Source organism: Schistocerca nitens, unplaced genomic scaffold (genome assembly GCF_023898315.1).
Source record: "Schistocerca nitens isolate TAMUIC-IGC-003100 unplaced genomic scaffold, iqSchNite1.1 HiC_scaffold_376, whole genome shotgun sequence".
Taxonomy (NCBI): domain Eukaryota; kingdom Metazoa; phylum Arthropoda; class Insecta; order Orthoptera; family Acrididae; genus Schistocerca; species Schistocerca nitens.
Genome location: NW_026045910.1, coordinates 3,323,100 through 3,463,097, shown reverse-complemented (window position 1 = coordinate 3,463,097; position 139,998 = coordinate 3,323,100). Strand labels below are relative to the sequence as shown.

The 139,998-nt window shown below is 42.1% G+C and overlaps 1 protein-coding gene across 2 annotated transcripts; it reads right to left on the bottom strand.

Annotated features, from left to right (window-relative positions):
• Positions 1-20,979: 20,979 nt before the first annotated feature.
• On the bottom strand, positions 20,980-114,098 carry LOC126229611 (COP9 signalosome complex subunit 1-like). Of its 2 annotated transcripts, none has more exons than XM_049942353.1 (11): positions 114,022-114,098; positions 113,379-113,468; positions 88,901-89,082; positions 84,381-84,513; positions 84,099-84,296; positions 77,041-77,118; positions 66,424-66,659; positions 47,998-48,103; positions 43,572-43,790; positions 36,482-36,616; positions 20,980-21,484 (listed from the first exon to the last, which is right to left on the bottom strand). In XM_049942353.1, the coding sequence occupies exons 1-11, from the start codon at positions 114,052-114,054 to the stop codon at positions 21,404-21,406; spliced, it is 1,491 nt and encodes a 496-aa protein (XP_049798310.1). In that variant the 5' UTR covers positions 114,055-114,098; the 3' UTR covers positions 20,980-21,403. The 2 variants fall into 2 exon arrangements, with proteins under 2 accessions (XP_049798310.1, XP_049798309.1); XM_049942352.1 differs by having other exon boundaries at positions 113,908-114,044.
• Positions 114,099-139,998: the final 25,900 nt, after the last annotated feature.

Below are 139,998 nucleotides of genomic sequence, written 5' to 3'. Positions count from 1 at the left end.
ACAAAAAAACTGAGGCTTCATTGTCATGGAGTAAGATCCACTGCCATCCTTAACCTGGAGTTCCTCGCATGGTGTGGCCAGGGAGGGGAACGACTTAGGGTCATATTTCTTAACATTAAAGTTAAACTTTGCCCGCTTGGAGACTGCTGGTGGTGGACCACTACGTACTACGCTTCAGGGCCTGTCATCCGCCCTGATACCACCCACTCTGACCAGGGGCCCTCTCCACGGGCACCACCCAGCCACAGCAAAGGCCACCTGGCAGGATGGCCATTGCTGGTAGTCCTGATGCCCCAGGGTGACAGGCATCTACTCCTTGGCATACGTGAGGAGTAAACAGTGCAGGCATCAGAAGAGAAATCCCTGTGTTGTCAGGTGGCTACAACCAACAGGGTATGTGGCGGCCCCACCGCAATGGACTGGCTACCGTGCTGGATATGAGCTACAAAGAAGTCCATTCATCGTCAGCACAGAAAGTGACACTGCAAAGTGCATGGTGGAAAATGCACCCATGAAGGTGTCCTTGCCCAAGAGATGGAGATTGGACGGGACTGCAATGTGATGACAAGAAAGTGGGCTAAAGATCTCAATACACAATGGACAAGATGCACCATGTAAGAACACCCTTTGCCAATTGGCTCACCCTTCGGGAAAATTTTGAAAAATGGAGGTCAAACCCTACAGGCGACCATCACGTAAAGGCGAAAACGTGTGAGACTCCTTTTAGTTGCCTCTTACGACAGGCAGGAATACCTCTGGCCTATTCTTGCCCCTGGACCTGCAGGGGGGCTATCCTTATCGCTGAGGCACTCAAACCTTCTCACCAACGAGAAGGTCCATGGGGTGGGATTTTGGTTTTTTTTTTTTTTTTTGTGGGGTTTAAGGGCGCTCAACTACTGAGGTCATTAGCGCCCAGTCACAATTGTTAGAGCACATAGAATCTAGTAAAACTCAAGGGGAGGGGGCGGGGGGGACACCAGAAAGTCCTTACAAAGATGCAGATAAAATAAGTAAAAGTGTTAGATGTCTTTGGACAAGCCAGTCAAAATTATAAAACGAAGAACACGAGCAGCTGCTCGAGCGTCATCAGCTAAAATATCCTGTAAAGTAGATGGCAGAGACAGCACAACACGAGATTGACTAAAACGGGTACACGACAATAAAACATGGCGCACTGTTAATGCATGACCACAAGGGCACTGCGGGGCTGGGTCACCGGAGAGCAGGTAGCGGTGGCTAAACCGGCAATGCCCAATCCGCAACCTGGTCAGAAGGACCTCTTCTCGCCGAGATGGTCGGGAGGAGGTTGTCCAAGCAGTTGGGAGCGGTTTTACTGCCCGGAGCTTGTTTCCTTGGAGGGATGACCAAGTATCCCACCACAACTACACAAGCCTCTTACAAACAACCCCATGAACGTCAGATGACGGGACACAATGGGAGGCTGGCCGAGGCAGAAGGACTGCAGCCTTGGCTGCAGCATCAGCAGCCTCATTCCCAGGCACTCCTACATGTCCGGGAACCCACAGAAAGCTGACAGGAGAACCATTATCAGCGAAAGAATGGAGGAACTGCTGGATCCGTTGCACCAAGGGATGGACCGGATAGGGAGCTCCAAGGCTCTGAAGAGCACTGAGGGAATCAGAGCAGAGTACATACGATGAATGGCGGTGGCGGCGGGCATACTGAACGGCCTGATGGAGAGCAAAAAGCTCGGCCGTAAAGCTGGAACATTGGTCGAGGAGCCGGTATTTAAAGGTGGCGGCCCCGACGACAAAGGAAAAGCTAACACCATCGTCAGTTTTGGAGCCATCGGTGTAAATAAAGGTGTGACCGGCAAGTCGAGCACGAAGTTCGACAAACCGTGAGCAATACACTGCAGCCGGAGTACCCTCCTTTGGGAGTGAGCTGAGGTCGAGATAAATATGAACCAGAGCCTGGAGCCAAGGTGGTGTCGGGCTCTCACCCTCTCTGAAGGTGGTAGGGAGGGCAAAATCCAATTGTCGAAGCAGGCGACGGAAGCGGACTCCAGGGGGCAGCAGGGCAGACACATACAACCCGTACTGACGGTCGAGAGAATCGGCGAAGAACGACTGATAAGAGGGGTGGTCGGGCATTGACAACAGCCGGCAGGCATACCGACACAGCAGTACGTCGCGCCGGTAGGTCAATGGTAATTCGGCAGCTTCAGCATAAAGACTCTCGACGGGACTAGTGTAGAAGGCTCCGGTCGCAAGACGTAACCCCCGATGGTGGATGGAGTTGAGACGGCGTAAGAGGGATGGCCGAGCAGACGAGTAGACGAAGCTCCCATAATCCAGCTTCGATCGGACTATGGACCGATACAAGCGAAGCAGGACAGTGCGATCCACTCCCCAAGATGAACCACTAAGAACTCTGAGGACATTAAGTGAACGTGTACAACGGGCCGCCAAATAAGAGACGTGCGGATACCAACAAAGTTTCCTGTCCAATGTGAGCCCTAGAAACTTTGTTGTTTCCACGAATGGGAGAACAACAGGACCGAGATGTAAGGATGGCGGAAGGAACGCTTTATATCGCCAAAAGTTGATACAAACCGTCTTCTCTTCAGAGAACCGGAAGCCATTTGCCACGCTCCATGAGTATAGGCTGTCTAGACAACGCTGAAGGCAGCGCTCCAGGAGGCATGTTCTCTGGGCACTGCAGTAGATCGCGAAGTCATCAACAAAGAGAGAGCCTGAGACATTATGGGGAATGCAATCCATAATTGGATTGATCGTGATGGCAAAAAGGGCTACGCTCAAGACGGAGCCCTGGGGCACTCTGTTCTCCTGGAGGAAGACGTCTGACAATACGGAACCCACACGTACCCTAAACTTTCGATTTGTTAAAAAGGAATCAATAAAAAGGGGCAGGCGACCGTGTAGGCCCCACCTGTGCATAGTGCGGAGGATACCTCCTCTCCAACAGGTGTCATAAGCCTTCTCCAAATCAAAGAACACGGCTACCGTTTGGCGCCTTCCTAAAAAGTTGTTCATGATGAATGTCGACAAGGTCACAAGGTGGTCAACAGTGGTGCGGCGGCGACGAAAGCCGCATTGGATATTGGTAAGTAGCCGTCGAGATTCAAGAGTCCAGACTAACCGAGCGTTAACCATGCGCTCCATCACCTTACAGACACAGCTTGTAAGAGAAATGGGGCGGTAACTAGAAGGAAGGTGTCTATCCTTCCCGGGTTTGGGTATAAGAACCACGACGGCATCACGCCAACGCATGGAGACCTGACCTTCGGTCCAGACGCGATTGTAGGTACGAAGAAGGAAGCTTGTGCCCGCCGGAGAAAGGTGGGCCAGCATCTGAATGTGAATGGCATCTGGCCCCGGAGCAGAGGACCGGGACAGTGCAAGCGCACGTTCGAGCTCCCGCATAGTAAAGGGGGCATTATAAGTTTCCAGATTCAGCGAGTGGAAGGAAGGTCGCTGAGCCTCTTCTGCCTCTTTCCTGGGACGGAATGCAGGGTGGTAATGGGCGGAGCTTGAAACCTCCGTGAAAAACCGGCCGAAGGCGTTGGAGACAGTCACAGGATCAACAAGGACCTCATTACCTGAGGTCAGGCCAGGTACCGAGGAGTGGGCCTTAATGCCCGACAGCCGACGCAGGCCACCCCAAACGACAGAAGAGGGAGTAAAACTGTTAAAGGAGCTGGTGAAAGAGGCCCAACAAGCTTTTTTGCTGTCTTTGATGACTCTACGGCATTGCGCTCGGAGTCGTTTGTATCCAATACAATTCGCCAACGCAGGATGGCGCCGAAAGGTGCGTAAAGCACGTCGTCGAGCACGGATAGCGTCTCTACAAGCCTCATTCCACCAGGGGACGGAAACGCGATGGGAAGAGGTAGTATGAGGAATGGAACGTTCGGCAGCATTGACGATAACAGCCGTGGGGTATTCGACCTGACTGTCACAACTGAGAAAATCGTGGTCCGGAAAGGTCGCCAGGGAGGAGTAAAGTCCCCAGTATGGAGTGTGGTGCAGGAGACGAACGACACAGGGGAAGTGGTCGCTCGAATAGGTGTCAGAAAGAACATACCACTCGAACCGACGGGCAAGAGTGGTAGAACAGATCGAAAGGTCCAAGTGGGAGTAGGTATGAGTAGAGTCCGAGAGGGAAGTCGGGGCGCCAGTATTGAGGCAGACAAGATTGAGATGGTTGAAGACATCCACCAAGAGGGAGCCTCGTTGACAGGATGCAGGAGAGCCCCAAAGGGGATGATGGGCATTGAAGTCGCCAAACAATAAAAACGGCGGAGGAAGCTGAACAGTCAGGTGCATCATGTCAGCCCGACTAACTGCGGATGACGATGGAGTGTAGACGGTACAAACGGTAAAAGTAAAGGCAGAAAGAGTAATACGGACAGCTATTGCTTGAAGTGGGGTGGTCAATGGGATGGGATGGTAATAGACATCGTCCCGAACGAGCAACATGACCCCACCATGAGCTGGGATACCGTCCACAGGGGTGAGGTCATACCGCTCCGAGGTATAGTGGGTAAAGGCAATACCGTCAGTTGGGCGCAACTTGGTTTCCTGGAGACGAAGGACGAGCGGACAGTGCAGGCGGAGGAGCAGTTGTAATTCCTCCCGATTAGATCGAATACCTCTTATGTTCCAATGTAACAAGGCCATCGCTAGTCAAAAAAGAGGGGGAACGAGACGGGGGAAGAGCTGGTCACCTCGACGGCCGCGGAGGGCCAGGTTTCGAGGGAACAACGCTACAACTGGCGGGAGGCGGATCCTGTTCCATCGAGTCGTCACTAGCTGCGGCTGCTGTCCCGGGTTGTGTAGGAGGGGCAGCATCATTTGCTGACGAGAGGCCAGCTGAGCGCCTGGCAGCAGAGCGTCCGGCGAAACTGAGGACGGCCGGGAGCAGCGACTCATGGATGGAGCGTCAGACGAAACGCGCCGGGGTGGAGAGGGGGATAGACTTCTTCTTGGAGGCCTTCTTGGAAGTCCGAGGAGGCACAGGGATGGTGGGCTGGACCCGAAGAAGGTCCTCACGCGCGGGGTCCATTTTGGAACGCCGGACCTCGGAAGCTGGGGTCCTTAACTTTTCCCCGATGGACGCCTGAGAAGAGGATCGCTTCTCAGGCGGCGGGGGGGGGGGGGGGGAGGAGGAAGGGTGGCCCCTGGGGCAGAGGGGGCGGGGGCCACGGGGGAGGAAGATTTGGAAGGGGGGGATTTGGGAGGCGGAGGCATAGACCCCGGATGGGGGGAGGAGGTGGAGGGGGGACAGGATAGGGGTGAGGATACTGTGGAAGGAGTGGACACGACTGAGGCAAACGAAATGGTCAATGTCACGGGATGGAGGCGGTCATACTTCTTCCTGGCCTCAGAGTAAGAGAGACGATCCAAAGTTTTGAGTTCTTGAATCTTCTTCTCCTTCTGATACGCGGGGCAGTCTAAAGATCTAGGCGAGTGGATGCCAGGACAATTAAAGCACTGAGGTGGTGGGGTGCATGTATGTTCCTCACGAAGAGGACGTCCACAATCGCTACAAAGGGGCTCAGCCTCACACCGTGACGACATGTGCCCAAAGCGCAAACACCGAAAACAGCGCATAGGTCGCACGTCGCACCGGTAGCACATCACCTATACCTTCTCTGGGAGAACGTCCCCCTCGAAGGCGAGGATAAAGGCCCCGGTGTCGATGCGACGGTCTTTGGGGCCGCGCTGGACTCTCCGGACGAAATGCACGCCTCGGCGCTCCACGTTGGCCGTGAGCTCCTCATCAGATTGCAGCAGGAGGTCCCGATGAAAAATAACCCCCTGCGTCCTATTCAGTGCCAGATGCGGGACAATGGACACTGGGATGTCCCCTAGTCGGTCGCACGCCTGGAGCGCCGCCGACTGTGTGGCGGAGGTGGTCTTTATAAGAACGGACCCCGAACGCATTTTACTAAGAGCCTCGATTTCCCCGAAGATGTCCTCTATGTGCTGAACAAAGAACATGGGCTTGGAGGTGGCGAACGTCCCCCCATCGGTTCGAGAACACACCAAATAGCGGGGGAAGTACTTCGCCGCAAGCCGGCGGGCCTGTCCTTCCTCCCAGGGAGTGGCCAAGGGGGAAAGGGCAGGAGAACCAGAACCAGAGACAGTACCTTTCTTTTTATAAGACTCGGCCGCAGAGCGACCTGTGGTGGGGTGGGGGGGGTTCAACTCTTACTTACTGAAATTGGGGTTCCCCTGGTCAGGCCATTGCTTTCCAGTCATCTAGGCTCCAGCCGATACAGTCATGAGCCCAGGAGATACGCTGCAAGCAGTGTCGTACTATGAGCAAAGGCACTTGCATTGGTTGTCTGCTGCTATAGCCCATTAACATCAAATTTAGCTGCACTGTCCTAATGGGTTCGTTTGTCCCACATCACACATAGATTTCTGCAGTTATTTCAGTGTTGCTAGTCTGTTAGTGCTGATAACTCTACGCAAATGCTCCTGCTTTCATTTGTTAAGTGAAGGCTATCAGCCACTATGTTACGCATAGTGAAAGGTAATGTCCAAAACTTTGTATTCTTGGCACAGCCTTGACACTGTGGAGCTCAGAATATTGAATTTTCTAACAGTTACTGAAATGGAATATGATGTATGCAGCTCCAGCTTCTGTTCTGTGTTCAAAGTATTTTAATTGCCATTGTGCAGCCACAATCACAATGGAAACTTTTTCACATGAATCATCTGAGTACAAATGACAGCTGCACCAGTGCTGCCCTTTTATACTCTACCTATGAGATGCTACAGCTACCTGTATATGGGCATATTGCTATTCCGTGACTTTTGTCACTTCAGTGTAAACCATTATTGCAGGGCTTCACAACATACGTGCTTGCGGAGCAAGCTGTGAGCAGCAAGGCGCGAGCACGGAGCAGCGCGAGCACGCTACCCCCACTACCGGACCTGCGGACTAGAGCGGAGAGTGGGGAGAGTCACGTGGGGCACACAACAGCTGCCGCCAGTCAATGTAAATCTGCGGCCACCTGCAGGGATATCACTCACGAATTATTACTGCGACAAATGAAACAAATAAAGGAGAATGTACATGTGCCACATAATTTTATTAGCTTAGTGTATGCCTCTACCATCTGTCGACACTGAAACTAAGGAATTCCACGACAATCCTATATTTTCAACACTTTCTTCAACACTACTTAAAATATCACCTCTGGTTGTAGTGTTCTTCATGGCTACTACATCGAGGAGCTCCTCCCTCACCTGAAGATCTCTATTAACACCTCTAATAAATATGGCAAGCTGCGCTGTTCCAGTGATATCAACACTTTCGTCCAGAGCTAGAGAATACGCCATAAAATCTTTACAGATATTAGCAAGCTGGCTCTGGACGTCGTCTGCCATGTCCTGTATGCGACGCATAATGGTCATGTTAGATAATGGCACAATCCGAAACTGTTCAACTTGAGATGGACACAAATGTTCCGCTGCAACTACCAAACATTCTTTTATTAAAGTTCCTGGCAGATTAAAACTGTGTGCCAGACCGAGACTCAAACTCGGGACCTTTGCCTTTCGCGGGCAAGTGCTCTACCAACTGAGCTACCGAAGTACGACTCACGCCCGGTCCTCACAGCTTTACTTCTGCCAGTATCTCGTCTCCTACATTCCAAACTTTATTAAATCGCCATCAGTTAAGGGGCGCAGCGATTTTGCTAAAAGCAAAGCAATTTTGTAACCCACTCTGAGAGCTACCTCAGTTGATTTTTCTTCATCGTCCAGATCTTCTTCGGATATCTTCCTTTTAAGTTTAATAACTTCCTGTGCACGATCTGGTCAATCACACTTTCCGCATCCGTAGTCTTTTGCATGGTACGACATATAATGTCGCTGCAAATTAAATTTCGTAAAAGAATTCAGCGTTTTGTGACATAGTAAACATTTTGCAACACCATCTTTTTCAGTAAACAGATACAATTCCTCCCAGTGGGGGTTGAACTGCGAAAGCATGGTTGGGGTTACACAACGGCGACTTCACATGATTCTTAACCAGCGAAGTGACTGTTAAGAGCTGATCGTAGTACTTTAAACGTTACACAGTCGGCGCAAATTCAATAGGCACGCTGCGGCCCTATTCAAACGTGCGCGCGCATTTCCCCTCCCTCCCTACTCCGCGAACTTGCAGCTGCTCGCGAGCACGTGCCTGAGCACACGCGAGTACTCGCGCTCAAAACCGGCCAGTTGTTAAGCCCTGCATTATTGTCTACTTAGTGCCTGCAAATGACCAGCTTGTAGCCATACTCTAAAACAAATTGTGTACATCGAGGAGCAAAAACATCATTACCACCACCTTAACAGTGTGTTGGTCCGCCTCAAGTAACGCAATAGAGAATTGATTTCTGCGTGGGATGGATGCAAGCCCTTTGCAGGTTCCAGAGACATGTGGCACCAGGTAGCTGAGCACAGGTCACACAGTTCTGGATCAGTAGTGTGTGGGATTGGAGATGGCACTTGACAGCTTCTCAGATGCATTCCACTGGGCTCGTATCAGGTGAATTTTGTGAGCCTACCACCACCATATATATATACACCATAGTTTAACTGACGCAACCCACTAACTGACGCAACCCACTAACTGACGCAACCCACTAACTGACGCAACCCACTAACTGACGCAACCCACTAACTGACGCAACCCACTAACTGACGCAACCCACTAACTGACGCAACCCACTAACTGACGCAACCCACTAACTGACGCAACCCACTAACTGACGCAACCCACTAACTGACGCAACCCACTAACTGACGCAACCCACTAACTGACGCAACCCACTAACTGACGCAACCCACTAACTGACGCAACCCACTAACTGACGCAACCCACTAACTGACGCAACCCACTAACTGACGCAACCCACTAACTGACGCAACCCACTAACTGACGCAACCCACTAACTGACGCAACCCACTAACTGACGCAACCCACTAACTGACGCAACCCACTAACTGACGCAACCCACTAACTGACGCAACCCACTAACTGACGCAACCCACTAACTGACGCAACCCACTAACTGACGCAACCCACTAACTGACGCAACCCACTAACTGACGCAACCCACTAACTGACGCAACCCACTAACTGACGCAACCCACTAACTGACGCAACCCACTAACTGACGCAACCCACTAACTGACGCAACCCACTAACTGACGCAACCCACTAACTGACGCAACCCACTAACTGACGCAACCCACTAACTGACGCAACCCACTAACTGACGCAACCCACTAACTGACGCAACCCACTAACTGACGCAACCCACTAACTGACGCAACCCACTAACTGACGCAACCCACTAACTGACGCAACCCACTAACTGACGCAACCCACTAACTGACGCAACCCACTAACTGACGCAACCCACTAACTGACGCAACCCACTAACTGACGCAACCCACTAACTGACGCAACCCACTAACTGACGCAACCCACTAACTGACGCAACCCACTAACTGACGCAACCCACTAACTGACGCAACCCACTAACTGACGCAACCCACTAACTGACGCAACCCACTAACTGACGCAACCCACTAACTGACGCAACCCACTAACTGACGCAACCCACTAACTGACGCAACCCACTAACTGACGCAACCCACTAACTGACGCAACCCACTAACTGACGCAACCCACTAACTGACGCAACCCACTAACTGACGCAACCCACTAACTGACGCAACCCACTAACTGACGCAACCCACTAACTGACGCAACCCACTAACTGACGCAACCCACTAACTGACGCAACCCACTAACTGACGCAACCCACTAACTGACGCAACCCACTAACTGACGCAACCCACTAACTGACGCAACCCACTAACTGACGCAACCCACTAACTGACGCAACCCACTAACTGACGCAACCCACTAACTGACGCAACCCACTAACTGACGCAACCCACTAACTGACGCAACCCACTAACTGACGCAACCCACTAACTGACGCAACCCACTAACTGACGCAACCCACTAACTGACGCAACCCACTAACTGACGCAACCCACTAACTGACGCAACCCACTAACTGACGCAACCCACTAACTGACGCAACCCACTAACTGACGCAACCCACTAACTGACGCAACCCACTAACTGACGCAACCCACTAACTGACGCAACCCACTAACTGACGCAACCCACTAACTGACGCAACCCACTAACTGACGCAACCCACTAACTGACGCAACCCACTAACTGACGCAACCCACTAACTGACGCAACCCACTAACTGACGCAACCCACTAACTGACGCAACCCACTAACTGACGCAACCCACTAACTGACGCAACCCACTAACTGACGCAACCCACTAACTGACGCAACCCACTAACTGACGCAACCCACTAACTGACGCAACCCACTAACTGACGCAACCCACTAACTGACGCAACCCACTAACTGACGCAACCCACTAACTGATGTACACAAGTGGGGGGAGGGGGACACCACTGCTATGGGCACCACTACAGGTAATAGTTCAAACTACTTCTGAAGAAACAAGACTCAGATTTTTATTTATCAAACCCTTTTGACACAGGAAATGTGTTAGGGTGTTAGGTAGGTATGTCACAGATTCTGTGTGTTGTTTTACCAGCTGGGCAATTCGCTGAACCACATGTGGCGAAAGTCTTCTTGTTTAAGCAAAAGGTACCAGTCCTTTATTGACCTTCGTGTTTGTCCAACACCTCGCCTATCTAACACAGGTTTACCATGTAAGGCTCAAATGGCTCTGAGCACTATGGGACTCAACTGCTGAGGTCATTAGTCCCCTAGAACTTAGAACTAGTTAAACCTAACTAACCTAAGGACATCACAAACATCCATGCCCGAGGCAGGATTCGAACCTGTGACCGTAGCGGTCTTGCGGTTCCAGACTGCAGCGCCTTTAACCGCACGGCCACTTCGGCCGGCTTACCATGTAAGGGTTCAAACCCTTGTCTTAATCATAAATGAATACACTACATGACAAAAGGGGCTTTTTAGGTACAATACTGTTCATGTGTTTTAATGTGAATTTAAGATGCTTTTGTAACACAGCAGGGTTGACCTCACGCCTTCTTTTGAAACAAATAATCCAGGAGATGTTTAACGTCCTTAGCCCTATCACAGTGCCCCCCTCCTCACCAACCCCCTTGAAGAAAGTGGCATGAAAGTGACCATTACAAGAAAAAACTAGAGCATTTAACATTTATTACATAAAAAAGCCAGTTAACTACAGATCATTTCTGTCAGTGGCCAAAGTGATTAACCCCTTTGCAGTGGTGAATTCTAAATATGTCACATGTTTTTATACTGTCATGTAGTGTTCTATTTAAATTGACATATTTCACGCTGCATTCAATTTAAAAACACTAAGAGAGTTCCACTTACCCACAAAAGTGTGTAATTTTTTACGGTGTGCCCAAACTGGCAAATTTCTCCACTTTAAAACATACACATGTGATGAAATAAGTATTACTTTTTCTAGAAAAATAAAAATATGATTTTGTTTCCATGCAGTTAGCACTCCACTCGATTCAAAGAAAACTCACCAATATTCACAAAGTCTATACAATTTTCTGTGTGCAATGACAAAAAAATGAAATTTTTATTACTATTTGCATAGATAATAATTATAACAATTCTGCAGTACATCACAGTCTGTCCAATGTACATAGTTCTGTACCACCTAACACTCATGTTTTGGAGCAGAATACATTTTGCCAAACCATGGAAATGCCTTAAGACAGTTTTGTGCTCCAGTATGAAAACAATGTAGGCCTTTTGTCGAGTCCCATATTCAGTGAGCAAGCTATAGAACCTCTCACCTAACTCTCGAGACTTTCTTCCACTTCTTTATGGGCTGGACAAAGTAGCAGCACGTTTAGATACAAATTGCTTAGCTGAATGACATGTTTCGGTGTTTGAAATACTGCTGCAGTGAAAAATAAATATAAAGAGTCAACTGTATTAGATCCCACAGATGGAATATGCTAGGCACCTTGTGAAACTGATGTGGTACCTGCTGTAGTGTTTCAAGTGCAATTGTTTCAATGTACTGTGCATTTTAGACTCTGTCTTCACTTTCAATCACTATAATAGCAAGAACATCACTATCACTTTCTGAACCACTGCTAGTTTCACTAAAATACTTTCTATCACTAGCATTTTCCAATAACTCTTGGATTTCATAGTTGCATACATTTTTATAAAAAATCTGAAAGTAAACGAAATAAACAAACCACAAACATTAACTTAAAGAAAAATACTACAGAAACAATATTAAACAACAATACTCCACAAAAACAACAGTGCCAGATGAAGTAACAAAATGTAAGTATTAAAAAGTTTGATGTCAACAAACAATGCAGTAGCAGAGTTATTGATCGCTGATATTTCATTGGAAGCTCAAAAAAGTTGGTACTATTGATATACAAGTAAATCAAAATGCTGAATATCAATACCAAGCACACTAGCTGCATCTAGAGGCAATTTCATGATCTGAGTGAAAGTAAACCATGTACTGACAAATCGGCCCTGACAGTACTGGCATCTGTAGGGTTAGTGATAGATCACTACATTGACATTCAAAGGGTTATATAACAACCTCACACTGAAAAACTGTGAAACCTGTGCGCAGTGAATTTTTTTGAAAACCGATGGCAGAGCTTGTTTGTTATTGATGATGATGACGACGACCCATACTCCGAGGAGTGTAGGGAACAGTGTGGGAGACCCGCACCGCCGACTAGGCAAGGTCGTAGCGGAGGTGGTTTCCATTGCCTTCCCCTGACCGTAATGGGGATAGATGATGATGATGATGATGATGATGATGATGATGATGATGATACAACAACACTCAGTCATCTCGAGGCATGGAAAATCCCTGACCCCGCTGGGGATCGAACCCGGGACACCGTGCGTGGGAAATGAGAATGCTACCGTAAGACCACGAGCTGCGGACTGTTTGTTATAAACAGGTGATAATCCGAACCTTCGTGTCATTAGAGCATTCATTGTTAATGTGAAAAGTATACATTATTAACAGAAAATTGACTACTGAGTAAAGCGAGTTTGCTTTACAGACGTGGTGGAAGTCTGATCGAAATTATGAAGATGATCTTTTGTCGAAAAATTCCCACATACACAGCCACCATGCAGGAGAGCTATCTACAAATTAAATCAAATGTCTCTAAATGACTTTTCATGCAGTGGCCACCCAAAACTAGTAATTACCGAAGAAAATCTACACCTTGTTGCACAGACATTCGTTCAGTCTCACGTGAAACTTATATGAAGAGGAGAAGTTTAAGGAGAATGTTACATCTAAAGCTTCCTAAGTCTACATTACTCCACTGCCTAAAGAAGGATGATTCTGATCAAAGATGTGAATTCTGTAAGTGGTATGCAATTTGTAGCAAAAGTGATACCAACTTTAACAAAACAATGTCGTGGTCTTATGAAGCACAGTTTAAGGTAATGGAAGAGTTAACAAATACACTTGCATATAAGTGTGTCATGAAAATCCTCAATTTGTTCTTGAGTAATAGTTAAATTTTCTTGGAGTTACTCTTTGGACTAGTATATTCTGAAAAGGAACAATAGGCCCTCATTATTTTTTTTTTTAGTGGTACTGCGACTGTGGAAAGGTATTTTGAAATGTTAGGAGAAATTATTACAGAATTATACAACACCTCTGTACTTCAAGCTGTATGAAACAACCTCGTGTTCCTCCACCACACTACAGATTACACATCCGTGCATATTTGGACGACAGTTTTCAAGAGTGTGTTGGAAGATGTGATAAAAATCTATTGGCCTCCAAGATTACTGGACCAAACACCATGTGATTTCTCAATGTGCGCAATATAGAAAGACAATGTTTTCCCCACAAAACCATTAAACCTACAGATTTTAAGGGATTTGATGGAAAAAGACTTTTAAAGTCTTTTGGTAACAACGGAGAGTTACATGGCAATATATGTACATTACTGTTTAAACAGTGCGTTAAATGTTTAGGTAACAATGGAGAACACTGAACAATTTTAGTAGGACATGTTACTTTGTGTAAGCTATTAAACTTACAAAACAATGTGCTGCATTTTTTGTTAACTGACTTTCTGTACCCTGTATAATGTTTTGTTTTATTTGTCACTGAATTTCGTGGACACCTGTTAGATATTGTCATGCCCTGTTTTCTCAAGGGGGGGGGGGGAAGGGGAGGGGGGGAAGGGGAGGGGGGGGAAGGTGAGGGGGGGAGGACAACAGTTAAATAATTTGATTCGGTATTCTGATCAGCCTGGAAGTAAAAGAATGAACAAGTACTTAATATTTTTCCTCAGAGACGAGGAAGAGAGGAAATGATACTTTGCAACCACAGATATAGTTGGCAGCAAATTGATTATGCTACTCCGGAAGCAATTATTATTGTTGATTTGTGCATCCACATACAAACTTTATATAGAGAAAAATATCTTAGTAACATATACAAGTCCTTTTTCATTATATATTACATCATCTAGAGGTTCTCATTGCTTCCAGTAAGAGCTTAACGTCACAATGAATCCCCAAAGTGAGAGATCGTGTACTGCTCTGTAATCAGAATTATTTACATATTGTCATGTACCTAACCTGAGACAATGTTCACTGGAGTCTCATGCACCATGTGCAGTAATTTTCTCTGACAGTGTAGTATGCTGCATAGGTGTGTTGGTAGTCCCCTGCTGCCAATATGAAGGTGGGTTGACAATGTATTCATGTTTAAAGATATATCTTGTTGCTAATGAAAGAGTGCTGAAAATGGACAAGCAGGCATGACTTTTAAATTCAAAGCAATCTAGCAAAATCTGAAGGACTTGCTCTATCAAGTTGTCACCACTGATGAGACCTGGTTTCATTAATATGCCCTGAAAAATCAGAAGAAATGGTTGCTTCCACTCAACCTGTTTGAAAAAGGCATCTCAGTCTCCCAGAAAAGTTATGACTTTGAATGCAATGACTTTTATACTCTTAATTTCTGAGGAAAGGGAAAGATGATCACAAAAATACTACAGTGAGATTGGACCTCTTTGGAACAAAATTGAAGGAAACATGGACCCACCTACAAAAAAAGAAAATGATGCTGTATCATGTCTAAATGGCAAGACACTCACCTTGAGTAGCTGATGCAAAACTGCACAATTTGAGTCATGAATTGCTCCCAAAGTCCCCATATTCGCCCAACATGGCTCCCGGCAGTATCTTCATACTCCCATACATGCAGGAATGGTCACAAGTAAAAATATTGCTTAAATTACGAGGTTGTCATAAGACAGATGTATTTTAGAGAGCTTGTTAATTCATATTTTTGGGTTGTTGAAGTGTATTTTTCTAAAAGGGGACTACATTTAGGGAGGTGTTACGTATGACTTCATACACGACAGTAAGGAGAGATGGCATAATGAGTATTGCGACAACTGTCATTGTAGGACAGCTCGATAGGATTAGCGAACAAGTTAGCACAGCAAACAGAAGATTTACTTCACTTTTATTTCCCCAAGTGTATGAAGACTCATTACAAATAAACAGCAAAAAACACAGAGTCCAGCTGTCTCACTGTCACCAAGGATTAAGCACGAACGAAGGTGTCACAGAGTGGTGGCTCCAAGTGCAAATGGGAGTGGGATGAGCAGCTGCCGCTGGCCGTCCTATATTGTGGCAGCAGAGGGCGCAGTTAGTAAAGAGTTGCTGAAGGTGCGACTCGGTGGACGAGCACCAATGGATCTGCCGTGCTGTTGTTATCATATGGAAACTTGCCATTTTGTTGCCGACTTGATACACTGATAGAATGACACTGATATCACAGGAGGGTCTCTTACAAAGCACAGTAACCTCTACCAAGGCACGTTTGTCTCTCTATCATTACAAGTAATATTTGGGCAAATATCATCCCCTTCTCCCCTCAACAATCTATAACACAGAGAGAAATATGTTAGTCATAGGTGAACCTCAGCATGGTGACCGTCCACAGGTGCCTGAAACTAATGTACTGTCTACAATTAATGCAATTTATAAAACATAAGTATCATATATTTTGGTTACTGCACCATCAGGAAGTGGCTCGGGATACAGTTTTTGGCATTCATCGACATGAATATAGCATCGTACCTTCTAAATCATTTGAAAAGGATTTTATATATCATTATAGACTTTGTACTTTTGTAACAACACACTTTTTACTGAGTATAAACAACAAATTATGACAATGTGAGAAGCAGTATTAAAAAATGTTAAGCAAATTACTGGGGAGGGAAAGGGGTGGAGATGGGGGGGGGGGGAGGGGGGGGAAGAAGAATTAGAGGGAATATGTAAAAGAAATAGGATCACTTTCATTGAATATCACTTTTCCTCACTTTTTAAAACTTTTTTATGTATCAACTGAATCACCTTTTACCACCCCCTCTCCCAACATCACATTCTGTCACTTTTAAATCTGCAACATATAATTTCTAGTTCAGTGGCTGCCTGCTTGTATCCAAGCACAAATTAAACGTTCTCATCATTCATCAGGTCCATTTTATTTCCGGGGGGTGGGGGTGGGGAGGAGGGTGATAGCAAGCAAACTGCCTTCTTTCATGTGGAAGGATATGCAGTAAGTAAGTAAGTAAATAAATAAATAAAAACATAATCCAATATCCAAATAAACCTTCAATAATATTAGAATTTGCACTGCCTCTAAGGGCCGCACTCTTTGCCACTTGAGGGTAGTTAATGCAGTAATGAAGAATCACAACAGTTGATACTATCGGAAAGTTAAGTAGCTAACACCGATAGGTGGTGACTTATGAAAGAACTGGTTGCTTGAAAATGCGCACTGTAAATAATATTTCAATGAATTTTAACTGAAGAACTTAACTGTATTAATTGTAAGTACTGGATATGAAATACCTCAAAAATGTTACAAAAAAGATAAAACAATAAAACTATTTGAGAGGGAACAGGAGAGCATACTTACTAACTGAACAAACAGTGTTGTGAGCAGAGCTTAGACTAGGAGCTAGAAGGTTGTGATGTTGAATCTAAGTATCTTGAAAATAGTTCCCAGTTGAATTAAACCTTTTTTTTTTAAAAAAAAAGGAGTATTTTTTAAATACTGCAGTCAGCAATGCTTTCTGACTACCTGCATTGACTGGCTACCCAGACACACCACTACAGAAGCCGAGAGCTTTATTTACATCGAATGTGCGAACTGAAAATCCCACCGAGTGTCCTGTATGTTTAGAGACTCTCTTCTGCCTACAAAAGAAGTCAAAGCGGTCAAAATTTCCCAGCAGTTCAGTGAAGTTTGTGGAGAAAACACCATTAGCACTGGAATGGAAGTAATAGGGTTGGAGCAATTAAAAATGGCTGTAAAAATGTTCATGATTAAATGAGCAGTCTTATGGCAGAATGAACTAAGCGATATTAAAAAAAAAAAAAAAAATTGAGTTCTTCACCATTTTAAAATGATAGGGTTTTATTTTGTCTTATGACAAAACGAACTATCTGACAACTCGCCTTGTTTCATTGCTGTAGCAAAGGATTTCTTTGGCAGAAGGTTGGTACTATTCATTCTCTTATTCCAAAATGAACCATGCAACATCACAAGATGGTTACCGCGGTATATAGCTCATGCGCATGTTCAAACGCAATGGCAGAAAATGATAATTGTGAAGATGAGTCATTTAGTTCTAGTTCTTCTGACATATATGAACCTAGTGATGGTGCCTCTCAATCATCAAATGGTAAGTGGCTTTTAATAACTAGTGATACTTTAGTTTATAGAATAAACTCATTAATTGGAGGTTATGTTGTTTACCTCACATGCCAGAATGAACCATGACCACAAGTAGTAAATCTAAGGTCACTGCACAATCGATAGTGAGTGTATGTCGATATTTCGGCCAGTGCTGCCATAAACAATGAGGGGAGAGAAAAATTGACCCTGTGGAAAGAAATGCCTCTATTTAGGGTGGGAAATGCGATTTAATGTTGAGATGGTTCACTCTGGCAGAAGAGTTCCTGAAAGAATAGTATTTTGCATATTCGTCAGCTACCAAAGTAATGAAATGGATTATCTTAACTTGGTATCATGATTGACATTATTAATAAATCGGTTTTGAAAATGAATTTATAGATCTAAGTAATTTGTTTTTCAGATGAACATGAAATTTCTGGCAATAAAAGAAAAAAGGAAACAGGGAACAATGGAAGAAAACCATAAGGAAGAAGAAGCGAAATAGTGGGGAAACTAACATTAACAGTAAAGGGGAGACTGTCCCAGGAAAGACATTCGTTGATTTTAATTGTTCATGTAGACAAAAATGCTGGCAAAAAATAAATTGCGAGGAGAAAAGAACTTTTTTTTTGACACATTTTATGGAAGTGGGTCTTGGGATGTGCAGACATCAATAATATATGGTTCAGTTAAAAATGTGCCCATCAAAAGGAAGTGTTCTAAAACTGACAAGAGGAAGTGTTCCTAGTGCGAATGGAAATATTGTGAAGGCGTGCAAAGAAACTTATCTAAAGACACTACAGATTTCTGGCAGCAGGGTGCATCGAGCCATAGCCAAAGCAAAGACCAGCTCTTTATGTGACCAGTGTGGAAAACACGTACCTCATAATAAAAGTGCTGACTCAGTTATTATTCACATCCATACTCATATTAATAGTTTTCCCAGTACATCGAGTCACTACTGCAGAAGAGATTCGTCAAAAAAGTACTTTGACAGTAGACTTAATCTTAGTTTCATGTACAGATAATTAATTGATAAGCTGAAAGAAGAAGATCACAATGTTAAACCTCCCAGCCAATCGCTGTACGAAAAAGTATTTAGACGAGACTTCAATCTCAGTTTCAAGCCTCCTCAAAAGGATACACGTCAAACATGCGACAGGCTAAACACGCTAATTACAGCAGAGGAGACACTTAGAGCTGCTGAGGCAGACACTGAGAAGCTACGAAGATTAAGAAAGGAGCAGGAATTGCACCACAGGAAGGCTGAAGCTACAAGAGATTGTCTGAAAATGGATATGGAGAACTCCAAGACAGAAGATAATCTTACAGTTTATTCATTTGATTTGCAGAAAGCATTACTGCTGCCAAAATTGACAACAGGTGTTGCATACTATAATCGTCAACTCTCCTGCTTTAATCTTGGAATTCAAGACTTTCAAAGTGGAAAGGCAGTAATGCATTGCTGGAATGAAAGTATTGCTTGAAGGGGAGTTCAAGAGGTAGGCTCTTGTTTATTTAAGTATGTCGAATCTGATGATATTGGTCCAAGGATGGTAGTATGGTTGGATTCGTGTGGGGGCAAAATGGGAATTTTAAAATTATGACACTTTGGATGTATTATGGTTCAGAGCGACAAAACTAACATTGAGGAAATTACGCACAAATTTGCTGAACCTGGTCACTCGTATCTTCCGAATGACAGTGATTTTGGGGATATAGAGAGGAAACTACAGCATTATCCAGAAATATTTACCCCAGAACAGTTTTATTCTTTATTGTATTATTGAGAGTGCCAGAGTGAAGAAAGGTGAATTTGAAGTTGTAAAAATGGATTGTAGTGACTTCAAAAGTACTATGCTACTCGAAAAAGCTATGACTAACAGAAAAGTAAATCTCTCTGGAGAAAAGGTTGAATAGCTTAGGAAATGATATTTTCAAAAGAGAAGCCGGGGATAATTGATTACAAATACAGCCACAATGACATGGAAGAATACTCTTCAGTGAATTTAAATAAACGCTTATAAGCTCGCCACTGTTCTCTCAGTCAAATTACACTACCTACACTGTATCCATTAGGACGCACTCTACGTCCTGAGAAACTGAAAGATATTCAGAGCCTTCTAATGTACGTACCCCCGATATACGATATACCATGAATTCTATAAGGGTCTCAAAATGGCTGAAGTATCCAATTTTCTCTCCTAACTCCAAAAATTGCTTAATAATGCTGTATTACATGAATTCTGAAATTCTATCTGTGTGTTTCAGTTGCCAAATAGATCTATATATGAATATAATACAAAAACAAGAAAACTTTACTTTATATTTCTTACTGAAGTGCATTAATGTGGCATGACAATAAAATAACCTGACGTACATGGATATTTTACATTGTTTCTCTGTAGTTTTAAGTTTCAAACTGTAATTAAATTATGTGCTGCAAGGCTCAAAATGCTTGTAAAAGTTTTTCATACCTATTATGCAGCATACCACATGTACATTCATAAATATTTTAGAATAAATAAGTTGCTGTAAACTCATAACTTCAGTCCTTTATTTTTCAAAACTAACTGTCACTTGGTTCATTTTCGCAAAAGACCACTCAAATATGAAGAGGGTGATCATCTTAAATGACTTGGGGTAGAAATCTGACTTGAAAGTTCAATAGACATTTTATGATTTTGTCTTATTCTCAGGTTTCAACAAGAGTTCTTAACGAAAGTCTTACAAAACATCTAAATTACCAGAAACTGTATTCATTAGTGGCTGGAAAATCATGTGGCAGATTATTATGAGAATCAGATTCTTAAGTTGGTGGTTGGCATGATGCCATAATATGGCCAAATATTGTGTTGAAAAATAGACTGAGGTACAAGCTTTTAGGTAAAATTCTTTTAAAAAATGCACTGTTTGTTTAATGTAAAAACAGTAATTATTTTAAAAAACACGCCATGTACATAGTATTATAGCAGCAATACACACTTTTAAAATCAACAGTCCCAAAGCAGCATTAACTAAGTACGGGATGAAACTTCCCCACACCTGTACACTGCTCTGCAGTGACAGATGCTTAGACGAGTGCTGTAGATTTTGCAATATTACCTACCTTCTGTTCTATATATTTATTTTAACCCGTTTACTCACACTGTAAAATGGATACAGGAGCACTTAAGAAATCATAAACATACTTGAACATAGTAAAATGTCTCAACATAATGTTTAATTTGTATTTAGCCCATAAGCACAAGTCTTGTTTCAAAACAAAGTTGAAGAATGCAACTGGCAGTGCACCAGTTAATCGCACTAATTTGCTTTAGTAAATGTTACAGGCTGCGGTGCTGATTTCACATGACAACAAGTTTCGAAAGTCATCATAACAATCACATCAACTGCCTTGTAAAACCCAGGCAAAGATCTCGCTGTAGCCAACGGCTTGTAAAAAATGGAATTGCATATTATGTCTTTTAGTGCTGCACCAACCCAGCGGCCCCCACAGTCACACTTAAATACACCCTCATCGGTAGCAGCACAGCACGACTCCTATGAACACTGTCCACAGCAGCTCCATAGGCTATCTCGAGTCAGTATGGAACAGTCTTGACACTGTCTCGTTCAGTTCCTCGGTGGCAGAGTGGTGCTATTTCCTGGGGCGACAGCCATCTCCCCACCTTGAGTGGTCTCCCTCTGTGGGCTCTGGAAAATAAAATCCATTTTAGTTCAGACTGAACCACACATACAGTTAATAATTTCTTACGATAACATCAGTCATAAAGGGATAGTCCCACATGGCTCTCGCAGAGTAAGTTAATGTTGCTAGACACTTTCAGGTATGCCTTATGCAATCAAATCAGGTGTGTGTTCCCGTCTAAGTGAATTAAATCACCTGAAGTACTTACGCAGGTCGTATCTTTACACACGCACGCACGCGCACGCGCACGCGCACGCGCACGCGCACGCGCACGCGCACGCGCACGCGCACGCGCACGCGCACGCGCACGCGCACGCGCACACGCACACGCACACGCACACGCACACGCGCGCGCACACGCGCGCGCGCGCGCGCGGTAGTAGTGTGCTCCCTCTGAAGGAAGCAGGGAGGGTTGTATGTGGCACACAATCATGAGCAGGAGTGGACTGTAAGATGAGATAGAACATGGAAGAGAGAGACTATGAGGAGAGACCACTGTGGGTTTAGATTACTTGAGTCAGAATAATAATGACACAGGTGGAGACAGGCATGGATCAAAGTGTATGTTGAAGAACAATTCCCAGCCGTATAATTCTGGGGAGCTGATAGTGAGAGTGGGGCATCCAGATGGTACAGACTGTGCATCAGCCATTCGAGTCCAGCAAATTTTGCTCAGCTGTGACTTCTGCCACTGCTCAGTCACAGTTGGCCAGTGGCCATCCATTTGTGAGGACGGCCGGTTGATGGTCACACTCACACACACAAAAGGTTGTGCAAGAATTATATCGGGGCTAGTCTACGATAGTACAACTTTCACAGGTGACTGCCTCAGACAGGGTTGGATAAGCCCAGAATGGCACTGGGACAGGATGTGCTGGTGTGTGCGTGTAGGTAAATGGATCACCATCAAGAAACTTGGTGAAATGTACCATAGTTAGCTTTGCACATGACTAGTGACATTCATGGCTGTCAACTGGCTGTGGACGAAGAGGTTCGCATCCAGGTAGTCATGGTTCCATAGGCAACTGGAAACATTTTTCAATGAAAACACTGTCTGTCTTGTCTCATTGTGGGATAAATCTATTAACAGTTAAGATTATTACTTTTCCTTACTTTTTTCTGTAAGTCTCATTTTCGTTTGCCAACTGTATATGTGCATGCTGATGTTCAGAGGAGCACTGGTGTACTCTGCCAGTCCAGTTGGATTATCAGCACATGCCGAGCCACCGAGCCAAATCTCTGCTGTTTTCAGTGAGCCTAGCCGATCTGAGATGTACACTTGGCACTTTTTGCTTCACACGGGCTAACTTGGCCTGCTGGGTTGCTTGTATATGGCACGGGTAGAATACACAGACTTAAGTCAACAGTCATAGTAACCTAACAACAAAAACATATGGCTCGTATTTTACTTTTCTTGTTTTCTGAGCAATTGAGCATCTCTTGATGATCAGGGGAGCACAGTTAGTAACCATTCCTCTGTGTAAAGGACACCTTTCTAATGACCATAAGCAAAAGCAGATCAAAAAGTAAAAATAAAAATTAATCAAAAAATTAAAACTTGTCTCCATTCCCGAGCCATCAGTAAGCAATAAATTACTTAAAATCTTAACTTCTCCTGAAGGGTAGTTACCCTACAGAGGTTGCTTGGTTTTGGGGTTTGATGGGGCTAAACATCGATGTCATCAGTCCCCTGTTCCAAACAGACATACTTCTAAAAGGCCTATACAGTAAAAGCGTAACCTCTGCACCCAGAGGGAGGGAACACCAACGGGTACAGAGCTAAAATGAACACCAAAGTAACACAAAATAGAGAACACTTAAAAGGAGCAGAGCAAATAGTTGACTAGAGTAAAACAGACTACAGTGGTTGATGGATCAGGTAAAAGGTCAACCACTCAACTACAAACGAAGAACCTCCAGCTAGAAAGCATTGATAGAGGTACCAACACAACTTGTTACCATAAAAGACACTATTTTGGTATCCATGTCACAATTAAAAGTCGCTGGAGTGGGTATAGCCTGAGAAATCATGCGAGAGCGCCCACACTAGAGTGAGTGATAAAATCCAGCTGCACGGATAAAATGTAAAACTGAGTCAGCTATAAAGGCATCGCCACCGAGAATTAAAGGAAGTGCACCTGTCGCCAGTCTGACGCCACAATGGAGAATCGGGTCGAGGATTTGCAACGTTGAAGGTGCTGCCAAGTCGTACACCACGCTCCTGTGGTCGAGACAGGACTGGACTAAGGCCTTATAAAGCTGTAGAAGGGTTGTTCGTGCAGCCCCCCAAACAGTGTGGCTGAGGCAGTGAAGGATGTTGAGGTGCCGCCAGCACCGTTGTTTAAGCTCGCGAAGATGAGGTGTCCAAATGAGGTGAGCATCAAACAGCATGCCAAGGAAGCGATGCGTCTCCTCAATACGAAGGAGTTCATTGGCAAGGTAGAGCTCTGGATGGAGGTGGATCGTTCAACGACGACAGAAATGCGTCACTCGGGTCTTAAGAGGCTGAGAAGTGAAAACCATGGTTGGATGCCCAAAAATGTGTCTTATGGATAGCTCCTTGCAGCTGCCATTCAGTGACACTGATGCTTAGGGAACTGTAATAAAGACAAAAGTCATCGGCATATAGAGAGGAACAGACCGATGAGCCCACTGCACCCGCAAGACCATTAATCACCACCAAAAAAGAGGGGAACACTGAGAACCGAGCCCTGCAGGACACCATTCTCCTGAATATGGGCACAGCTAAAATATGTGCCAACTCTAACCTGAAAGGAGCGATTGGAGAGAAAACTCCAAAGAAAAATCTGAAGTGGACCCCGTAAGCCCCATTCGTGGAGTGTAGCAAGGATATGATGGCGCCAGGTGGTATTGTACGCCTTCTGAAGATCAAAGAAAACAGCAACTAGATGTTCTAGCCAAGTAAAAGCTGTACGAATAGCTGACTCTAGCGAGACTAAATTGTCGATCGCTGAGCAGCCCTGATGGAAGCCGCCCTGTTGCTGGGCTAGGAGGCCCCGAGCTTTGAGGATCCACATGAGCCACCGACTCACCATCCGTTCCAGGAGTTTGCACATAATGTTGGTAAGGCTGATAGGGCGATAGCTATCAACCACCAGCGGATCTGCACCAGGTTTCAGCACTGGGATGGTAAAATGCTATCCTGCCAACGAGTTGGGAAAATGCCCTCCGTCCAAATGCGGTTAAACAGGGCGAGTAATTCACCCCGACAGTGCGCCGAGAGATAGCGAAAAAATTGACTGTGAATTCGGTCTCGACCTGGGAGGTATCGGGGCAAGCTGTAAGGCCACTTTGGAACTCCCATTCACTAAACGGGGTGTTGTATCATTCCCAACGGTGTGTGCGAAACGACAACTGTGTATGCTCAGCCTGCTCTTTAATGGTGCGGAATTCTGCGCGGTAGCCTGCTGTTGCGGAAATACGAGCGAAGTAATCTGCCAGACGTTCGGCGATGGCGATTGGGTCAGTACAAAGTGTACCCCCGAAGAGAAAGGGGAGGGACAGACGCATGAGGGCGAAAGCCAAAAATGCGCTGAACCCGCGACCACACCCGAGATGGGGAGGTGCGAGAACCTATGGTGGCAACATATCGTTCTCAGCAGTCCTGTTTGCTCCACTGGATTAACTGCCGAGCCCGGGCCCGCAGCCGTTTACAGGCAACCAGATTCTCTAGTGAAGGATGACGCCAGTGTCGTTGTAGGGCTCGCCGGCGGTCCCGGATAGCTTCTGCAATCTCTGGTGTCCACCAACGGACTGACTTACGCCTTAGGGTACTGGAAGAGCAGGGGACAGTTGCCTCGGCAGCAGAAACAATGGCCATAGTGACCTCGTCCACCGCCAAATCAATGTCACCAGGAAGCGGAGCTATGGCCATAGTAGCTGAGGTGTAGGCTGCCCAATCAGCTCCACAAAGAGACCATCATGGCAGCTCGTCAGGGGGTTGGGAGTGAAGAAGAGAAACCAGGATAGGAAAGTGGTCGCTACCACAGAGGTCATTGTGGACCCTCCAACTGAGGTATGGAAGAAGACCTGGGCTACTAAGAGAGGTCAATGGCCGAATATGTGCCATGAGTCAAGCTAAAATATGTGGGAGCACCAGTGTTAAGGAGGCAAATGTCCTGCTGTGCCAAGGGAGCCTCAACGTTCCTACCCTGGCCAGAGATCTGGGCCCTCTCCATAAAGGGTGGTGGGCATTAAAGTCCCCCAAAAGGAGGAATGGCGGGGGGGAGCTGGGCAAACAAGGCAGCTAGGTCGGCAAGAGGAGCAACCTCATCTGGGGTAAGGTAGAGGGAACAGACGGTAAGCTCCATTCCTGCCCGGATTCTAACAGCCACAGCCTCGAGAGCCGTGTGAAGTGGCACCGGGCACTAGGAATAGTGGCAAGAACATGAAAACAGACACTGCCAGACACCCTGTCATATTCTACGTGGTTCTTATAGTAACCCCGGTAGCCACAGAGCGAGGGGGTCCGCCGAAGAGGAAACCAGGTTTCCTGTAGGGCCAGACAAGTGGCAGGGAAGTGGCACAAAAGCTGTTTCAACTCAGCAAGGTGGTGGAAAAAACCACGGCAATTCCATTAAAGGATAATAGTATCCGACTGTGAAGACATGAAAGAACCTGGGGGGGGGGGATAGGTTATGCCTTAGAAGCGCTCGCTGTCACAGATTGCGAAGTAGCCTGATCAACTGCCATAGGAGCTGCGGGTCGAGCAACATCTAGCTCCTGAGGGGACGCTAGATGCTCCACATCATCTTCAGGTGCAGTGGTGAACTCCTTTTCTGTCTCTATGTCCTTCTCCTTTTGCTTTTGCTTTTTTTTGGTAGGGTCCTGTTTGTCTTTCGGTTTATCAGGCTGGGCGGGCTTTTCCGACCCAGTTTCATGGACTGAGGAAGACCTGGAAGCCCTATGGCCCTCTGCTGGTGGCTTTTCCAGCCACTGACTGACATCTGGAGGGGCAGTAACTGTGGAAGGGAGGGCACCAAGCGGCGGGCACTTCTCTGGCTCAGAGGTGGGGACTGAAGTCCCCAAAGGAGGAGAGGTTGTTACTCCCGATGTTGATAACAGGAGCAACGAAAGAGGGTGTTCCCCAACTACCTGGGGGGCAGGAATAGACGGCTGGGCTGGAGGGCCCACAAAATGCGGCTGAGCTTGGGGGCTCGTCGCCAGGGATGGCAACATCGAAGCTGCTGCAGCAAACGTCGATGAAAGGCGCACAGGGTGAAGTCGGTCATACTAGCGTTTAGCCTCTGTGTAAGCGAGCCTGTCCAATGTCTTATACTTCGTAATCTTCTGTTCTTTTTGATAAACCGTGCAGTATAACGAGCAAGGTGAATGTTTCTGTCCGCAGTTGACGTTGGGGTGGGAGGCATGTCCAAATCCCGACAGGTAGGGTTGGCGTCACATCTCTATGACATATGCCCAAACCTCCAGCACTTAAAGCAGCACATGGGAGGAGGGACGTAAGGCTTAACATCACATCGATATATCATCACCTTGACCTTCTCGGGCAGGGTGTCTTCCTGAAGCCAAGATGAAGGCACCGGTGGCGACCCTACTATCTTTAGGTCCCCTGAAGATACGTCATACAAAGTGGACACCGCGGCATTCCAGATTTGCACGGAGCTCGTTGTCAGTCTGCAACAACAGGTCATGATGAAAAGTAAGTCCCTGAACCATATTGAGGCTCTTATGAGGCGTAATGGAGACTGCAACATCACCGAGCTTGTCACAGGCAAGCAATGCCAGTGACTGTGCTGGGGATGCTGTCTGTATGAGGACTGCTCCAGACCTCATTTTAGACATGCCCTCAACTTCTCCAAACTTGTCCTCCAAATTTTCCACAAAAAACTGAGGCTTTGTGGTCAGAAACGAGTCCCCATCTGTTCGGCTGCAAACCAGAAATCGAGAAGAATACGCCTCCCCAGGTAATTTAGACCACCGTTCCTCCGCTGGTGTGGGCAGGGAAGGGAACGATTGGGGGTCATATTGTACAGCATTGAACTTTCCTTTTTTAGAGACTGATGCTTGCGCACTATTTGTACTTTGTTTCATGGTGGTCCCACGAGCAGCTAGGGGAAGGAATGTGCATCCAGATAGAGCCCCGCTTGCCTGGGTAAGCCTAATACAACCGGGGGCAGCAGGTTCCCCAGAGGTCGCCCGCTAGCAACTGTTCTACCTCAACAGCCATGCGTCTCCTCGGCACGCACCACACCTAGAGATTGAGGGGTTTTTATAGAGGTTTATACCATCCTCACGACCCAGGCAGTTAAGCCAAGATCCCCAGGCTCTGCACCGTACAACGTTCCACCTTCACGCCTTACAGTGGTTGTTGTAGCATGCTCAGAGCTTACGGTATTGAGGAATGGTGGCACTTCCCAGTCCACAGCTCAGGGACCCCAGGGTCGCCAACCCTGTACCCAGCAACTAAATGCTGAGCCACCTGAGGGGACCCTACAGAGGCAGGCAGACATCATGCTCAGAAACAAGATACTTTGTAATGTGTAACGTTCTCACATCAGTACTGTATAGAAGCAAAATCCACTATTTACTTGGGGGAGGGGGGGGGGGGGGCAGCTGGTTTCTCAGGTTCCACCAAAACCACATCCTCAGAAATCACAATGTATTCAGAAGAAACAATCAAATATTTGTGACAGCAAAGATATAGGTTTCACAGCTGCCCTGTTAGTATGGCAACAATGATTTAAAGTAGTGATACCACAGACAATGGCAAAGTTTAGAATAAGTGTAACAAACTTTTTAGGTAGCTATCTTAAGTCAACAAAAGTTCGTAAGTTTCCTTAGTCGGAATACATTAAAAAGAAATCTTTCCCATGGAGCCTCCAGTAAAGGGGGGGGGGTTGTTATGGCAGTGTTTTACATATCTGTCAGTTCACGTACCAATAAAGCTGAACAGTAGTAGTGAAAAACAAGAAAAGTTACAGTTTCTTGAAAGTTATTTGTGAATTTTATTATTTTGTAATATTATCTAATGTTAATATGTTAGTGCAAAAATTATTTGATGTGTTCCTATGTTGATGTGGCCTTGTAAACTATCCAAAACAGCCATAAAACATTTATCTTAAAAGTTTGTTTTTTCTTCTAAGAGCAAATGCACCACCTCTCCTCTGAACATCAGCATGCACATATACAGTTGGCAAACGAAAATGAGACTTACGGAAAAAAAGTAAGGAAAAGTAATAATCTTAACTGTTAATAGATTTATCCTACTATGAGACACAACAGTGTTTTCATTGAAAAATGTTTCCAGTTGCCTATGGAACCATGACTACCTGGATGCGAACCTCTTCATCCACAGCTAATTGAGCCATGAATGTCTTTCCTAATGGCTCCAAAAATATAGAAACTGCATCCAGAGGATCTGGATTATATAGAAGTTGTGTAAGGGCTTTTCAGCCAAACATCTACAGTGTAAGCAAAACAACATTTGCAAAATGTGGGTCAGTGCTGTCATGGCTAGAGATCTTATGCACACAAGAACTGATGAATATCACTGGAAGTTCTGCTAGGCTCGAACTCTTACAGGTATTAGTGAAATGCTGCAAGTAATGAGGGTAATGGGCAAGGGGTACTACATTAGTAGTGTGTGGATAAGCTCAGAATTTAGGTCTGATCCTTAAGGAGACCCAGGCTGAAATCCCGGTCCGGCACGAATCTTCAACTTCCCCGTTGTCTTCAATCAATGCCCATTTGCAGCCAGTGTCTGTAATTCCTTTGTGTCTTTGTGAGACTTTTGACAGGTAACAACACTGTATGTAAGAACGCCACAATGGCACGAAATGTAATGAAATGCAGGAAGGCCTACAGAGGATCTACTCTTAGTTCTGAGACTGCCAGCTATCTACAGGATAAAAGTAACATGCAATGCAGTATAGAAATCGAGGGAAAGTCCTGTTATAGTTCTGCTCCACAATTAATAAAAAATGTAAACCTAAGAACCACGAACTGTCTGTATGTCAAAGAGAACCATATGAAAATTTTTATGGGGAAAAGCCGATGCCAGACTGAATCATTGGAATAACATTAAGGAAATGTTTTTTCTCCATGAATCAGATGCCTTACAAAACCCTCACTCAACCAATGCAAAGTCCACGTTGAAATGTTAACAATATTATGGAAAGGATAGAATGCTACTCAGTTGCTGCCAGGCACAATGAAAAGACTGTTATAGAAATAAGCTTTCAGCCAAAGCATTCTTCAGGAACCCTAAAGTGAATTGCGGGGTATAATAGTAGATTTAGAAACCGAGTGTTAATTAAGACCACAGACCATTACACTAAAATTACATGCTGCTACTGTATAACCAAATATACAACTGGCCTGTACTTATGTTGAGTAGGTGAAATTCTAATTGCTGCCGGCAAACATCTATGGACGTAAAAAAAAAAAAAAAAAAAAAAAAGATTTCTTGTTTTCAGAACTGTTTATCTCTTAGTCATGGAGGAGGTTGAAGAAGGTTAGAATGGAGGGGCAGCTCACTCAGAGCCCAGGGCGAGAGCGACCCACCTGTCGTCAACATCCTCCTCCTACTTTAAAAATGTTGTCTCTCAGCTGTACTTCGAATTCTGAATCCTGAAGGTAAGTTCAAATCAGCCATTCTGTTTCCTTGTAATTAAAAACATTAGGAGTGTAACGAGGAGACAAGTCATACAATGAAGACAGAGATGACTAAAGAATTTATAGCATGGGACATTCTGTGGGTTGCTACTACAGTGGTATCAATACTGCGAAGAACCAGCTGATGCTGCCATATGAATCACATTCAGCATTAAGAAAATAGCTACACAACATGCATCTAAAAAGCTACGATGTTAAAACTATAATCTGCTGGCTACAGAACTAGTAAACCAATTATTTCTGTCTCAAGCAAACCAAGTGTACACTCTGGGGAAATCTCCATTCTCCACTACTACTCTCTGTTGGTCTACTTCCACGCAAACAACAGCTGTATGTTTACATAATTTATTACTGCAGAGCAGTCATTTTATTCTCAATGTTTTCCTTCTTGTGTCATCTGTTCAACAAGACCAGTATTCAAATAACTTACGGGAATGCAGCCTGGTGACATTGTTGACAACTGCCCATATTTCAACAGGAGCACACCCTGCCACTTTCAAGACAAAATTGCAGCAAATAAGTGCTGGGCAAAGGAATTTTAAACCTGTTTTCAGAAAAATTCCAGAAAGATCCCTCTCTCACTCTCACTCTCGAGCAAGGAAAAGAGGAGGATGCAATGCAGAATTTAAACAAAACTACAATCTATTTACAAGGTTAATTGCTAATTTAATTTCAACAGCTTCTTTAATAACACTATCCCAACAGCAGGAAGTGCATGCTGGTGACCCCTTATTGTTATATTCCATAAGATAACCAGAGACAAGACAATGTTCTGCAACATCAGATTTGCTTGACTGTCTTAAGCAAGTGTGCCATTTATACTCAGCTCATGCACTGCAGTTTTGCTTCAAAAATGGCAAGGTGAGCTCCTGTCTAAATATTGGTGGTTGTTTATGACTTCTCCTGGCAGCATTTCTGTTAAGTTATTTGAATGTCGTATACACCAGGAGAAACTCAGGTCCGACTAGATCTAAATTTTATCATCTGATCTTCATTTTCTAAGTGTCCCAGATGGAATCTAAGTGCCAGATTCATTCCCGCTGCTTTGTTATAGTATTTACCAAATGGTTAGCATGTAAGTTTTTAGGACTAGATTAGCTCTGGGCAGTTCCTTAGTTCCTTTCCACTTATCAAAAGTGATAACAATTAAAACAGACATACAGAGAACATTTCATGCTATCTGTACATGGGTGGCTTATAAACAGGATATAGTACATCAAAGAACATAATATATGACAAAAATCTGGTAATTCAACAATCTTTGTCAACAAATTTCTTGGGAATAGGAGACTGCACATTGCCATGCATAGTTTTACAAAAATACTGAGCATGCCTTTAGAAGTCAAAGTAATATCAAAAATTTTCTGAAGTGATGCTTTTAAAGGAAGAACAATTTTGGATAACTGACTGCAAATCATGAAAGGCTCAGAAACTCCAACAGTCCGTCAGTTACACAACTTAAGTTTTTCAGAGTGGGGAGCATGCTTGAGACAAATCGACTGTCAGTGTACGAAGGATTAATTTTCATCTAGTTTTGAGTTCAAAAGAAATTCTGAGGTGTGCATTTTTAAGAGGGTGCCAATTACTGTGTGAACAGATTATGGGTAAAGCCATTGCATGTTTTAATTAAGATGCTGAAGAATATTACAGCATTAAGTTGAACTGAGTCTCGTCAATAGGCCAAAATAGTAGTAATTTTAGCACTACATTTAAGGAGCACGTTAGCCTGAACTATAAGATCGGTTACCGCCCTCCTTCACGAAGTACAAAACATGTAGCAGGTAATATTGAAAATTCTACATGTAGCACCTAGGGGAATGAAATTGAGCATACTAGAGAAATGGGAGCTATTTAAAGGTAAGACAGAGGAGCCAGACAAATTAAAGGATGAGGAGACAAAATTCAAACACAATATCTTTTTGGGATTTATGATATGACCCAGTACAGCAGCCAGCTATGGTGGCTGTAGCATGGCACAGCTCCCAGAAAGCTGTGAACAACTATGACAGTGAAACTTCCTGGCAGATGAAAACAGTGTGCCCGACCGAGACTCGAACTCGGGACCTTTGCCTTTCGCGGGCAAGCGCTCTACCATCTGAGCTACCGACGCACGACTCACGCCCAGTCTCACAGCTTTACTTCTGCCAGTATCTCGTCTCCTACCTTCCAAACTTTACAGAAGCTCTCCTGCGAACCTTGCAGGACTAGCACTCCTGAAAGAAAGGATATTGCGGAGACATGGCTTAGCCACAGCCTGGGGGATGTTTCCAGAATGAGATTTTTACTCTGCAGCGGAGTGTGCGCTGATATGAAACTTCCTGGCAGATTAAAACTGTGTGCCCGACCGAGACTATTATGTTGTCAACCAAATTTTATGCAAGGTAGTATGTAGAATCTGTATATGGTGCATAACGAAGATAGTAATCAGATGAGGGAGTAAGCGGCCCCAAGTGTTCTGACTGGACGGTGGGGTAGGCAGTTTGCGAGGTCACCTAATCATCTGTCAGAAATGACGTAATAATGAGAAGTTTCTGTCGATTCGATTCTGAACACAGTGCAGTTTTTATATTACTTGGCAACATTGAATAAACAGAGGCAAGTGTTTGCTTTAGGAGGTATGGAGCTTTTCCTGGTATTATACTCACACACTTCATCTACATAGACATCTGTACTCTGCAAACCACCAGTTTTTACGGTTTCTTCCAATTCCATCCATGCATGGAACGAGGGAAGAATGATTGGCTGAATGCCTCTGTGCGTTCAGTAATTATTCTAATCTTATCCTCACGATCCCTATGTGAGCGATACAGAGGGGGTTACAGTATATTCCTAGAACCATCATTTAAAGCCAGTTCTTGAAACTTTGTTACCAAACTTTCTAGGCATAGTTTATGTCTGTTTGTCTTCAGGACTCTGTCAGTTCAGTTTTGTGGTGTCTAGGAAGTCTGCCTAAAACACTCAAACAAATCGTACTAATGAATTTTGTTACAAAAAAATTATACTTAACTGAGTTCTACTCAGCGTAAGGATGACACACAGTTGCAGACAGGCACATCAAAAAGACTGTTACACATTAAGCTTTTGCGCAAAGTATGTGCACACGAGACCGCTATCTCTGCACAGACTGCAACTGTGTTGTGCCAAACGAAAGCAGCAATCCAGAGTGGGACAGAGATAGATAGGTACATGTGAGGGAGAGAGAAGTGAGCACTGCCTGGCAGAGTGTGCACGGACTGGATGGTGGCAGACGAAGGCTGCTACGGGCAATGTCTGGAGGCTGTGGGGGAGGGAGGGGGGGGGTTTGGAATGGGGAGCAGAAAAGGAGAGGAGCAGAGAAGTGGAAAAGAGTGGTGGGTGCGTTCACACAGAGCAGTGCACAATGAGTGTGATGGTACATGAATTAGGAGGAAGTGGTAGGACATAGGGGGGTTGGAAACTGTTGAGTGGAGGGTGTGGAGACAGTAGCTCACCAAAAGTTGTGTCCAGAATGATTTCATAAGCGGAAAAATGTACTGTAAGGATAACCGCCATCTGCGGGGTTCAGAAAAGGTGGTGGTGAAGGGAGGGGCCAGATGGTCCGGATTGTTAAGCAGCCACTGAAATCAAGCATGTTATGTTCAGCTGCATGTTGTGCCATAGGATGCTCCACTTTGCTCTTAGCCACAGTTTGGCAATGGGCACTCATCCTGGTGGACAGCCAGTCGATCATCATAACAATATGAAAAGCTGTTCAATGACTGCAGCAGAGCTGGTATAAGACATGGCTGCTTTTACAGGTGGCCTGGCATCTGATGGGGAAAAATAAGCCTGTGACAAGCGGAATAGGAAGTGCTGGGCTGTTGAACTGGGCAGTTCTTGCACCTTGGTCTTCCACAGGGATTTGATTTAGAGTAGCATAGGGGTGGAATAGGATGTTATGGAGGTTGGATGGGTGAAAGACTACCACTATAGGAGGGGTGGGAAGGATCTTGGGAACAATGTCCCTCATTTCAGGGCATGATAATAGATAAGGCCCTGATGGAGGATGTGGTTCGGTTGTTCCAGTCCAGGGTGGTACTTGGTGTCTAAGATTGTGCTCCCTTGTAGCTCATTCTTAGGGGCAGGGGGCATGTGGGAATATAGAACGAAAAATCTGTTTGTGGTCTAGGTCTGGGGGTAGTGCCTGTCAAGGCCTTTGTGAGACCTTCAGCCTACTGGGTAAGGGAGTTCTTGCCACTGCAGATATGCCATCCCCAGGTGGCCAAGTTGTATGCAAGGGATAATTTTGTGTTGAAGGGATGGAGACTGTCGAAATGCAGGTACAGTCAATGGTTGGTGGTTTAATGTGGACAGAGTTATGGGTGGAGCTGTCATAGATGGTCAACATCTAAGAAGGTGCACACACGATTAAGGTCCTAGCCTCTATATGGCCCGTCAACACACTGGGATAGGAGAGTGTGTATGGCTGTGTCACAGATTTGTTTGTATACCCATACTTCAAAGTAGTAGTAGTAGTAGTAGTAGTAGTAGTAGTATGTTAGGATAAAGTTACTAAGGTGTATGAGGAATGAGGTAGTACACTTTAAGTATGAAGGATGTTAAGAGAGAAGTAGTGTTCAATACCAGAAAGACCATGGGCATGAGGGATGTTTGTGTATAGAGAATTGGCATCCACAGTGACAAATAGGGATCCAGAGGCAAAGTGATGGGAACAGAATCTGCATCACTTTTAGAAGATCTCAAAATCATTTCTGTCAATTTTAGATGTGTTTTAAAACCACTTTTGTGAATTTAAAAGGATTTTAAAGGTTGTAAAAGAACTTTATGCTTACTGTGCAAACACACAGTCATACTATTTGAACCTCGTGTAAAAGCCATATAAACTGTCAAATTCTTACTGCCAAATACCGAATATTACACTAAAGGGTACTGTTGAAAATTAGCAGAAGTATATTAATACTGTGCTATGATGAGGCCTCACAAACACAGATGGGGCCTCTCAAATGCTCCAACCACATTCAACTAATGGGTGACAATCTATAGTAGGCACTGTGTTAAGGACGAAATGTTCAAAGTTGAACAGTTGTTAATACGTCAAAATGCACAAACATTAATTCATTGATCATTTCAGAACCACTCAGGTATTTTGTAACCACTGCAGTGAACTACTGTGATTTGTAATACAGAATGTCAAGACACTGTATCTAGCTTAATATTTATATTTTACATTTTTACTAATGATAAATAGTAACACTGAATACAGCTGCCGATCCTTTTACCAGCACAATGTTGGAATTCCATAAACACAAACTTTCCCCATGCAGTGCTCTTCAGTGTCATACAAACACCTATGTAATGTTCTGCATTATTTACACTGCAGAGGGCTTCATTACATTCCTCTCAAAGTTTGCACATGTTAAATGTCCTTGCTTATGATTTTTATGTGACTACTATAAATTGCACATATATTTATGCAATAAAGGGCACGAGTAAAATGTGAGGGCCTTACCTACTTAAGCTTGAAGAAGTCAGTAAAATTTAGATAGTTTACTTATGTGAAACTGAAATAACACTAAACTAATTTTACACCTCAGACTGGATTTTATGCGCAAAAAATTTTTGCATGTGCTTCAGTACTACAACATGGCGTTCACAGATGATAAAGTAGTCACTTTATTGCCTAGTTCACCGTGCTACATCACTTTATGAACTACATTTTCGCCTCTCACCAGGTTTTAAGTGTACATGTAGCGTAACTTTGAATCTTTGTATCTCTAAAACAGATACAGATATGAGAAAAATTTTCAAAGTTGTACAAGTCTGGGATCTTAGGAACACATCATAAAAACTACAGCCATTTCCTGTGCATAGCCATCTCCGAACCTGCATCTGAGTTTTGGTCTGCTGGTGATGGTGAAAATACAGAAAATAATCACTTTTTTCAGTTTTTTTAGGAACTGCCCATGAACTAATGGAGCCTCCTGATGTCCGCATCAAACAGTTAAGATTCTGTACAGCATAATTTATGGAGAAAACATGAATTACTGCATTAGTAACAAACACAACAAATACTCAACTTTTCTCTCAGCAAGTGAGGAAGAGTGAGCAGAGAAATTGGATTCATTACTTATTTCTACCTTGTGTTCTCTTGTGAAAAAAAGTTTTAAAATGCGCACTTTCTGTGAAAATAAACTTAATTACAGTTGACATACCCATTTCAGCAGAACAAACAATACTTCCCCTCAAAATCAAAATAGAGAACATTATGTGCTTGCTGTATGAAAACAGAAGTAAGCCTTATTGTTATTATGAAGTACTTATCTGAAGCGTAACAGACTGTAGAAAACAACGTAAGTAATGATACTGACTTTAACATGGATCTGATGCTTCAGCATGGCTGCTCTTAAAATCAACATACGGGTCCTCCTCTGATACTCGCGTCCTACAGCCAGTGACTTCTCAAATGTTGTACTCCTCTGATCAATTTCTTTTGCATAAAGTATCTGTAAAACAATTAAACAGATTATAATAATCTTAAGGTGAGAATAAAAAAGGAGGACACAATCATTGAAGTGTGTGTGTGTGTGTGTGTGTGTGTGTGTGTGTGTGAGAGAGAGAGAGAGAGAGAGAGAGAGAGAGAGAGAGAGAGATAGAGATAGAGAGAGAAATGAATCTAGGAATATATTACAACCCCCCTACATATCACTCTCGTTCGGATCATGAAGACAAGATTAGACCAAGTACAGCACGTACAGAGGTATTTATAGTGGCCTGAAGAGTGTACATGTATGTAGATATTAAAACATCTGAACACGCTCAACAAACAGACCAGGCACAGCGTTCACTACATCGCTTGTGCATGCAGACTAATTCATTATTGGAATATACATAATTGTAAACGTGTACACACATAGGACAGGTTATTAAGGTATCTGGCTAACCAAACAATACAAGTGTGGCAATTGTGTAAGGCCCGAGCAGAACAGCTGAGACAGCTGCAATTCTTTATGAGGTTAAATGTAAATACACTAATTACACTCAAATACACAATTTCACAAATAATCACACCTTTCAGAGAAAGTGGTAGTGTGAATGAATACGAATGTTCTGGCCGACATGTGGTATTACATGAGACCTCATCAGAAAATATACATCAATCTTTGCTAAGGTCACCAAAAAAGCCTATACCAAAACTGTGTCAGCAAACTGGAATATCTTATGGAAATGTTCACAGAACTACAAAGAAGCCAAAACTCTGTCCATATCGCACTCACATTGTGCACAAGTTTCAAGAACATGATAGAGGATAAAGACTACATTACTGTCAGTGGATTGTGTGTTTTATTTGCAAAAGTGATATGTGTTGATAACGATTTCTACTCTGATGAAACACGATTTCATCTAAGTGCATCCAGAACAACTCATACTGCAATTCAGAAAAATCATTTTCCACAAGAACCCATTACATTCACTGAAGGTTGAAGTTCGGTGTGCGATTTTGTGCGAAATAATTATAGGCCCAATTTTTTTCTTGGAAAATATAACTGCTGACTTATCAGGACACAATCATGCAATTGTTAGCATTGTCAGAGGCTTACGAACGACACTGCTGGCTGTAGCACGATGGGGAATAGCACCATGATGATACTGGGTGAATTGCTTGGGGGAAGTGGAGGGTGAGAGGAAGGGGATGGGGGACATTATTTCACATCATCTATAGCTGCCTCAATTCCCAGATTTTTTTTTCTTTGTGAACATCTGAAGGATTATGTATATAACGTTGTTGTTGTTGTTGTTGTGGTCTTTAGCCCAAAGACTGGTCTGATGTAGCTCTCCATGCTAATTTGTCCTTTCAAGCCTCTTCATCTCCGAGTAACTAACTGCAACCTACATCCTTCTGAGTCTGCTTAGTATATTCATCTCTTGGTTTCCTCCTATGATTTTTACCCTCCATGCTTCCCTGCAGTACTAAATTTATGATTCCTTGATGCCTCAGAACATGTCCTACCAACTGAACCCTTCTTCCAGTCAAGTTGTGTCACACATGCCTCTTCTCCCCAATTCTATTCAGTACCACCTCATTAGTTGTGTGATCTACCCATCTAATATAGAAATAATCTTCTGTAGCTCCACATTTCAAAAGCTTCTATTCTCTTCTTGTCTAAACTGTTTATTGTTCACGTTTCACTTCCATACATGGTTACATTCCAGACAAATACTATCAGAAAAGACTTACTGACATTTAAATCTATACGCAATGTTAACAAATTACTGTTCTTCAGAAATGCTTTCCTTGTCATTGCCAGTCTGCAATTTATATCCTTTCTTCTTCAACCATCATCAGTTATTTTGCTTCTCAAATAATAAAACCTGTCTACTATACGTGTTTCATGTAATAATCTAATTCCCTTGGCATCACCAGATTTAATTCGACTACATTCCATTATCCTCATTTTGCTTTTCTTGATGTTCATCTTATATCTTCCTTTCAACACACTGTCCATTCTGTTCAACTGCTCTTCCAAGTCTTTTGTTGTCTCTGACAGAATTACAATGTCATCAACAAACCTCGAAGTTTTTATTTCCTCTCTTTGGATTTTAATTCCTAATCCATATATTTTCTTTTGTTTCCTTTACTACTTGCTCGATATACAGATTGAATAACATTGGGGATAGGCTACAGCCCTGCCTCATTCCCTTCTCAACCACTGCTTCCCTTCCGTGCCCCTCAACTCTTAAATTGCCACCTGGTTTCTGTACAAATTGTAAATAGCCTTTCGCTCCCTGTATTTTACCCCTGCCACCTTCAGAATTTGAGAGTTTTCCAGTCAACATTGTCAAATGCTTTCTTTAAGTCTACAAATGCTATAAATGTAGGTTTGCCTTTCCTTAACATAGCTTCTGAGGTAAGACAGAGTCAGTACTGCATCAGGTGTTCAACATTTCTATGGAATCTAAACTGATCTTCCCCGAAGTCGGTTTCTACCAATTTTTACATTTGTCTATACCGAATTTGTGTTAGTATTTTGCAACCGTGATTCAGTAAAATGATAGTTCAGTAATTCTCACACCTGTTAGCACCTGCTTTCTTTGGAATTGTAATTATCATTCTTCTTGAAGTCTGAAGGTATTTAGACTGGCTTTTACATCTTGGCAACCAGATGGCTGGCTCTCCCAAGGCTATCAGTAGTTCTAACGGAATGTTGACTACTCCTAGGACCTCCTTTCTACTTAGGTCTTTCAGTGCTCTGTCAAATTCTTCACGCTGTATAATATCTCCCATCACATCTTCATTGATGTCCTCTTCCCTTTCCATAACATTACCCTCAAGTACGTCACCCTTGTATAGACATGACTAACAAATGAAACAAATCACATTACACCAACTACAATTGTTACTGCCAAGAATAAATTATAGCGAAAAGCCATGTTGTGGAGATAGCACCAACAGCTGTAACTAAATCACAGGAGTGATTATATTAGTTGCTTTTGTTGCATACGACTTGCATCCTAGAAGATATTGCCACCATCATTTCACTATCACTTAAGCACAGCAATACATATTTCATGCATCAATTTTGTTGACACTTACCATGAGTTATGGCGGGAACGATAATAGCTATGTCAGCTGCGGGTTTTACAGAGTCAATGAGAGGGCGGTGGGCAGAAAATATGTTTCGAAGCAAGGGAAATTTATCATTCTAATGTCAGTATAGAAGCAAAATCCACTATCTGTTCAGAGGGGGAAGAAAGGCTGTGTTCTCAGGTCCCACCATAACCACAACCTCAGAAACCACAATATATTTAGAAGAAATAGCCAAATATTTGTGACAACGGAGATGTAAGTTTCACAGCTCACTTGTTAGAATGAAGACAATGATGGCCAAAAACAGTGATACCACAGATGACAGTGAACAAAAAATTAACATGTACCATTTCTTTTTGTTTATTTTGGTTTTTCTTGTATTATCGCAATGTAAACAATGAGCAAATGGCACTAGTTTAGAAAACTTTTTAGGCAGATACCTTACGTCCATGAAAGCTTGTAATTTTGATTAGTCATGTTGTTGTTGTTGTTGTTGTTGTGATCTTCAGTCCTGAGACTGGTTTGATGCAGCTCTCCATGCTACTCTATCCTGTGCAAGCTTCTTCATCTCCCAGTACCTACTGCAACCTACATCCTTCTGAATCTGCTTAGTGTATTCGTCTCTTGGTCTCCCTCTACGATTTTTACCCTCCACGCTGGCCTCCAATGCTAAATTTGTGATCCCTTGATGCCTCAAAACATGTCCTACCAACTGATCCCTTCTTCTAGTCAAGTTGTGCCACAAACTTCTCTCCTCACCAATCCTATTCAATACCTCCTCATTAGTTACGTGATCTACCCACCTTATCTTCAGCATTCTTCTGTAGCACCACATTTCGAAAGCTTCTATTCTCTTCTTGTCCAAACTAGTTATTGTCCACGTTTCACTTCCATACATGGCTACACTCCATACAAATACTTTCAGAAACGACTTCCTGACACATATCTATACTCGATGTTAACAAATTTCTCTTCTTCAGAAACGATTTCCTTGCCATTGCCAGTCTACATTTTATATCCTCTCTACTTCGACCATCATCAGTTATTTTACTCCCTAAATAGCAAAACTCCTTTACTACTTTAAGTGTCTCATTTCCTAATCTAATTCCCTCAGCATCACCCGATTTAATTTGACTACATTCCATTATCCTTGTTTTGCTTTTGTTGATGTTCATCTTATATCTTCCTTTCAAGACACTGTTCATTCCGTTCAACTGCTCTTCCAAGTCCTTTGCTGTGTCTGACAGAATTACAATGTCATCGGCGAACCTCAAAGTTTTTACTTCTTCTCCATGAATTTTAATACCTACTCCGAATTTTTCTTTTGTTTCCTTTACTGCTTGCTCAATATACAGATTGAATAACATCGGGGAGAGGCTACAACCCTGTCTCACTCCTTTCCCAACTACTGCTTCCCTTTCATGCCCCTAGAATCTTATAACTGTCATCTGGTTTCTGTACAAATTGTAAATAGCCTTTCGCTCCCTGTATTTTACCCCTGCCACCTTCAGAATTTGAAAGAGAGTATTCCAATCAACATTGTCAAAAGCTTTCTCTAAGTCTACAAATGCCAGAAACGTAGGTTTGCCTTTTCTTACTCTTTCTTCTAAGATAAGTCGTAAGGTTAGTATTGCCTCACGTGTCCCAACATTTCTACGGAATCCAAACTGATCTTCCCCGAGGTCCGCTTCTACCAGTTTTTCCATTCGTCTGTAAAGAATTCGCGTTAGTATTTTGCAGCTGTGACTTATTAAACTGATAGTTCGGTAATTTTCACATCTGTCTACACCTGTTTTCTTTGGGATTGGAATTATTATATTCTTCTTGAAGTCTGTGGGTATTTCCCCTGTCTCATACATCTTGCTCACCAGATGGTAGAGTTTTGTCATGACTGGCTCTCCCAAGGCCATCAGTAGTTCTAATGGAATGTTGTCTACTCCCGGGGCCTTGTTTCGACTCAGGTCTTTCAGTGCTCTGTCAAACTCTTCACGCAGTATCTTATCTCCCATTTCGTCTTCATCTACATCCTCTTCCATTTCCATAATATTGTCCTCAAGAACATCGCCCCTGTATAGACCCTCTATATACTCCTTCCACCTTTCTGCCTTCCCTTCTTTGCTTAGAACTGGGTTGCCATCTGAGCTCTTGATATTCGTACAAGTGGTTCTCTTCTCTCCAAAGGTCTCTTTAATTTTCCTGTAGGCAGTATCTATCTTACCCCTAGTGAGACAAGCCTCTACATCCTTACATTTGACCTCTATCCAGCCCTGCTTAGCCATTTTGCACTTCCTGTCGATCTCAGTTTTGAGACGTTTGGATTCCTTTTTGCCTGCTTCATTTACTACATTTTTATATTTTCTCCTTTCATCAATTAAATTCAATATTTCTTCTGTCACCCAAGGATTTCTATTAGCCCTCGTCTTTTTACCTACTTGATCGTCTGCTGCCTTCACTACTTCATCCCTCAGAGCTACCCATTCTTCTTCTACTGTATTTCTTTCTCCCATTCCTGTCAATTGTTCCCTTATGCTCTCCCTCAAACTCTCTACAACCTCTGGTTCTTTCAGTTTATCCAGGTCCCATTTCCTTAAATTCCCACCTTTTTGCAGTTTCTTCAGTTTCAATCTGCAGTTCATAACCAACAGATTGTGGTCAGAATCCACATCTGCCCCTGGAAATGTCTTACAATTTAAAACCTGGTTCCTAAATCTCTGTCTTACTATTATATAATCTATCTGATACCTTTTAGTATCTCCAGGATTCTTCCAGGTATACAACCTTCTTTTATGATTCTTGAACCAAGTGTTAGCTATGATTAAGTTATGCTCGGTGCAAAATTCTACAAGGCGGCTTCCTCTTTCATTTCTTCCCCCCAATCCATATTCACCTACTATGTTTCCTTCTCTCCCTTTTCCTACTGACGAATTCCAGTCACCCATGACTACTAAATTTTCGTCTCCCTTCACTACCTGAATAATTTCTTTTATCTCGTCATACATTTCATCAATTTCTTCATCATCTGCAGAGCTAGTTGGCATATCAACTTTTACTACTGTAGTAGGCATGGGCTTTGTGTCTATCTTGGCCACAATAATGCGTTCACTATGCTGTTTGTAGTAGCTTACCCGCACTCCTATTTTTTTATTCATTATTAAACCTACTCCTGCATTACCCCTATTTGATTTTGTATTTATAACCCTGTAATCACCTGACCAAAAGTCTTGTTCCTCATGCCACCGAACTTCACTCATTCCCACTATATCTAACTTTAACCAATCCATTCCCCTTTTTAAATTTTCTAATCTACCTGCCCGATTAAGGGATCTGACATTCCACGCTCCGATCCGTAGAACGCCAGTTTTCTTTCTCCTGATAACGACGTCCTCTTGAGTAGTCCCCGCCCGGAGATCTGAATGGGGGACTATTTTACCTCCGGAATATTTTACCCAAGAGGACGCCATCATCATTTACTCATACAGCTGATTAGTCATAACATATTAAAAATAAATTTTTCTCAAGGAGCCTCCTGAGAAAGGGGGGTCATTTTAATTCAGGATTGTCTTATACTTTGATAAATATAGTAAGCCTAGATGCAAATGACCTGTTCTAGGGGCCAAAGGCTTTTGTTGAACAGCATGTTCAAGTGATTGGACACACACACACACACACATTCCTGCAGCACCTACACAGTTTCAGATTGCTTAAATAAATGTTAACATGCCGACTATTAATTTAACACCACATGGCACAGTCTTAGAAATCTTATTTTGATTCTGGCAACAGAGAAAAGCAGTATCTCAGATGGCTCCAGTGATGTCAGTACAAACAAAAAAACTATGTAAAGCAGAAACTTGGGGATAAAAAATTCTTACCTTGTTGTGTGAATCAATGCGAGCTTGAATTTGTCCGTCAAGAATCAACTGCATGAGTTCATCTTCTAGGGCTAAAACAGTAGTATTGAAAGCAGCTGCCATTTTATGCATGTCTGCAGACAAGTAAGGACTGAAATATTGTATCAGTGCACGGTTGCGTATCTGTGTATATAATGCATTCACATGTGGTGCAATATACATATCCAAAAGGAGATTATCCTGAAAAGAAAAAAAGAATTAATATAGAAGATCTGAGTGAAATGCTGCATAATAAGTTTTGTAATACAAAAGATATCTTGCACTACACTGGACTAAAGCAACAATTTGATGAAAAACATTAACTATGTAGATGGAGAAACTTTTTTGTACTACAGCACAAAATTACTTACACCACCAGAAGTTAATATACAATGGCATAATGTCTTGCATCTCTCTCTCTCTCTCTCTCTCTCTCTCTCTCTCTCTCTCTCTCTCTCTCTCTCTCGTTAGCTTTATATTATCTTTAGACATGTTTTGTGTCCCTACTGGTGTAACCTATTTTCAAATTCCTCTCAAATGATTTATGGAAACCGTTTAAAACCTAAATTTGGACAGCCTGACAATTTTGCACCCCACTCCTCCTGGATGAAGGTCCACTGGTTCTATTACTGACTCACTGCACTCGGTAGGTAATAAATACAGGTTTAGAAGAGGAAATGAATGGACAGTGTGTTGAAGGGAAGGAAACATCACTTAAAATCGTCGATTAGGAGAGGCACAGTAAATATGATTAGTGAGGCAAGCAGCAGCGACTGGTGATCATGTGCTAAAGCATTTCTCTCTCTGAATGGCAGCTGGAAATCTTACTAAAATTACGCCACTGGACAAAAACATGTTTTGTAGTTATCTCTCTGTGATAGCTAGAAACCAGTGTCGAGTGCTGAAATGACACCCAGCCACAATTCAAACAACTCAGAGAAGGGATTCTGCTGTCTGTTTTCAACTGCACGTGCTTTGATGTGATGTCATCCCTGCCACCCTGACACTACCATGTTGCTCGCAGTGCCAGGTCAGTATTTTCCATTCAGCACTACGCGAAAGAACTTGCCCCCCTTCTAAGAGCCGTGTACCGCAAGTCTCTAGAGGAACGGAAGGTTCCAAATGATTGGAAAAGAGCACATGTAGTTCCAGTTTTCAAGAAGGGTCGTTGAGCAGATGCACAAAACTATAGGCCTATATCTCTGACATCGATCTGTTGTAGAATTTTAGAACATGTGTTTTGCTCACGTATCATGTCATTTCTGGAAATCCAGAATCTAGTCTGTAGGAATCAACACGGATTCAGGTAACAGCGATCATGTAAGACCCAACTCGCTTTATTTGTTCATGAGACCCAGAAAATATTAGATAAGGCTCCCAGGTAGATGCTATTTTCCTTGACTTCCGGAAGGCATTCGATACAGTTCCGCCCTGTCGCCTGATAAAGTAATAGCCTACAGAATATCAGACAAGCTGTGTGGCTGGATTGAAGAGTTTTTAGCAAACAGAATACAGCATGTTGTTCTCAATGGAGAGACATCTACAGATGTTAAAGTAACTTCAGGCGTGCCACAGGTGAGTGTTATGGGACCATTGCTTTTCACAATATATATAAATGACCTAGCAGATAGTGTCAGAAGTTCCATGCTGCATTTCATTTCATGGATGATGCTGTAGTATACAGAGAAGTTACCGCATTAGAAAATTGCAGAGAAATACAGGAAAATCTGCAGCGGATAGGCACTTGGTGCAGGGAATGGCAACTGACCCTTAACATAGACAGATGTAATGTATTGTGAATACACAGAAAGAAGCGGAACGAACACTGGTAGCAGTTACTTCTGTAAAATATCTGGGAGTGTGCGTGCGAAACGATTTGAAGTGGAATGATCATATAAAATTAATTGTTGGTAACGCGGGTGCCAGGTTGAGATTCAGTGGGAGAGTCCTCAGAAAATGTAGCCCATCAACAAAGGAGGTGGCTTACGAAACACTCGTTTGACCTATACTTGAGTATTGCTCATCAGTGTGGGATCCGTACCAGGTCGGGTTGACAGAGAAGATAGAGAAGATCCAAAGAAGAGCAGCGCGTTTCGTCACAGGGTTATTTGGTAAGCGTGATAGCGTTACGAAGATGTTGAGCAAACTCAAGTGGCAGACTCTACAAGAGGGGCGCTCTGCATCGCTGTGTAGCTTGCTGTCCAGGTTTCGAGAGGGTGCATTTCTGGACAAGGTATCTAATATATTTCTTCCCCCTACTTATACCTCCCGAGCAGATCACGAATGTAAAATTAGAGAGATTCGAGCGTGCACGGAGGCTTTCCGGCAGTCGTTCTTCCCACGAACCACACGCGGCTGGAGCAGGAAAGGGAGGTAATGCAGTGGCACATACAGTGCCCTCCGCCACACACCATTGGGTGGCTTGTGGAGTATAAATGTAGATGTAGATGTGTGTAAAAGATTGTACAAGAGTAGGGTATGAGGGATTTTGGAGCAGCCATTGTCCTCCCAGCACCATGGCCGAGTGGTTTAGAATGTAGACTGGTAATTTGTCAGCTCGGGTTTGAATCCCGCTGCTAGCAAAACTTTTTTCCACTTCATTCTATTCCTCACAATGTTAACCAAGATTTAACACTGACTCCTACAGACGTGCTCTCTACATTCTGTGCTGCGAGTGGCTTTGTTGTCCCTGTACTGCTAGTTTAATGCTGCTGCCTGTGCTGAGAGAGTGCGTTTTGGCCACTACGAAATACTTATTGTCCACTTTTAAAAAAAAAAAAAATTTTGCACGCCTTACAGCCTGTACCTTCACTCAATAAATGTCTGAATTATTTTCTTTATTCAGCACAGTTACTGTGCTGCATCAAACTAAACAAAGCATTGCACAAAATTTGAAAAAGTTTGCGAAGATAGAAATACACTGTGTAAACTTTGCATATGGTCGATTTTTGCCCAAAGGCTGCTGCATGTAAAATGTAGATAATATATATAAATTTTATTTAAAACTGACGGCAGAATGATACCTCATTTTGTTCTTGAGATAATCTTTTTTTTTCTTCTACTGGACAGTCACGTGTAATGTGCCCATTTGTGTCCCTGTGCATTGGAAACTGTGTGGTCATAACAATCTCCACATTTCATAAAATGATTCAGGATGTCAAAAGGAGGTATTTCACAAGTGATGGCACACAAAAAGACACATATTTTATGATAAACATACAAAACTTTTTTTCATTGACAGAGATATAGAAATAACTTGTTGACTGCATTGAGAGGGCTGGCAGAACAGGATGCCCAAGCACACCAACAGCACTTAAGTTCCCTAAGTGTATAGTGTGAGGGATTTGTGAGCAGCTGTACACATATCAGTTCTGTAGCCTACAGGTTAAATGCAAGGACTGGCAATTTGTTGAATCTGGTTTGATTTGTACTACTGCCATCTTTTTCCTTTATTTTATTTTATTCCTCAGAATGTTGAACAATTACTGTAAAATTTAAATATATTTAATAGTTAAATTTATATAGATAAAATTAACATATTCAATTTAGTTATAATTACTACCCTTTTAACCCAAAATGCTATAGGCCATCAAATTGTGGCACACTGGTATAATTTTGCAACTGGGCATACCAGCTAACTAATAGTCCAGTTTTAATTACCATAGCACTCTAAATAATGAATTGTCAGAGGCTTACTAGTCAAATATTGCAGCTATGCCATTAGGAAATAAACAGAACTCTGTGATGAACAGAAACAACTATGTGCAAAAACAAACAGAAGGCACCTAAATGCAGTTCTGTGTTTGAATGAAAAAGGGGTGGGGAGGTGGAGGTGGGAGTTGTTCACATAAAAAATAAAGATGGAGGAAAGTAGGGAAATGTATAAATATGGAGGGGGGGGGGGGGGAGGGAGAGAGAGAGAGAGAGAGAGAGAGAGAGAGAGAGAGAGAGAGAGAGAGAGAGGGGGGGGGGGGGGGAGGGGAGGGGTAGGTGCAACTCCGAAACCAGCCCATGACTGCTGGAAACAATGCTACAGATTACCCACAAAAATTGTACATATTCAGTTAATATATAGAAATGACAGAGGCATAATATCTGAAACGTGTAGCGCAAAAACATCAACAAAAAGTGACTGGTTACAGCTATTTGTGTAACTCAACTGATATTTCTTGTAGTTTCCTAATGGAGTCTCTATTTAGACTGGCTTATTTTGTTTTTAAGGTCGATGTTTATACCCATTTCTACCTTCACTTCTAAATTTATTAAGCCTATGACCCTTACTACATCTATTCTTGTTTTAGCAATTTGTAAGCAGATGGTTCTATTTTGTAAAAGCAACTATTCGTATTTTTTAAAATTTATTTGCACATTAAATAGTACTTCATCTCAGGAATTAAAACTGACTTACCTTTATTTCATCCAAGAGCTTCAGGCACGATGCGTATTTAGACTCGTAAAACTTGAAAATTATATCCCTAAGCTGAGGTTCTAATTCAAGGAATAATTTAAATGAGCTGTAAATATAAAAAAACCAAGTTAGACAATGAAATTTCGTCCACAGAAATAGATACAGTACACTAATCTCAACAGGGAGAGGGGACAGAGGAACTGTCATTCATTGACAACTAACATTGTTTGGACATAACTGTGTTTAAAACTTCAGAAAACTTCGGGTGACATTCTATTATTTATTAAATAGTATAACTTTTTATTGTTTATCCCACAAATTTATGTGACCTGAGGCTGAAAATAAATCAAAAACAACTGTTTACCAGATGGTCACTGTGTTCCCATAATACAATATATCTAGCCTGTGTAAAACTAGAGTTCTGCAAGGTAAATGTACTGCAATTCGGAAACAAAATTTTTGTCTACAGATTTTTTCCACATCTATGTCTTATCATCCTGTACCTTCATACAGTCAGTGTTTTCACATTTTCCTTGCAAATTATCCAAATGTCTCATTTCTTATCTCAAAAGTGCACTTAATTTTCAGAACTAATCTAACACAAGATCTTAAACGCCTCAAGTATCTTATTTTCTGGTTTTCCCCACAGTCCAAGATTCAATTCCATAGCAAGCTGTGCTCCAGGCACCAATCCCCAGAAATTTCTTCATTAAATTAAAGCCAGTGTCCAATACTAGTACAACTACATTAGCAACGAATGCCCTTTTTCCTGTGCGTGTCCACTTCTTTTATCATCTATGCTTCACCCATCATGCGTTACTTTGCTTCCAAGAATTCCTTCATTTCATCTACTATGTGGCTCTCATTTGTACTGCTCTTAATTACTTTCATCTTTCTTTAGTTTATTCTCAATCCACATTCTGTGCTCATTTGATGTAATGTTGACAGTATTGTCCATCTGCAAATGATTGAATATAAAAAAATAGTTGAAAATAGTAATATCAATGGTTTCTGCAGGGTCATCAATCATAGTTAATGTCACACCAGGTCTACCACTGCAAAGATGCTACATGTCCGTGCGGCATCACCAGCAGTGCCAATCTGGACGAGACTCAAGATACACCTCCCGGGAAATGTGAGGCGCTGGTGTCACGAGTGGTTATGAAATATAGCCACAAGGGGCATGTCTGTCTGATGTTCAGATCGAGTCTTCTTCCTCTTACAGTGGACACTTGTTGTAGCTAATTGCATTTAGAGCATTCAGAGTTTTAAATCTACAGACTTGCCACATCACACTACTACTCTGTGTACTTTGCAACCAACAGTTACATCTTTATAAATAATTTTATACGTGTTCACTTCAGTCACAGCAATGGAGAGCTATAAAAGGTAAGTTTCTTTCCATACTAAGTACAGAATTGTGTTACTTCACTGTGTTGAATTCAACTACACCTATGAAAAAACATAACAGAGGCAACTAGTTGGGCGCTTGCTGTAGTAATTTATTAGCTGCTTTTTATTCCATCATTGTTTTTGTTAGTTATTTAACTAAGAGTGCATATCATATCATATCTGCCCTCACTCCAGTGCCAGACTTGTCACTGACTCAAACTGTTTAGTTAACAGGACAACACACTGAATACTAATTACAACACTTCAAGGCATTTTACAAGCTTAAGCAGCAGAAGCAGCAGCAGCAGCAGAAGCAGCAGCAGCAGCAGCACAACTGCCACCCACACTTGTTCGAGTTCAATCAATGCAACAAGTGGCTCAAGCATCTAAGCTACAAGCATTTTTGAGTCAAGGCAAAGAATGAGCAGCATATGTGGCCCAGCTTACAATGCATTTCTGCACCTACAATGCCATCAGTCACCAATGAATTTATCGTTTCTTGTCCACGATAGGTGCAGAAGTGTATTGTTTGGTGGTTAAGTTATTCCTGGACATTCTTCCTGCCGAAGTCCCGTATGATGAACTAGTGCCCAAGTACGTGTCGCAGCTACTAGACATGAACTCCTTTGGCTTAAACAGCAGCCTGGGCAATCTTATAAACAATCGGTCGGAGTTGTGTGGATTAACAAGACACTGTCGGCTCAAAAGTTCTACTGATGTGATGCTTCACTATGCTATCAGTGTCAATGCTTGGCCTGCACGCATTTGGTCCTCTATTATAAAGCTTCCGAACCAAAACTTGATAACTGTTGTCCATAACTGAGTCTCAGGGCGTAGCAGGCATTACTGAGTTTGACATGCAAGGTCCGGCCATTTCTGTAGTAAAGAGTGAGCAAGTTTGGGGGTCAGGCTGATTGCATTTGCATCAAGGACACTGAATAAGGCACAACCAAGTTGTTGCCAATTGGGAAAGGAGGGTTTGGCCATCGTTTATGGGATTACCCAGTTAAATCAGTATTTATATGGACACTGTTTTTACTTAATTATGGACCATAGGCCACTAACAGCATTGTTTGGTTCCTCTCAGCCTACCTCAGCTTGGCAAGTGCAGTAGTTACAGGACTGGGCCTTATTATTGTCTAATTACCAATATTAATTGACATATTGGCCTACCACTAAGCACTCCAATGCAGACCTATCGTCGCAATTACTAGTGTGTTCTGATGCGAAGTTTGATTCATCAGAAGGCTTCTGTTTCCACATCGACTAAGGAGACATATGCACTGGAAGTATTTCTGCAGACTTTTTGTTAAGCAGTATTCTCGACTTTGTTTGCCTTGGGTGGCCTCTTAGCACAAACGGAATCCACGACCCTGTGATATTTCACTGCTTTGTGCACCATAGAGCCATCTTAGTGCAACCAGGCATTCTCCTCCTCCATGTGGCAATGCTCTTGTAATAGTTCCTCAGTCCCTCCAGTGGAAAGTACTCAAACCATTACACAAGGATCACTATGGTTTCTTCCAGATGAAACAGTTAGCCAGATGCCATTTTCCATGGTCAGGTATGGACACACAGCTCGAGGCAATGACTTCATAGTGGGCCACATGTACGAAGCATCGGGCTGCTCCCACTCAGAATTACTTTGATTGGCCACATTCTGCTGCACCAAGGCAGCAGCTGCACACACACACACACACACACACACACACACACACACACACACACACACACACACACACACACTCTTTGCCAGTCCATATTGGAATACCCACTGATATGGGTGGTGGGCGCATATGGCAAGTTGCCCTTCGTCGTGCACATGACCTCCATTACGTCAGTGACTACTGTGCTGTCCCATACTTCAATATTTTGTACTGAAGGGTAACCGGAAGTAATTTTGGTTGATAATGGGTCACAGTTTACATCACATGATGTTTGAACGATTTTGCAGTGACAATGGAATACATCATATCCTCAAGATGTCCTACCATTCCCAATACAGTGCATGGTGAAACATTTTGCCAGAGCCTTCAAGGCACAGATGCACAACTATGAGCTGCTACCCACTCACGGGACCAGGCCCTCAAGCTGTTTTTGTTATCTTACCGCTCCTTGCTCAGGGATGGCAAGTCACCAGTGGTACTTCGAAACTGTCACTTTCATAGGACATTGCTCCTCTATCTGTGTTCATCTCAGAGCCTCTGCATTCCACAATCTACATGTAAGTTTCTGCCTCAGCAAACTGTTTCGTATAGGACCTTAAGCAGCAGGGATTGCAGATGGGAATGTGATCTAGTTTCAGTTGTGCTTTCGTTGTCCACTTACACCCACACCATCAGAAGTTCAATGAGGCTGCACTGGCATCAAAACGAGCTTAGGCCTGTTACTTTGGATTCTGCTGCTCCCCTTTTGCTCACAGACCCAGTTCAACGCCAAGGCCTTTAGCACCTACCACAGTCACCTCCTCCTGCAGCACACTCACCTCCTCAGGAACACCAAAGGAAGTCAATGTGGAGTTGTCTACAGCATTACAGCTGAGCTGACAGTCTGGACGCAACTCCAGTGGTTGTGGTGCAGTTATTCAGCAGGGCACCCCCAAGGTTCCCGTCACTGTCCTCAGCACCCCATCTGCATCAACACCTGAGTCTGCACATGGATGCTGGTGCTCACCCGGTGGCTGGTTTCTAGTCGTGCTCAGGATGAACGCCGAGGGTGCAGATAGGTGTTCCATGACAACTACAGTCTCAGCTCCCGCAATTGCATCCATGTTCAATCCTCATCCCTGCTGTTGTGCTCCATTTGGGGGGCGGGGGTTAAAGAAATATGGTGTTGTCTGTCATCAATAATGTCACTCCATCAGCCAACCATTGCAAAGATGCTGCATGTCCAAGCCAGCAGCACCAATCTAGACAAGTCTTGACCCACGCCTCCTGGGAGTTGGGAGGTGCCACTACCATGCACTGATTATGAAATACGGTCACAATGGAGAATTGTGGGATTTCCATCTGAAGCTCAAATCGAGTACACTTCTTAGTGTGCACAGAGTCACTGCATCATCACTCTGTAGAGCTTATATCATACTCTTGTGTAGCGAGTGTCAAGCTGTAGTAACTGCATATGGAACATTCAGAGAGCAGCACTCGGGCCAGCTGGAGTTAGCGGTAATGTGTGCATAACGTGTGCTTGCTTGTGTGTATGAATGGTGTGCGTTTCTCTTTTGCTCATGAAGGCTGTGCCAAAAGCTTTATGTAAGTGTCTTAATTACACTTTCTGCAACTTAACATGTCTGCTTTACAGTAAGTAGCAATCTGTCTTTCCCTACATTGCTGATATTCCTACCTGGAATTCCTACCTACACTTCATGTTTGTTTTGTAAGCATAAGTCTCAATCTAAAATCAAAACCAGACAAATACTAACAAACTGGTATCTATGAAAACCAACTGCAGAGAGTTTGACAATATTTACATTGGGACACTGGCAAAACTTTATGTTTACAACAAACATATTTGGCCATGAAAATATAGTACAAACTTCTCAACAGTTGCACATCACCGTAAACAAGCATATCACAGGCCAAGCGTAATAGGAATGTATGTGAGCAATACCACCCACTGAAAATGTACCTTTACATTTCAAAAAACTTCTACATACATAGAGAACTAACACACAGCAAACAGCTGCTTACTGACCAAATAAACATTGGAGACCAAACACTGCACAAAGTCAGTGAACACATCACCTGAAAAATCATTTTAAAAGAGGTTCTAGCTCCACTACTACTCTCCATTCATCCTCCAAATCACCTCCCCCCACCCCCCTACCTCCACTTCGCCACCTTAAACTCGTCTTTAGAGGACCCTGCTCCCTTTTCCCCAAACTGTCTTATGTAAAAGACAAACTACAACATACTGCATAAGAGAAGTATAGAGCAAGGAAGTAAGTATTTTCAGATAAATGAACACTGAATCTAGCAAATAAGTTGGCAGCACTGACCACACATAATGAAACAATTGTTGGCCAGTAGGTACCAACAGGAAGCAGACGTTTTAGTACTGCAGAGAGGTAAGTATAGAAGTACTGTGCTACATACTATCTTAACTTTTGTAACTATAGGTTCCTTCCTTGTTAAGGAAAGAGGGATACATTGTGGAGGTTAAGAATGAAAGCCAAATTACAAACACTACGATGAGATAAATTCACCTGTAGTGAGGATAAGGGGAGACCATTAACAAACATCTATGTTCTCTATTTAAATAATTTTGAAGTGAAGGAGAAAACTCATAAAATAGTGGAGCTGCTGAATTGTCGACAGGCATGCACAAAAACGAATTACAACTTTGCAGTACTCTACATTGTGTCCCCTGAACACACAATGCCGTGACTGCAGCTCAGCAAGTAGATTGGGGTGACAGGTTGTGATCGGTGGGGTGGGTAGAGAGAGAAAAGAGGCAGGAAAGTGGGAGGGGGTTGGGTAAGGTTGGCTAACAGCTCAGAGGAAGGCAGCATGTGTACAGGACAGGAATGCAGGAGGACAGGGTAGCAGTTACGCAGGGGCAGGTGCGAAACACAGGCAATGGAGGTTGTGAGTTCATGTGGCACAAGATGACGACAGAGGAATGGACTGGGAGGGTGTTAGGACTGAAGAAGGGGAGATTGTAGGGCAAAATGTATAGATGCAGAGGGTTAGTGGAGATTGAGAACTTTAAAAATGAATATGTTGCAGGGATAACTCCCAACTGTGTAGTTCAGAAGAACTGGTGCTGGGGAGGAAAAGGATTTAGATGGCACTAATTGTGAAGCAACAACTGAACTCCACCATGCTGCACTTAGCAAAGTGTTCTGCCACTCAGCGGTCAACACTGCTCTTGGCCACAGTTTGGTGGTGACCACCTACCCTGACAGCCAGCTGGTTGGTGGTCATGCCCACATAAAATGTGCAGAAATTATGTTTGAAATGGCTGGCTTCACAGGCGGTCCTGCCTCTGTTGGGATAGGGTTGGGAGGGTGGGGATGGGGGTGGGGGTATGGCAAGGCATTGCTGCTAGGCCGTAGACATCTGGTGTCGGCTACTGCACCCAAGCGCACAACGTGGGGACAGCAATTATTAACTGCGGGAGGGTGGGTAGCTGGCAAGACTCCAGACGACCTGTGCTCGTCGCACTCGTTCCTTGCCACTGGTGGCACGCACTGCATCACCGGCTGGTGGGTGCTTGGCATGGTGGTAGCTGCCACCTGGGATCCAGGACAATGGAAGTCACTAGCGGATTGGGGCATCAGCACATTCTGTGATCGGCTGCGTATGCAAGCACACAGCACGGCCGTGAGGATGGATGGAGTGCGGTATAAGGCTGTCAATACAATTACTGTTTCATGGTACATCCTGGTGCAAGTCTGCCCTCTCCCTTGCAGCTTCTTTCACCCATCCTGACGTGTAGCAGACCGAAATAGGCCAGGTCATTACAACTGGCTTAGATAGTAACCAAAAAAGGAAGTGAAGATAAAAATTAATCTATAGCATTTGTTTTTGTTTATCTCATTTCCCTTGTATCAATTTAAATATTGACAAATAATAAACAGAATAAGTTTAGAATCTTTCTTAGGTACTTCATGATAAAACAGTTTGTAATTAGTCAGAATATGTTAAAAATAAAATTCTTCAGAAGCATCTTAAAAAATGGGAGTACTCCTCTTACATTCTGGGTTAACTTATACTCGGGTAAATAGGAAATGTACAGGGTGACGCACGAAATGTATTATCATTTTGTTTTTGAATATAAACTTTATTGTCAATACAATCTGAAAGGATCATATACTACAATGAAGATCCGTCCATGGATATTTGTTCTAACTCAGCACATGCTCAATATGTCCACCATTTCGTTTACTAACTTCCTTCAAACGAACACTGAAGTAAGTGATTACCCTACGGCACATGTCTTCCATAATTTCACTGCAAGCTTCTGAGCTCCATTAAATCACGTAGACGTTTTGGAAAAATTTTTTCCTTTAGGTACCCCCAAAGAAAAAAGTCACATGGATTGAGGTCTGGACTATTTGGGGGCCAATTTTGTCCATCACTGAAGCGACGTGGAAACCTGAGTGAAATGATCCGCATGTCGAAATGCTCGTGTGAAATCTCCATCACAGTGTTTGCAGTATGTGGCCTTGCTCCATCTTGCACGAACCACTGCGTGTTGAAGGGCAAGGCAGTAGCAAAAAGCTGTGGAATGAAGCTATTGCAAAGCATGCTCAAATAACGCTCGCTGTTCAGTTTCTTCAAAGAAAAAGGGTCCAATAAGTCCGTGACTGGAAATTGCTGCCCACGCTGTAATCCTCGGAGCATAATGTTGTTGTTCATTAAGCACTTGTGGGTTTTCAGTGCCCCAAAAGCGTACATTTTGTTTATTAACCACACCGTCTAAATGAAAATGCGCCTCGTCTGAAAACCAAACATTGTTGAGAGTTTCTTCCCTATCCTCTGCCCACTGAGCAAACAATAGTCTCTGCTGCTTGTGTTCTTCAGTGAGCTGTGCATAGGTCATCTTGTATGGGTACATACGGAGGTCACTTAAGAATGTGTTGAACAGAGCGTCTGGCTATTCCCAGTTGCACTGCTGCCTTTGTACACGATTTCCCAGGACTTCTCTGTACAGCAACTTTTACCGCTTCAATAGTCTCCAGCAACAAAAAGGCTTAGGCCGAGGTCGCTTCGCTTCGAATACTGTTCCTTCCTATTAAAGTTTATCCTGTGGATGGTCTTCTTGCAAGGGACCCATCGTGTGTTAAACTGTTGTCGAAAACACCTCTGAGTCACAACAAGGTTTTTCGTTTCATGAAAAGTAACACAATTGCCGATCGTTGCTGTGTCGTCAGTCTTCCATTGTCAGCCATTGCTGCTTACTAGTCTCCTAGTGGCAGTATCGTGAATTACATGTCATTTCGTAACTCATTTGTTTTTCCAAGCTCTGCTGGTACTACTGAGTACCGTAGAGATCCCAGTGGGATATCTAATGTGCGTCGTAAATTGTTAAAGAAATAATTGGTAGCACAGCTGGCAAAGAGTTCTCTGGCTTCCAGCCGGGTGGCGGTGTCTTCAAACTGCGACGTTTCAACGAGTGACATACTCGTTGTCTTCTGGTGAAGTGCCGAGACTTTGCGGATGCCGGTATCCGCAAAGTCTTGGCACTTCGCCAGAAGATGACAAGTATGTCACTCGTCGAAACGTCGCAGTTTGAAGACACCGCCACCCGGCTGGAAGCCCGAGAACTCTTCGCCAGCTGTATACGCCAGGAAAGCATACATTCACAATTGGTAACACATTCCGTGCGCCACCCTGTAGTTATGTGCGAGGATGTAATTAGTTATAAATATAATAGAGGGAAACATTCCACGTGGGAAAAAATATATCTAAAAACAAAGATGATGTGACTTACCAAACGAAAGCGCTGGCACGTCGATAGACACACAAACAAACACAAACACACACACAAAATCCAAGCTTTCGCAACAAACTGTTGCCTCATCAGGAAAGAGGGGAAGGAGAGGGAAAGACGGAAGGATGTGGGTTTTAAGGGAGAGGGTAAGGAGTCATTCCAATCCCGGGAGCGGAAAGACTTACCTTAGGGGGAAAAAAGGACAGGTACACACACACACACACACACACACACACACACACACACACACACATATATCCATCCACACATATACAGACACAAGCAGACGTATCTGCTTGTGACTGTATATGTGTGGATGGATATATATATGTATGTGTGTGTGTGTGTGTGTGTGTGTGTGTGTGTGTGTGTGTGTGTGTGTGTGTGTGCGCGCGCGCGCGAGAGAGAGAGAGTGTATACCTGTCCTTTTTTCCCCCTAAGGTAAGTCTTTCCGCTCCCGGGATTGGAATGACTCCTTACCCTCTCCCTTAAAACCCACATCCTTTCGTCTTTCCCTCTCCTTCCCCTCTTTCCTGATGAGGCAACAGTTTGTTGCGAAAGCTTGAATTGTGTGTATGTTTGTGTGTCTATTGACGTGCCAGCACTTTCGTTTGGTAAGTCACATCATCTTTGTTTTTAGATGTAATTAGTTAGACGTATGAGGAATGAGTTAGTGGGATTGGCGTCCAAAGGACGTTGCGAGAGGTAGTGTTCGGTAGCAGCAAGGTCATGGCCATCATCATGGGGGATGTTTCTGAACAGGGTGGTTGCATCAACAGTGATGAATAGGGATCCGGGTGGTATGGGGTGGGTACGCTGAACATTCTGAGAAAGAAGTGGTTTGTATCTTTAATAAGAGGCACTAGGCTACATTTACGTGTGTCAATGGTGCAATGTTCAGTTTTGTTTTACATTAAGAAATGGGTAGTACTGCAAGTCAAAGTGAAAATAGGCAAAAAGGACGAATACCAGATGCAGGACTACTTGACAAATGTGCACACAGACGACCCTTCCAGATGTCAGCAGAAAACTGATGGAAGGCAGTAAGTAGAGTCTACAACCAAAACAATTTTTAAATTTGTTTGATTCCTGACAACTGACAAGGTTTTAAACCAATAAAACTTGTGTATGTATGTGTGTGTGTGTGTGTGTGTGTGTGTGTGTGTAAACATTTTTAGTAGCTGCATATGTGGATTAAACTGGCACTTAATTGTCTATTTCTACTCAAGTCATTTTCCTCAATTCTGAACATCTCATTGGCAAAAAATGCCATACTTGACATGTTCGGCCATCAGCATTTAACATAACAGTTGATACCTATTCCATGTTGTTGAGAGTTTAATATCATTTTTCTTTATTCATGTTTTGTCATATGTTATGCATGGTCATACTTTTATCTGTTCCTCGTCTTTTCAGTTACTGTTGTAATAATTACTCTTCAATGTTTCTAGAATGAAACTTTCACTCTACAGCGGAGTGTGCACTGGCACTGGCAGATTAAAACTGTGTGCCGGACCGAGACTCGAACTCGGGACCTTTGCCTTTCGCGGGCAAGTGCTCTACCAACTGAGCTACCCAAGCACGACTCACGCCCCGTCCTCACTGCTTTACTTCTGCCAGTACCTCTTCTCCTACCTTCCAAACTTTATAGAAGCTCTCCTGCGAACCTTGCAGAACTAGCACTCCTGAAAAAAGGATATTGTGGAGACATGGCTTAGCCACAGCCTGGGGGATGTTTCTAGAATGAGAGGAGAGCTTCTGTAAAGTTTGGAAGGTAGGAGACGAGGTATTGGCAGAAGTAAAGCTGTGAGGATGGGGCGTGAGTCGTGCTTGGGTAGCTCAATTGGTAGATCACTTGCCCGTGAAAGGGAAAGGTCCAGAGTTCGAGTCTCGGCCCGGCACACAGTTTTAATCTGCCAGGAAGTTTCACTCTTCAATGTGTTCATCAGTTATTCTTGTTTAGTACGTTGCATGATAATTTGATCTATTAAAATGTACTCTCTTAAACTGTGTTCACATAGTTACTGTTGTGGCCGAGTTGTAACTCCTGTAAGCTACACTTCCCTCAAACAATACAAACCACACAGGACGGCTGGCTCACCAGACAGTGAGTTCACCAACAAACTCTAGCGGACTGATGCAGAGGTCACGGGCAGAGTGGAACATGTTTCATGTCATGTACCATGTGGAACAAATGGCGCGGAGCTTAATATTACTGTCCACCAGGATATAAGTCTAATGTGATCGAGAGTGCGCTCCTCCATGAACCAGTCGAGGTTACATTTCCAGTTGCTTTCACTGCCACTGCTCCGGTTCAATCACATATCTCCTATCTGAAGAAGCCCCACCACTCTTTGACAAGAGGAGACACTGCTACAGCAGTGCATATGTCAGACTGGAAACTGCAGTAAGCGATACTTTGATTTAGCCCAAAGCAGGACAGTCACAGACAAGGAATACTGTACAATAATCTCTTCATGTTGATTATTTTGTTGAATGAATGTGTTTTGAAAATAGAATTTTAGTCATTTCAGTAGTTGTGACTACAGGTATGTGTGTCGGATGTTTGGTTGGAAGTAGTACCTGTGTTTACATTGCCACCAGCACCACCTCTGTGCTCATTGTCCCCATACATGTTGGCAACAAAGTCTAGTCAACAAGCTATTATCAGTAAAGCCAGTGAAGGCCACTACCTATGTTACACACTGCAAGTGAATTATCTCAGAAACATCACAATCTTTCAACACAAGATAAAAACTACATCGCCTTCACACATTCCGTCCTTAGCATACATGGGACATGCTTGTGTCAAAGAAGCCAGTCTGACAAAACATACAGTCAATACCACCACCACCACTTCTTGCAATTACCCTCTCAACATGGTACACAAACAGACTGCCTACACATTCATGGGTGTATCCAGAAATGAAACCACTTCAAACAGTGATTGTACACACTGATTACAACTACTTTTATTATTATTTCTTTCTTTACTTTCTCAGACGTTAAGTCTGGTTAAAAATGGAAAGTGATGCGGGCCTTGATCAAGCGGCACTTCCTTTTAACTGTACGGTATATGTTACATTGCGTTTAGGAACTTTCGGGTAATTGAACATGTATCAATAATTACGGATTTCTGTAGTTTTATATATATGTTTGGATGTAGCTGTATTGCGTTGATGTACTGGTGGATATTGTGTGGTATGACTCCTGTAGTTGATAGTATAATTGGTATAATGTCAACTTTATCCTGATGCCACATGTCCTTGACTTCCTCAGCCAGTTGGATGTATTTTTCAATTTTTTCTCCTGTTTTCTTTTGTATATTTGTTGTATTGGGTATGGATATTTCTATTAGTTGTGTTAATTTCTTCTTTTTATTGGTGAGTATGATGTCAGGTTTGTTATGTGGTGTTGTTTTATCTGTTATAATGGTTCTGTTCCAGTATAATTTGTATTCATCATTCTCCAGTACATTTTGTGGTGCATACTTGTATGTGGGAACATGTTGTTTTATAAGTTTATGTTGTAAGGCAAGATGTTTATGTATTATTTTTGCTACATTGTCATGTCTTCTGGGGTATTCTGTATTTGCTAGTATTGTACATCCGCTTGTGATGTGATCTACTGTTTCTATTTGTTGTTTGCAAAGTCTGCATTTATCTGTTGTGGTTTTGGGATCTTCAATAATATGCGTGCTGTAATATCTGGTGTTTATTGTTTGATCCTGTATTGCAATCATGAATCCTTCCATCTCACTGTATATATTGCCTTTTCTTAGCCGTGTGTTGGATATGACTTGATCAATGTGTGGCTGTGTTAGATGATACGGGTGATTGCCATGTAGTGTTTTTATTTTTCCAATTTACTTTCTTCGTGTCTGTTGATGTTATGTGATCTAAAGGGTTGTAGAAGTGGTTATAAAATTGTAGTGGTGTAGCCGATGTATTTATAGGAGTGATTGCTTTGTGTATTTTGCTGATTTCTGCTCGTTCTATAAAGAATTTTCTTAAATTGTCTACCTGTCCATAATGTAGGTTTTTTATGTCGATAAATCCCCTTCCTCCTTCCTTTCTGCTTAATGTGAATCTTTCTGTTGCTGAATGTATGTGATGTATTCTATATTTGTGGCATTGTGATCGTGTAAGTGTACTGAGTGCTTCTAGGTCTGTGTTACTCCATTTCACTACTCCAAATGAGTAGGACAATATTGGTATAGCGTAAGTATTTATAGGTTTTGTCTTGTTTCTTGCTGTCAATTCTGTTTCCAGTAATTTTGTTAGTCTTTGTCTATATTTTTCTTTTAGTTCTTCTTTAACATTTGTATTATCTATTCCTATTTTTTGTCTGTATCCTAGATATTTATAGGCATCTGTTTTTTCCATCGCTTCTATGCAGTCGCTGTGGTTATCCAATATGTAATCTTCTTGTTTAGTGTGTTTTCCCTTGACTATGCTATTTTTCTTACATTTGTCTGTTCCAAAAGCCATATTTATATCATTGCTGAATACTTCTGTTATCTTTAGTAATTGGTTGAGTTGTTGATTTGTTGCTGCGAGTAGTTTTAGATCATCCATGTATACCATGTGTGTGATTTTGTGTGGGTATGTTCCAGTAATATTGTATCCACAATTTGTATTATTTAGCATGTTGGATAGTGGGTTCAGAGCAAGGCAGAACCAGAAAGGACTTAATGAATCTCCTTGGTATATTCCACGCTTAATCTGTATTGGCTGTGATGTGATATTATTTGAATTTGTTTGGATATTAAGTATGGTTTTACAATTTTTCATTACTATGTTTAGGAACAGTATCAATTTAGGATCTACTTTGTGTATTTCCAATATTTGTAGTAACCATGAGTGGGGTACACTATCAAAAGCTTTTTGGTAATCAATGTATGCGTAGTGTAGCGACCTTTGTTTAGTTTTAGCTTGATATGTCACCTCTGCATCTATTATCAGTTGCTCTTTACATCCTCGTGCTCCTTTGCAACAGCCTTTTTGTTCTTCATTTATAATTTTGTTCTGTGTTGCATGTGTCATTAATTTCTGTGTAATGACTGAAGTTAATATTTTGTATATTGTTGGTAGGCATGTTATGGGGCGATATTTAGCTGGGTTTGGTGTGTCTGCTTGATCTTTAGGTTTCAGATAAGTTATTCCATGTGTAAGTGTATCAGGGAATGTGTATGGGTCTGCAATGTAACTGTTAAATAATTTAGTTAGATGTGAATGTGTTGAGGTGAACTTCTTTAGCCAGAAATTTGCTATTTTATCTTTTCCAGGGGCTTTCCAATTGTGCGTAGAATTAATTGCTTGGGTGACTTCATGTTGCAAAATTATCACTTCAGGCATTTGTGGTATCATCTTGTATGTGTGTTTCTGCTTGTATCCACCGTGCATGCCTGTTATGTTGTACTGGGTTTGACCATATGTTGCTCCAGAAGTGTTCCATGTCTGTTATGTTTGGTGGATTGTCTATTTTAATGTGTGTGTTATCTATTGTCTGATAAAATTTCTTTTGGTTTGTGTTGAATGTTCGGTTTTGTTTCCTTCTATTTTCACTTTTTTGTATCTTCTAAGTTGTTTGGCCAATGCTTGTAATTTCTGCTTCTTTTCATCTAATTGCTCTATCGCTTCTTGTTGTGAGATTTTACCTAATGTTTTTCGTTTTTTTTCTGACATTTCATTTCTTATAAATTGTGTTAGCTGTCCGATGTCTTTTCTCAGTTTTTCTATTCTGATCTGTAGCCTGTGTTGCCATGCTGGTTTTGTGGGTTTCTTCTGTGTGTTGGTTGGTTCTGATCTCTGCCTAGTGTGTATATTTAGTGTAGTGAGTGCTCCTATATAAACCAGTAGTTGTAACTATTCCATAGTTGTATATTCATTTATTTTGTTGTGTATGATTGTGTTGATAGTTTTTATTGTTGTTTCGACTTGTGGGTTACTTGGCAGTCTATGCAAGAATGGTCTAATGTCTGTATTTGTGTCTTTGTATTCTATATATGTCAGCTGAAATTTTTCTTCTATATCTAACATGTGTGTCACTTCGTGTTCTATTTGTGCTTGTTCTGGTGGCTGTCGCAAGATTTCGTTTTCCTCTGATTGTTTAATTGATGCGTGTTGTTCTTTGTTTGTTTGCTCTGGGATGTTTGAGTTCATTACTGTATTTTCTTCTTCTTCTGATTGCACATTATTTTGTTCCAGTATTTGTTGTACTTGTTTGATGTTTTCTAATTCTGACTGGGGTATCCTGTTATTTTTTATTATTACACGGATCTCATCAGCTAGTCGTTGTTCTGTTAAAAATTTTAATTCTGGGTATCTGGTAATAAATGTTGTGTATACTTGTGATCTGTATCCAGTTGTGTTGGTTCCTAGGTTTGTTGCTTGGTAATAACAGAACATGAGGTGTCGATTAACTTCATCTGACCATCTCATCCTCTGCCTTTGTTTTCCTTCTAGGGTGGTTGCAGGAATTATTATTATTATTTCATGTGGCACTACAGCCTTGCCACACTGTATCTTTGTGTCTCAGTTAAAGCTCTGACAACAGATGAACCCATTTTTGCCCACTGCGGCAGGCAAAAGTTAAATGGGCTGCTGACAGTGGCAGATAGAGAGATTCTGCATGTCCATTGTACTACTAGAACACTGCAGGTGAACTAACACTCCAGTGGAGCACACTGGTAACAGTGGACAGTAAATTTTATGTCGAGAACTCATACTGGTGGAGCTATGTTCTAAGGCATCAAGTACCACTGAACGAGCAGTTTTAAAGAGGGTCCAAGCTCTCATTACTAAATAATATACTAGGAGGCATCAATATTCTTCACTGCCAGGACTATAATTCTCTTAAGTCCTGTTCCTTGACAAGGATCAACTTATGTACTAGTCACAACTAATCAAGAACAGTGACTTATAGTTGTCCTGAAAATACTTTTCATAAGTGCCTACAATATCCCATTAAATCATTTCCATATGGTATGGATCAAATCTCCACAAATGACAATCACAAAAATATTTGCCCAAGTACAGTGTGGGGCAAAAAGACCTGAGGGTATTTAATTAATAAGACCTCATGTTTTATGCAACATGTCCACTGTCGCTCTGTGACACATTGTTTGTTGCCTGCATGATGCCGTTTCACTAGCCTTTGAATTCTGCTTATGTAAGCACAGTGCACCTTTTCTGAGAACATTTTTAAATGTGATGACTATTGCTTTGCAACACAGCAACAGTTCAGCCAGCACTTCAATGTATGTCAAAGAGGGCACTTTTCATCCTACAACATAATTCTGCTATGGGTGAAATAATTCAGAGCAACAACTTCAACCCTAAAACAAGTCATTCAGAGCACAAGAAGAGATTGGCAAGTGAGATATGTGGTGGGTATTAATACCAGCCAGCTTGTAAACTCACTTCTGATTTGCACCTCTCTGATTGCAGTGTACAGCAAATATTTTATCATAAATTAGACTTTCGGCATCACAAAATTGTCATGGTTCACCAATTTAATCAAGTGAAGACTTGGTTCTCATGATGAGTGGCTAAACTCATTTCCTTTTATCTGGTTATGTTAGCAATCAGAACTTTTGCTGCCAGACAGACAAAACCTATGAAGTGACGTATGAATGTCTTCTTCACACTGACAAAGTGACAGTGAGAGATGGAATTGTGAAGTACAGTAGTACATAACTGGGCCATGTTTCAGCAAGGAAGGGCAGTAGCTTACACACTTAACAAAGATAACTTCATTGAGTGTGAACATGACTTCATTGAGTGTTCAATTACCTGGTCATTAGTTTCTCACAATGGCAACATTGCCTGACTCAAAGAATTATCAATATCAGATCTCAGCATTTGGTTTTTTCTTTCTTTTTCATTTTAGTTATTTTATACACTGGAAAATGTCAAGATGCCATTTGCCAGGAACACTCTAGCATACCAAAAGAAGTTTGGGTGTGTGCGACACCTTTGGAACGAGTCAAGAGTGCACAGCTAGGAACAGACACCACTCTCATTGTGTCATTTTCAAATCATAAGATGATGTTTTATGGACATTTTAGTACTCTTAAACAGATGCTGAATCAATAAACTTGTTAAAACGTTGTGTAATAAGCATGGTATTATTGATTAAAAATCATCCTTTCATGTTGACACACCCTGTAATATCCTACTATCATCTACTGATACATGTCTTTTCTCACAAACTAAGGCAAAGAGTGTTCCTTGGGTTTGGATATTTTCCCTTTATGTTATCTTATGAAATTATATTTTGGCACAGTCCACCTAAATTAAATAAAGTATTTATTTAGTAGAAGCTAAAACTTAGACTGTTGCGCACACAATCTTGTAGATAGGGCAACCACAGCTATGAATAGTCATCTTGGGTATTAATGACCGCTTAAGCTGTATTTAGTCCTTTATTATTTGATCACTACCGGTTTCGTGGCACTACAAGCCACATCTTCAGTTAACATATGAGCAAAATATTAGTGCGAAGTTCTGATGGACAACGAATATTGGGTAGAAAGTGTCTGAGCTTTTCCACTCTGATGTTTTAGTCATATGTTCACCTAAAGATGTGGCATTTAGTGCACACACCAACTGTAGTGATCCAATAATAAAGGACTACATACAGCTGAGTAGTTATTAGTACCCGAGATAAAAACTGTTGTGTAAAGTAAATAATGACGAATGTAGCAGAGGCACTTTGAAGGATATTTCAATTCTAATACTCAATTCTCAGTGTACTTAACCTTTAACAGTTTTCGTTGTTGATGTTAAAAATCCATTCTAACTGAAAACCTATTTGCACAATAACAATACAAGACCCAAAAATAATTTCCTATAAATAATGTCTCCTTGCTGTCATTTCTTTTGCCCTTTTCCCTTCCGTCCCTCAGAAACGCTTACAAATATCAAAATATTGTCACACCTGATGCCATTATAACTAGGTTTAACAATTCTACATTTCTTTTTATCCCATCGTCTAATTTCTACTTTCAGCACTGTTCAGTTAACACAAAAACTGATTGCATTTGCAAGTCTCTAAATGTATCTTTTCCCTCTTGGCTCTGGAAGAAAGGCAGACTGGGAGCTGGAACTTTTACAAATCTATAAATATTGATTGTGCATTTGCCACAGATCGACTGCCTTAAAAGTTGACAATTGAGATTATCTTCATACAGTTCACTGTAGTTATTACATATTAAACAGGATTCATTCATGTAATATAGCTCAGCAATTTTTGTGGCGGGTGCTGAGTGCAGTTGTACTGCTATAAGTTGGCCAATATTGACTCATTTCTGCTACGAAATTTCTATCCTAGTATTTTTATAATTTGTAGCAACAAGATTTCTGTTTCACTTATAGAAACTCAATACACAATCAATATCTGTCACCTACACTTTCATGGAAACGCACATTTCCCCTTACATATATGCTGCCTGTCCTGTGAAAGACATGTTGGTGGAAGGCAGGGATTGCTCCCAGTACCACCCACATGAACTGCCAAGTTACATTGTGTAAATAGTACCCATGCTTCAACAGTAATGAAGTTTTTTTGTATTAAAAATCCTTTGTTACAAACCTGCTGAATATAACATTCTTCTGAAGTTCATGGCGATCAAAGGTAGCGAGGGCACATAAACCACCATACATTGCAACATTGCTGGCCGACAGCAGTTCCGGGAAATCACAGTGATCAAAATTTGCTTGCAGGAAGTGTCTCGCTGCAGACTTATATTTCTTGGTAGCCAGTTCCGCTAGAGCAGAGGCACACTTCAGCCTGGTGAGAATCGTCTGATTGCTATCTTTGCCGTGTACCTACATGAGCAACATCAGGGGTTCAGTGAACACTTCCACTTCAAGATACACTATCAATATATTTACATTCCCACAAATGTGGTAAAATATGTTGTCAATCACATAATAAATTACACATTACATATAGTACAAAAACAGAAAAAGCTGTAAGTCAGAAAATAGCGAAGATACACAATGACACACTGGAAAGGGCAAGTAATGCATAGAAACAATGTGAGAAACACACGATGAACACTATCTGTTAGAGTGAGCCCCTCCTACAAGTTACAAAAATGATATAACACTATTTAACTCAGTAGCACACCTACATTTATCATCAGTAGTATGATATATGCAATCCATATCAAGTGAAATTTAGGTTGCACTGAAGATTTTTGATAGGGATTATCTGGATTATCTTGGATCATGAGTCCTCAATAGATGTAGAAGTAACTTCAGTGGCCCATGGAAAGGGTTTGAACACTTGCAGTTCATGTTGTACACTGATAAGCCAAAACATTATGACAACTGTCCATCACAACATTTGATGCCGCCTGGTGGCATTGTGGCCATATGGCGTGGTAACAGAAGTGTGTACACAGAGAACAGAAACAGTCTGGGCTGGAAATGTGGAAATCCATTGCCATAAGCGACTTTGACAAAGGGCATATTATTATTACACAGAGCTTGTTAACGAATATCTTGGAAATGGTGAAGCTGGTTGTATATTCATGTGCTACTGTCGTGAGCATCTACGGAAACAGGTACAAGGACAGTGAAACTACCACTAGGCGTTAAATGGTTGGACATGCACGACTCTTCATAGAATGTGGAGTTTGGAGGTTTGTCTGCTCTATAAAGTAGGATAGATACTGATCTGTGGCACCTCTGCCAAAGGAGCATAACGCTGGTGCATGCACAAGTGTTCAAAGCACACCATTCATTGTATGTTGTTGAACACCGTTCTGCAGCAGACCACCCCTACATGTTCACACATTGACCCAATGACATCATAAATTACAACTGCAGTGGGCACGAGACTATCGGGTTTCAATCATCAATCAATGGAAATTTGTCAGCTCTACAGGTGAATCACGTTTTTGCTACACTATACTGATGGTCGTCTCCACAAACGCCGTCATCGAGGTGAGTGGGGGCTCGACGTGTGCAGTGTGCCACAGAAGTTAGCTGGTGGGTGCAGTATTATGCTATGGGAGACATTCTGCACCTGCACGGTACCTGTGGTAATAATCGAAGACACACTGACAGCTGTGAACCACCTGCATCCCTTCATGTTTGTTGTCTTGCCCAACGGAGATGTCATCTTTCAGCAGTATAATCGCATGTGTCCCTGAGCCAGAACAGTGTTTCAATGGTTTGAGGAGCATTATAGTGAACTCACATTGGTGTCTCAGTGATCAAATTCACCCGATTTTAATCCTATGGAACCCATCTGGGTTGCTGCCGGGCACCACATCACGTATGCAGATCAGTTGCCCATGTCTTAAATTACATGACCTGTGCATGAGCTCCAGAAACCTACCAACAAACTGTCTGATCCCTGATGCAGAATCAGTGATGTATTTTGTTCCACAGATGGACACAAGTTATTAATCAGGTGGTCATAATGTTTCAGCTGATCAGTGTACATTAATGATCTGTTATATAATGAAATGCATGAAAATATTGTTTTCATGGATGATGCAATTACGTGTAATGAATTACTATGTGGAAGAAGCTGCACATATTCAATAAAATTTTGCACTTCACTAAAATAATAATAATAATAATAATAATAATAATAATCCCCGTGGAGGCCCGGAAAAAGAATAGGCCTCCAGTATATTCTGCCAGTCGTAAAAGGCGATGAAAAGAACAAACCACTAATAGGGCTAACCCCCCTTTTAGTGTGATGAGTTGGTTCAGGACAGAACTAAAGAAGCCTCGGACAAGCGCCGTCATGGTCGGGGACGACGCTTTAACCCTATGCCCGCCCACAATGGTAACGACACTGCTAGCCAACTGGAAAATGATTTAAATCCAAATAGAGGTGTTTTGCAGGATATGCTTCCTACAACCACCCTAGAAGGAAAACAAAGGCAGAGGATGAGATGGTCAGATGAAGTTAATCGACACCTCATGTTCTGTTATTAACAAGCAACAAACCTAGGAACCAACACAACTGGATACAGATCACAAGTATACACAACATTTATTACCAGATACCCAGAATTAAAATTTTTAACAGAACAACGACTAGCTGATGAGATCCGTGTAATAATAAAAAATAACAGGATACCCCAGTCAGAATTAGAAAACATCAAACAAGTACAACAAATACTGGAACAAAATAATGTGCAATCAGAAGAAGAAGAAAATACAGTAATGAACTCAAACATCCCAGAGCAAACAAACAAAGAACAACACGCATCAATTAAACAATCAGAGGAAAACGAAATCTTGCGACAGCCACCAGAACAAGCACAAATAGAACACGAAGTGACACACATGTTAGATATAGAAGAAAAATTTCAGCTGACATATATAGAATACAAAGACACAAATACAGACATTAGACCATTCTTGCATAGACTGCCAAGTAACCCACAAGTCGAAACAACAATAAAAACTATCAACACAATCATACACAACAAAATAAATGAATATACAACTATGGAATAGTTACAACTACTGGTTTATATAGGAGCACTCACTACACTAAATATACACACTAGGCAGAGATCAGAACCAACCAACACACAGAAGAAACCCACAAAACCAGCATGGCAACACAGGCTACAGATCAGAATAGAAAAACTGAGAAAAGACATCGGACAGCTAACACAATTTATAAGAAATGAAATGTCAGAAAAAAAACGAAAAACATTAGGTAAAATCTCACAACAAGAAGCGATAGAGCAATTAGATGAAAAGAAGCAGAAATTACAAGCATTGGCCAAACAACTTAGAAGATACAAAAAAGTGAAAATAGAAGGAAACAAAACCGAACATTCAACACAAACCAAAAGAAATTTTATCAGACAATAGATAACACACACATTAAAATAGACAATCCACCAAACATAACAGACATGGAACACTTCTGGAGCAACATATGGTCAAACCCAGTACAACATAACAGGCATGCACGGTGGATACAAGCAGAAACACACATACAAGATGATACCACAAATGCCTGAAGTGATAATTTTGCAACATGAAGTCACCCAAGCAATTAATTCTACGCACAATTGGAAAGCCCCTGGAAAAGATAAAATAGCAAATTTCTGGCTAAAGAAGTTCACCTCAACACATTCACATCTAACTAAATTATTTAACAGTTACATTGCAGACCCATACACATTCCCTGATACACTTACACATGGAATAACTTATCTGAAACCTAAAGATCAAGCAGACACACCAAACCCAGCTAAATATCGCCCCATAACATGCCTACCAACAATATACAAAATATTAACTTCAGTCATTACACAGAAATTAATGACACATGCAACACAGAACAAAATTATAAATGAAGAACAAAAAGGCTGTTGCAAAGGAGCACGAGGATGTAAAGAGCAACTGATAATAGATGCAGAGGTGACATATCAAGCTAAAACTAAACAAAGGTCGCTACACTACGCATACATTGATTACCAAAAAGCTTTTGATAGTGTACCCCACTCATGGTTACTACAAATATTGGAAATACACAAAGTAGATCCTAAATTGATACTGTTCCTAAACATAGTAATGAAAAATTGTAAAACCATACTTAATATCCAAACAAATTCAAATAATATCACATCACAGCCAATATAGATTAAGTGTGGAATATACCAAGGAGATTCATTAAGTCCTTTCTGGTTCTGCCTTGCTCTGAACCCACTATCCAACATGCTAAATAATACAAATTATGGATACAATGTCACTGGAACATACCCACACAAAATCACACATTTGCTATACATGGATGATCTAAAACTACTCGCAGCAACAAATCAACAACTCAACCAATTACTAAAGATAACAGAAGTATTCAGCAATGATATAAATATGGCTTTTGGAACAGACAAATGTAAGAAAAATAGCATAGTCAAGGGAAAACACACTAAACAAGAAGATTACATATTGGATAACCACAGCGACTGCATAGAAGCGATGGAAAAAAAAGATGCCTATAAATATCTAGGATACAGACAAAAAATAGGAATAGATAATACAAATATTAAAGAAGAACTAAAAGAAAAATATAGACAAAGACTAACAAAATTACTGGAAACAGAATTGACAGCAAGAAACAAGACAAAAGCTATAAATACTTACGCTATACCAATATTGTCCTACTCATTTGGAGTAGTGAAATGGAGTAACACAGACCTAGAAGCACTCAGTACACTTACACGATCACAATGCCACAAATATAGAATACATCACATACATTCAGCAACAGAAAGATTCACATTAAGCAGAAAGGAAGGAGGAAGGGGATTTATCGACATAAAAAACCTACATTATGGACAGGTAGACAATTTAAGAAAATTCTTTATAGAACGAGCAGAAATCAGCAAAATACACAAAGCGATCACTCATATAAATACATCTGCTACACCACTGCAATTTCATAACCACTTCTACAACCCTTTAGATCACATAACATCAACAGATACGAAGAAAGTAAATTGGAAAAAGAAAACACTACATGGCAAGCACCCGTATCATCTAACACAGCCACACATCGATCAAGACGCATCCAACACATGGCTAAGAAAAGGCAATATATACAGTGAGACGGAAGGATTCACGATTGCAATACAGGATCAAACAATAAACACCAGGTATTACAGCAAGCATATTATTAAAGATCCCAATACCACAACAGATAAATGCAGACTTTGCAAACAACAAATAGAAACAGTAGATCACATCACAAGCGGATGTACAATACTAGCAAATACAGAATACCCCAGAAGACATGACAATGTAGCAAAAATAATACATAAACAGCTTGCCTTACAACATAAACTTATAAAACAACACGTTCCTACATACAAGTATGCACCACAAAATGTACTGGAGAATGATGAATACAAATTATACTGGAACAGAACCATTATAACAGATAAAATAACGCCACATAACAAACCTGACATCATACTCACCAATAAAAAGAAGAAATTAACACAACTAATCGAAATATCCATACCCAATACAACAAATATACAAAAGAAAACAGGAGAAAAAATTGAAAAATACATCCAACTGGCTGAGGAAGTCAAGGACATGTGGCATCAGGATAAAGTTGACATTATACCAATTACACTATCAACTACAGGAGTCATACCACACAATATCCACCAGTACATCAACGCAATACAGCTATATCCAAACATATATATAAAACTACAGAAATCCGTAGTTATTGATACATGTTCAATTACCCGAAAGTTCCTAAACGCAATGTAACATATACCATACAGTTAAAAGGAAGTCACGCTTGATCAAGGTCTGCGTCACTTTCATTTCGAACCAGACCTAAGGTCTGAGAAAGGAAAGAAAGAATGTTGTTGTTGTTGTTGTTGTGTCGTCTTCAGTCCTGAGACTGGTTTGATGCATCTCTCCATGCTATTCTATCCTGTGCAAGCTTCTTCATCTCCCAGTACCTACTGCAACCTACGTCCTTCTGAATCTGCTTAGTGTATTCATCTCTTGGTCTCCCTCTACGATTTTTACCCTCCACACTGCCCTCCAATACTAAATTGGTGATCCCCTGATGCCTCAGAACATGTCCTACCAACCGGTCCCGTCTTCTGGTCAAGTTGTGCCACAAACTTCTCTTCTCCCCAATCCTATTCAGTACTTCCTCATTAGTTATGTGATCTACCCATCTAATCTTCAGCATTCTTCTGTAGCACCACATTTCGAAAGCTTCTACTCTCTTCTTGTCGAAACTATTTATCGTCCATGTTTCACTTCCATACATGGCTACACTCCATACAAATACTTTCAGAAATGACTTCCTGACACTTAAATCTATACTCGATGTTAACAAATTTCTCTTCTTCAGGAACGCTTTCCTTGCAATTGCCAGTCTACATTTTATATCCTCTCTACTTCGACCATCATCAGTTATTTTGCTCCCCAAATAGCAAAACTCCTTTACTACTTTGTCTCATTTCCTAATCTAATTCCCTCAGCATTACCCAACTTAATTCGACTACATTCCATTATCCTCATTTTGCTTTTGTTGATGTTCATCTTATATCCTCCTTTCAAGAAACTGTCCATTCCATTCAACTGCTCTTCCAAGTCCTTTGCTGTCTCTGACAGAATTACAATGTCATCGGCGAACCTCAAAGTTTTTATTTCTTCTCCATGGATTTTAATACCTACTCCGAATGTTTCTTTTGTTTCCTTTACTTCTTGCTCAATATACAGATTGAATAACATCGGGGAGAGGCTACAACCCTGTCTTACTCCCTTCCCAACCACTGCTTCCCTTTCATGCCCCTCGACTCTTATAACTGCCATCTGGTTTCTGTACAAATTGTAAATAGCCTTTCGCTCCCTGTATTTTACCCCTGCCACCTTTAGAATTCGAAAGAGAGTATTCCAGTCAACATTGTCAAAAGCTTTCTCTAAGTCTACAAATGCTAGAAACGTAGGTTTGCTTTTCCTTAATCTTTCTTCTAAGATAAGTCGTAAGGTCAGTATTGCCTCACGTGTTCCAGTGTTTCTACGGAATCCAAACTGACCTTCCCCGAGGTTGGCTTCTATTAGTTTTTCCATTCGTCTGCAAAGAATTCGTGTTAGTATTTTGCAGCTGTGACTTATTAAACTGATAGTTCGGTAATTTTCACATCTGTCAACACCTGCTTTCTTTGGGATTGGAATTATTATATTCTTCATGAAGTCTGAGGGTATTTCGCCTGTTTCATACATCTTGCTCACCAGATGGTAGAGTTTTGTCAGGACTGGCTCTCCCAAGGCCGTCAGTAGTTCACTTTCATTTCGAACCAGACCTAAGGTCTGAGAAAGGAAAGAATAATAATAATAATAATAATAATAATATCCTATGAGTACAATAACAATGAATAACAGCTGGAATCAGGCACCCCATAAAAATTCCTGGTGTAACTGTTTGCAGGGATAGGACATGGAATGCTCACAAAGGCTCAGTTGTAGGTAAAGCTGCTGGCAGACTTCAGTTCATTGGTAGGATATTAGGAAAACGCAGCCTATAAAACTGACGGACTGATGCTTACAGTGTATACAATCCACACCAAATATAACCAGTAGGGATGCTGGACGTACACAAATAACAGCAGCACACATGATCACAGGTTGGTTTGACTCATGGGAGAGCACCACAGAGGTGCTGAAAAACTGAAATGGCAGATGCTTTTGGATAAGCAGTAACTGTCTTGAAAGCATACTTCCCAAGTTTCTGGAACAATTTAAGTGAAGGATTTACAAATATAGTACAACATCCAATGTATCACTCCAGCAGAAATCGCAAATACAAGCTTCGACTAACTACAGAGTGTACAAAAGGTTTTAAGCGATCATTCTTCCCTTGCTCCAGACACAAATGGAACAGGAAGAAGCCCTAATAACTTGCACAACAGAAAGTACCCTCTGCCATGCACCTCAGTATAGTCTGCAAAGTGCTGGTGTAGATGCAGATCTGCCAAAATAGCAGGGAAATGTGTGTAAAGACTCTCAGAAAAGACACGTGGTACATTCTTTTCGGAAATTTTCACTTCTGTCAATGAGAGACGATTTCAAGAATTTTAGGTTGTTTCCTTCATTCCTTTATACAGCTTTCTGTTTATCTTTTTCATCCAATTTAAATCACTCTGCCTGTACCACCTGAAGTGGGGGAAGCACAGGGAGGAGGCAAGTCATTTTTTATACAGCATTCAAGCAAAAGAAAATAACTCAATAAGAAAAGGAATTATTCTGGAAGAACCTTTTGTCAACTGAAATGTAGTGCCTCTAGGATGATATTTTGTGTTGCCAACGTGATGGAAACTGAGGATAGAGTAATAAAGATGCAGAACTATGGGAAATGCATCCTGACAAGTTACGGACAGATGCAGAAAAAGTAAGCAAGCTAATGACTCAATTCAAAATATAATTTAGGGGCAACTAATATTTTCAAAAACTGTATAACTGGGCAGGTATGACTAGTCAGCACCCAGTTGCACCAGCAACTGGTCACTAAGTATGGATTACTGGGAAGCAACACACAACAATATAATAAATACAACCCTGTTGCTGTCTTGGAATCTAAACTTTTGCTGTATTAGAAGTGTCCAGAATTTAACAATACCAGAGAAGGAAAGTTGCTACTCACCATATAGCAGAGACGCTGAGTCGCGATAGGCACAATAAAAACATTCACACAATTAAAGCTTTTGGCCATTAAGACCTTTGTCAGCAGCAGCAGACACACACACACACACACACACACACACACACACACACACCTGCAGTCTCAGAGAGCCGAGTGTCCAGAATTTACTGATAAGACAACTGATGTCAACAGACTAGATAATGCTATCATCAATGAACACAATAAGACACGTAAAATTGATACTAGATTTTTAGTAGACTTGGAGAAAAAAAAATAATAATAAAAATGTGTGTGTGTGTGTGTGTGTGTGTGTGTGTGTGTGTGTGTGTGTGTGTGTGTGTGTGTGTGTGTGTGGGCGGGGGGGGGGGGGGGGGGCGGCACACTGAAGTATAAGGAACTGCATCAGGCATCAAAGCAATCTAATTTCTGTAGAATGTTGGAACATAAGCTAGAGTGATTTTAGCAGAAATAGTTAAGAGAGAGAGAGAGAGAGAGAGAGAGAGAGAAATGTGAAGTCCTGAGAAGGTCCTCAACTGAGGTAAATGCCACTTCGTAAGACTCATTTCTAAAGAAAGAGTGATGGCCTCTTCATATGGATGTTAGCTGCTCCTGCAACTATTACGGAGATTTGTGTAGAACTAATGGAGGAAATAATGCTTCTGAATGACTATAATGATCATTATGATAATGAAATTACAACCAAACACCAGAAAGCTGAAATGTGGAACAAAGACAATTTTAAGTGAACATTACTTTGTACATAAACAAGAAAATTTTTACTTTCATAATTACAATAAAACAGTAGTGCTATTTGAAGTGGCTACTTAGGGAACAAAAGTAACAGTAATATTTAACTGACCACAGAAACGAAGAAAAGACAGTAATTCTATCAATAAAAAATTCTTAACATAACTTTCTGGGGAGGGCAAAAACAGCTCAGACACATTATGAATAACAATAATGCCACTCAACTCTCAATAGATGTTCAAATTATCATAAAAATTACAAAAATTCAAAAGTCAAGAATGACTAAGTGTTTCAAAAAGCTGCATGGCTGTATGAAGGTGCTTTCTCGCAACTACCGGTTTCACATCAGTATAGATGCATCTTCGGGTTTATCTGTCAAAAATACAAATCACTGTGTGAAATTTTTGAAACAGTAGAAATACAGAACCATAATGTTTACATTCAACAAGAAGCAATGATGAGTGCTCACAATGGTCATATTTCCATAATGTAGATTGAAAACTACAGTGTCCCAGCTTTTGGGAAGTTATCCAAGTTAAAAGTCAAACCACAATGATGGGTTGCCATAATAAAATTGAGTACACCCAAAAGATACTTGTAAAAATGTGCAAAGCGTGCCTGCTGAATAAGCCAGCTGAATGTAACTTCTGTGAGTACTCATCATTGTTTCTTGTTTTATGTGAACACTATGGTTATGTATTTCTATTTCAAGAATTTCATACAGTGATTTGTATTTTTAACAGATAAACCTGACAAAGTGTCTATAATGATGTGAAACCAGTATTTGTGAATAAAGCACCTTAATACAGCTACGTAGCTTTTGGTAACACATCATTCTTTTATTTTTAATTGTTGTAATTTGTATGGTAATTTGAACGATTATTGGGTGTAGTTATTGTTATTTGTAACTGTATGTTTAACGGTAACCAATGCAATGTGCAAAAATAGAAACAGTGCAATACAATTACTTAAACTATGTTAACAAAATTTTTTTGAAGTTATAACTAGAAAGCATGAAAAATACAGAGAAAGCATACTGATAACATAGGAACAATAACTTGTGAAACTGCTACATTAGAATATGATGTAATGCAATGCAAAAGTGGTGAAAGCAATTAAAGAACACTGTTGCATTGGTTTGATCCATAAAATGCAAACCGAGCAAGATATTGAGGAAAATCATAACAGTAGTGTGTGGGAAGCCACAGTTTTAACAACTTGTTTTGCAGTGATTTCACAAAATTCCTAAGTATATCTAATGTATAAAAAAATTATATCACTGCAGAAGCTTACCTCTGTAAAGTCAGGCGTTGCTTCAGCCTTGCTAACATAGCTCAGAACGTGGGACCAGTTCTGCAGATAGACACTCACCTGTTGGATCAAGAGCTTACTATAACAACATACCTGAGAAACTTGACAACAGTTAACTAGGTGATTAAGAAAGCATGGTAAGCATAATGATGGTCTGACTGCATATTTTAAAACTTAACTTCTTAACATGTTATTCAATAGGGTTCTGTTTATGCAATAAGAAATAATGAGAAACACAAGTTCCACTCTCTCAACTTGCATTTATACATTTTTTATTTATTTCGAATATGAATTTTGGTCCAATGCTACCACGCTGACTAGCTAAGGCAATGTCACCAACAAGATATTCTAGCCTTTTTCAGCTCCAAATCATGGAAGGACCGAATTCTTATTATGGACACTATCGGAATGACATGTAACAGTACTTCAATTCAAAATAAGTTTCCTTAATGAAACCTGAATCAGATAATTAATATAAACTTTTCTCAAGTGGTCAATCCTTATTAGAAATACGAGAGTTGTTCACAAAGTAAGTTCCATTTCTATTTCTATTCACGGCAGTGCCACAATCGCAGTTCCGAGCATGCGCGGCACTTACTCTTACTCATGGAGAAGTCATGTATGCCATTTTCAGATTGCTGCTGCCGACATGTGCTTTGTAGTGCTTCTTTATAATGTCAGTCGTAATTGAAAATGCGCCGCATGTGAAATCAGGTCTGTGATTCGTTTTCTAAATGCAAAGAAAGTTAAACCAAAGGAAATACATCGGCAAATCTGCATGGTTTACGGACAAAATGCTACGAGTGATTCAATGGTTAGATGATGGGTTAGACTGTTCAATGAAGGATGTGATCAAGTGCACTATGAAGAACGAAATGGACGCCCATCTGTGGTTACTGATGAACTGGTTCACACAATTTAAGAGAAGATTAAGCACAACCACAAGTTCACACATAGTGCCCTTGCTATGGAAGTTCCACAAATCTCATGATCACTAATTAATTAAACTTACTGAAAAACTGAAATTTCGAAAACTTTGCTCATGTTAGGTACCCAAAATTCTGATATAACAACACAAAAACAATGGATGGGCAGTGCACTTCAGTTTTTGGCACACTACAACGAAAAAGGCGGTGGTTTTCTTTCTCCGATATTCACGGGGGATAAAACTTGGGTATCGTATGACACCCTTGAAACGAAACAGCAATCAATGGAATGGCGGCACACTTCACCCCCAACGAAGGTTAAGCCTAAGCAAATCTTGACACCTCAAAAGTCATGTGCACTGTTTTTTGGGATAGAAAAAGGCATTTTGCCGATTGATTTCTTACCACAAGGCCAAACAATCAATGCACATTGTTACTGCAAGACCATTAAGAAAGCGCACCATGCAATACAGAACACACGCCAAGAATTACTGCCAAAAGGTGTAAGAAAAGTCGCAAGAACTGTGGGTCAGTGGAGACTTACCAGAATGAATGAGAAGGAAAGACTAATTGTTGGGGACTGGACTGGATGAGATTTGAAAATCCTATTTAATTAACTTAAAAGATAATTAGTATAGAAGTATAGGTACAATCAAAATTGCTGTTGCTTTTTGTTCTGTTTTACCTGTGTAATTCCCAAGTTGGACACCATACTTTCATTGCCACTATTTTTCTAAACCAAATGAACCCTTCATTAATCAATTAAGTCACTAAGAATTTGCATAACATCATAATTTCATGTGGCAACTGTACTCAAAATAGTTGATTCCCAGTGTAGACAGAAAAAAATAGTTCTGTAATCTTCTATAATTTACTAACTGTTATGTAGAAATGTTTGCGCATAGAAAGTAGTGGGTAAATAATTTGATGCAAGTTTGTGTGTTTTCAGATTAAATTAAGGAATGAGAAATATAAAAGCTTGTCCGCCATCAGAATAATTTGCCTGTCCACATCATCTCTCTCGTTACCATGCATGTGTGAAGTGTCTTCACAGACTTCTTTGGTTGTTGCAAATATAAATTGCATTTATCAGTCTTCACATTGTGGTTATGTTTTCTATTCTTGTTCTTGTTCTGCACAAAATATTTATAGTAACTTATGCAGAAAACTGACCCTGGGTGTTTTTGTAGAATGAAGTTTAGAGCAGTTATTGTCACAAACTGTCACTGAAGGTCTAGACTATCCAGCAGGTCAATTTAAAGTTAGTAAATGTGTGACAATCACAAAAAACTACAAAACAGTGGTGTTGTGTCAATTTTTGAGTAAAATTGGTCAATACTCAAAGTTTCAGTCCCAACACAATGAACTTTTGCACTACTGAAATGAACAAGATGAGTCTCAAACCAGATTACTGCCATTCCATGCTGAAGGTGAGTTGTGTTGTGTTCATTCTGTAGTATTTTGATCATCAAGTTCCCCCTTTCTGCTGAGGGGAGATATAGACTGTGTGAACTCTTAGCACGTCCTTTAGCAGGAAGAGTAACCTTTTCAGGCAAACTACACTTGAGAAGACATTCGTTGATATATCAAGGTTATTTTATTACACACGAAGTCAACTTCTAAATAACGCATCTCTAGTCACTAAATTCTGCAGCAGCCACCATCACTGAAACCATCTACTTTCACTTGTTTCTGGAGTGTCTAATACCGTGTAAAACATGTAAGTAAAAAATTGTGTTCAGAATTCTTCTAATAACTAACACACAGTAAAACACACATGCTTACTGGTAAAATGTATGCTGTTACTCTCACTATGAGTTTTCTATTTGCATATTTCTCAGTAAGTTAATATCCAGATATATATGCAGACACATCTGAAATGCAGCAACCCAGTCTTTTCGCATTCCACGCTACTGTGAAGAGTAAACAATCTAATGCTTCCACACGAAAGGTTACAGGGGGCACAAGGGAAGCCAATTTTGTATTCATTTTCAGCAGAGCAACAGAATGCAGTGTGTGATGTAGGAGATGCTCACTTGGAGGAGGGATGGGCATGTGGTCAGGTTGTGACTGGAAAGCAGCCACATGGATGGCCTCCAAGAGCTTCGAGAACATTCTGAGTAGTTGACTTTCAGGCCTACAGAAGTTTAAAAGGCACAGTGAAGACACCTCTCAGCCAAGTAAGTGGTCTCATCCAAGTTGGGTGGAAGGAAGCTTAGGGGTTACTGTCCTGTTGAGATAGATGTAATTAGTGATTGAGTACAGGCTTGGATTGTTTCAGAGATGCAGAAGGAAATCGCTTATACCCTTTCAAAAGAATTATCCTAGCACCTGCCTGGGGTGATTTGCGGAAATCTCTGAAAATCCAAATCTGGGTGGCTGGATGCAGAATTGAACCATCGTCCTTGAAAATGGGAGTCCATTGTGCTAACCACTGCACCATGCCACCCTGTCCGAGTTCGGTGGGTTGGAGGGAAAAATGGTGCAGTGGATAGTTATTATTTCTCTGACCAGTAAAATAAGAATAAAATTTGTGATAACTGATTATTGAAGGTTTTTTTTTTTTTTTTTTTTTTTGTGGTTTTAGGGCGCACAACGTCAACGGTCATTAGCGCCCAGACTACTTTAGGAATGCACCGCGAGTCACAAAGTTTAAAACAGCAACGAAACGGAAAACACGATGAAAGACATACTGACAGGCATAGGATTAAAAAAGAAAACAGCATAATCAAATATCCTTTGAGAGGGTTGTCAAATTGATAAAATGAAGAACGCGAGCAGCTGCTCGTGGGTCATCCGCTAAAATGGCTTCTACAGTACATGGCAGGCCAAGATCGAGACGAAGGGTGTTAAAATCCGGACACGACGTTAAAATGTGGCGGACCGTCAGCAATTGCCCACATGGGCAGAACGGCGCCGGCACTGCCGTCAGCAGATGGCGATGGCTGAACCGGCAGTGGCCAATTCGCAACCGGGCCAAAACTACCTCCTCCCGCCGAGAAGGGCGTGAGGACGACGTCCAAGCCACGGGAAGAGCTTACAAGGCCCGAAGCTTGTTGTCTGGAAGTGCAGCCCAATCGGCATGCCACAGCGATACAATGCGCCGACAAATTACCCTGCTACAATCTGATGAAGGGACACAACAAGAAGCTGTCCGAGGCTGGAGGACCGCAGCCTTGGCCGCGGCATCTGCAGCTTCGTTCCCAGGGATACCGACATGGCCAGGAACCCACATAAAGCTAACCGGAGAACCGACGTCCACCAGCTGCTGAAGATAGCGTTGGATCCGGTGTACGAAAGGGTGAACCGGGTACGGATCACCGAGGCTCTGGATAGCGCTCAGGGAATCGGAGCAGATGACATATGCAGAATGTCGGTGGCGGCAGATGTAAAGGACAGCCTGGTAGAGGGCAAAGAGCTCAGCTGTGAAGACCGAACAATGGCCATGGAGCCGATATTGGAAACTTTGTGCCCCGACAATAAAAGAACACCCGACCCCGTCATTGGTCTTAGAGCCATCTGTATAAATGAAGGTCATATTAATGAACTTCGAACGAAGTTCGAAAAAACGGGAGTGGTAGACTGAACCGGGGGTAACCTCCTTCGGGAGCGAGCAGAGGTCAAGGTGGACGCGAACCTGAGCCTGGAGCCAAGGTGGCGTGTGGCTCTCGCCCACTCGAAAGGTGGCAGGGAGTGAAAAATTAAGGTGTTGAAGGAGGCGACGAAAGCGAACTCCAGGGGGTAGCAGGGCGGAGACATACAACCCGTATTGACTGTCGAGAGAGTCATCAAAAAAGGAACGATAAGACTGGTGGTCGGGCATTGCCAGTAGCCGACAGGCATACCGACAAAGCAGTATATCGCGCCGGTAGGTGAGTGGCAACTCACCAGCGTCAGCATGAAGACTCTCGACGGGACTAGTATAAAACGCTCCAATCGCAAGTCGTAAACCCCGATGTTGTATGGAGTTGAGGCGGCGTAAGATGGATGGCTGTGCAGAGGAGTATACGAAGCTCCCATAATCCAGCTTGGAGCGGACGATCGACCGATATAGGCGAAGTAGGACGGTTCGATCCGCTCCCCACGACATACCACTGAGAACACGGAGGACATTGAGAGAACGGGTACAACGGGCAGCCAAATAAGACACATGTGGAGACCAACTAAGTTTCCTGTCAAATGTAAGACCTAAAAATTTTGTTGTCTCCACGAATGGGAGAGCAACGGGACCGAGTCGTAAGGACGGTGGGAGAAACTCTTTGTAGCGCCAGAAGTTAATACAGACTGTCTTCTCGGCAGAAAAACGGAAGCCATTGGCGACACTCCAGGAGTAAAGACGGTCAAGAGAACGCTGAAGACAGCGCTCCAGGAAACACGTACGCTGCGCGCTGCAATAGATGGTAAAATCGTCCACGAAAAGGGAGCCTGATACATCAGCTGGGAGGCAATCCATTATTGGATTGATCGCTATGGCGAAGAGAGCGACGCTCAAAACTGAGCCCTGTGGCACCCCATTCTCCTGGCGAAAGGTGTCTGACAGGACAGAACCCACACGTACCCTGAACTGTCGATCCATTAAAAAGGAACGAATAAAAAGAGGGAGGCGACCGCGAAGGCCCCATGTATGCATGGTGCGGAGAATGCCCGCCCTCCAACAGGTGTCTTAAGCCTTCTCCAAATCAAAGAACACAGCCGCGGTCGGGCGCTTCCGCAAGAAGTTATTCATAATGAAGGTCGACAAGGTAACCAGATGGTCAACAGCAGACCGGTGCCTACGAAATCCACATTGTACATTGGTAAGGAGGCGTCGAGACTCTAGCAGCCAAACCAATGATTATTGAAGGCTGATGTCTGAGAAAAACGTAAAAACATCTGAAGTGGTATCAGATGCAATAACGAGGAAATATTAAAGACCTAACATGTGGATGGCTCAAGTATACCGTGGATGATGTGGTGGTGGTGGTTGTTGTTAGTGTTTTAGGATGCTAAACACCAAAGTCACCAGCACCTCAGGAGGTGGTGGGAACACACATTGGGGGAGACTCAGCAGCAGGTGATGGATGAAGACTGACGTCTCAGGAGCTTGCCAAGGAAATGCACAGATTACACAGTAGCAGTTTAACGTGTGCTTCCTCCATATGCTGAAGTAAAAAAAAAAAAAAAAAAAATCAAATAGCTGTTAGCTTTCAGATGCAGTTCATGTGCAGAGTTTTGTCTGAAGTAGATTTCATATATGTGATTAATGTGGTTAGAGAAGGAACTGCACAGTGAAGACTCCATGTCCCACCTGAACAAGTACATAAGTACATGTATGCTATGCACTTTGTCTTGCCTCGTTTCATTTTTTGCTTTCAGTAGTTTTACTCCTGATGATGAATGGTCACAGTATGGTGTGCTCAGTGAATGTGTAATATCTTTCTTATCCTGTCAAGGTGTACAGTGAAACATATAACTGAGTGTGTAGTGCTCCATTACTTTATTTCAAGATCCACGTAGTAGAGAAATAAACTTTACAGACACATGTTTGAGTAGTGCAAGTCTGAATTCCTTGTAAAGATGAAGATTCAGTGTGTTCCATAACATCATGTTGAACAAGCAGAAGAGTATATTCTGGGTTATTGTTTCCCGTGAAGAATCTTGGCGCTATGGTGTCAGAGAGAGACCACATCAATGTGTTAATATCACATGTCGAGCAGGGTGTTTAGAGACCACTGCATCTTCACCAAACTGTCATTAAGAATATTTGGTTCAGTTTTTGCTTGTAGGCTTAATAATCTTCCCTGGCATAAACTGATTTTAGTGTTTTGATATAAGCCAACTGTGTGAAGGAGGGACAGCTTAACTTGAAACATTCTCATAATAAAAAAAGTTTATACAGGATAGCAAACTGCAGAACAGTGGCAATCAGTTATAAAGTTAAGGTGAGTCACTACACAACTTAAGTTTGTTCCTGATCATCATCAGGCAGCAACAGGACAGGCAGGAGAGCAAATAGCTAGCAATCAAAATTAATGTCACAGTGAAGCTATCTGACAAGTTCTACACTGGCAAACAATTCACAAGTTAGACAGTAACATCTCAAAATAAAATAATGTAATAAAATTGCTTTTCAACCTTTATAACATTGAGACACATGTTGACCACATGTCTACCACTGGTGCAATAGTCTCTGGCTCTTGAATAACATTTTAATGCATTTGATAAATCACCACAGTCTAGGTAATGGTCTCCTAGGTCATCATGGCCACGCCTTATACTCTCTTTAATTGAATTCGATTTGTAGTTCTTTAAGTCTGTATCCAGTTTCTCCAACTGTAAGAACACAGAAATTAAAAAATGAGACTAGTGTAGACCACATCTGCAAGTGTAATAATTTAAAAGAAAACAAATGGATACCTTCAGTGCAGCCTTTTTTGACTTTGATTCAACCCACACTAGATCAAGTGTCGGTAAATCTTGCGACGTGGATTGTGCACCACCACCTGCAATATCTGGCAGACTCTGCCCTCCTGGACAACCTCCTGTGGTTCTGTAAGAAAACTTTCTGTATTTGATCTGGGAAATCCTATGTGATGAACACGATGCAGAAATTCAGCAAGTAACTTGTTAAGCAGAAACTTATGACAAATCTTAAGTGTTTATTAATTGCATGATTGTCATTAGTAGTTTCTCCTCATGTATCTCAACCACACATTTGATTGCATCATCATCCAGCATTCCTCTTGGAGTGTAAATGCCTGCCACCATAACAAAACTAACCAAGTTTTTTTTTAACAGTGTAGGAACAGACAGATTGTTACTTACCCTAAACAAGACATGTCAAGTTGCAGATAGATGCAATTAGAAGACACTTACATAAAGCTTTCAGCCACAGCCTTCATCAGTAAAAGAGAGATTAATACCATTCACACTCGAGCAAGCACACCTCGCACACACACATGACTGTCAACTCCGACATCTCGGGCTGGAAAGCTGGAGTTGGCAGTCTTGTGTGTGTGAGGTGTACATGCTTTTGTGTGTGTGTGTGTGTGTGTGTGTGTGTGTGTGTGTGTGTGTGTGTGTGTGTGTGGGCGCGCGCACTTTACTGATGAAGGCTGTGGCCTAAATCTTTATGTAAGAGTCTTAATTGTGCACGTTTGCAACTTGACGTGTCCTTTTTATGGTAAGTACCCATCTTTCTTTTTTTAATACTTGCTTCCTTAACATAAATGCCGCAACTAGCATGAATATAATCACTCAGTCTGCTGTAAATAACCAAGTTTGAAAGTTGTCTTAATTAGAGATGTTCAGATTGTGCTGCAAATTTATTCAGAATGTCCCGAACAAGGAAAAAGGCTATCCTACGCTTTAAAACAATGTAAGTCTTACAATAAGATTCTCTTTTAGGGTTTTCAGTAAGTCTTTCGAATCTCTCAAGCAATGCCAGCTAAAAATTTTGCACCACTTAAAACCAGCAAGGTCTACCACAAAACATAAATAAAAACTTTACACACCACATTTTAAGGTATGTCCATGTATGGTTCAGAAATACCAGATACTTTGAAAGTTGTGTGTGGCAATATGGTGATACATTATTTTCTTTATTGACATTAAAACAGTATATGATTGAATACAGTCAAAGGTTGTGGATAAAATGAATGTAGCTACAACCACCCAACCTGGAAAAAGCACACTAAAAGACATAACAATGGAAACAATCAATTATAGATGAAATTATTTAATTGGATAAATAAAAATCTACCCACCAAGTGGCGGCAGAACACACACATTGGCAAGCTTTCGGAGCCAGTGGCTGCTCCTGCAGGCAGAAGGGTTGAAGGGGAAGGAAGAAGGTTGAAGGAAAAGGACTGAAGAGGTCTAGGAAAAGGGGAAGACTCTGGGAAAGTCACCCAGAACTGCGGGTCAGAAGACTTACCATACAGGATGAGAAGTAAAGACTGACTGTTGGGGACTGCATCAAACAAGATTTGGAAACCTGAGAGCTTAAAGGTGAAGGACAGGGTAATATACAAGGCAGAGATTACAACTAAAACATCATGCACAGGTTAATAAGAGTGAGAAGCTAAGTGCATTGTACGTAACAGAGGTGGGAGGGGGTGGCGAATAATAGACGGGAAAGATAATGAAAGATGTAGAAAACTAAAACTGAGTGAAGCAGAGAGTAGTTACAGTGAAGAAATTAACATAAATTAAGGCCAGGTGGGTGGTTAGAACCAAGGACATGTTGTAGTGCTAGTTCCCACCGGCAGAGTTACGAGAAACTGGTGTCTGGGGGATGAAACTGGTGTCTGCGATGAAACAGGCGCCGTCATGAATGTCATGTTGTAGAGCATGCTCTGCAACATGATATTGCGAGTTGCCAGTACATACCCTCTGCCTACGCCCATTCATCCTAATTGATAATTTTATGGCAGTCATGCCAATGTAGAAGGCCGAACAGTGTTTACATAGTACTTGACTGAAAGGAGTATGTTAGTGAAGCTCGACACCAGCTGTCTGACACCTCTACATACAGTGTGCCATCAAGATCCCATCACTGTGATTCAAACTGACCTGCAGTCCCTCCTCAAAACCTCAGGACCCTTACAAGGACTAACACATCTATCAATAGAACTTCTCACCCCACCCAAACCATGCACCCCACCTTTTACCTTCTTCCTAAGATCCACAAACCCAATCATCCTGACCATCCCATAGTTGCTGACTTCAAAGCACCCACCAAACATATATCTGCCTTAGTTGATCAACACCTGCAACCCATAGTACAAAAACTCCCCTCATACATCAAAGATAGCAACCACTTCCTAGATCGTCTGAAATCCATGCCCGTCCCACTCCCACCACACACCTTGCTTGTCACCACTGATGCCACCTCCCTCTATACCAACACCCCCTACGTACATGGTCGGTCTGCTGCTGAAAATTTCCCCACTCAGCACCCACCTGATTCCAAACCTATGGCATCCTTCCTACACCCTTAATTTCATACTTACCAACAACTACTTCACCTTTGAGGGGCAGACACACAAACATACCAGAGATACGGCCATGGAAGTAGGGTGGCTCCTTTCTATGCCAACCTTTTCATGGCTTGCTTGGAACGGGCTTTCCTGGGATCCATAAGTCTTCAGCCTCTGGTTTGGTTTAAATAAATTGAGGACACCTTTGCCATATGGGCTCGTGGTGAGGCTGACCTGCTAAAATTCCTAGAATCTCTGAATACCTTCTCCCAATTAGATTTCACATGGTCCTATTCTGAATCCCATGCCACTTTACTTGAAGTTGATCTTGTCCTCGCCGAAGGCCAGCTACACACTTCCGTCCACATTAAAGTTACCAACAAACAGTACTTACATTTTGGCAGTTGCCATCCTTTCCATGTCAAATGTTCCCATACAGCCTTGGCATCCAAGGCAAATATATTTGTATGGATGCAGACACTTTATGGCAATACACCACCATTCTCACCTCAGCCTTCACCACACAGCCCAGTTAAAATGCAGATTTCCTGGGCCATCACATCCAATCCTGGTACTGCTGATACCTCAACAAAACAGCTTCAGAGCACACCATTGGTGACTCAGTATTATTTTGGTATGGAATGTGTTAATCAGCTATTTTGACAGGGCCATGACCTAAAATCACACCCTGAAATGAGATCTATTCTGTCTGAAATTTTGCCCACCATGCCTAGAATAGCTTTCTGTTGCCCTCCCAATCTCCACAATATTCTTGTCAGACCCTATTCTCCTTCTGCACTCATCTCGTTACTCTATGGCTCCTACCCGTGACCGTCCCCTGCTGCAAGCCTTGCCCTATGCACCCTCCTACCAAACCAATAGCCCTGTAACTGGCAAAACATATACTATCAAAGGGCGAGCCCCTTGCAAAATGACTTGTCATATACCACTATTATGTGAACACTGATCAGCCTTCTACATCTGTATGACTACCACCAAATTATCAATTAGGACGAATGAGCATAGGCAGAGGGTATATACTGGCAACTCTCAATATCCTGTTTAAGAGCATGCTCTACAACATGACATTCGTGACCTCGGCACCTGTTTCACCACATGCGTCATCTGGATTCTTCCCCCAAGACACCAGTTTCTCAGGATTCTGCAGGTGGGAACTAGCACTACAACATGTCCTTAGTTGTCACCACCCACCTGGCCTTAACTTACGTTAATTTCTCCCGTCTCAGCTTTTCTTCACCATAACTACTCTTTGCTTCACTCTGTTTTAGTTTTCTACACCTTTCATTGTCTTTCTCGGCTATTTTCACCACTCCCTCCAACCTCTGTTGTGTACAATGCACTTAGCTTATCACCCTTATTAACTTGTGCACGATGTTTTAGTAGTAATATTTGTCTTGCATATTACCCTGTCTTCCACCTTTAAGCTCTCAAATTTTCAAATCTCATCTGATGCAGTCCCCAACAATCAGTCTTTCCTTCTCATCCCATATGGTAAGCCTTCCCTGACCCGCAATTCTGGGTGGCTTTTCCAAAATCTACCACTTTTCCTAGACCTCTCTAGTCCTTTTTGTTCACCGTTCTTCTTTCCCCTTCAACCCTTCTGCCTGAAGAAGGAACCACTGGCTCCCTAAAGCTTGCCAATCACAACAGTCTTATGTGTGTGTTCTGCCACCACTTTGTGAGTACACACTCAAAGAGTATTGTTTTCATTTTATTTGAACTAATTCTATTGAACTAATTCTAAAGACATTACTTGAAGAAAGACACAAAATACTCCCGATGAACAAAATTTAATTTTCCAACTCACAAGCTACTAAAGCCACAAAAATAGGTATAACGTACCGAATATTTCTTGCTGTACAGAAATTAACTTTTCAAATAAAATAGTAATTAAAAAAAATTAAATAAATAAATGCCAACACACTGGCTTCTTACCCAAGTGCTTCTTGAAGCTTTTTATGCAGCTGCTGATACAGTCCTACATTGTATGTGCACATAACGTATGTGATTGCCATCTTCAGAGCTTCTACTCTCAGAGATGGACAGTGGTCTGCTATATACATCAGTCTGTACAAGCGTGCAAGCCCAGTGTAACTGTTTGCTAAATTCTCAAGATCCTAAGGGAAAGGAAAATGAAGTATATTACACAAGTCCTGTACATAAAAAAGTTATTACAATAATATGTACACAACACACAAAAAAACTAGTTTAACAGTTTTGCAACAAAGAATGTACTGCTCATTAAGCCCTGAATTTCAGGCCTTACAAGGAGAGGTCCCCAACTGTGGGATGAACTTTTTGAAACCATCTACAGTGATGTGGGTTAAGGTCCTAGGTATCACACTATGCAGCCATCCACCCTGGTGGGCCCCCATTTGTAACTAATCAGTGAAAAAATCTTTCAGAATTTCTCTACAGCCTTGGAAAATAGTGATGTTAATGACCATTTAACTGGTTTGAAAGCAATTTTTTAAATTTCTATTCCTTTGTCACAGCATTTTAATCAGCGTATTAACTGTTCCAACTGTTCTGATTTCTTCCTCCTATCATTCTTTGTCCGCTTGGAACTTTTGTGCATGTTAATTTCATTATTTTTATTTATCTATCAGAATATTTGAAAATGCGAATTTATCAGTTAAAAAAGATTAAATAATCTGTTCATACTGACTGTGTAACGATTCGAAAAAAGTATTTTTTGTTCCAAGGAACATATTTTTTTGGATGACAATCATCAAACATTTAAAACAAATTCTTATTTCACCATGCAGAACATAACACAGATGAAGATTACAATGAAAGAAGGGATTTGAGTAAAACACAGTTCCAGCAAAATGAGGAATAAAAAGAACGAATGCAATAACATGGAAGAACATATATGATAAAAGGGAAGAATTATACTGAAATCAATAAATAACAATAATTAAATTCACATGCACAAAAATTCCAATTGGAAGAAGAATGATACGAAGGTAAAATGAGAGTAATTCAACCAGTTAATACACTGGTTAAAATGACGTAACAATGGAATAGTAATAAAAAATTACATTTAAACCAGTTAATTCAACAAGGATGATGACCAAAATCATTTCGATAAAGATTTTTTAAAAAATTCAATGCACCTGACAAGATCTGAACCCCATCCTTCCTGTGTAAGGAATGGACGATAACCGTTACACTATGGCAACATTCTGATTGCTTTACAATTTTTAAAGCTGTACAGTGTCATGTTAAAATCCGAAATATTTTTTTGTTGGTTACTTGCAAACAAGGGCTCACCAGTGTGGGTTACTGCAGGGTGTGATACCTTGGATCTTAACCTACATCACTGTATAAATGGTTTCACAAAGCCAATTCCACTGCTGGTAACCTCTCTTTGTTAATGCTGTTGACAGACACACAAAACAGCAAGAAGCCATTCCAGCTTCTGATGCTATTAGTTCCATGGTAGGGGAGAGAAAGGGTGATAAGTAAGATTAGAAGGCAAGTCAAGTTCATGTTTTGTCCAACCATCCTGATTTAGGGTTTCTTACAGCACTTTAAGCAAATGCTGGGATGGTTCCTTCAACAAGACTATGGTTGATCACATGTGATCTCCTAGTTAAACATATCTGCATGTGTATGGCTTAAGTTCTTTCTTGTATCACACTGACAAATCCCATATCATTGTAGGACTTACTATCTTGGAAGTGGGAGAAAAAAAATTTTGTTGAAGTATTCGGCCTCAGAGGTCTGATGTGGATGTCACTTATAAAACTAATTAAAATTCTGAACCATGGTTTTTGTGGTTGCTGGGCAAATTGGCGACAGTATGGATAACATTTAGCTCAAATTGGTGGAAATGGGATAGGACAGTAGGACATGATCAAGTTTTGTTCAATTAACATGAGAAAGGTTTTGTAAAAGATTTTACTTCATAATTTGTGTAACACAATGGTTTTAAAAATATATTAATAATCTGTTTATTTTTATATTACACAAGGTGAACCCCTAACTCTTGACAACATTTTGGAGATATTTTCTGAGTACTTTGATATAAAAGAGGAAAATGAAATAATAACGTAATTATGATTTATTCAGTTTGTTTCACCAATTATGCCTGTTTCTGTGAAAATAGGCTTCACAAAAGTGAAAGATCCCGTAATATGTAAGCCTAGGCAGGGAAGTTTGTTATTGTATAGAGCCAAAGGATACCTTTGAGGTAAGGAGTATTGTCGCTGAGCAGGTAGTCGGGCAGAAGTAGTTGGTGGAGGGAACTGATAGAGGCATCTGATCTAGTGCAAACGCGGTGAGCGGGAATGTGAGGAATAAACTGCAAGATTTTTAACACACAGCCAGACATATTATGTGCTTGTAAATGGGCACAGTACATTATCATCAATAAGAATTAATATTCAAGAAGAGTACTGTGGGCTCAAACTTTTGTTATATGGAGTGACAAAGAAAAGCCTGCTGTCATACATTGTCGACAAATGATGCCTTACACTGCACCAGTAGCAACTCATCAACATAAAATATGACCAGTTTCATCTTTCAATTGTACAAAGCTAGCCAGTGTAGTAGTTTTTCATAGGCTAATTGAATAACAGTGCTTAATAAAGAAACTGTTATAGTGTAAATGAATTTTACCTCAATCACTTATCTAATGGTGTCATAACTATCACTGACTACCAGTGAGAGACTAGTAAAATGTTGAAAGTGATGAGCTTATCTGATTTCAGTAACTAAGACAAAGAAATTCAATTTACAAAAATTAGAACTATCTAAAGCTGTCATTTAACAGTAGTGAGCTTTGTTGCTTGTTAGAACAACTAGTTACCGTGGAAGGGAAGGCTGCCAGGTAATATGAGGCAGCATATAAGAATCCTTCACCATTCGAAGAGACTGCTGTGTGAGAATGGCCAAATTTTTGCAGCTTGATACACTTCATGTGCCAAGCATCCGCCCTGATACCAACCACTCTGGCCAGAGGCTCTCCCCATGTGCGCCACCCAGCTACAGCAAGGGCAGTCTGGCACAGCGGCTGTTGCTTTGAGTTCCGATGCTCCAAGAAGACAAGCAACCACTCCTTGACATACATGGGGAGGGAACGGCTCAGGTATCAGTAGTGTGATCCCTGTGTTGTCAGGAGGCTCAGCCATATGGGTACATAACAGCCCCACCACATGGATTGGCTACACATGATGGTGACCTAGCAGGGCAGAAGGGGGCTACAGTGGGGATGGGAGAGGGGAAGGGAGGGGGGAGAAGAATCCACACTGTAGATGCTAGGGAGGGAGTTCTTCCCAATATGGCTCACACTAAAAGCAGGAAATTTTGAACTGGAGGTCAAACCTCAAGTGGGGACAGAAATGCCAAAAGGGTGAAAAAACAGGCAAAAGGAACAAAACTGCAACCAATACAGGAAACCAGGGTAATAGCCAGGTCGACATAAATCAGAACACCGGGAGAGCGGAAGGTGGTGGAAATGGAGCAGGATAGGAAAGGACGGGGTAGGGAGAAGGAAATGCAGCTAAGGAATGAAGAATGAGCTGCAATAGCTTGGGGCCCGTGTGCGCCACGCACGAACTCGTGAAAGAACTGTGAGGTGGAAGCAGACATAGAGATGCCTGCCATAATATTAGACGGCTCCTTGTTGAATACAATCTACAAATTATGCTACCTTGGATTACTAGTATCACAAGACCTTTCTCTAAATCAGAAAATAAATGCGAGAACTGCTAATGCGTTCAACACTTTCAGGGAAGCTCCGACAAGAGTATGGCCAAACAAACACCTTACAGCGACCACAATAATGCTCGTCTACAAAGCACGTGTGCTGCGTGCGTACCCTCTTGTATGGTGCTGAGACCTGGACAGCATATGCCAAACAAGAGAGTAAGCTCAGCAGTTTTCATCTGCGGTACATCTGAAATATTCCAGGCATGACATGGCGAGACTAAGTGACAAGTGAGATGGTCATGAATGCTGTGAATCTACCAAGTACCACTGCCACTCTCTAGCCTGTGATGGCTAGGATACTTACACCATATGGACCACTCCCATATTCCCTGACACACACACACACACACACACACACACACACACACACACACACACATACTTAGTGACTGATATAGCACACACCATGTAAGTCCTGCTTTGTGCTTCGAAGACCGTGTCAAGCGCAATATGAACACTTCTAACACTGACTTCGACAAACGGGAGGAGCTTGCCAAAGACCACAGTTGATGGAGGAAACTCATCAAGCATAGCACCTGGCTCAACAGCATACCTAGTGAGTAGACAAGTGCCTCTGACGAATCCCTCTTTTAGTTTCGTGTGCACCAAGCAGGCTCTCACATTTACCAAAGAAAGTTCCTTTATGATGCTACTTGAATCTCCCGTTAGAAGTACAGGCCACTGATGATGATGTGATAAGATAAAGGAAAAAATAAATTTTCTTGAAACCAAGAAGCTTATTTCCACAAATTAGCATGGTTTTAGAAAGAATAACTTGTGTAGACCTCCACTTCCCCCTTTTCTCACACTATATACTATGAACTATGGATGAAGGGCAACAGGCAGATTCCATATTTCTGGAAAGTGTTTAACATAGTACCCCATTGCAGGTTGTTAAAGAAGGCAAGAGCATATGGAATAGTTTCACAGATACGTGAGCAGCTCGAAGACTTCTTAAATTATACAACCCAGTATGTTGTTTTTGACACTGAGTTTTCACCAGAGGCAAGGGTATAGTCAGGAGTGCACCAGGGAAGTGTGATAGGATCACTATAATTCTCTATATACATAAATGATTTGTCGGATAGGGCTGTCAGCAATCTGCAGTTGTTTGTTGATGATGCTGTGGAGTACAGTACGGTGTCAAAGTTAAGTGACTATAGGAACATATAAGACAACTTAGACAAAATTTCAAGATGGTGTGATGTATGGCAGCTAGTTCTAAATGTAGAAAAATGTAAGTTAATACGGATGAGTACGAAATACGAACCAATAATGTGCGGACACAGCATTAGTTATGTCCTGCTCGACAGTGTCACATTGTTTAAATATCTGGGCATAATGTTGCAAAGCTCACTGGGAGATATTTTGGTAAGTGTGGTTTATCTGTAAAGGAGATCGCATAAAGAATGCTAGAGCAACCTATTCTTGAGTATTGCTGCACCAGGTCGGATTAAAGGAAGCATTCAAAGCAATTCAGAGGCAGGCTGCTAAATTTGTTACTGACAGATGTAAAAATTACCGAACTGTCAGTTTAATAAGCCATGGCTGCAAAATACTAACAAGAATTATTTACAGGCGAATGGAAAAACTGGTAGAAGCTGACCCCAGGGAAGACCAGTTTGGATTCCGTAGAATTATTGGAACACGTGAGGCAATACTGACCTTATGACTTATCTTAGAAGCTAGATTAAGAAAAGGCAAACCTACATTTCTAGCATTTGTAGACTTAGAGAAAGCTTTTGATAATGTTGACTGAAATACTCTCTTTCAAATTCTGAAGATGGCAGGGGTAAAATACAGGGAGCGAAAGGCTATTTACAATTTGTACAGAAAGCAGATGGCAGTTGTAAGAGTTGAGGGGCATAAAAGGGAAGCAGTGGTGGGGAAGGGAGTGAGACAGGGATTTAGCCTCTCCCTGATGTTATTCGATCTGTATATTGAGCAAGCAGTAAAGGAAACTTTGAGGTTCGCTGCTGACATTGTAATTCTGTCAGAGACAGCAAAGGACTTTGAAGAACAGTTGAACAGAATGGACAGTATCTTGAAAGGAGGATATAAGATGAACATCAACAAAAGCAAAACGAGGATAATGGAATGTAGTCGAATTAACTCGGGTGATGCTGAGGGAATTAGATTAGAAAATGAGACACTAAAAGTAGTAAAGGAGTTTTGCTACTTGGGGAGCAAAATAATTGATGGTGGTCAAAGTAGAGAGGACATAAAATGTAGACTGGCAATGGCAAGGAAAGCATTTCTGAAGAAGAGAAATTTGTTAACATAGAGTATAGATTTGTGTGTCAGGAAGTCGTTTTTGAAAGTATTTGTATGGAGTGTAGACATGTATGGAAGTGAAACATGGACGATAAATAGTTTGGACAAGAAGAGAATAGAAGCTTTCGAAATGTGGCGCTACAGAAGAATGCTGAAGATTAGATGGGTAGATCACATAACTAATCAGGAGATATTGAATAGAATTGGGGAGAAGAGGAGTTTGTGGCACAACTTGACTAAAAGAAGGGATCAGTTGGTAGGACATGTTCTGAGGCATCAAGGGATCACCAATTTAGTATTGGGGGGCAGAGTGGAGGGTAAAAATCGTAGAGGGAGACCAACAGATGAATACACTAAGAAGATTCAGAAGGACGTAGGCTGCAGTATGTACTGGGAGATGAAGCAGCTTGCACAGGATACAGTAGTATGGAGAGCTGCATCAAATCAGTCTCAGGACTGAAGACCCCAACAACAACAGGTCTGAACAACAAACGTTTTACAGGGATGCTTTGGGAACTCAAATGAGTATTCCTGGAGGAAGGCGATGTTATTTTCAAGGAATGCTAAGAAAATTTGGAGAGCCGGCATTTGAAGCTGAATGCAGAATAATTCTGTTGCCTCAAATATATATTGTGTGTAAGGGCTACAAAGATTTAAGAAATTAGGGCTCATATGGAGGCACACAGACAGTTGACGTTCCCTTATTCTATTTGTGAGTGGAACAGAAAAGGAAACAACTAGTAGTGGCATGGGGTAGCCTCTGTCACACACCATAATGTGGATTGTGAAGTATTGACATAGATGTACACTCCTGGAAACTGAAATAAGAACACCGTGAATTCATTGTCCCAGGAAGGGGAAACTTTATTGACACATTCCTGGGGTCAGATACATCACATGATCACACTGACAGAACCACAGGCACATAGACACAGGCAACAGAGCATGCACAATGTCGGCACTAGTACAGTGTATATCCACCTTTCGCAGCAATGCAGGCTGCTATTCTCCCATGCAGACGATCGTAGAGATGCTGGATGTAGTCCTGTGGAACGGCTTGCCATGCCATTTCCACCTGGCGCCTCAGTTGGACCAGCGTTCGTGCTGGACTTGCAGACCGCGTGAGACGACGCTTCATCCAGTCCCAAACATGCTCAATGGGGGACAGATCTGGAGATCTTGCTGGCCAGGGTAGTTGACTTACACCTTCTAGAGCACATTGGGTGGCACGGGATACATGTGGACGTGCATTGTCCTGTTGGAACAGCAAGTTCCCTTGCCGGTCTAGGAATGGTAGAACGATGGGTTCGATGACGGTTTGGATGTACCGTGCACTATTCAGTGTCCCCTCGACGATCACCAGTGGTGTACGGCCAGTGTAGGAGATCGCTCCCCACACCATGATGCCGGGTGTTGGCCCTGTGTGCCTCAGTCGTATGCAGACCTGATTGTGGCGCTCACCTGCACGGCACGAAACACGCATACGGCCATCACTGGCACCAAGGCAGAAGCGACTCTCTTCGCTGAAGACGACACGTCTCCATTCGTCCCTCCATTCACGCCTGTCGCGACGCAACTGGAGGCGGGCTGCACGATGTTGGGGCGTGAGCGGAAGACGGCCGAACGGTGTGCGGGACCGTAGCCCAGCTTCATGGAGATCGTTGCGAATGGTCCTCGCCGATACCCCAGGAGCAACAGTGTCCCTAATTTGCTGGGAAGTGGCGGTGCGGTCCCCTACGGCACTGCGTAGGATCCTACGGTCTTGGCGTGCATCCGTGCGTCGCTGCGGTCCGGTCCCAGGCCGACGGGCACGTGCACCTTCCGCCGACCACTGGCGACAACATCGATGTACTGTGGAGACCTCACGCCCCACGTGTTGAGCAATTCGGCGGTACGGCCACCCGGCCTCCCGCATGCCCACTATACGCCCTCGCTCAAAGTCCGTCAACTGCACATACGGTTCATGTCCACGCTGTCGCGGCATGCTACCAGGGTTAAAGACTGTGATGGAGCTCCGTATGCCACGGCAAACTGGCTGCCACTGACGGCGGCGGTGCACAAATGCTGCGCAGCTAGCGCCATTCGACGGCCAACACCGCGGTTCCTGGTGTGTCCGCTGTGCCGTGCGTGTGATCATTGCTTGTACAGCCCTCTCGCAGTGTCCGGAGCAAGTATGGTGGGTCTGACACACCGGTGTCAATGTGTTCTTTTTTCCATTTCCAGGAGTGTATATCTGGTATCATTCCAAAAAGACTGCGTCCAAAAGGACTATGAAAATTACCACAATAAGTATTCCAATGAAGGCCAAAGCAACCACATGTGAAGATCACATTGCTTTGTGCACTAACTCACACTTCAAAAATATTAACAAAAATAATATAGTGATGCATTAGAACAAGACTGAAAACCTGAAGCCAATTTAGCTGAAGACTAATTTGGGTTCTGTGAGGGCAGCAACACAAAGAAGCTATCCTATGCCTTCATAATACAACTGAAAGCAGTTTCAGGCTCAACAGAAAAATTTAACTGGACTTTGTATACCTCAGGAAAACATTCAAAACTCAACTCTAACAAACTAATGGAAATTCTAAAATGATTAAACTACACTAAAGATACAGAAAAATAATAAAGATGCTATACAAAGATAAGAAATGCCCAAAAAGAAGACATAATCCTAAAATTTGCTAGAGTAGAATTCTATCTGTTCCTATCCCTATTCAACATCCACATAGAATATGCATCGAACAAGTGCAAAGAATTTGTATAGGCATCATAATAAATGGAGAAAGACTAGAGATAATTAGATTGGCAGATGACTTAGTTATGATGGCTCTATATGAAAGAAATTTGCTAACTAGATTAGAAGTTACGGACATAATACTAAGAGATGAGTACAAAATGAAAATCGGCTCAAAATGGGGACATTTAGTCAAAGAGGATCACTGACCAACGTAGCCGAGTGAAGGTGTGCATCATCTGTGCTTTGGACAGTCAATTTGTGCTTACCAACACAACAGAAATGTGGCTTTCTGTACTGTGCGGTCATGAATAAGGTTTAAATCAGTAATACTTGTGTTTGTGTGTTATGGGTGCGTTACTTTCCACTACACAGAGAAAGACATCCACTCTGGTGAATGTGACTGCAGTGGTTGCAGAGTTATTTGCAAAATGCAATTTCTCATTACTTTATTGTGCATTAATAAAATGGACAAAATTTACTTTGATCACTGTTTCTCACAGCTCTACTGCTCTGAATTCATCATCAGTGACTACGGTCCAGTGTTCTCATTGGCTTCACCAAACAACAGTGCGGAATATTGTACAAGAAGCTTGCACGAACATTGCCTTGTAAGAGACAATGACTGTAACTCAGAATGCCCACCATCAGAGTCTTTATTAGTGAACTTGCATGCTGACCCATGTTAACCAGCTTCGAGGACAACTCGTGTTTGGTTTTTATGCAAACGGATATGGTACCAACGGTGTCTTCCATGTCTACTGCTGCACCATCGCTGGCATTCAACACAACTGTTTCGTACAAACAACCATTGTGCAATGTTGTCGCAAGGTTCCCAGAGTCAACCATGGCACAAACAACGATTTCGGTTCAGGCAGTGCAGCTACTTCTCAACCTCACAGGACAATGTAAAACTACACCAAAATATAAACTTCCACTTTTCTAGTCTTATAAAATGACATTATGCTTTGTGACGGCCAAGTGTGAATTCCCTTCACTAGGCATTGTGAATGATAACTCAGAATTTGTTATGTAGATATGCCACCTTACCGAACATGTAGGAATAATCAATAACATTATTCCATTACTGCTGGTACACAACAAGTATGATGCAACAAAAACAGCACTACTACAACTAATTGCACACACCCCTGAGCAACAGATATGACACGTGATTTATGATGAGCAACACACTGCAGGATGTCCTTCACTAATGTGGCACCGATAATGTTTGCTTGTGGACTCTGCTTATACGTCGGACCCGACATTAGCGATCGTCTAACTCCCACCACGCTTAGAGCTCACAATAATTGTGCACAAAGTGAATCTGTTAAACAAAAATCTCACCCTAGAAGACAGGTTTTATTTAGTGATACAGCACAGGAGCACATCAATTCAGGTACCACTACCGCCACGACCCGACCAGACAGCGAAGCTGACATAATGGGCCCCTCTCCAAGCACTGAATGCTGATTGCAGATGGCACCACAACACCTGCAGCAAACACTGTGCCAGCTGATTCCCATTCACTGTAGCCAGCTGCTCGCAACTGCCAGCAACCTTACTGTTACAAAAAATGACAAACATGAACCATCTTGAGTGCATTGGCCCCCACCACATCACCAAGTCTCCTCCCTTCTACAAAAACGTCATCCTCCAAAGGATGCTTGTATCTCTTTGACCATTCCATAGATTTACACTACTACATTGACACGGGTTCAGATGCGTGCACAGTGCCTCGTCAGATTATTTGAACCACACTCTGAAAACTTCAGACCACAGCTAATGATAACAATATCCATGAGAACTGCACTGTGGACCTAGTCATACAACTTATGGGCAGGCTATGTTGTCCTTGGACTTTCCGTTGCCAACATGGCTGAACTTATCATAGTGGCTGACTTCCTTTGCAAATTCATCCTTTCACCTGACCTCTAGCATGGTGCTTTATTCACACAGCAGTCCATCTTAGGTCTTTTTGCCTCAACATCACCACAGGCCATGAACCAATGCTTGTGCCTGCCTTCGACTTGCAGCATGGCCTTTGTCAGTTGGTTTAATGATTAAAGAGACTGAACCATGAGGTCATCAGTCCTTCCTACCTGGAACAGGCAATTAAAGAAAACCACCCACCAAAGACGTGCCTAGTGCGCAAAACTCAAGGAAAGAAAATCCTAAGGTCCTAATATCAACACAGCCTAGGGAAGGGAACAAGAAAGACAAGAAGGGGGAAAGAAAAAAAGGCACGCAAGGTGCCTCATCCAGGGAGCAGCCAGAGACCCCCCAAGGCAGAAAGTGCAATGGAGGCCATACTCCCTGCCACTTACCAGATGCTCCGCACGCATTACCCAGAAAAACTAGTGACACAAACAAGGCAAGAGAAGCATATGAAAACTGAGGAAAAGTACTAAGTCAAACAGAACATGTGAGAAGGGGGAAGAAGAACAAAAGAGTGGGTAGGGGAGCACTGGGGCGGACCACTAAGCCCAGACAGCCGCTGCCCATTTGGGACAGAGGAGGCAACAGGGCATCCTGCCAAACTCATTGGGCCAACGTGGCTGACGCACCCTGCCTTAGAGAGAGAGTGGCAAGAAAAAAACCCTTTACGAATAAACCAAAAAACTACGTCAGCCACTGAGGCATTGTATGCTAACACCACTGGCAGTGGGTCAGGAAGATTAAGAATGCGCTGCAAGGTGGCTAGGTTAGGACAGTACAGCAAAATGTTGACCACCATCAAACGGACACAGCAACGACAATGGGGTGGATCCTCACAATGGAGGAGATTACCACGAGTCAGCTAAGTGTGGCCAATGCGGAGCCAGCAAATAACGATAGCTTAACTGTGAGAGACCCACGTGGAGGACCTCCACAAATTTGTGATCTCCTTTATCACCCTTAGTTTGTTCAGCAAAGTCAAAGTACACCATTCTGTATTCCAAATTCTTACAATCTGATGGCATAAAACTGACTGAAGATTTGATTCCAAGTACCAATCTCAAGAGGCGGCTTGCTGGTAGCCAACTGGACCAGCCTGTCAGTGAATTCATTCCCCAGGATCCCCACGTGACTCAGGATCCACACACAGACCACTGAGAGTGCTCAAGGTTCAAGAGCAAAAAGAGAATCCTGGATGGTCAGGGATGGCGAGGGTAAAACTGTTCATGAGTTTGTAAACTTATCAAACAGTTGCTAAGATGAGGAAGGACTCACTGGTGCAGGAACAGAATTAATCCAGAGGGCGAGAGATGGTTAGCCACTCTGCACTGAAAAGACTGCAGCCACCTGGCAGAGAGCAGAGTTCATTACAACCCTTACGAACGTAAGCAAAGCTTGCATGACTGGCAACCAAAACGCACCAAGAATGGAGAAGTATTGGCAGCGGAAGGCCTCAGAATGAGCTGAGGCTTTCAGACCTTGTGACAGATCAAGACAGAGCTGTGAATGGAGGAAGAGAAAAAAGGGACAAGATGTGGATGGTGACTGTAACCCCCACACCTGGGCTGCTGTTGTGGGAAGTCGATCTCTGTACCTGGGAAGAGCAGACAGTGGTTCGGGTGCTCCTGGGAGCAGCAGATGCATAAAGCATAAGCAATCAACTGTTGTTGGTGCAGAACCTGCAATGGTGGAACCTTTGTGTCCGTTAGAAGGTTGATCATGGGGCTAGTCCAAAAGGCACCAGTTGATAATCGTACCCCACAATAACGTATCGGATCCAGCATCTGCGATGTAAAAGGTGATGACGAGCTCTATGCAAGATTAATGTAACCTAGATGGGACTGAACCAATGCTGTGTAGAGCAGTATCAGAGTAGAGTGGTCCACACTACAATTGGTGTTGCCGACGCATCGAAAATCTCTAAAGTGTGTCCAACATGTCTGCTTTAGTTGAAGATTGGAAAGCCATGTCAACTGGGCATCAAAGACCAGTCTACCACATTGAGGGACTGGCCATCAAGGTACAGATATGGTTGTGGATGGACTGTACAGAAATGACAGAAATGCATAATGCTGGTTTTGGCAGCCGAAAAATGGAAGCCATGAGTGAAAGTCCAAGATTGCGCTTTGTGTATTGCTCCTTGCAGCCTGTGATAAAGGGAATCATTCCAGATGGTATCTGAGATAATGGAATACAGGCACATAGCAGACGCTGAGGCATGGGCGAAATCTCGAGTAAAATTCTCAGCAATATGAGTCCAAGCTGGTGAGGATAATAGTGTTCAGGGAAATTCCTGGAACACCTGTAGGAGGATGGCAGCCAAAAATGGACCCGATACTTCACCATACATGCATAAAGAGGGATTATGCTTCCCTATGGCAGCAACATATCATTCCCAACAAATCCACTTCACACTTAAGAAGATAACAGGTCTGAGCATCCCATTTAAAGGCCAGAATGTGGTCGAGAGATGGATGCTGTCTGTTGTGATGAAAGGCACAATGACAGTTCTTAATAGCCGCAACAATTTCTGGGGTCCGCCAGGGGATAGTCTTCTATCGGGGAGAACCTGAAGAAGGAAATGCCGAAGCAGCTGCCGAAAGGATTGTGTCTGTCATACTCCGCACGGACTCGTCAGTGCCATCATGTGATGGAGCAGTTGGGATGGCAGCCGAGGAAAAGGCATCTCAATCTGTATTAGTTAAGGCTCACCTGGGTAAGTCAAAGCCCACCTGGGAAGGCACCCAGATGAGTGCTGCTGAAGAAAAGACGATGGGAAAATGATTGCTGTCACACAAACAGTCATGAACTGCCCATTGAACAGACGGGAAGAATCCAGGGCTACAGATGGGCAGATCAATGGCCAAGAAAGTGATGTGTACACACTAAAGTGTGGGGGAGCTCCAATGTTGAAGAGGCACAGATCAAGTGCTGCCAGCAAGTTTTCAACAGTCTTGCCCCAATCAGTGGTCACAATACCAATCCATAGACGGTTATGGGTGTTAAAATTCCCAAGGAGGCAAGAGAGGAGGCAAGAGAGGAGGCAACAAACTGTCTAGGAAGTGTACGAAGAGCAGGAAGCTTGGGAGATCAGCCTGGTGGGAGATAAAGATTGCTTATTGTTACTGCAGAGTCCAATTGGATCTGAACGGTAATTGTTTCCAGTGCAGTTTGAAGAGGAACTCAGGAACTAACAACATCCAAGCAAACCTACATACAGACACCCGGAGGCTCACAAATGGATGACTCAGTTCTTGCAAAAGATTAGTATGCTGGTGTATTTTAGTTAAAGGGATCAAACTGCGAGGTCACCAGTCCCTTCATTCTATACATATCGAATCAGGGATCATCAGAAGAAGCATAAAAAAGGCAAATCCTGTGAAGCCCAATTGCAACCAAGGTATAATAAGAAAGAGGTAAAAGCAAGGAGAAGTAGGAGAGGAGTGAGAGGGAGCAAGGTGGGAGAGTCGCTCCACCAGAATGCAGTTGGGAAGTCACCCAGATATGATTTGCAATGGGAGAAGCACCCTCTGCATCTGGCCAGTACTACTCACCCTCTGTTACCCCCAGAAAACGAGCAGCTCACACAAGACAATAAAATTTTAGGAAAGAAAACATTAAAAATGGCAAATATAAAAGAGAATAAAAAGGTAGGAAGTATAGGACCCAGGCTGGACCACCGACCAAAGGCTGCAGTAAATCAGTCTGTCAGTCTTAAGTATTTGTATTACACATGGTGCTGGCAAGTCCTGGTAAAATGTAAATAATTTACAGGCAAGGGTAACAGCTCGTAAATATTAGAGGCATGGAGTCATCAAACGGCATATAACAAAACCTGTGGAAGACTTACTGCCTCCACTTTTCAGCGAGTTGTTACCTTTGCTCCTAAATTATTTACATTTGTCAGTCCGTCTAGTCAGAATGATTTCTATTATTCCACACTTCTCTACAATGTATAATCTTACAAAATGTAGCCAATGTTATTAACATGTTGAAATACGGAGACAGACTGTATGTGATATTTTTAACATTGCCTATAATACGTGTCATGAACAACTAGGAGTTAAGAACATTTGCTTGGCAAACACCCCAAATAACTTTTGTGTATTTTGAAGACCCTTCATCAATGATAATGTGTGGTTTTCCTTCATTCAAAAAATATTCAGCATCAAAAATTTATCACCAAATCTGCAATATGTGAACATTCAAATGGCAAAAGTAAAACAAAAGCACCTCACAACACACAAACAAGTACAAGTGAACAAAGTTCTGACACATGGGAAAGATCCATTTTGCTTCAATGGTCACAGTAGAAAGTTACTGTGAGGACAAAGAATTTCATCACATACTTCAGACTCTGCTCTTTTTAAAAAGCATAAATAGGACTAAGATTAAATGAGTGCAGAAAAAACATTATGACAAATTTTTGATGAATTATAATGTAATCTCTCTCCACCAAACAGAAAAGCAGCCAAATACTTTTGAAATACTCATACAATTGTTCACTGACTACAATGGCAGCAAACTGGGAAATGACAGAATTTTTTTCTCTCAAAATGTTTTCACTGAAGAACACCAACAACTCCTCTTTTGGTTGCGTCATAAAAAAAAAATTATGGACAAGGAGAAATGTTTGTGGAGCTCAACAGTGAAGTTCATTGGTATAGGCGCAGATAATGCGAAGCAACAGATATTTTATCATAAATTTGGAAGTAATTGGGTGTTCCAATCACCTGGAAAATGTGCAGTTACCTTGTATTTTCAAAAAGGTTCAATGGACACATGCATTTTACTGTGTCGCTGTTGATTGGTTGGGGGTTAAGGGACTAAACAGAGATGCAATCAGTCTCTTGGTCAACAGGTAGCTCATCGAAAGTTAGTGACATCCACCAGAAAGCAGATTGAATAATGAAAGTACATAGCAGTGATAAAATCAAGGCACTGGAAGCAATACTGATGCCAGAACTGAGCAATAATTTAAGAACACAGGTCATAGCAGACAAGGGGTCTCCCAGGGCTCACGTGCGGCAGGAGAAGCCCCACCAGCATCCAACCCCCACCAAACTGACTAAGGTGGAAGACAGTTAACGGTATAGAATGCCTTCTAGTTGGGAGATTGGTTTGGGGTATAAAGGGACCAAACTACAGAATCACCAGTCCCTTTTTCCTGATGCAAGCAAGGCTCAAGGTACAAAAACATCCAAAGTATGTTTGAGAAAGTAAAAGGAGGTAAAGGAATGGGGAACCATACCTAAAAAGAAATGGAATGAACAAAAAATGGGGAAAACATACACCACAAGGAAAAGTAGAAGAAGGTAATAAAACCCTAGAGCAGACGGTCTGGGCTGGCTAATCACAATAATAAAAGAGGATGAGCCAGCTACTCTGCAATACATTAAAATGTCCACCCCAAAAAGACAAGGCAGGATGAATACATGTAAGGAAAAGATAACCACCAAGACAAACAAATGCAAAGAAAGTGTGACAGAGTTAAAATGGAAGGAAGGTGGTGGCCTCGGAGAGAAGGCTAAATGGCCACCCTTAAATGGTACGATTAAACCACCCCCCTCCCCCCCTCATGAATAAAACTTAAAACTAAATCTGCTGTTGAGCCACTGTCGCTCAACACCGAACGTAGGGTGCTGGGAAGGTTAAAAGTCCGCTGCAGAGGGGCTAAAAGTGGGCAGTCCGGCAAGATGTGGACGACAGTCATATGTGAGCCACAGTGACACCGAGGTGGATCCTCGCGACAAAGTAGGTAGCCATGTGTTAGCCACGTATGGCTAATGCGGAGCCGGCAGAGAACCACAGAATCCCTGCGAGAGGCCTGCATGGAGGACTTCCACACATACATAGGCTCCCTTAATGGGTCACAATTTGTTGTGCGTACTGAGATTACGCCATTTCGTCTCCCAAATCTGAAAAACGTGGTATAATAATGATAGGTCAGTTACGGGCATGCTGGTCTCCAGAAGCAGTTTCCGTGTAGCATGCTGGGCCAGTGTGTTGGCAAGTTCATTTCCTGGGATTCTGATGTGGCCTGGGGCCCACAGAAACACCATGGAACAACTGGACCATTCCAGGGCATAGATGGATTCCTGGATGGTCGCTATCAAATGATGGCGGGAGTAGCACTGGTCGATAGCTTGTAGACTGCTGAAGGAGTCAGTACAGAGAAGAAACGACTCACCAGGACATGAGTGGGTGCAATCAAGAGCACGAGAAATGGCCGCCAGCTCTGCAGTGAAAACACTGCAGCCATCTGGCAATGAGTGCTGTTCAGTATGTCCCCCATGAACATATGTGAAGCCAATGTGACCATCAGCCATCGAGCAGTTGGTGTAAACCACTTCATGGTCCCGGCAAGTGTCAAGAATCAAGAGGAAGTGACAGCGGAGAGTCGTGGGGTTAACTGTGTCCTTAGGACCATGTGAAAGTTCCATGCAAAGCTTCGGCCACCTCACTTGTTGAAGACTATGTTTAGCAATGACATAGAGAATGGAGGGGGGGGGGGGTTTGGCACATCCCAGGTTGTGAAGTACTGTCCATAACATCCTGTAACAACAATCTGGGTGTGGTTCATTGCATGAAATGAAACTATGGCTCAATCTAATACGACAATGCAGAGGTGATGTGAGAAAGTGGATTCCTTCCGGGAGGAATGGAAGTGAGAGTGCCAGCCAGCGGGATAATGCCAGGCAGCAACAGTCTCCTTGGCCGTACAGAGTATATTAGAAGCAGCAGTAGACCACCAGATGTTTGATCTACGAGTGATAAGAGGTTTTGTTTGCACCTACAAATTCACACCCAAGATGGTCAAAGTGAATGCTGGTAAGAATTGCTTCTCTAGCCAAATGGTCAGCCAGTTCACACCCTAGGGAACACAAGTTTTGGGGACCCAGAAAATGAGAACTGAGCAGCATGGCTAAAGTCAGGCAGTCAGGAATAGCAGAGATCACAGGGACAAGAGTAACACCAAACAACAAGTTGAAGACTGCTTGTTGAATCCCTACAAATTAAAATACAGATGAGGTGTATCTGTTTAATAAACATAGGCCTTTGTTAGGGGCTACCAGCTCTGGTGTAAAAATACTAAATGTTATTGGCAACAAATATTCTTCTTGACTGGCAGGAAATGTAAAAGCACATCCTGTACAATCTGTGGTTTTAGAGCCACCAGCAAAAATTACAGCAGCACCCTCATATTCCTGGAGGCAACAAACTTTAGATCCCTGAAGTAGATTGGTCCTAATATGTTGTCTGAGTACTAACCAAGTGGGGAAGTGTGGGAAAATGTGTGGAGCACTTTCTGAGGAAGTCAGGTGGAGGTCACGGCAGACAGCCTCCAGGCACATTACCATTGGTAATCCCACCCGAGGCTGGGTGTCAGGGAGACTATGCCCATTGTATACAAGGAGAATTTGATTGATTGGGTGATTAGGAAATTCTCAGATGGTAATTTCTTAAGTGAGCGAGAGTTGGTATCACTGGAACTGAAGGAGGATCTCTGCTTTGGAAGAGATACTGTTTATGGGTCTAGTCCAGAAAACACCAGTGACCAGTCTTACTCCGGAATGTTGGACTGGGTCCAACAATTTCAAAGCTGAAGGAGCCACTGAGCCATAAACATGACAACTATAATCCAATCTGAACGAGACCAGGGGTTGGTAAATATGGAGGAGACTAGCGCGATTCGCAACCCAAGATGAAGCTGAGAGAGAGAGTTAAACTTTTCCATGCAGCTAGTCTTTAGTTGACAAATACGGGGCTGCCAAGTCAGCTTTTTAGGAAAGAGGAGTCCCAGTAGTGCACGACTTGCAGTTTTAGGGGAGAAAGGTGGAAGTCATGGGGAAAGGGTCCAAGAAGAGGTCCCATATATGGCACCTACTAGCTTCAGCCAATATCAAAGACTGGGAGCTACACTACATGCAAAAATCGCCAACATGGGACATAGGAGAGGAAAGTTGTCGGATGGATGTCACTAGCCCATTGATCATGAGGGAGTGTGTGACATTCAGTACAGAGCCTGGCTGCATGGTATTCTCTAGAACCTGTAGGGATCCAAGTGATGTACTAGCTCTCAGACAAAAATCTTTACTGAGCTTTGAAATCCAATTCACAGAGGATAAGAAAAATATTATACCATCATGTGTTGCCATTTGCATTATGTATGTCAAAAAAGAGTGCAGTGAGGTGTTGGCATTTAGAAAGACTTGTCAGATTGTTGTTTCCTAATCAGATGGCTGGTAATGGATTGTCCCTCCTGGAAACTACACTGACAGGGGAACAAAAGCCTCTGTGACTTGAGAATCCAGTGTAATTTTCAGGCTACCATTCTTTCAACCAGTTTGCTGAGCATATTGGTGAGGTAAATGGCTGATACCTTTCAATGGATGTCGGGGGTTTTGCCTAATTTAACGATTAAGGCGATGATACTACCTCGCTACTGCAAAGGGAAAACACCTAGCCAAATACAGGTGAAGAACATGAATCGATAAAGTCTCCAAGTAACATTCAGATGTTGGATCATCTGATTACGAGTTTAATCACAGCCCACAGCCTGGAGCTGTAGCAAGTGAAGCCTGAAGCATGTACCCAATCAGCAAAAGGTTTATTACATAATTTGGCAAGACTGAGGGGGGTGGGGTAGGTGAATGGTACAGAGATTTCTTCAACTTTTTGCCTATGCATTTGAAAGGTAGCTGAGTAAGAAGTTGGTGTCAGTGCTGCTGAATAGTGAGTTGCAGGTGTTTAGCAAGAACCAACACTGGTACAAATACCACCATTAGGATGAGACCTGGAGCAGTTGCTGATCTTTGGCGGTTAGAAGATTACAGAGCTTGGCCAACACTTTGAATGAAGTGGCATATCTTCTAAAAGACGAGACATTTAGTTAGATAGTGTGAACTAGCTCAAAGCTGCTTAAAAATAATGAAGGTCTACATGAAGGATGTAACTCAAGATGTTGCTGAGCCCTTCAACAATACTGAATAGCTGTTGCAACATCTCTGGTCCCTCACGTCACCAGCTAGCAGTGGAGTGGGCCTGTAGAAAGGGAAATAGTTCCAGCAACACAACTGTATTGGAGAAGTCTTCCACAACCTCATCAATGCAATCTGTAGGTTACAGACACAACATGGCAACTGGTTCATCAGGCAGTGACAAGAAAGTGATAGATCACCTAAAGCTGGCCAGTTGCAAAGATTGTTCAGTCGCAACTGTTGTAGTGAAGCCACTGGACTGAAGGAAGAGGCTGTATGGTTGACAGCCACAAGGTGGCAGGGGCAACATGATATGGGTACATATCAAGATCAGAAAGATGTTGGTTAATCCGAAGACCACTTTTTCAGGAACTATTGCCAGTCTCCATTAACATATCCTCTTGATTTCTGCAATCAGTCATCTTACTACCCAAATAAAAAAAAATTTTCTTCGGCATTGCTCAATTTAATTCATCTGCATCCCATTATCCTTGCTTTACTTAGCCAATAATCATGTGATAGCCTCTTGTCAAGACACTGCTCATGCTACTGAACCAATCTTCCAAGCTCTTTTTTGTCTACTGCAACCAAAATGAGTTTAAAGCCTTTATTTCTTCTTTTTGAACTTTTCAGAGTTCTCTTCTGCAGGATGTTCTTGAGTTCACATCACATAACTCTTACTGCACGTTTTTGTGCCCGGAAAACTTTAGCTTGGCTTGGTGAATTCCCCAAAAAAATAATCCCATATGACATTATGGAACGAAAGTAAGCATAGTATGCCAGCTTTTTTATTTTTATGCCTGCTGTTTACAGAATTTCAAAGAGTGTATTAAAAAGTAAACACTGTCAAAAATCATGTTCTAAATGTACAAATAGTATAAACCTTTGGCCTTTTACAATTTATCTTCTAAAATAAGTCAAATGGTCAGTAGTGCATCGAGTGTAGCTGCATCTGTCCAGAATCCAAACTGATCTTCCCTGGGGTTTGCTTCTACCAGCCTTACCCTTCTTTTATGAATAATCTGTGTCAGTATTTTGCAACCATAACTTATTAAGTTGATGGTTCAGTTCTACTCTCAACTGTCAGCACAAGTCACCTTTAGAATTCAGATAAAGAAGGATGGTATTTCACTTTTCTCATATCTTGCATACTAGGTGGAATAGTTTTGTCAAGTATGGTTTCTCCCAAGTCTCTCAATAATTCTGAGGAAATGTCACATACTGCATGTGCCTTGTTTCGCCTTAGGTTTTTCATAGCTCTGTCAAATCAAAGGGACAGAAATTTTGCTGTCCACTTTAGAGACCTCATGTATAGAAGTGTCCTCGGAAAGTACCTACATGCAGAAAAACAAAATAGGCATGCAGATTGCAGACAACATCCATAACTAACAATATAATGTGCACAGAACAATAACAATATTTGCCCCCAGATTCCAGTACTAATACTATGATTCGCATGTTCTTAATTGTCAGAAAAGCCTTTTCAGTCATCTACAACAGTTTCACGCACAGTTACACAACATTTGTTACAAATTTTATGTTTTGTTCACTGTTTTTATGAAGCTATGTGCACATTCCGATCTAATATGCCCTTATCCTGTAGCCTAATGAAACATCTATTGTTCTGTTCAACTATAACTTCGTGTTGTATAGACAAGATTTTGTTACTGGTCTTTCATTTTCAAGGATGGATACGAATTTTAAAAATGGACACTTTCATACTAAATTATTCATGGATACTTTGAACAAAAGAAATATCTACATTCTAAAACACTTATTTTACTCTTTATTGAAAAATAATACTGCACAAGCAGGGTCGACTGAAGTGTCCGATCCCACCCGTTGGCTTTGACCCGTGACGTAAGGCTGTTGTGTGTGACGTCACAACGGCGCGGAATTTAGTTTGTGAGAGTGGAGTGTTTGTAGGTGTCATTTTGATGCGATCGGTGGTGCTCTCTGGTGGTGTGTAAGGTGATGTTTTTGGCTGAGTTTGCGAGTGTGGCATCGTGTGGGAATTTTGGTAAATTGCTTTTTTTATGGCTTTGGTAGGTATGGATATGACTGACAGGGTCAACAGTATTCGGTTGTCGGCTATGATGATGGACAGTGCGTTGTCTCTAATAAAATTTCTTCAACTATTCGGATTTTTGGATGAAGTCGTGAAGTGTTCAGTAAGTCGTGAAGAAATGAGGCTTACTTAAAGTTCCGGTGTCTCGGACCATGGATGGCTGTATGTGGAGATGTCGTAAGGATAACAGGTCAAGGGAAGTGTTCGATCCCAATGTGTTGGCATCAGGAGATGTTTTTGGGCTATATAGGTCAAGGGAAATGTCAGATTCCAGATGATATTGTGTTTAGTGGTATTTGGGGAGTTTTGTGATATCCGTTTTTTTCGTCGTTTTGTATGGGGGTGGGTGTGTAAATTTGTTTATATTTAGTTTGTCCCCACCCAAAAACCCCCTATTTCCCCCACTTGTCCCGTTAGTGTCATTAGGCTTTTTGTGGAATGTGTGTGTGTGTGTTTGTTTTTCGATGTATTTTCGTCCTCATAATATGTATGTAACGACTTTATATGCGCCATACTGGAATCGTGATTTATGGTCGTTTCCGCCATATTTGTGACGTCATGGGTCAAAGCAGATGCGCGGGATTGGACGCTTCCATATTTCCGCACAAGCACCAGTTACTGGTCAAATTCTTACTTAAGGTTGTTGCCTCACTGCACAGATACCTACTCAGATATATAATTTGATGCAACGTGTCAGCAGTGTTTTATTCTATATATTTTGTGTGTAAATGAGTGAGATAATTCGTTAGTCTCTTGTCGCATGTATTTCTTAAGACTTCAAAAGCTATTCTAGCATTTGCCATAATCATTTTTTGGTAATCAGGGAACAATTAAATCTTCCAGGGAATTAATGTGCCACCTCATTCAGTAATAGCGCTAACCTTACTTTATGGATGCTGTAATTTCTACTATTCTTCATCTCAATTACTGTGAATGTGCGATTGCTCGAGAAACCATCATTTTAGCATCAAAGTGTGTATTTAATTATTCAACTGGGAAAAGCACACCACAGAACTGCTTAAGCATCTTAACAAATCTCTACTTGCAATGCGAATTGTGTCAGACATAGGGGATATAAAAATGAAAAAGCTGGCATACTATGCTTATTTTCGTTCCATAATGTCATATGGGATTATTTTTTGGGGGAATTCACCAAGCCAAGCTAAAGTTTTCTGGGCACAAAAACGTGCAGTAAGAGTTATATATGATGTGAACTCAAGAACATCCTGCAGAAGCTTGTTTAGGGAACTAGGGACACTAACTACTGCATCCCAATATATTTATTCTTTAATAAAATTTGTCATTAAAAATATATCACTTTTTCAAATCAACAGCTCAATTCATGAAATCAGTACTAGAAATAATAATAATCTTCAAAAGGATTTAAAGTCACTTCGTCTTGCACAAAAAGGTGTGCATTATTCAGAAACAATAACTTGCCAGCGGCCATAAAAAGCTTAACAACCAATGAAATTCAGTTTAAGAGAAGCCTAAAGGATTTATTGGTGGCCAACTCCTACTCCATTGATGAATTTCTCAGAAGAACCAACTGATTTTTTTGTGTGTGTGTGTGTGTGTGTGTGTGTGTGTGTGTGTGTGTACAATCTAACTTCAATGTGTTCATTGTAAATAAGCATTATAGTAGTTGTATTACACGTTTATTACCTTATAAATAACCAAATAAAAACTTTTCTTATTTTAAATTCAGTGCATTAGTATTTGTAAAATGATTCTTTCATATAGTGTTCATTAAAAAATGAATATCATTCCACTTGGGACCTGTGGAATGGTACATTATCTTATTTGTTTGAGTTGTAAATATTTGTCATGTATTGTTGTTTTCCCAACATGTTCTACATCCTGGAGGACCTCCTCACTACGGATCAATTGGAATTAAAGTAAATCTAATCTAATCTAGGCCACACTTCCCTTTACTGCACTACATACTGCAGCTTGTTTGTCTCCTACACTGGGATGTCACAATGGGATTTATTCCAAAACCTTCTTTAACTGAGGCAAGAAAATCACTGTTACACTATCGGTAATTGCTGAGGTACAAGAATAAGGAACAAATATACAATACAATTTATTTCTATCAACAGCTTGGCTTTGGCTTTCATGTTTGGGAAATTACACACACTGTAAACCAGTGTTCACTTTCGAAATATATTTAAGTAAAGTATGTTTAAGATTTGCTGCTATTTCAATACTTTGTGTAACCATATGCCAACAAAATATGTAAACAAATGCAGGTAGAACTGCGTATCAGCATCTAACACTAATGACATCTTACAGGCTTGATCGGAAAACACCTCCACATTCAAATCACAAATGAGCAGAGCATGTGCCAAATCTCTCAACCGAGTGTCTTATGCCAAGATAGAGTACTTTGGAGAACAACGTGCCAAAGGACAAAGATGAACATCCACACCTTTAATTGCATAAAGGATGCTAATGACAACGATAACAGCCCAGTTAAAAAATATAATTTAATGCCAGTGTTGGTTAACATGTTTCTGAACAACTTCCTTACAGTAATACTACCAAGTCTTCTTTTTTTTACCCACTGGGCAGCAAACTTCGATATTTCATTTCTACTCACACCAGCAATACCGTATACGCTATATTCCATATACTTTATACACGCCCTTACATAGATAACGTAATTTCAAATCAGCAGTCTGTATTACTACTCACCAACGTTGGGTTTTCCACAATATATGGTTCTTCTTCATTATTATCGTTATCCTCCGGTGGTGCGTCTACTTGCATTGGCTCAACAGGACTCTGAAAACCAAATACTCCCAACATTAAACAGACTGTATCTAACACCGATAAGTGATAATTAACCTCATAGTATACGCTACACGGTCAAAGTTATGATCACAGACTTTACTAATGATGACCAAAGAAAATCAAATAGTAACAAAAACAACATATCTCTTCGAAAGAAAAACACGCATTTCACTGACAGCACCAATCTCTAATAGTATGTGTTTATATTACAGCTCTGCATTTACTGCTAGAGATCTGCTTATACCCAAATCGATTCCTCTTTGCACTTTACTGTACTACGCAAGCGTGAAGAATTACTAACGACGATACAACTCTGATAAAACAATTCAATGTATGCAAATAGACGAATGTCATACTGCCTCTTGAGGTTACGACACATTATTATCAAATCATATTAAGATTTTCATTGAAAATCACGAACTATACTTGCATGGCTGTCACTGAAATACTTCGCGAGGCGCCGCATAGCAAAACAAAATTCGAGATTTCTCACAAAACAATTAACTTCTCTTTTCTGTCAATTCTCAACCCCTTCCACACTCACTTGGTACAAAGCTGACTGCATCGGCAGCGGCATTTTGATGTAAACTGCGGACACTTGATCAAAGATATAGACTTCAACTTATTTGGAAGATGATCACTGGGTCCTCCTACAAAATTTTCACAGCAGAATATGTTATATATTTGTTCATATTCTGAATTAATTTAACTTATTGCTAAATTATAAGTAACGAGAATATTATTTATGTTGCATGGATTTTATCTACAGATTCCAAAGAAGTAACAGATGATCGAGGTGATCTTGTGTCACAGTAGGGTGTAAACGTGAACTACGAGCGATACGGTAACCAAGCAAAAGTCAACATATTAAGTACTATAAATCGAAAAGCAAATACCGCTATTTTCACTGAATCACTTATCTTCATAATCAGAAACAAAATGCAAGCATAAGACACACATAGTTATCGATCACTTAGTCAAACTAACATTTTTCAGGCAACAATATAAAGTTGTTATAGATATCATACACTCAATACCTAACATTACAGAAAATAAATAGTGAAGCTTTAACGCATATGAAGGAGACAATAAAGTTTATGCCCAACAACTGTAACCTGTAAATAGGTATGCTTTATTAGAGTTATACTGTAAAGAGAAATTCCGTAGTCCCTTACTACAGAGGAAATTAAGTCCATACGAACTTCAACAACACTTATTCGTCATCATCATCATGATTAGTTTTCTACTATGTTAGTAGCAGTGCCAGATCGAGAACATTTTCCCGCACATACGATATACAATGTGGCGCCCTTCTTCCCCTTACCCCTGGGGCGTGCTTTCACCCATGCCAGTTTTCGCTGCTAATTAAGTTGCACCCCATATAGAAATTTTTCATGTAGGCGCCTCTGTTCCCTTCGCAGCTTGGCGCCCCAAGTGGCTGATTGTGTTGCTTGACGCTTAAACTGGCCCTGGTTAGCAGCCTCTTTGCTCTCTTAGCTCATCACTTCCTTCTCAATGTTGCTATATGTTCTGCCTTCCAGGACATCACACATAATATGAAATCTCTTCTTTCCCAACCGTCATGCTATATATCCTTCTAAGACTGTTTTTACAAGACACTCTCTCTCCTTTTTTTAATAAATGTTCTATGGAGTTTATTCTAATTACAATTAATAGTAATCTCTACTCTTCTACTCTTCTCAATACATCCCTACTTCTTTTTCTCATTTCTTAAAGTAATTACAAACAGGTTTTATTGTTCCCTTCATAATCTCTTGATAAACTAAAGAAAAAATATTTTTTTGAAAAGCGAACACTTTATAAAAGAAAATGAGATTTAGGAAGCTTGCATAAGGAACCTCATAATAATGCCACTTGTAACAGAGCATGGTGGGACTGTCCTACTTGTTAGCATAGCACCTCTGACATCTATATTAGTTTTTCCCTTGTTTGATCTCGTTTTGTTAATAGTAAGTTCACAATAGTTACTTGAAATATCTAATTTCTTGTTCAAATAGTGAGTCACAACGCTTGATTATTCACTGTGTAATTTTCCAAATACTGAAGAAAGTAGTAGGCTTATAGATGGTTCACATAGAAATGTTTTACTTAAAGAAATACTCACAGGTTACTACGAATGCAAACAAAAAGAATGTGAAATTTTCAGTGAGCAAAGAGCTGCATCTTTACAATTTCTTAGACATTCCCAGTGACTCATTGTCATGTCATAGAATCGGGTATACCACCAGTGGTCCTCATCTTCCAAGTATGATATTTGGACATCGTAACTTGATGTCTTCCTCAGGTACTCCCAGACACTGATCTCTATGCTTCTTTTTTTCGTTCTTTATACTGAGGAGGGGACAGAGTGGGCTGTTGTTTACCCTTTTCAGTCCATGGAATTTTACAATTTATTTTTATTGCATTTATTTACGTTTTCTTGCAATACAGAGCATAATCCATTTAGAGACAATTACAATTTTACAATATAATTAATTGAGACTATATTGTAATTTCTGATACAATTTATTAAGGCATTACTATAAAATTTTTTGCAAATATCACATTTTTATTTTGCACTTTCCTTATTTTCTGAATGTAGTTAACTGAAATATTTTTGATGTATATTACTTACAATATATTGACATTAGTATAGTGCTTATGGAGAGTGATGTGAGGAGAAAGGAAGAGTTAGGACATTGCAAAAGTGTATGGAGTTCAGGTAAAGTGTTTGTACAGAGGTGAGGTGTATGAATTACTACTTACATAGGTCAGAGTTGATTGATTGTGATAGGTCCTTGAGTCGTCCTTGGCAATGTCTTGAGATTCTTGTGGCCGTGGTGCTCTGTGTGTACGTGTGTGTGTGTTTTTCAGTCACCTGTTCTCTCATGTAGATGTGTGGGAGGGGGAGGGGTGGTGGGTTGTAGTGTTTGCAGTGAGAGGTTCCAAGATGGGGGCTAGGTCTGGGTACATTGTAGCGGTGTTCTGGGCTAGTGTGAGGGATAGGATGACGTACTTGAACACAGGCTTCCGTTGTGTTCTTTGGTTGGTGGCAATGTGGCCTTCTATGTCGGGCCTATTGTTTAATATATGTTTTCCATACCTTGTCCTCAATCTGGCCAACCTGATTTGGAGGGGGTTCGACACTGTTTTATGGTAGACCTCAGTGCTGGGTATGATTTGGGAGAGTGTTGCAATCCTGTGAAGGAATCTCCTTTCTGTGCTGTAAAGTCTATTTCCTATTGATGCATGTATGCCTCCCAGGGGGGCTGCAGTATATGCCAGGATTGGTTGCATGAAAGTCTCATAGGCATGCAGTGCGTTTTGTGTACTGCAGCCACTGAAGTGACCTTACACTTGTCGGAATCTTGCACTTGTTGGAGTCTAGTTTTGTTTAGGAGGCGACTTAGGTGGGTCTTCCATTCCAGGTGTTTGTCAATATGGATCGCAGGCCATCTGGAAGTGTCGTTTTGGCTTAAGGGGGTTTCCCATAGTGTTAGGTGAATGTCGTCTTCTTTTTATTGTCTTGTTTTGGTTAGGTGTCTGTGTTTAAAAAGGACTATCTGTGTTTTTGTGAGGTTAGGTCGTTTCCTCCATTTGATCATCCACTTTCCTAGGCAGAGGAAGAACAAGTGTGTCTTACATTTTATTGTTGTTATCTGTAATTCAGTGCAACAACAGACTGTATCGCCTGTGTAGAGACCTATTGTTTCGCATTCCTTCTTCATGGTAGGTATGCCAGCAGTGTGTAGGATGTACAAGAGTGGGGACCAGATGCAACCCTGAGGGACACCAGCTTGTGGGGTGAAAGCTTCAGAATTATGGGTGGCGACATGCACCCTGCAGGTCAGTTTAGTGATGTACTCTTTGATTACTCTGACGGTTTTAGCTGGTATACCCACGTTAACCAGTTTGAAGAGCAAGCACTTGTGCCATAGTTTGTTCAGCACACAGGAGCACTGCAAGTGTGCAGTGTCCCTGGTCGAATACTTTGGTTATGTTGTCGATCAGTTCGGAAAGTGGGTCGTTAGATGAGTGGTTGTGTCTGAACACTGATCTTTGCTGAGCAGGTCCCATATTTACACCTGGGAGGTGCCTGGTGTTCACTACACCTTCTGGCCTGCTGTGGCTGTTACTTGCAATCGTCAACGTCTTCAGGCGCTCGCTCTTCTGTCTGCATCTGTTACAGCTGTCTTCTGCAGTGGTGGCCATCCCATGGAACTCTGTGTTAGGTTCGCGCCCGCCATGAGCACTGTAGACGTTCCTTATGCTGTTCTCGACCACTGCAGTTTTCTCTCTAGGCCATGTGTTCTTCCTGGCATTCTGAATTCAGTATGTGCTTGTGTGGCACGAGGCTGGTGTTGGAGCTGCATATTATGTCTGTGAACACTTCTGCAATCCCTTGTGGGAGTAGCCGCTGTGGTGTTTTGTATTATGTCTTCTCCCAGGTTGTATGGTGCCTGAGGTTTCAGGTGGTTGATGTTCTCCATGACTACTTTAGCTGTCTTCTGAGGAGGCAGTTACCACCTGGTGCTCTGTATGACGTCTGATCCTGTTAATTACGTCCCTGGTCGTCTGAGATTCTTTACCAGAGAAAGAAAATTTTTGTGTGTTTCTGTAGTAGTTCCAAATCCGGATTCCAAGCCATACTGAGCTGATATCCTGTTTCCCGGTTGATCAGGTTCTCTGCCATCTTGATTTCAATAGACACAGTGATGACACTATCCCAGAATCTGTGGGCCTGAGCCAGGATTCTAGTTTTGTCATAATTCGTTGTGCGTTCAAGACCAAGACAATGTTCTGCTACAGCTGTTTCAGTGACCTGTCGTAGCCTCATATGTCTTTGGTGTTCTTAACATCTTATGTCCACTGTTCTGGTGGTTTGACAAATTTAAGACGTACCAATTTCACAAGGTATAAGGTAAATACCACATTTTCTTAATCCAGACTGTCCTTGACCGTTACAATAAGGGCCCTGATCTTGCTGGGTGGGCAGAAGACACTTTTGATTTCATGTTTCTTCAGGGTGCTGCTGATCTTAGCCAAGACAGGTCCTGATAGTAGAAAGGCTACCATCCTGGTCTCTTCTTCTTGTTCCTCTTCTGTATTAGGTCGTCTGGTGGCATGTAATGCTTTGCAGGTATCTCTCGTTGAATATCTGTTGTCCATGAATACACGTTGAAGATGTTGTAGCTCTGTTGTCAAGCTGCCCGTGTCAGAGACTGTCTTGGCTCGGTGTACAATCGTTCTGATCTCTCTGTTCTTCTATGTTGGACGGTTGCAGCAGTCAACCTATAGATATACGCCATTGTGAGTTGGTTTCCTATACTCATTGTGGCTGAATTTCCCCCATGCGTTCCTCCTCACAATGACATCCAGGAACAGGAGTTGACCATTATTCCCTAGTTCTATGGTGAACATAATGTTGGGATGTCTTGAGTTCAGATGGTCCAGGAATTCGTTCAGTCTTTTCCATCCATGTGGTCAGACGACGAATGTGTCATTAACACATCTGAAGAAACACATCGACTGGTAGGCAGCAATTGTAAGAGCTTCATCCTCGAATTTCTCCATAAAGAGATCAGCCACTACTGGATATAAGGGCCAACCCATCGCTACTCCTCGAGTCTACTTGTAACGCCGGAAATGCATATCCTCCTATTTCCATCTGTTGTACTGTAAGTTTTTTCCTTAATTTGTTACCTGAATATATGACATTTCTGTGCCTTTATATATTGTAATTGTTTTACTATTTGTATATATATATATATATATATATATATATATATATATATATATATATATGTATGTATGCATTTATGTCGGTGTATAATTGGTTTGTTTCGTAAATATTATTTGTATTTTTACGCTGGGTCTTGCCTAGGGAAAACTGCTATCGAACGATTACATCGATAGGTCGTGTGAAGAATCAAAGTGTGTAGGATCTTTGGTAGTGTTAACTCTGCCGCGTGGAGCGCGGGCAGGGCAGTCGGAGTCTGGCTGGAGTAGCGAGTGGAGCAGGTGTGTGGTGTGACGCTCCCGCGAGTTGCCGCGCTTTCGGGGTTTAGCAGCATGTAATTGCGCTCGACTTGCAATGATAGTTTCTGACATGGTGTCGCGGACGGGAAGCATTAGCTGGCGCACATCAAGAGCCCGTTTCGTCTGGTGACCGTGTTGAGAAGAACGCGCGCCAACATCCAGCTTCTGCAACAGCGACGGCCGACAATGAGTGACTGTCGCCACCTCCTCGATCGACGGCTTCAAACCTTCAATCAACTAACAAGGAAGACCAAAAGCACGTAAAGTTTCAGAACTGTATGGCAGACCTCAGCTTTTCACATTGTTCCATTTGCCTCGCAAAATTACAGCAACTTAGCATGAACCTTTGTTGCTCATTGTCCCAATTGCATTACCAAGCAGGGTCCCTTCCTTTTTCCGAAATGAAACCGAGTGTCGTTGAAATTCAGACGCCAGCATTAAAGTACTATCATTGCATTTCATTACTTTAGTTTCCAAGTGCAGTTAAAGCATAGCTGGCTACAATAGTTAGATTACACAAGCACAAATTAAGAGTGCGAGTTTTGTTAGCATATTTTAGCTTACCTGTGACTGCAGCTCAGCTTGGTACGTACTAAATTTTATTATTGTTAATTATTCAGAATCATTTAATTCAAGTTCAAAGTTAAATCTCTTGTTTCTAAATTGCGTAGAGTCAAGTTGCTTTTGAAATGATTGTTGAGGTAGTCCAAGACTAACCGTATTCTGCTGGATTTCGATGTGCTTCAGAAAGAAAGCTCACTATTAACTTCAGTCACTAAATTAACTTTCGATTTTCCGGTTTTATTAATTCTTTTGCTAAATTAAGTCAGAGTGTAGCGAAATTTATTACTTCTGGCAAACTTTCAGTTTTCACACTACACGTGTCAACCTTCAGTTGCCACGCTTCTAGTGCTAATTATATGTGTAATAACCTTTCTTTTTCAGTTACTATAGTAATTGTCCTTAGGACTGGCGACCGTGATTTCCCCCAAATCTCAAATATCTAATTACCGCTAGTTAATTGTTGACGTAACGGCCGCACATTTACTTTCTTTATTAACTTTACCCCTTTTCAAAATTAATTTCCACCAGTTTCATTTGCATTTTTCCTTTCATTTAGATGTAACCCTTTCCTCCCTCTTTACCGACAGATTAACTTTGGTGACGATTGCTTTTCCAAAATTCCCATTAGGTACACGCGGTTTAATTTTTCACTGTCATTAAGGTCGATAAGTGAGGGGGAGGTTACACGTGGCGACCTGGTGACAGGACAATCTTCAAATTTGAGGTTGTTCTGGACACGAATTTTGCATTGTGCAAATCTCGTAACAAAGTACTGGTTACGAAATGGTCGATACATCAGCGAGAATATTAGTCTGAGGAATCCTAATTAGATTTGAGATTTGTTATTTATATTGAAAATTATTAAAATGAGTGAAGGCAACAATTACCAAAATTTGGTAGACTTGGGTACGGAACAATCGGTCGAACAGTGGGAAACACGCACCGCGGTACCCATTGTTCAGGGGCAGGCAGCTAGCATGAAAGACGCGACCGCCGAGACGCAACAAAGAGCAGAAATGGAATTCCAAACATTAGAAAATGTTTCGGAATCGGAAGTGAAAATCAAATCGGAATCCCTTGATGACGAATACGGGGGGACAATTAAAGAGGAAGCCACTACGGAAGTAAAACCGGTAGTTTCCGGGAATTTAACTGATTTATTGAATGTTTTGATTAACGAAATCAAGGCTCAGTCTAGCAAGATAGAAACTCAATCGGCAGAAATTAAAGCTCAGTCTGGAAAAATTGACAGGAAGCTAGACAATCAGAACAAAGCTATTAATGTTGTTAACAACAATGTTGGAGTTGTTAACACAAAAGTTGATAAAATCAAAGAAGATATTGTTGTGATTAATACCGAAATCGGTAATCTTAAACAGGAAATGATAGGCGTTCAGGCGGAAATTGCGAGCATAAATACGCGTTTTAATTCCGAAATTAGCAGAATCGAGAAAAGTGTAGGAGACGCAGTTGCTCCGATCATCGAGAATAAGGTGACGGAACAAATTCAATTAGTGAGAAAAGACGATCAACAGAAGGTGGAAACTTTAAAGGTTTTAGTATCCGAAGTAGATACCAAAGTGAGGAAGCAGGCTAATACCTGCGAAGAGAAAAAGAGGGAAGTGGAAACGCTTGCGACAACCACTTGCTAAGTGATTACGAGAGTGTCGGAATTAGAAAAGAAACTTGAAGAAAAACAGAGCTATGTGCCAATCTGTGCACATAGTTCGGAATTGTTGACGAAAGAGGAGCGGTTCGACCCCTTGAAAAAAGGCGGTATACATGCGACGGATTTCATTAAAAACTGTGAAAGAGTTTTACCCAGATCATGGACTAATGAGAGAAAAATTAATGCGGTTATTGATGTGTTGGCTGGTGATGCCAAGCGTTGGGGCTTAAACCTCAACATTACGAACCTGACCTTTGACGAGTTTAAAAATTTGTTTCTGGCTGAATACTGGTCAGAGCAAAAACAGCAAAGTGTCTGGCGCGAATTTGTCGTATCGAGGCCTTTCGATGCGAATTCGCGCGGCTCGATGAAGGAGTTTTGTGAGGGCTGGATCCGCAAGTTGGAATATTTGCGTGATCGCCGCACGGAATCTGAAATAGTCTGGGAACTCTACAAGAAGCTTCCAGATGATACGAAACGCTACGTAGGAAGCAATTACAGGACAATCAACGATTTCCTGGAAAGAGTGGAGGACGAGGACAATTGGCGCAATAATCGCGACAGTGGTAGAGGCCGTGGTAACAACAACGGGTACCACAGCAACCACAACAACGATAACCATGGGAATAATGCATACCGCAATCTTGGCAGCAGTAACAATAGTGGTTCGGGCCGTAATGACAATCGGTACAATGCAAATAATAACAGGAATGACGGAAACCAGTATCATACTAGCGTGATACGGGCTTCGCAGAATAGTAATAACGCCAGAGTGTGTGATCAGCCGCCTCAGCAGCATCCGGGGAGCGTATCTGCTGGGACGAGACAGGGAAACCATTAGCCGCGCCGGTGAGGGGCCGACCGGGCGTGGAGAAATTTTGGCGGCCCAATAACCGTAGAAAACCCAGGTGTCGTCGTTATGAAAATTCCGTGTGGAATAATCAACGGCGGGAGAGTGTGCCAGTGTTAGGAGAAAGGAGTGCGCCCACAGGTAGTAAATCAGCTGTATACACGGCAGTAGGAAGTACATTCACTGTCAGTGAGAACAATTTAAGTAGTGTTCCGGAAATCGATTATAAAGTGGTAGCTGTAATACCCACAGCGGAACGGGAGATTGAGTTTAAGAATGATTCGCAAGTGTTGAGAGAAGATCAGATGTCGGATAAAACGTCCGTCATCGAGCGAGGGGATGCAGAGAGGGATGAGGTCTGGTTAAGGCAGTTCGGTCGCTTATACGACGAACTAAGAGATTATAGGGGTCTGTATGGGAGAAGCGTTTATGGGGAGCGCGGGCAGGATTTGCCGCGTTTCGTCCCACAGGAAGATAGTATTTGTGAAGTGATAGGAAGTTCTGGCCCTAACCGGCAGACTTTACTAGAAATAGTTGATGTTAATGGGGAGCACGAGCAAGATTCGTCGTGTTTCGTCCCGCAGGAGTTGGCTGTTGAAGTAGTAACGGAAAGTTCTGGCCCTAACGGCAGACTTTACCGAAAGTTACAGTGGTAGAAGTAGCCGACCCATCCGACGCAAAACTCCAGTTTAAACATTGCGAAAGTATTGAGGAGAAAGATTACGAAAATTTTAGTGATAGCCGGACATGATTGGTAGAAAAGCACGTAGATGACAGCGTGTATGAGGTTAGAGTTGACATTATACGGTCAGACGATAGCAGTGTGGGTTGTGCAGATCCAAAGGAAGTAATTGTAGATACTACTGGGCACATTCCTCCAGGTAGATTGGCGGATGATATCAATCTGGCCAAAGTGGAATCAACGAAGGTGACAATTAGTGAAATGATAGCAGGGCAACACTCACTAGTTGACGAGTTAGAGGAAAAGGTTTCGGTATTGGAGGCGAAGCTACAGACTAAGCCTCAGGACAAACGTGTTGAAATTAAGACTGTATGTGAACAGAGGCTGAAAAAGCCGCCAGATAAACCGGATTTAGGATCAAAGCCGGATGGTTTTTTCTGGAATGACCTGGATATAGACGAGGATTTACTGTGGGAAAATAAAGAAACAGTCGAGGACAAGTGTAGACAGATAGTAGTGTCTGCTAATATGCACGACCTACAACTAAACGTGTTGATTGACACCGGTGCAGAATTGAGTGCTGTATCTGGGAAAATATTTGAGTTACTGAAAGACAGACCTGGTATCGTAGTTATGCCAGTAACAGGAGCGAAAATTATCGGTGCTACTGGGAAGGCCAGTAAACCGGTCACAAAACAGATTTTTGTCCACTTCGAGATATGTGGGGCACGATTTGGGCAAGAGTTTGTCGTCGTGCCAGACTTAACTACGGAAGTAATTATCGGGTTAGATTGGCTATTAAAGTACCGTGCAGTGATTAATTGCGAAAGCAAAACTTTGACATGTATGTCACTAGATTAAACAATGGTAGTTGGTTTTGACGAGGCAGGAGACGGTGTGCATAGGCAATACCAGCCTATACACATTGTTAACTGGCCGGATAACATTGACGTAGGAATGAGTTTGAACTGCCGTAACGTGAGGAATTTCGGCATTGACAAAAGTGTTGAAAGTGAAGTGGAAGAGATAATCAAATTCCCTCCACGGATTGACATTAGTATTGGTGTGAAAAAAGATCGTTTGCGGGAAGTAATGAAGCTAAAAGCTGATGCTCGCATACGTCGTCATGACGCTAAAGCGCGTTTTGCTAAGTTTGCAATCGGAGACTTAGTTCTTGTAAAAGCTAACGAGAAATCGAGCGAGATAGACAATGAAATCTCTAAATTTAAGTTTGTGTATAATGGACCATATAAAGTCATTGGTATACCTCACACAAATGCTTATTGCTTAGAGTATCCAAGCTCTGGAAAACGATTAGGTATACGGGATATTGTAGACTTGAAATTGTACCAACCTAGGATTGATTAATACCACAGAATGGGTAATTTGTACAGTATGTAATATAGAGTGTAAGATTTAAGGATGTGCCATGTTGCGATGCTTTTGCCTGACCTAGAGGTCATTAAAGAACTTGTAATTAACAAGTAATTAATTTTTGATTAGACGTTTTAACCAATTGAAAAATCGAAGCTGCTAGTTTAAGTTTTCAGCTGAGTCACAGTAGATTAAGGAATGTAAATATGCTTTTGTAACTAGCTGTCAGATTTCATGAATGTGTGTTTTACTAGTCATTGCCGATGTACTTAGACGCTGTTTTAAGTTTCAGGCTAGTACATGCGTGTGATGATGAACAGTGTTGAGTTATCCACTGTGATAGTATTAAGGGACTCCTTGAGATTACTCGGGAGTGAGTTTTCCTATAGAATTCAGTGAAACGGACGTTCTGGAAATGCCGCTACACAGGCGAGTGAGATCAAGCATGCCGCACAGGCGGGCGCAACAATACTGGCAAGGTGGAGCCGCTGTCGGCTCTTGGGTCGCTGTCGGCTCTTGTGCCGCTGTCGGCATTCTTTGTACTTGCGAGAATGGAAGGCGGAGTTGTTTTTCTTCCTGGACAGCTGATGTGAAAGAATTCTGCTGTCAATATTTATGTTTTTGTCGATCTACTGTATATTATTTTCTTGTTTAGAGTTAAGTGGACTCTCATGACGAGTTAATAATTATGAAAAGGTTATATAAAATGTGTATTCTATGTAATTAATAATTAATTTGCGTATTTTGATCTACCTGCTTTTATGACCATGTACTCTAATTAATTTTGCAAATAGTATTCCATTTCTTATAGTATTACGAATTTTAATGATTTTGGAATAGCTAAACCATTTTCTATGCTTTCTATGAATTTTAATATGTTGTCAACCTGTTTTATTTTGTGCAAGATGACAGAGTGGAATAAGAATAGGACTGTCTCCACTCAATTTTTATGGTCTAAAAAATTGATTTATGCTTAATTAGACGAATGCTAAATTTTGATGATGTTTTGGAGCATATGCATTTCCGCTGTTTATTTTTTGGGACATTTTCTGAGTCTGTTTAGGTTACACGAACATCCTCAGACAATGTGGGGCACGTGTAACGCCGGAAATGCATATCCTCCTATTTCCATCTGTTGTACTGTAAGTTTTTTCCTTAATTTGTTACCTGAATATATGACATTTCTGTGCCTTTATATATTGTAATTGTTTTACTATTTGTATATATATATATATATATATATATATATATATATATATATATATATATATATATATATGTATGCATTTATGTCAGTGTATAATTGGTTTGTTTCGTAAATATTATTTGTATTTTTACGCTGGGTCTTGCCTAGGGAAAACTGCTATCGAACGATTACATCGATAGGTCGTGTGAAGAATCAAAGTGTGTAGGATCTTTGGTAGTGTTAACTCTGCCGCGTGGAGCGCGGGCAGGGCAGTCGGAGTCTGGCTGGAGTAGCGAGTGGAGCAGGTGTGTGGTGTGACGCTCCCGCGAGTTGCCGCGCTTTCGGGGTTTAGCAGCATGTAATTGCGCTCGACTTGCGATGATAGTTTCTGACATGGTGTCGCGGACGGGAAGCATTAGCTGGCGCACATCAAGAGCCCGTTTCGTCTGGTGACCGTGTTGAGAAGAATGCGCGCCAACATCCAGCTTCTGCAACAGCGACGGCCGACAATGAGTGACTGTCGCCACCTCCTCGATCGACGGCTTCAAACCTTCAATCAACTAACAAGGAAGACCAAAAGCACGTAAAGTTTCAGAACTGTATGGCAGACCTCAGCTTTTCACATTGTTCCATTTGCCTCGCAAAATTACAGCAACTTAGCATGAACCTTTGTTGCTCATTGTCCCAATTGCATTGCCAAGCAGGGTCCCTTCCTTTTTCCGAAATGAAACCGAGTGTCGTTGAAATTCAGACGCCAGCATTAAAGTACTATCATTGCATTTCATTACTTTAGTTTCCAAGTGCAGTTAAAGCATAGCTGGCTACAATAGTTAGATTACACAAGCACAAATTAAGAGTGCGAGTTTTGTTAGCATATTTTAGCGTACCTGTGACTGCAGCTCAGCTTGGTACGTACTAAATTTTATTATTGTTAATTATTCAGAATCATTTAATTCAAGTTCAAAGTTAAATCTCTTGTTTCTAAATTGCGTAGAGTCAAGTTGCTTTTGAAATGATTGTTGAGGTAGTCCAAGACTAACCGTATTCTGCTGGATTTCGATGTGCTTCAGAAAGAAAGCTCACTATTAACTTCAGTCACTAAATTAACTTTCGATTTTCCGGTTTTATTAATTCTTTTGCTAAATTAAGTCAGAGTGTAGCGAAATTTATTACTTCTGGCAAACTTTCAGTTTTCACACTACACGTGTCAACCTTCAGTTGCCACGCTTCTAGTGCTAATTATATGTGTAATAACCTTTCTTTTTCAGTTACTATAGTAATTGTCCTTAGGACTGGCGACCGTGATTTCCCCCAAATCTCAAATATCTAATTACCGCTAGTTAATTGTTGACGTAACGGCCGCACATTTACTTTCTTTATTAACTTTACCCCTTTTCAAAATTAATTTCCACCAGTTTCATTTGCATTTTTCCTTTCATTTAGATGTAACCCTTTCCTCCCTCTTTACCGACAGATTAACTTCGGTGACGATTGCTTTCCCAAATTTCCCATTAGGTACATGCGGTTTAATTTTTCACTGTCATTAAGGTCGATAAGTGAGGGGGAGGTTACATACTCATAGATTTGGCCTTCACATAGGAAGTAAGTTAACGTTAAAGTATACTTGGAAAGATCCGGCAGAGCTCCATCAAATCTCTCACCGATCAAATTGTGTGTTCTGGAGTGGCACCCTGGTGAATAGAGACACATCGTCAAAGCTAACCATGATGTTTGTGTTCGAGATTCGTAGGCTTTTGAGACATTCTGAAAAGTCTAAGGAGTTGTGGATGTGGTGGACACTCTTTCCTACATATGCTACAAACATCTTCTTTAGGAAGGGTAGGTGACTGCACCAATATTACTCACAATCGGATAAAGTGGTACACACACGTTATGGATCTTTAATAGCTCCCTGCAGGAGAAGTCCAGTCTAGGCCGAATGTCACGGATCCTTTCCCTTACCAGAGCATTACTAGCACGATGCTTGATCCTGTTAGCTGCCTTAGATATATGTGATGTTGGCAAATAGAGGCACCATGTCTCCTTCTCTGCATCTCAGTAGGAAATTATACAAGCTCACCATCCTCTCTTTGCGTTGTCATACCTTGTCCAAGAGCTTCATCTTCATGCACATTTCCTCCCCTTAGGGTCTTGCAAAATAATTTCTTAGACTTTTCTCGCATTTCGTTGTCATCTCGTAGGAATGGGTGTACTACCAGTACCCAGCACGTTATTTCGATGTAGTAACTGAGACTGGTCGCTTTGCTATCCCGTATTGATGCCTGGGCAGTGCCTGGTGTTCATTGTGCCGTGAGCGTCCACTATGGCTGTTATTTGCAGTCGTATCCATCGCCAGACGTTCCCTCTAATATGGCGTTCCATATTAGATCTGCGCCCTCCATCGGCATTCCTCACTATCATGAAGCTGCAGGCGTTCCTTGTGCTGTTCGCGACTGCTGCGGCTTTCTCTCTTGGTCATGTCATCATCCTGGCGTTCTGAATTATTGTAGCATCAGACTGCTGTTGGGGTTGCATGTTACCCACTGTTTGGTGTTTCGAAATGAAAAGTGTGTTCTTCCCACTCAGCGAGATCAGGGCGCTTCTTGGAATTGCCAATTATGATCTCAGATTAAGAAAATCTGGTATTTACAATATACCATGTGATGGGGTGTGTCTTACATTGATCAAACCACTAGAACTGTGGCTGGAAGAGGTAAGGAACAGCAAAGATATATGACACTACGACAGGCCACTAAATCAGCAATAGCAGAACATTGCCTTAATCTTGAAAACACCCTGAATTATGACAAAACCAGGACCCTGGCTCAAACCCCCTGATTCTGGGGTACTGTCATTAATGAATGTATTGAAATCGAGATGGTTGAGAACCTGACCAGTTGGAAATCAGAATACCAGCTCAGTGTGGAGTGGAATCCAGCTTTGTAGCTACTACAGAAACAGTGGAAGGAAGTTCTCTTCTTTGGTAAAGAACCTGAGGTAAATGGTAGTATGTTTAACAGGATGAAACCTCATATGAAGCACCAGGCAGCAACTACTTCCTTGGGAGACAGCCACAGTGGTCTTGGACGAGATGGGGAACGTCAACCACTTGAAACCTCAGGCATCGCACAAACTGGAAGCATGCATAATACGGAACACTAGACTGCAGTTACCCCCACAAGGGATTGCTACAGCGAAAGTTGACATAATATGTAACTCCAACAGCAGCCTGATACCACAGGAAGCACATCTTGCAGTCGCATACCAAATTCAGACTGCCAGGAGGATGACACGGCCACGAGCGAAAGTTGCGGTGCTCGCGAAAGCGTAAGGAACGTCTGCAGCGTCAACGTAGTACTAGGAATGCGCCTGGCGTGCGTGGACCTAATTCGAAACGCCATGGGACGGTCACCATCACGGAATACAGCTGCAATGGGCGTGGACGGAAGAGCGAACGCCTGGAGACGTTGACGACTGAAAGAAACAGCTGCAGCGGGCGCGGATGGCATAGTGAACACCAGGCACCACCCAGGCATAAATATGGTTCCAGTCAGCAAAGGGACAATTCAGCCTGAGTCAGTGAGGCGAGCGCATTGTGCCTGCACTGCGCTATGCTAGCAAGGCTGAGAAGTAGCTGTGACAGAGTGATTGTGGTATGGTGAGTGTGAAGAGCAGATTGCCTGGTGTCGTTCGTAACGCCGGAAATGCATATCCTCCTATTTCATCTGTTGTACTATAAATTTTTTCCTTATTTTGTTACCTGAATATATGACATTTCTGTCTCTTTATATATTGTAATGTTTTACTATTTGTATATATGTATATTTATGCACATATGTCGATGTATAATTAGTTTGTTTTGTAAATATTATTTGTATTTTTACGCTGGGTCTGGCCTAGGGAAAACTATGCTATTGAACGATTACATCGATAGGTCGTGTGGAGAACCAAAGTGTTTACGATCTTTGGTAGTGTTAACTCTGCCGTATGGAGCGCGGGCAGAGAGAGTCTGGCTGGAGTAGGGCGGTGGAGCAGGTGTGTTGTGTGACGCTCCCGCGAGTTGCCGCGCTTTCGGGGTTTGGCAGCATGTAATTGCGCTCGACTTGCTAGGATAATTTCTGACACGGTGTCGTGGATGGGAAGCATTAGCTGGTGCACATCAAGAGCCCTTTTCGCCTGGTGACCGTGTCGAGAAGAAGGCGCGCCAACATCCAGCTTCTGCAACATCTACGGCCGACAATGAATGATTGTCGCCACCTCCTCGATCGACGACTTCAAACCTTCAATCAACCAACAAGGAAGACTAAAAGCACGTAAAGTTTTAGAACTGTATGGCAGACCTCAGCTTTTCAAACTGTTGCATCCCAAATATACAGCAACTTAGCATGAACCTTTGTTGCTCATTGTCCCAATTGCATTACCAAGCAGGGTCCCTTCCTCTTCTGGAATGAACCCGAGTGTCGTTGAAATTCAAACGCCAGCATTAAAGTAATATCATTCGATTTCACTGCTTTAATTTCAAAGTTCAGTTAAGGTATTCATAGCTGGCTACGATATTTAGATTACACAAGCACAAATTAAGAGTGCGAGGTTTGTTACCTGTGACTGAAGCTCAGCTTGGTACATGCTAAATTTTACTATTGTTAATTGTTCAGAATCATTTAATTCAAGTTCAAAGTTAAATCTCTTATTTCTAAATTGCGTAGATTCAAGTAGCTTTTGAAATGATTGTTGAGGTAGCCCAAGACTAAACTTATTTTATTGAATTTCGTAGTGCTTCAGAAACAAAGTTCACTATTAATTTCAGCCTTTACATTAACTTTCAATTTTCCGGTTTTATTAATTCTTTTGCTAAATTAAGTCAGAGTGTAGCGAAATTTATTACTTCTGACGAACATTCAGTTTTCACACAACATGTGTCAACCTTCAGTTGCCACGCTTTTAGTGCTAAATATATGTGCATTAATCTTTCATTTTCAGCTATTATAGCAGTTGTCCATAGGACTGGCAACCGTAATTTTCCCCAAATCTCAAGTAACTAATTAACGCCCATTATTGGTTAACGTAACGACCGCACATTTACTTTCTTTACTAACTTTACCCCTTTTCAAAATTAATTTCCACCAATTTCATTTGCATTTTTCCTTTCATTTAGATGTAACGCTTTCCTCCCTCTTTACCGACAGATTAACTTCGGTGACGATTGGACGATTGCTTTTCCCAAATTTCCATTAGGTACACGTGGTTTAATTTTTCACTGTCATTAAGGTCGATAAGTGAGGGGGAGGTTACACGTTTTCACGACACAAAGCAAATTTGTTGTGTTTCGTACCACGGCATTGTCGGACGAGGTGAACAGAATAAAGCTGATGCAGCAGTTGAGCCTTCAGTAGTGCAGCTCATCGAGATTGGCGATCGACAGACAACAGATGATGGTATTATACTTGTCCCTCGCCTATACATCAAATGCAGTGGTACAATGGACAGAAGTGTACGATGAGGTAGCCATCTGCTGCAAGTACGAGGTCAGTATCGGGTCTGTCGACTCTGATGCCACAATCGCGCTGCGAGCGGCGAGCATGGCCGATGACAGTGCACTCAAGAGTGCTATGGGCGCCCACATCTTGGAAGTGCCTGAGGAGGAGAAGAAGATGCCATCAAAGACGCGCGAAAAGACGATCAAGATGCTCCTCTGCAGATGGCCCTGGATATATGACAAGGTGGCAGCCAAGAAATGACTGTTGCATGCTGGTCTCAAGAATAGCAGTCAAGCTGTACAACCGGAAAAAACTGGAGGAAACCGCCGCTGTTTATAGTGGAAACACAAATGTCGGAAGACATCTTTGCGCTGCAGAAGCTCCTAGACGTCCAGATACAAGTGGAAGCTCTGCCTCCTGGCCTTGACCGTAAGCCCCAGTGCTTCATGCACCAGGGAAACGCAATGTGATTAAGTTCTACGTCTACATCTACATCTACATCCATACTCCGCAACCCACCTGACGGTGTGTGGCGGAGGGTACCTTGAGTACCTCTATCGGTTCTCCCTTCTGTTCCAGTCTCGCATTGTTCGTGGAAAGAACGACTGTCGGTATGCCTCTGTGTGTGCTCTAATCTCTCTGATTTTATCCTCATGGCCTCTTCGCGAGATATACGTAGGAGGGAGCAATATACTGTTTGACTCCTCAGTGAAGGTATGTTCTCGAAACTTCAACAAAAGCCCGTACCGAGCTATTGAGCGTCTCTCCTGCAGAGTCTTCCACTGGAGTTTATCTATCATCTCCGTAACGCTTTAGCGATTACTAAATGATCCTGTAACGAAGCGCGCTGCTCTCCATTGGATCTTCTGTATCTCTTCTATCAACCCTATCTGGTACAGATCCCACAATGCTGAGCAGTATTCAACCAGTGGGCGAACAGGTGTACTGTAGTCTACTTCCTTTGTTTTCGGATTGCATTTCCTTAGGATTCTTCCAATGAATCTCAGTCTGGCATCTGCTTTACCGACGATCAACGTTATATAATCATTCCATTTTAAATCACTCCTAATGCGTACTCCCAGATAATTTATGGAATTAACTGCTTCCAGTTGCTGACCTGCTATAGTGTAGCTAAATGATATGGGATCTTTTTTTTTGTGTATTCGCAGCACATTACACTTTTCTACATTGAGATTCAATTGCCATTCCCTGCACCATGCGTCAATTCGCTGCAGATCCTCCTGCATTTCAGTACAATTTTCCATTGTTACAACCTCTCGATATACCACAGCATCATCCGCAAAAAGCCTCAGTGAACTTCCCATGTCATCCACAAGGTCATTTATGTATATTGTGAATAGCAAGTTTTGCTGCAATGCCCTGTGGTGCTTGATGTGTTCGAGAGGACATGACAGCCACGCATTGTGACAGGCCATGTGGAGGGCCACATGTCGCAAAAATCCAGTGCAGCCCAGATTAAACCGGCAGAAGCCGGTCAAACGAAGCGTAAATGCCACCAAGAGGAAGAAGACTCGGAAAACTCGTTACTTCGCTCCTGGTGGTGAGCTGTGGTGAGCCAGCAGCGGCCTCCCACGTGCACAGCAGTCGCCTCCATCAGAGAGAGAAGAGGAGGAGGAAGCCGACCGCAAAGTGCAGAGTCCAAGCAGTCAGCGTTGGCCTAAAGCAAGGGGCAAGACATCGCAGTAGCAGCTGGCAGCACATCAACCATCAGGCAGGAAGACGACTGGCGCACTAACGTTGACGCCGACCTAGTAGAGACTGAGTCCAACTTTAGGATGGCGCTCTGTGTGGAGATGTAGGCTGCCTGCCTCCTACTGAGGGGGGCAAACCACCGTTCTCAGCCAACAGAGTCATGAGTGTACCAAACCGGCGCTCATCAACTTCGTCTCATCGTCCTCCCATATAGAGGGCTACCTTCACCACCGTGAGACACAAACAACATCAGATATCCATGACAAACATCCAGAATGTCGACCATAGCAGTGCACACGTTCGAGGTGTCCAGCAGAGGCAACGTTCTGAGAAGCCCTCAAGAGTTGGAGGAATTCAACCAACAAGACCAGTATTATCGCTGAAAACAAGAGAAATACCATAGGAGTCAATCCCAGCATAACACATAAAGTGTCAACACCAGCAGTTCTAGCTAGGATTTTCAGAGGTTTCTCCTCAGCCATAAGGCGAACGCTAGAGCTACCCCCTAATGCCCTCTGCAAAATTCCTATTAGGAAACGTACCCTCCCAGTACAATCCCCCATCTCAGAATAAACAGTGACCCAACAGCACAAAATCAGGATAACCATTGGCTGAATAGCACAGCAAGGCATCGAAGCAGCCCATCTTCCCCTCTTACAGGGGAACAAAACAAGCAAAGGACCAGTCCCAGGAAAACCTGATGGAGACGCCGTCGAAATATTATGCTGGGAAGATGTGGAACACTGGCTGTTCACCCGATTCTGCATAATGACAACAAATCGCCAGGACAGTCTAAGGAATTATATTGCAAGACTCTATGGAGAGGAAAAGTGCATGAAGATGAAGGTATTGGACAATTTTCAACAGTGCAAAGAGAGGATAGCGAGCTCACTTAACTTCTTGCTCAGATACAGAGAAGGATGCGTGGTGCGTGCATTTGACAAAATTAAACATCATATACATCTAAGGCAACTAACAGGATCAAGCATTGTGCAGGATTGCTCTGGTAAGGGAAAGGATCTGTGAAATGCGCATGCACTGGACGTCACCTCCAGAGAGCTATTATGTCCACATCTGTGCTTGGGAAACCACTTAGCACCAGAGGACTGGGACATGCGGGACGGTCATCATGACCATTTGCGGCATGCATCGAACACAACGCTATAGCTCGATAACTGGCGAAGTTTGAGCACTTGAAAAACAGTATGCAACAAATACATGAACCCACAAGATGGTAAATCTGAGTGGTCGCACATTATACGATGTTACCTTAAAGGTACACGGAAGGAGCCTCAAGTTTGCAGTCATTTGTAGGGAACTGGTAGATACCTACCAGTTTGTGGCTTCATCACCTCTGTGGAGCATGTGGTCAACACTCTACCATCAAGTGTTGCACAAGAGATTCGGAGAGAGACATGTGGGGCGCTAATTAGAACCATGCCACCCAAAACGAAAATCTTACGCGACAAGAAGATGGTACTCAAGAATTTGTGAGAAGATGAAAACTTGGGGATATCTGCTGTCATATTGCAGACGACCGACTCTCACCTGAAGATCTGTCGACTTCTAGAGAACCCTGCTTACAATCCACAAGAGAATGACACCACTGAAAGAGTGAACAAATAGCCAAGGCTCTTCTTAGGGAAGCAAGGTGGCCTGAAAAAGTTGTCAGGCAACTGAAAGCTAGGGCACCAATATCATGTAACATCCACGAGATAAATTTTAGCTACAGTGCGACGAGAGGAAATTATGCCTCTAATAGTTATAAACGTTATCTATCCGACATATGAAAAAACAGTGAAAACGATGATAAATATTAATTGTTTATCTAATATTTTATGACATAATTGGACATATCGATATGTATCATACAAAGACAATGATAATTGTAAATTCCTTTTATGATCTGCGTTTGTCTTCCTTTGTCTTTACCTTTTGTTGGTTGGCTTTTGTAGATTCAGGACGCAAGACGCATATCAAACTGAGGTCTGTTAAGAAATTGTAATTATCTGTTAATTATTACTTGAGAATAGAGTTGATTATTATTATAAATATGAGTGAATAATTATTTGTAACTTTAATTACTCTCTCAGTAAGCATTATCTGTGTTAATTATTTCTTTCCGCTGCAAGGAGCGCAGCCATTGATGATAGCGATTTATATCGCGTTTTTTGTCTATGTTTTCCTTAGAAAAAAATCAAATGTTTGCTTGATGAAGTCTAAATAGTGCACAATACGAAAGTAAAGTTTAATAAGCATTTCAAATATTTATCCTATTTGCTCTAACAATAGAAAGTCTCTATCAATTGTCTGCCGCCATCTTAACAATTATCTCAGCGGCAAATTCAAATTACGCAACTCTGCAGACATAAATGCCAAAGGTAATACAAATGTGTAAAAATCAATGTGCACCGGTGGTCCCAAACTCATTTTAATGAAAATAATTCGAATCAGATTGGTTCTTTAAAAACAGTGCTCATAGCATGATCGTTATAACAAACTTTTGTAGCTGATGTATGGAGCCAAAATTAATTAAGCACGAGTTGCGAAGAATATTGTTTCAGGTAACATATGTCAATGTTGTGTGCGACTGATATTCAGTGGTTTTAATGATCATTTTGCTGAAGATAACTGTTTCCATCATAATCAATAGTTGTATAGAATCTGTTGTATGAACTGTGATTTAGTGACACTTACACAACTTACAGACAACACTTTAACACGATGTTAACTTGGAGTTCTTTAGCAACTTGACCAAATCTTTAGCCGGGAGAAAAATTATTTAGTAATTACTCAATGTAATAAAATAAGATTATCATTTTCATTTACAAATTAATAAAATATCAAACCACCGAATAACACAGCGAACGCCACAATCATCCAGATTATATGGATTATTCAAGATCCGTATAGAGGATGTACCGCTTCGTCTGATCATGGGCAATATCGGTGCAACCACCTACCTTACAGCTACATACCTTAAGAACATATTTAGCTCCATATGTGGGAAACTGCGTTCACCACATCCGCAACCCGACGGACTTCGTGGAACATCTCAAAAACCTACGAATCTCGAACACAGGCATCATGTTCAGTTTCCACGCTGTCTCTCTGTGCACCAAGGTACCACTTCAGGACGCACTTCATTCGATCAGTGAGAGATTTGACAGAGCTCTGCTGGACCTTTTCAAGCATATTTTAACATCGACTTTCTTCCTATGTGGAGGACAATTCTAATAGCAGCCTGAAGGAGTGGCGATGGGCAGCTCCTTATCTCCGGTAGTGGCAGATCTGTTTATGGAGAAATTCGAGGATGAGGCCCTTATAACTGCTGCTTACTAGCCAATGTGTTTCTTCAGATATGTTGGCATAAATATGAGACCCAGCCACCAAAGAGACCACTTTCAGGAAACCTCTGATAAAGATGCCAAGTTACGACTTCGAAATAGCGTGTTGAGATGACGCAGACCACTAGCAGTACACCCAGTTCTATGAGATGGCAGTTGCATGTTTGTTTCTAGGCTGGTATTGTTTATTTGAAAGCTCTCACTGTCCTATTTCCAACAAATGATTCGCTTTTACTCAAAAATTTTATATTTCAGAAGTTACTCATACTCAAAATTTTAAGGCTACACAATGTTCACATCTTAAAATATACATTTTTCTGAAATTCAGTACGACAGAAGTCTTATAGCCCTGATTGTTCCGTTTCCAAAAATACGAATTTATACTAAAACAACTCATTTATTCGAAACTTTTGGTCAGACCTTGGGAATCCCCATGTTCATTTAAATCACCATAGATATGTTATAGTAGTGGCCAGAGATAATAATCATGTGTGTCTGAGTTGTGGTTACAAGAATAGGTGTGTGTTTTCTATGTTACAAGTGGACCTTTACGCCGAAAGCACACGTGTGTTGCAGTCTTTTTGTTTTGTGCCTCTCTGCAATTTAACATCTCCTCTATACAATGAGTAGCAATTTGTCTTTTTCATTATATTGTTATGCCCTCCTGGATTTTCTATTATTTGATTTTAACTGTCATTTTTGCCATTTTACAGTCATACCAACCACACTTAAACAAATTTATTCCTTTGCTTGTTGTATCCTGTATACTTTAATTTTGCTTTCTTTAAGTTAATAACTAAAACAAAGGCCAATTCACGCTGGTCATCACGCTGCACCTGATTACATCACATTACATTAAAAAAATCCACAATTTATTTCAAATAGTGACATCCACACAGGCCATCAACACACAATCACGTCATTTTGAGGTTCCTAGGTGAAAAAAGTTTAATGATGTCGTCTGCTAACATCAAAAGTTAACCTATTTCCGCGACGCTCACTAATGTTATAGTAGGTGATCTTGTGCTTTTGTTTTTTCTTCACCTTTATGATATTATTTTGCTTTGTTTCCGTGGCAAATTGCCAATGTTCCATGACGACTTGAATACTTTTTCCCATTGAGTTTTCTTCCACAAGCGAAATCAGATACCTGAAAGGGAAAATGATTTAGGCCACAAATAACAGAACTGAGCTGATGTCCACGTGGTATACAAATAAGAACCTAAGTTGACGAAGCGGTTTTGATTAACAGCATTTTAAGTAAAGCAGTTAGCCCTAATGAAGGAGAGAAATACAGTTTGTAATATCTCTTTATATTCTACTAATTATTCCTGCACAATTCTATGAGTGAATTACGTTTCCAACTTGACCATCTACACTCCTGGAAATTGAAATAAGAACACCGTGAATTCATTGTCACATGATCACACTGACAGAACCACAGGCACATAGACACAGGCAACAGAGCATGCACAATGTCGGCACTAGTACAGTGTATATCCACCTTTCGCAGCAATGCAGGCTGCTATTCTCCCATGCAGACGATCGTAGAGATGCTGGATGTAGTCCTGTGGAACGGCTTGCCATGCCATTTCCACCTGGCGCCTCAGTTGGACCAGCGTTCGTGCTGGACGTGCAGACAGCGTGAGACGACGTTTCATCCAGTCCCAAACATGCTCAATGGGGGACAGATCCGAAGATCTTGCTGGCCAGGGTAGTTGACTTACACCTTCTAGAGCACGTTGGGTGGCACGGGATACATGCGGACGTGCATTGTCCTGTTGGAACAGCAAGTTCCCTTGCCGGTCTAGGAATGGTAGAACGATGGGTTTGATGACGGTTTGGATGTACCGTGCACTATTCAGTGTCCCCTCGACGATCACCAGTGGTGTACGGCCAGTGTAGGAGATCGCTCCCCACACCATGATGCCGGGTGTTGGCCCTGTGTGCCTCGGTCGTATGCAGTCCTGATTGTGGCGCTCACCTGCACGGCGCCAAACACGCATACGACCATCATTGGCACCAAGGCAGAAGCGACTCTCATCGCTGAAGACGACACGTCTCCATTCGTCCCTCCATTCACGCCTGTCGCGACACCACTGGAGGCGGGCTGCACGATGTTGGGGCGTGAGCGGAAGACGGCCTAACGGTGTGCGGGACCGTAGCCCAGCTTCATGGAGACGGTTGCGAATGGTCCTCGCCGATACCCCAGGAGCAACAGTGTCCCTAATTTGCTGGGAAGTGGCGGTGCGGTCCCCTACGGCACTGCGTAGGATCCTACGGTCTTGGCGTGCATCCGTGCGTCGCTGCGGTCCGGTCCCAGGTCGACGGGCACGTGCACCTTCCGCCGACCACTGGCGACAACATCGATGTACTGTGGAGACCTCACGCCCCACGTGTTGAGCAATTCGGCGGTACGTCCACCCGGCCTCCCGCATGCCCACTATACGCCCTCGCTCAAAGTCCGTCAACTGCACATACGGTTCACGTCCACGCTGTCGCGGCATGCTACCAGTGTTAAAGACTGCGATGGAGCTCCGTATGCCACGGCAAACTGGCTGACACTGACGGCGGCGGTGCACAAATGCTGCGCAGCTAGCGCCATTCGACGGCCAACACCGCGGTTCCTGGTGTGTCCGCTGTGCCATGCGTGTGATCATTGCTTGTACAGCCCTCTCGCAGTGTCCGGAGCAAGTATGGTGGGTCTGACACACCGGTGTCAATGTGTTCTTTTTTCCATTTCTAGGAGTGTATATACTCGCAGAATCGATGCGAAAAGTAGTACAGTACTATTACTATTCCATGAGTGCATAATAACTCTTTGTAATATTCTCTCTGGCGTGTGTTGAGAGGACTTCTAGGATTTTCTACGTGCCGAATAGCCGCATTGAACAATTGTGATTCTGCTATCGAGATTACTGGAAGAAAGAGATTGGAAATATATTGTATGTTAATCAAGAGAATATATACTGAGCATTTACATCACAGGTGTGTAAGGAAATTAATTATATATGTATTCTCTAATTGGAAATTTGCATGGAGGTGTCGTTTCGTTGGTAATCAGAAGGGAACTTCTGATGAATTGGAAACGAACCTGCAATTATTAGATCCAAGAGCTCCATTATTTCATCAGATAATTAAACTCTATCAAAGCAAACTTTCCACTTGATCTGAGTTTTCCCAACTGACTACACAACACAAGAAAACCAGGACATTTTATTTACACAGGATTGCAGATCGCTTCGAATCATTGAGACTGCGGACATGGAGAGTCATTGTCCGATTCTGATTAAACAAATTAAGCTTAATTATAGAAGACAGGAACTGCAGTAAACCTACAGAAGTCTCACTTTGCGTTACCACGGATTAAGTTCTTGGGGCATATGATTGATGCAAAAGGCATTCTGCCGACTGAGAAGAAGATAAGTGCAATTAGAAATTTTCCATCTCCACGGAATAAGAGACAACTGAAGGGATTCATAGGAATGGCGTCGTTGTTCCGTCGTTTCATAAAGAATCAAACCATGAATTCCGAAGTATTAAACCGACTTCTGCGGAAGGATGTGCCATGGCAATGGACCGAAGAATGTGAACTAGCGTTTCGAGACATTAAAGACCAA

Bases quoted from the DNA above. Each gene is read 5' to 3' on its own strand.
- LOC126229611 (XM_049942352.1), bottom strand. From the start codon at position 113,943: ATGCGGCGCCTCGCGAAGTATTTCAGTGACAGCCAT. The intron at 89,083-113,378 runs GTGAGTAGTAAT...CCTTTCCCTTAG, and splicing joins TTGTGGAAAACCCAACGTTG to GATCTTGAGAATTTAGCAAA. The intron at 77,119-84,098 runs GTTGAAAAGCAA...TTGATCCAACAG, and splicing joins TGTGTCTCAATGTTATAAAG to GTGAGTGTCTATCTGCAGAA.